Genomic DNA, 126,932 nt, shown 5'->3' on the forward strand with positions numbered 1-126,932 from the left:
GACATACCTAATTAATTAACTCTTTAAATTAATTTCTTGCATTGTCTCATTCACAGAAAAGAATATGAGTGAAATGATTAACATTCTACACTTCGTTGTACGTTGTCAAACCAAACTGCTGCCAGTAGATTGCTGACATGTAGAAACCTATGACGCTATGTCATATTAGAATTGCAGCAGTTATTATAACTTTTGAATATGGTTCATTACTTGCACAGCCACATTCAGCAAAGCTAAAGACATTTGCATAGTTAGGAACTATGACATCAATCTGTCTTGGTATTTGTATCTGCTCGACAAACATATCTGTTTTTTAAAGGCGGCTTGCACTATCCTTCTTTCTTTGTTTAGGTCGTCTAAAGACCACGCACCAGATTCAATACTTCCTTCTTTGTAGTTCTTTCTTTTTCGTCCAGTATTCTTTCATCTTTTCACTGTGTATCCTTTTTCTCTCCTCAGACCATTTTGACCCTGTCTTCTTCTCCCTCTTGCCTTGGAATCCTTCCATTTGTAACACTTTCCTCTTGAATATCTCTCTTTCTGTTGCATCTTTTTTCACTTATGTTGTTTCCTTCCAAATCTTTCCTAACTACTTGAATCCAGGCTATTGTTGACTTCTTGTCCCAGGAATATTTAAAAATCTGTTTGGTTAACCTATTGTGTCATCCTGTATAAGTGTCCAAAAAATAGCAGTCACCTCTTTCATAGTGTTTCATTTATGTTTTCTGTGTTATAATAAACTTCTTCATTGCTTCTTAATTCCCATACCTGTGTAGTTTTTGGTGGCCCAAGTATTATTCGAATGATTTTTCTTTCTAGGACTTCAAGTTTGTGTAATTTGTAGTTCAGTACTAACCAATCACTTGTGTAAAGATATTCTGGTTTTACTACTGTGTTGTAGTGCTATATCTTCAAATTTTTAGACGGACACCTTTTCTTGTAGACATTCCTAGGTATTCCATAAGCTCTCTCCATTTTATGTACTCTTTCTTTTACAGTGAATTTTTCTAAGCCATTTTCTTGGATAATTTCTCCCAAATATTTGAATTACTTATGCTCTTTATCTGGCGAATATCTGTTGCTAGGGATTCTAGAGCATTTTTTATATTTGTCATAATTTTTTTTTTTTTTTTTTTTTTTTTTTTTTTTTTTTTTTCTGCAGACATTCTTAAACCTGCTTTGTTGGCTATTTCTTTTGAGAGATTGATTTGTATGCCAGAATTTGTTAGGTTTTCAGAAAGAATTGCAAAATCATCTGCAAATGCTAAACAGTGGATTTTTAATACCTTTGTTTTTAGTTCTCTGTCTGATTGGTGATAGCTTCTCTTCTTTTAGTTTTTGTGTCCATTCTCTTACTATTTCCTCTAGTATGCAGTTAAAGAGGAGTGGAGACAGGCCTTCACCTTGCCTTACACCTGTTTTTACGTTAATCGCCTTCGATATGTCACCCCAAAACTTTGCTTTTGATTTGGTGTCTGTGAGCGTTTCACGAATAAGGTTTCCTAATTTAGATTTGATGCCAAATTCCCCGATCACTTTATCTAGTGTTTCCCTATCAACTGAGTCAAATCCTTTTTTAAAATCTATAAATGTTACAACTGTATCTTTGGAGTTCGTAAGTCTGTGATGAATTATGGGGTTTAGGTTGAAAATCCGTTCTGAGCAAGATCTGCCCTTTTTAAATCCACCCTGATATTCTCCCAAATGGCTATCAAGCATTGCCTCCACCTTGTGTAGTAGTATTGTTGAAAATATAACCCACTGGCAACTAAGATATACCTCTGTAGTTACTTACATTTTGCTTATCACCATTCTTTTGCAAGGGATGGATGAGAGCCACTTTCCAGTCTTCCGGTATCTTTTCAGTTTCCCATATTTCTTCAAACATGAGCTGAAGCTAGTTATAATTTTTGGTTGAGATCAACTGTAATAGCATCTTCTCCACTGGCTTTGTTGTTTTTCTGGGTACTTATTGCTTTTTACAATTTCTTCAGCTGTAGGTGATGGATCCGCTTCTGTATTTTCATGGAGATCTGGAAATTCTAGCTTACAGTTTCGTTCTTCTCAGTTCAGTAATTTTTCAAAGTACTTTCTTAGTATTTCACAATTCTGGCTGTTGCTTAGGCCTACTGTACCATTTTCATCTGTGAAGCAAATACTTGGAGCTTGGTAGCCCTTTAGATGACTTTTAAACATCTGATAGAAATTCCGAGTTATTATTTACAAAATTGTTTTGTATGTCAAGAAGTTGTGATTTCTCAAAAGATCTTTCAGCGATCTTTTTTATTCTTGCTGTTTCTTTCATTTACATTCTAAATTGATCAAGGTGTTCAGCCTTCCCAGAACATTTCCATTTCTTCTTCTGTTTTGTTCTTTCTGTAACTGCTTCTTCACATATTTCATTCCACCAGACTTTTTTCTTCATTTTTGTTGTTCCAAATACATTTTTCTCTGCCCTGTTGATTTCTTTCGACATTTCTTCTCATTTCCCTGATTTAGTTACTTAATTTCTATCTGAAATTTTTTTATTAGCTCTTTGTTGATGTTGAGCCTGTTTGTATTATATTTAATTGATATTTGCTGTCTCTTTTGTTTTTTATTGGGGAGAAGTTTCAGTTTAATTTTAGTCAGGTAATGATCAGAATCAAATTCCCTGTTTCTTGCTACTTTAAAATTGCATTTAGAAATAGTGACGTGATCTAACTGGAACTCCCCTAGCATTGGATTCAGATAAATCCATGTGTTTGCCTTTTTTGGTAATTTTTTGAAGAAGGTTGACATTACCTTCAACTGAAATGTTCTACAAGACTGATTAGTCTTGAGACATTTTTGTTTGTTCTTTAATGGGCTGGATAACATCCTACTATTTTTCGAAACGATTTTTCCCTCCCTATATGTGCATTTATTCTCGAATTAGAAACGTACAAATTTACAGTAGCCATACACATCAATAAATATGTGTATAATAGAGGGAAACATTCCACGTGGGAAAAATATATCTAAAAACAAAGATGATGTGTCTTACCAAACGAAAGTGCTGGCAGGTCGATAGACATACAAACAAACACAAACATACACACAAAATTCAAGCTTTCGCAACCAACAGTTGCTTCATCAGGAAACGGGGAAGGAGAGGGAAAGACGAAAGGATGTGGGTTTTAAGGGAGAGGGTAAGGAGACATTCCAATCCCGGGAGCGGAAAGACTTACCTTAGGGGGGAAAAGGACAGGTATACACGCGCGCGCGCACACACACACAAGCAGACATTTGTAAAGGCAAAGAGTTTGGGCAGAGATGTCAGTCGAGGCAGAAGTACAGAGGCAAGGATGTTGAAAGACAGGTGAGGTATGAGCGCCGGCAAATTGAAATTAGAAATTAGCGGAGATTGAGGCCTGGCGGATAACGAGAAGAGAGGATATACTGAAGGGCAAGTTCCCATCTCCGGAGTTCTGACAGGTTGGTGTTAGTGGGAAGTATCCAGATAACCCGGACGGTGTAACACTGTGCCAAGATGTGCTGGCCGTGCATCGAGGCATGTTTAGCCACAGGGTGATCATCATTACCAACAAACACTGTCTGCCTGTGTCCATTCATGCGAATGGACAGTTTGTTGCTGGTCATTCCCACATAGAATGCGTCACAGTGTAGGCAGGTCAGTTGGTAGATCACGTGGGTGCTTTCACACGTGGCTCTGCCTTTGATCGTGTACACCTTCCGGGTTACAGGACTGGAGTAGGTGGTGGTGGGAGGGTGCATGGGACAGGTTTTACACCGGGGGCGGTTACAAGGTTAGGAGCCAGAGGGTAGGGAAGGTGGTTTGGGAATTTCATAGGGATGAACTAAGAGGTTATGAAGGTTAGGTGGACGGCGGAAAGACACTCTTGGTGGAGTGGGGAGGATTTCATGAAGGATGGATCTCATTTCCAGGCAGGATTTGAGGAAGTCCTATCCCTGCTGGAGAGCCACATTCAGAGTCTGATCCAGTCCCGGAAAGTATCCTGTCACAAGTGGGGCACTTTTGTGGTTCTTCTGTGGGAGGTTCTGGGTTTGAGGGGATGAGGAAGTGGCTGGGTAAGGATTCCAGGCGTTCGAGAAAGTGGTTGGTGTCTTTGATGAAGGATGGGAGACTGCATGTAATGGGTTGAAGGTGTTGATCTACGTAGGCAGAGACACGTTCTGTGGGGGCTTGGTAACCAGCTACAATGGGACGGCCGGGGTGATTGGGTTTGTGAATTTTAGGAAGAAGGTAGAAGGTAGGGGTGCGGGGTGTTGGTGGGGTCAGGAGGTTGATGGAGTCAGGTGAAAGGTTTTGTAGGGGGCCTAAGGTTCTGAGGATTCCTTGAAGCTCCGCCTGGACATCAGGAATGGAATTACCTTGGCGAACTTTGTATGTAGTGTTGTCTGAAAGCTGACGCAGTCCCTCAGCCACATACTCCCGACGATCAAGTACCACAGTCGTGGAACCCCTGTCCACTGGAAGAATGACGATGGATCGGTCAGCCTTCAGATCACGGATAGCCTGGGCTTCAGTAGTAGTGATGTTGGGAGTAGGATTAAGGTTTTTTAAGAAGGATTGAGAGGCAAGCCTGGAAGTCAGAAATTCCTGGAAAGTTTGGAGAGGGTGATTTTGAGGAAGAGGAGGTGGGTCCCGCTGTGACAGAGGACGGAACTGTTCCAGGCAGGGTTCAATTTGGATAGTGTCTTGGGGAGTTGTATCATTAGGAGTAGGATTAGGATCATTTTTCTTCATGGCAAAGTGATATTTCCAGCAGAGAGTACGGGTGTAGGACAGTAAATCTTTGACAAGGGCTGTTTGGTTGACTCTGGGAGTGGGGCTGAAGGTGAGGCCTTTGGATAGGACAGAGGTTTCGGTTGGGAGAGAGGTTTGGAGGAAAGGTTAACTACTGAATTAGGGTGTTGTGGTTCCAGATTGTGTTGATTGGAATTTTGAGGTTTTGGGGGGTGTGGAGCTGGAAGTGGGAGATTGAGTAGATGGGAGAGACTGGGTCTGTGTGCAATGAGAGGAAGTTGAGGTTTGCTGGAAAGGTTGTGAAGGGTGATTGAGTTGCCTTTCTGGAGGTGGGAAACCAGGAGATTGGATAGTTTTTTGAGGTGGATGGTGGCACGCTGTTCTAATTTGCGGTTGGCCTGTAGGAGGATGCTCTGAACAGCCGGTGTGGATGTGGGAGAGGAAAGACTGAGGACTTCTGTTAAGGATAGGAGTTGACGGGTGTGTTCATTGGCTGAGTTGATGTGTAGGTGAAGGATTAGGTGGGTGAGGGCAATGGATTGTTCAGTTTGGAACTGGTATAGGGACTGATGGAAAGAAGGGTTGCAGCCAGAGATGGGAACTTTAAGTGTGAGGCCTTTGGGGGTAATTCCAAATGTCAGACAAGACTGAGAAAATAAAATATGGGAGTGTAATCTGGCTAGGGCGAAGGCATGTTTGCAGAGGGAATGTAAAAAAATCTTAATGGGGTCGTTTTGGGGATGGTGTGAGGGTGACATGGTATTAGAAGGTGGAAAGTGTAACATGTGGCTGAAATGAAAATGAAAATAAAAATATATGGGGAGAGATAAAGGTGTATTGGAAAGCAACTGGAGATCTGGTGTGAAAAAAGGCGAAAAAGTGTTGGTTATAGCTGGGCTATGTTGATCCTGTGGTGAACTTGGGTTGGTAGACAATGATGTGCACAAAGGTTAGGTGGTTGTGTTGCCGCCAAAACACGTTAAAGGGTGGAGCAATTCGGGAAAATTTCGAAAAAACTGTGTGTAAATGTTTAAAAGGAGTGGTTTTGTGGTGGCAGATTGTGAAAATGAGGCTAACAATTGTCTTATGAAGAAATAATGACGTTAAAACCTGTGGGAAGCGGCTAAAAAAGATCAGTGATGTGGGTAAAACGGAAATGGAAAAAAAGGCGAAAGTTATTAGAACTAGCCGAAATGGCTGTTTAATGGCTGAAAGGAACTGTTTGTGAACTGGAAACGGTGGATTTTATAGCAGCGGTAGTGTTGAAAGCGGAAAAAAATTTTTTGGTTATGGTTTGGAAGTGGGTTACGTATTATCGAGTATATATAGGCGGGATAAAATTGTATGGTAGATTTGGTAATGAGGAGAAGGTGAATACAAAGTGAAACTACTTGCAAAAACAGAAAGAGAAAATAAGATGACAGGAAAGATTTCGAAATGCAACAGTGACAATAACAAACGTAATTGTTGGGATCAATGTTAACACCACAAAATAGGCAACTATGACTGAAATGGGCATGTGACCATTGTTACCGGACATTGGCACAGTGGCAGAGTGTTGCATGGTCTGATGAGCCCTATACCTTCATCATCATTCCAATTGGAGGGCATGAATTCATCTCCTTCCAGAGGCACAGCTCCTTGATCCCTGTACTGGAGAATGAAGATAAGCTGGCAGTGGCTCCATTGTGCTATGAGGAACATTCTCATGGGCAGTCATGGATCCAGTGGAGCTCATGCAAGGCCTCAGAGAGCCAAGGAGTATCATACACAGCATATCGTACACTGGTTGCAGACCATGTACACCCCTTCATGACAATGATCATGTTTCTCAATGGCAGTGACATTTTTCAACAAGATAATGTGCCTTGTCACAAGGCCAAGAGTGTGATGGAGTGGTTCAAGGAAAACAATGGCGAGTTCCAATTGATGTGCTGCCTCCCAGCTTGCCAGATCTGAACCCAATCGAACACATCTGGGGTGTAATTGAATGTGGCATCATCGCTCTTCACCTCCTTCCTCAGAATTTACAGGAATTAAGTGACTTGTGTGTGAGAGGTGGTTCTAACTCCCAGCAATCTACCAAGGCCTCGTTGTTTCCACGCCATGATGCATTGCCATTGTTACCGTGCCAAAGGTGGACATACCAGCTATTAGGTAGGTGGTCATAAGTGTATTAAGTTAATACCACTCCTAGTAATAAAGTGATTTTAAGTACTTCAGCTTTACAGCACAATTTGTTCTCATGAAATGATCAGGAGATAAATACATTGTAAAGACTACCATAGCAAGAATTTATCATACTTATTTTTCCAGTATTTCAAATGAGCAGCAATGAATTCAGAGTGGGGATGAAAATTGTCATGTACAGTTGTGGCATGATTTCAGTTTCAGATAAAAGCATAGTATCTTTAAGATTTATCAAGTAATGCAGTGTGGACATTTTACTTAAAGATAAAATAAAGCCGTACGGCCTGAATGGCTGGGTGACCCCAGAAAAACAGGTTCAGCAGCCAAATTGGATAGTCTTTCCCTATCCATCATGCCTGCAGGCACCTTTCCCTCATGAAGTATGAGAACCATCTGTTTATCTGTTAAGGGTAGGTGACTGTAATGGGTGTGTATAGTGTGTAGTGTCATGTTCGTGTTGGAGATGATGAGAGAAGGGAGAGAGTGAAACCCAATGCTGGCACATAGCCTAGTCCTATTGATGAGCTCCAAGGGGACCGCTGAACTTAACATTCCCATCTGAGGGACAGATCACTATCAACATTGTCACATGCCCTCATTTAAAATGTTCAAATGTGTATGAATTCCTGAGGGACCAAACGGCTAACTTACCTTAAGAACAATACACTCACCCATGCCCAAGGGAAGACTCGAACCTCCGGCAGGAGAGGCCGTGCAATTTGTGACATGGCACCTCAAACCGTGCAGCCGGTGCCCTCATTTAATGAGACACTATGGAGAGGTTTGGTATTTAAACCCGGACATGGGCACAAAGTCTTGATGATCAGAAACTTTATGCCATCACCGCTCCTCCTCCTGCCAGCCAAAGACCAGCGGTGAAAATGTTTTCCACCACCAAGATTCAAACCGGCTTACCTCCAGCACAAGCACCACCACACAAGCTTGCGTTAACAACCTCGGCCACAGAGAGGGTAGTTAACAAAACGTAATCAGCAACAGGAAACCTGATGGTTGAAGCATGCTGAAATTGTTGAAGAGTTGATAAAACACAATATTTGTTGTATGTGTTCGTAAAGGTTGGCAACTGCAGTAAGAAGCAGAATATGAGTTATCTGAGAGTGTGAATAAAATGTACATCTGAGTCTGTGTTGCACAAAGATGGCAGTAAAATAACCTACATAGTTAAATCAGCATGTATTGTATAATATTCATAATAAAGTAACACACAAAAGTAAAAACACAACAGGTTACAGGCCCAGAGCTCTAAAACATTAACAAAAATTAAAAAAGATAAAACCGAAGTACATGAACATCATAAAAAATATTGAAAATTGTTGTAAGAACAATCAAATCCTGGAAAAAAACACCTTAAAATGTTTCAGGAAAATCAATTATATGATATACACATGCTCAAAGGCAGCAGTATTTTCAGCATGTGGGATATCAAAATTAGAATATTACTTATAAGGAAGATCCATGTAATATTGTGAATGTAACTGAATCATTTGAGAAACGTGAAACAGTAGAAATAAAGAAGAAATAGCTGAAATGGGACAGCAGTGTGAAATATTAGGACAACTGAAAAAAAGGTAGAGCCACATGGGTTGGGTTGTGAAACTGCCATGGATGTGTATGATAAGCTTACAACAATACACAGAAGAAATTCTTGAAGAATTTGGCACTTGCTTCAAGAATTTTATAGTTTTAAATACAATAAAACTAAGAGACATGGCAAGTAATATAAGTGCATTGCAGACTACAGCATTTGAACTGGATTGTCTCATTTACAATGCTCATATCCAAGATATTGTCTATTGTGCCAGATGAATTCAAACATTTTTCTCTAGCATGGGATTCATCACCCAATGGTGAGAAGATGACAGAAAATCTAATTGCAAGTCTAGTAAGAGAGGAGGAATGATTAAAGGGTCACAACATTTAAGGTTCATTAAAAAAATAAAAGACATTATCTAATTTGCAACAGTTGTGGTAGATGTGCACATACTGCAAGAGAATCCAAGAAGCCTAAGAAGAAACAACACTGTTCTATATGCTGTAAAAATAATCACAGAGAAGAAGAGTGCTACTTTAAAAATAAAATTCATGAACCAAAAATGAGACCTTTCAAACCCTGTCCTCACTGCAAAAGTAAAAACCATATGGAAGACTGTTATTAAGAATGTGGTGGTCAAAATTTTAAGGCTGTAACAATTTTCATAAAATTTTCATATTAAATAAAAATGAAGCACAATATCTTAAATTGGACTTGAGCGTGCAGCATTAGCATATTGAGTAAATGATTACGAGTTACAGCAGGAAGAATTTAAGGAGATTAGCCATAAATATTTATTCATGGAAGTAAATTATCCCTTTGTACTATGTTTATTACAAATTACGTCTATTCCTGAGGAAAGGAAATAATAATTTGCCCATTATCAGCAACAATGTTGTCAGGGTCATTACCAGGGTGTTTAAACTGTGGTTGCTGTGAGACAAACTGAACTGGCAGATGGCCTTAGATGAGATGTAGTGCATTTACTGAGCAGTGATCAAGCTGTTATCGGCATGGAAGAAGATGCACTGCAGGCAGTTAGCAACGTCTCATAGCAGTATGAAGAGAGCGAGCGGGGCTGGTAGTGCATATGCAGTGGGCGGTGTGTGACTTTGGCTACTTCTAGTGCTGAATGATCAACTCAGACGCCCATCAGGGAGTAACGCTGCTGCTGTCTCGATTACAAGTGTCCACCCAAGGCAATATCTTTGCATCCTCCAAAGTTATATCACTATGTGTGGCCATACATTCAATTGGCTGGCTCATATTCTTCTTCTGGCCAATCACATTATTGTTCACTATCATTGTCAAACATTTTTATACTACTCACAATTTCGAAATTCTCGTGGTAAGAGAGGAGGACCATATGCAGACCATATTGCAGCTAGAATTCCTACATCGGATAATCTCCATGAAGCTAGTTAAGAAGGGATGTGCTATGTGCTGTCCACTTGTCACCTCCGCCTCCTCCTCTGTTAAAATCTCCTTTCACTTCAGTGCATTTTTCCCACACTCCTCTGCAGGAGACCACACACAGCTGCTATAAGGCATTCACTGCAAGCATTGTTTCCCTTAGCAAACTGCATCATTATTCACATCAGCTTCTCTTGTCAGGTAGAGGAACCCAACTATTCTCTTGTCTGCACACTGCAAACGTCTTATCTTCAATAATCTCCATGACGCCAGTTAAGAAGGGATGTGCTATGTGCTGTCCACTTGTCACCTCCGCCTCCTCCTCTGTTAAAATCTCCTTTCACTTCAGTGCATTTTTCCCACACTCCTCTCTGCAGGAGACCACACACGGCTGCTATAAGGCATTCACTACAAGCATTGTTTCCCTTAGCAAACTGCATCATTATTCACATCAGCTTCTCTTGTCAGGTAGAGGAACCCAACTGTTCTCTTGTCTGCACACTGCAAACGGCTTATCTTCAATTTTAAAATGTGTTTTACTCTGCACTCCTTCCACTTTTCTTGATATTGCAGGTAAATTATCTGGCTGACAATAGCCTGGTTGTCCAAGAAGGGGGTTCATTGGCTGCCAGCCTACCACAGAGTCAGGGATGGTGGTGGCTAGGGTGCTATTCTCAGGTCCATTCCAAGAATAAGGACAACACAGATATATCATTTTTCGCATTGCAAGACATCAAAAAAGATCCAGATAGTGAAGAAAACAAGAAAGAAGACACCCCTGAAGAGAGGGAACATGACTGAGAGGGAAAAGAAAGAAGGTACAGTGTTTATTGCATGTGAGAGCAATAAAGAAAAGATTTCAGAAGAAAACAACAACACAGAAGAACTGGTTACAGTTGGTGATAGCACATGTTCAGGATGTGCGTAATGAAGTGTACAAGTAAACAAATGTGAATGATTATGATAGAGTTGTGAAATTTGTCAAACAAGGTGGATCCATGAAAGCAGGAGCCACAGGAAACTTTGTGGATGAAAACTGTATTCTCAAGGATGTTATGTATGTTCTTGAATGGGTAGAAATCTGATGTCTGTGAATGCTATCACAGAAAAATATTGCACAGTTGTGTTTAATAAAAATTCTGTTCAAATTTATAGAGGTATACTGTCCAGTCACATTAATGCAACCACCTGTCAAAATCGTGAATAACCACCTTTTGCAGTGCAGACTGCTGAGATACGCAGGAAGAGAGTCACTGAGGTTCTGGAAGGTACCAACAAGGATGTAGAGCCATGCTGACTACAGCTGCACTAGATTTCTTGGTTCAGGATCCATGGTGCATGCACCCCAATCGAGGTGTTGCAACAGATTATCAATTGGATTCAAATCCAGGGAGTACAGTAAACTCATCCTGGTGCTCTTTGAACCATGCATGTAGACTCCCAAGCTGTTGCATTGTTCTCCTGATAGCTACCACCATGCCAAAGAAAAGTAAACTGCACGGAGAGTGGACATGGTTCCCAAGAGTAGGTATGTACTTGTGTTGCTCCAGTGTAACTTCCTGAATGACGAAAACATTCCCCAGACCATAACGCTTCCTCCTCCAGCCTGGACCCTTCCAACAACTGTTGCATGCTGTTGCTTTCATACATTCATAGCGTACGTACCCACAACCATTTGTCTGATGGAGCATAAAACTTGATTCATCTGGAAAGGCCACATGTCACCACTTAGTGGATGTCCAGCTGTGGTTCACTGAACAGTGATTGAGGAGGCACCATTGGTAGCCCCCTGGTTTATCTGGGTGGTCAGTTGTACATCTGTTCACCCGTACACATCTCCGCAGCTAGCGTTCGCCCTCATCTATTGCCTGTGGTGCACTACAGTTGCATCAGCACAGGTTTTGGGTAGAGCCATTTTGCTATGCACGGTATGCTTTTAACATGGCAACATGTGAACAGTTTACAAACTTAACCATTTCAGAAATGCTTGCACCTTTGGCCTAAAGCCAATGATAATACCCTTTTGGATGTCAGGTAAATCACTCCACTTCCACATTATGACAATGGCTGCTCTGTTTTCCATGACCCCCAAAAGTTTTTACATACCGTACTCTCCACTGCTAGTACTGCCACCTGTCACCTGTGAGTGGTCACTGCACATGGATGCTGAATAGGCAGTGGTCACATAAATGTGGCTGGACTGGAACAGCATTAGAATAATCCAGTCGTAAGCTGTACTTCAGTGATCAACAGAATGTACACTGGAGTTCCAAATAGTTTATGCTCAGCAGAATAATTTTTAGAAGCTTGTGTAATGCCAAAGCTAAGAGGATGACCATTGTTTTCTGAGAGAGAAAGAGCATTGGACATTATACATACTGATATCTGTGGAGAGGTAGATCCCCCCAACATTTAATGGATGCAGAACTACATGCATGTCTTAAGATGATTTTACTCATTTTTGTGTAATCTATTTCTTAAGATGTAAGTCAGAGGTTGCAAGATTCATAAGAAAAAGTGTGTTTGAAAGTGGAAATCAGTTCATTCTGAAAGTAACTAAAATAAGATGATAAAGGTGATGAATACACCAGTCATTAGTGTAAGAATTGTATGATGGAAAAGGAATTGTGCTGGACTATAATACTGTTTATAGTCCTCAGCTCAACAGGAAAGCAGAGAAACTAAATCTGGCAATGGACAAGGTAGGAGCTACGATCTTCCGTAGCAAACTGAAGAAAGAGCTATGGTAAGAAGCAGTGCTCACAGCTAAATATTTCATCAGTAGGAGCTTAACTATCAATCAAAGTGCTTAACTTGCAGAAAAGTGTTTTTAAAGAGTAAATAACCATTTGACTGTGTATTATTATATTTATTTTTTGTACTATCCAGATTTTGTCTTTATGCTGTTATCAAGGACAATGCTAAAGGTTGTTGAACCATTATTAAATCATATTTGTCAATGCACTCCAAACATACTTTGGACTGCCTTGACAAACATGACTTAATAATGGTCTAACAACATTTAGCATTGTACTTGATAACAGCATAAAAGGCAAAATCTGGATAGTATGAAAGATAAATATAATAATACACAGTCAAATGGCAGTTCACACTTTTAAAAAGTATTGCATGACTATGGCCCAGTGCCATCGAAAACCTTTTGCAGAAAAATGGTTTAGGAGAAGACCAGATCTGTCATGGCTTAAAACATTTGGATCAAGAGCATTTGCCAAAAATCTAGGCCACTTGATGAAACTCAATGAAAAAATCTATCCATACATTTTTGTTGGTTGTGCTCCAAAGGTCTACAGACTGTTTGATAACAAAGAAGAAAGATGTTGAATTTGATTAGTTTGTAACAAAATAAACTGTGTAGAAAAATCTTATTATTGGTGAAGTAACAACAATCAAGGAAAAGAAATTAAAGGTCAAGAAAATGAAAGAGAAGAAAATCAAGAAGGAAGAGGATGCAACGAAGAATTAAGAAACTACAATGTTGGGGATAAAACCAATTTGAAAAAATCTTTAAAACATTAAGATAGATAAACAACACCCCTTTCATATAGAGAATATATTCATGGCCCAGATAAAGAAAATTAGATAAAAGTAATAGAAGAAGAAAAGAAATCACTTGAACAGAATGAAGCATGAAAGATGGCGAGTCCAGAGGAGGCAGTAAGGAAAGAGTTCTTGACAAGCAAATGGATCTTTAAAGCCAAAGATGATTAGGCAATGCTTGTTGTTGGGAGATGGTCAACAAAAAAAGGATGCTGTTTCCAGGAGTTAATCAGCCCGGCAGTGCTGAGTGAGTGACAAAAGTAATGATATTGACAACACTGCTGTGTTGTTCTGCTTATGTAGAATGGTGTGTTCATCCCTTCCAGCTTGGGTGGTGTCTTCTTCGCTGGTGGTCTTTCCCTCACACTGTGGGTGGCCACAGAGCTCTTGAGTGCTCTGTGGTCAGCCATATTCGCCACCTGCAGCTCAATAGTGGTGGTGTTGTCCATGGACGCAACACCCACTTCTTGCTTGCAGCCAACCAGTAATGATGTCATACAGTGATGTCCATGCTGTGTCTCTGCACTGAATGTACGGAGGTGGGGCAGGCATGTAGTCATCTTTTTCTTCTCTCTTCTTTTGCCACTCACAATTAGCACATTTGGCAAGCCAAACGACCAACCTACCCTTAGTGGTGGTAAACCTGACATTGCTAAGGGTGTGTCAGTCATTTGGCTTGCCAACACGTGACTGTTCGTGCCCATATGTGGTGTGGGAGATGTGACAATTTGCTACACCATTAAAACAGCACACTACAATTTGCTCCCCACAAGAACAACAGCACAAGCCAACTTGTCAGCCCTCTGTCAACCCAATCAACCAAGTGCGAAACATCAGTGCTGTTGAGTTGAACTGTGCTGCCCAGAGTGTCTTCAGACATGTCTTTGCTGGTCATTGGGAGTGCAGTTTGAAGCAGGCCTCATCACTGAAAACAGTTCTACTCTAGTCAATGTGATTCCAGTCTGGAGAGCCCCAGACTGATGCTCACCACATGGCTCGACAACGAGGAGTGATGCCTGGTGTGCCATTTCTTTTTGTAGCAGGACCCCTTTGATTGTCATCTGTGGCACCCTTACAGCACATTAGTATGTTGACAATACTCTATGCTCCGCTTTGTTTCCCTTCATGATGAGCCATCCTCAGCTTACATTTCAGAACATGGTGCATGTTTCTACAGCTTGTCTTTGTGCTTGCCAAACCCTATCTTGGACAGCAAGGTTGCCAGATTTCTTCCCAACTGAGAATGTTTGGAGCATTATGGACATGGCCCCCCAACCAGCTCAGGATTTTGATCTTATGTGCCAATTGGGCAGAATTTAGCATGATATCCCTCAAGAGGACATCCAACAATTCTGTCAATCAATGCCAAATTGAATAACTGCATGCATAAGGGCCAGAGGTGCACCAACGCATTATTGACTTGCTCAATTTGTAAAGCTCTTTTTCTTGAATAAATAATCCACTTTTTCTGAAACTGTTATCATTTGTTTGTCTGCACACGTAAATCACACTTACCAATTTTTGTTCCTTTTCTCTCTTAGAGTATATGATTCCTTCATCAACATGTATAGCCATGTACATTTCTATAATTACATCTTTAAATATGCACTGATCTGACTTCAGCTGAATTAATACTTCTGTATTTAAGAAGTCTTTCACAGTTTCATTCCATATGGATGTAAATTTTTCCAGTTCCTTTACACCATGTGATCAAAAGTATCTGGACACCCCCCCCCCCTCTGAAAAAAACATACATTTTTCATATTATGTGCATTGTGCTGCCACCTACTGCCAGGCACTCCATATTAGCAACCTAAATAGTCATTCGACATTGTAATAGAGCAGAATGGGACATTCCGCGGAACTCACGGACTTCAAAAGTGGTCAAGCGATGGGGGTATCACTTGTGTCATATGTCTGTATATGAGACTTCCATACTCTTAAACATCCCTAGGTCCACTGTTTCCGATGCTATAGTTAAGTGGAAATGTGAAGGGACACGTACAGCACAAAAGCGTACAGGTCGACCTCATCTCTGTTGACTGACAGAGACCGCTGACAGTTGAAGAGGGTTATAATGTGTAATGGGCAGACATCTATCCAGACCATAACACAGGAATTCCAGACTGCATCAGGATCCACTGCAAGTACTATGATAGTTAGGCAGGAGCTGAGAAAATTTGGATTTCATGGTCGAGGGGCTGCTGATAAGCCACACATCATGCTGGTAAATGCCAAACAACGTCTCACTTGGTGTAAGGAGTGAAAACATTGGATGATTGAACAGTGGAAAAATGTTGTGCGGAGTGACAAATCATGGTACACAATGTGGCAATCTGATGGCAGGGTGAGGGTGTGGTATGGCAAATGCCCGGTGAACGTCATCTGCCAGCGTGTGTAGTGCCAACAGTAAAATTCACAGGCAGTGGTGTTATGGTGTGCTCGTGTTTTTCATGGAGGGGGCTTGCATCCCTTGTTATTTTGCATGGCACTATCACAGCACAGGCCTACATTGATGTTTTAAGCACCTTCTTGCTTTCCGCTATTGAAGAGCAATTTGGGGATGGTGATTGCATCTTTCAACATGATTGAGCACCTGTTGATAGTGCACAGCCTGTGACGGAGTGGTTACATGACAATAACATCCCTGAAATGGACTGGCCTGCACAGAGTCCTGACCTGAATCCTATAGAACCCCTTGGGATGTTTTGGAACACTGACTTCCTGCCAGGCCTCACTGACCGACATCGATACCTGCCCTCAGTGCAGAATGGGCTGCCACCGAACCTATACAATATACTCATCTGCCCTTACTTAACCCCTGCTCCCAATCCCTTACCTCATTGCTCATACCCCTGTAATGGACCTAGATGCAAGCCCTGTCCCATACGTCCTCCTACCACCACCTACTCCAGTCCGATCACTAATATCACCTATCCCATCAAAGGCAGGGCTACCTGTGAAACCAGTCATGTGATTAACAAGGTAAGTTGCAACCACTATGCTGCATTCTATGTAGGCATGACAACCAACAAGCTGTCTGTCCACATGAATGGCCACCGACAAACTGTGGCCAAAAGACAGTTGGACCACCTTGTTGCTGAACACGCTGCCAAACGTGATATCCCTCATCTCGATGACTGCTTCACAGCCACTGCCATATGGATCCTTCCCACTAACACCAGCTTTTCTGAATTGTGCATGTGGGAACTTTCACTGCAATACATCCTACATTCCTGTAACCCTCCTGGCCTCAACCTTCGTAGGTCACTGTCCTCACCCATCCAACCCCCTCCCTGTTCCCATTCCAGCACTACACAGCCGTCATTTCACCGCCATACCCAGTCTTTTAATTTCTTTTCATTTATCTCCTTTCTGTTTCTTACCTCCTCCCCCCTCGGCACTTTCTCTCCTGCCCTCCATCTAAATTGCAACACTTCACTGTCCGCCAGTCCCACCATACTATCCCTCCTCCCCGCCCCAGCCTCTTCCTTACCCCCACCCGGTAGCCACTTCCATAATGCACTGGTGCTGCTTCTCGCAGTGTGGTTTCAGTTCTCTAAGACTGCACACATGTGTGCAAGTTGCGTTTGTGTGCATGTGTGTCTACTGCTGACAAAGGCCTTAATGGCCAAAAGCTATAATTGTGTGTATCCTTCTGTTGTGCCTATCGCGACTCAGCATCTCCGCTATATGGTGAGCAGCAACTTTCCTTCTCTGGTACTGTTACATTCCATCCTGGATTTTCCATTGTTTGAAAGAAACACTGTAGAGTTTTCTTGTTTGGGAAAGCAAATAAAAGTGTCATTAATGAATATCTTCATAGTCAGCTCCAAGCATTCACCGCGGGGCACAAAGATATTGAGCATCTTTGGTTGGAATTTAAAGGTATTGTCACACCATGTGCTAGAGAAGTATGGGCCTAGCAAAAATATAGGGGAGGGAAAGGATCCACCTTGGTACAACAAACATATTAGAAAGTTGCTGAGAAAGCAGAGAATTTTGCACAGTCATTTTAAACGTAGTCATTGCCCAGCTGACAAATAGAAATTACGCGAAATGAAAGCAGGTGTCAGAAGGACAAAGAGAGATTCTTTTAACGAATTTGAAAGCAATATTTTATCTGCAGATTCTAAAAATAACCCCAAAAAAAATTGTGGCCGTACGTAAAATCTATTAATGCTACAAATAATTCAATACCTTCTCTTGCTGACAGTATGGGTAATGTAACTGATGATGATAAACAGAAGGCCGAAATTCTAAAACTAGAATTCAAAAACTCATTTACGGTGGAGGACTGCAGCACCATTTCCCCTTTCAATTATCGAACAGATGCGAGGATGGCTGACATAGTGTTTAGTGTATCTGGTATTGCAAAACAGTTAAGATCCTTAGACGCCAGGAAGGCATCTGGCCCATACGGTAACCCCGTAAGATTATATATTGACTATGCTACAAATATAGCACCATTCTTATCCATCATCTATCAGAGATCATTGGAACAACATAAAGATCCACGGGACTGGAAGAAGACCCAGGTCATAGCAATCTATAAAAAGGGTAGAAAATTGGATGCACATAATTACCGGCCAATTTTACTGACAAAGATTTGTTGTAGAATCATGGAACTTATTTTGTGTTCAGACATAATGACCTTTCTAGACTCTGAGAAGCTCATCTGCAGAAACCAGCATGGTTTTAGGAAACAGCGGTCATGCGAGACACAGCTGGCCCTCTTTGTGCATGATATACAAAAGACTCTAGATAATGGCTCCCAGGTTGATGCCATATTTCTCTACTTTCAAAAGGCATTTGACTCAGTTCCGCACTGTCGCTTGCTCCAAAAAGTGTGCGCTTACGGTCTATCCGATGACATATGTGGTGGTTGGATAGAAAGTTTTCTAACAGACAGGAGCAGCATGTCGTCCTGAATGGGGTGACTTCAACAGAAACAAGCTTAACTTCAGGTGTGCCCCACCGGAAGCATAAAGGGTCTGCTGCTTTTTACGATTTACATAAACAATCTGGTCGATGGTACTGACAGCGGCATTAGACTGTTTGCCGATGATGATGTAGTCTACAGGAAAGTAATATCAAACAAAAATTGTGATCAAATCAATGAGGATTTGTAGAAAATAAATGCATGGTGTAATGACTGGCAGTTATCTCACAATATTAGTAAGTGTAACCTACTGTGTATAACAAGGTAAAAATCCCCATTAATGTAAGAGTACAAAATAAATTCCCAGTCTTTGGAAGCAGTAACATCTGTCAAGTTTCTGGGATTGACTATTCGAAATTATCTCAAATGCAATGATCAGATTACACAAGTAACAGGTAAGGCAAACTCAAGATTGCGGTTTATTGGTAGAATCCTGAAGTGATGCAGTCCTTCAACGAAGGAAATAGCTTACAATACATTAGTTTGTCCAGTCTTAGAGTCTTGGGGTCTGATTCAAGAGACTGAGAAGGTCCAAAGAAGAGTGGCAAGATTCGTGACTGGTTCATTTAACCATCGCGAGAGTGTTACAAATCTCATAGAAAGTTTGAAGTGGGACACACTTGCAGATAGACGGCGCACTAAATGGAAGGGGCTGCTCACTAAATTCCGAAATCTGATCTTCATCAAGGATGTAGAGCATATATTATTACCACCAACTTTCAAATCATGCAGTGATCACCATTTGAAGATAAGGGAAATTAGAGATCCTACTGAGGCTTTCAGACAGTCGTTTTTCCCTCGCGCGATCCACAAGTGGAACAGAGTGGGTGAAATATGACTTTGATGCGAATTGTGCCCTCCGCCAGACACCACTTGATGGCTAGTGGAGTATATATGTAGACGTAGATATCCTTGCACGATCTATCACAGGCAGCAAGAAATCCGCTACTGCCCTTACTACCCATTCAGACTATTACACACACCCCCTGCGGGTCCAGGGTAAGAATAGGCCCGAGGTATTTCTGCCTGTCGTAAGAGGCGACTAAAAGGAGTTTCAACCATTTCGGCGTTCAATGTGATGGTCCCCATTTGGGTTTGAACTCCATTTTTCAAAATTCTACAGAAGTACGAGCCTTTTGAGGAAGGACACCTTACGTGGTGTATCACCGGTCCTCAGTGCACTAAGACCTTGGCACTCATCATCGTAACGGCGTTGTAACTGCACCCACTGTTCATCAATATGGGCCTAAACACCTGATGGGTTGCACAAGTTACGCCCATAGTGTGTTCTCATCTGCACCTACGATCATGATGGACTTTCCATGGCACCTGAAATCCAGCACAGTAGCCAGCCTGTTGTGGTGGGGTCGTCATGTACCCTCTAGGTTGTAGACCCCTGACAACACAGGGATCATACTGCTGATACCTGAGCTGCCCCCTCCCCATGTAAGCCCAGTAGTAGATGCCCGTCTACCTGGGGCATCGCATCTCGTGGTTGTGCGGTAGCGTTCTCGCTTCCCACGCCCGGGTTCGATTCCCGGCGGGGTCAGGGATTTTCTCTGCCTCGTGATGGCTGGGTGTTGTGTGCTGTTCTTAGGTTAGTTAGGTTTAAGTAGTTCTAAGTTCTAGGGGACTTATGACCACAGCAGTTGAGTCCCATAGTGCTCAGAGCCATTTGAACCTGGGGCATCAGGACTCCTGGCAACAGTCATCCTGCCAGGTGGCCCTTGCTGAGGCTGGGTGGCGCCCGTGGGGAGAGCCCCTGGTTGGAGTGGGTGGTATCCGGGGCAGACGTTTTGCAGATGAAACGTCAACATGCATCAGGTCGCTCTGCAGCCGCGTCTTCTAAGAGGAAAGGTTCTGTCTCTGTCTCTGGTACTGGTACTTCTGCCTTTCCCCCCTTGGCCACTCCCTGGGAGGAAGGACAGGCCCGCCGGCTTGGGACGACATACTTCTCCCGCTATTTAGTCTGTTCTCAGACCAATGGGGGACGTTCGCAACCTCCAAGCCCATGTTCCTTGTACAGCATATCGAGGATATCTTCGGAGAAATTGAGGCTCTTAGTAAAATGTGTTCGGGGTCCATTCTCATAAAGACCACCTCCGCTACACAGTCGGTGGCGCTCCAGGCATACGACCGACTAGGGAACATCCCAGTGTCCATTGTCCCACATCTGGCGCTCAATAGGACGCAGGCGATTATTTTCCATCGGGACCTCCTGCTGCAATCTGATGAGGAGCTCAGGGCCAACCTGGAGCGCCGTGGCGTGCATTTCGTCCGGCAAGTCCAGCGCAGCCCCAAAGATCGTCGCGTCAACAGTGTGGTCTTTATCCTTGCCTTCGAGGGGGACGTTCTCCCAGAGAAGGTAAAGGTGATGTGCTACCGGTGTGACGTGCGACCTTATGTCCCACCTCCTATGCGATGCTTTCGATGTTTGCACTTCGGGCACATGTCGTCACGGTGTGATGCTGAGCCCCTTTGTGGCGACTGTGGACGTCCTCTTCGTGAGGGACATACATGCACCGCACCACCTCGGTGCGTCAATTGTCCTGGCCTCCACTCGCCTAGATCTTTTGACTGCCCTGCATATCAGAAGGAGAAGAAGATACAAGAATTGAAAACCTTGGACTGTCTGTCTTATTCTGAGGCCAGGAAGATATATGGTCGCCTCCATCCCGTGATGGTGACAACGTCGTTTGCTTCGGTCATGTCCACACCTTCCGCACTATCCTCACTCCTATCCTGTCCCCCCTCCACCTCCTCACCCCATCCGGGGTCTCTGCCTCCGCCTCCCAAATCCCTCCCTTCCAAATCCTTCTCCCTCACAGCCCCTGCCCCCTCTGCCCCAGGGGCCACCCTTCCTCCTCCTCCTCCTCCTCCTCCTCCTCCTCCTCCTCCTCCTCCTCCTCCACCGCCGCCTGAGAAGTGATCCTCTTCTCAGGCGTCCATTGGGGAAAGGTTACGGACCCCGGCTTCCGAGGTCCGGCATTCAAAACAGGACCTCGAGCGTGCGGACTTTCTTCGGGTCCAGCCCCCACAGCCCACCATCCCTGTGACTCATCGGTCTTCCAAGAAGGCCTCAAAGAAGCAGTCTTTATCCCCCTCTCCACCCTGGCGTGTTTCGTCTGATGCTCCATCCGCCAGTTGCTGCTCCCGGCCGTCCTCAGTTTCGCCGGGAGGCTCTGCTGCCAGGCACTCAGCTGGCCTGTCGTCGGCGGATGATGCTGCCCCTCCTGCGCAACCCAGGAACGTGGCCGCAGCTGGCGACGACTCGATGGAACAGGATCTGCCTCCCAACGGTTGTAGTGATGTTCCCTCGAAACCTGGCCCTCTGCGGCCATCGAGGTGACCAGCTCTTCACCTGTTTCATTCCCCCTTTCTCTGATTTGCGATGGCTCTATTACATTGGAACATAAGAGGTATTCGATCTAATCGGGAGGAATTACAACTGCTACTCCGCCTGCACTGTCCGCTCGTCATTGGTCTCCAGGAAATGAAGTTACGCCCAACTGACCGTATTGCTTTTACCCACTATATCTCCGAGCGATCTGACCTAACCCCTGTGGACAGTATTCCAGCTCATGCTGGGGTCATGTTGCTTGTTCAGGACGATGTCTATTACCATCCCATCCCATTGACCACCCCACTCCAAGCAATAGCTGTCCTTATTATTCTTTCTGCCTTTACTTTTTCTTTTTGTACTGTCTACACTCCATCGTCATCCGCAGTTAGTCGGGCTGACATGATGCACCTGATTGCTCAGCTTCCTCCGCCATTTTTATTGTTTGGTGACTTAAATGCCCATCATCCCCTTTGGGGTCCTCCTGCATCCTGTCAGAGAGGCTCCCTCTTGGTGGATGTTTTCAACCATCTCAATCTTGACTGCCTCAATACCAGCACTCCAACTTTCCTCTCGGACTCTACTCATACCTATTCCCACTTGGACCTCTCGATCTGTTCTACCACTCTTGCCCATCGGTTTGAGTGGTATGTCCTTTCTGACACCTATTCGAGCGACCATTTCCCCTATGTCTTTCGTCTCCTGCACCACACCCCATCCCCATGTCCCTCGAGCTGGAACATACCGAAAGCTGACTGGGGACTTTACTCCTCACTGGCAACCTTTCCGGACCAAGATTTTCTCAGCTGTGAGAGTCCGGTTGAATATCTCACGGCTGTTATCATCAATGCTGCTGAACGTTCCATTCCTCGTACTACCTCTTCTTCACGTCGCGTTTCAGTACCCTGGTGGAATGAGGCTTGCCGAGATGCTATCCATGCTTGACGACGTGCTTTACGCACCTTTCGCCACCATCCTACACTGGCGAATTGTATTAATTACAGACGACTCTGAGCGCAATGTCGTCAAGTCATCAAAGACAGCAAAAAAGCTGGTTGGGCCTCTTTCACAAGCTCCTTTAACAGTTTTACTCCCTCTTCTGTCGTCTGGGGTGGCCTGCGCCAGCTGTTGGGCATTAAGGCCCACTCCTCAGTACCTGGCCTGAATTCAGGTATGAGGTACTTGTGGACCCTGTGGATGTCTCTAACGCCTTTGGCCGCTTTTTCGTGGAGGTTTAAAGCTCCGCCTATTACCACCCTGCCTTCCTTCCCAGAAAAGAGGCAGAAGAGGCTCGGCGACCTTCCTTCCACTCCTGAATCTAGAAGATTATAATGCCCCCTTTACCATGCAGGAACTCGAACGTGCACTTGCACTGTCCCGGTCCTCTGCTCCCGGGCCAGATGCCATTTACGTTCAGATGCTGACACACCTTTCTCTGGCAGGCAAATGCTTTCTTCTTCATACCTATAATCGCGTCTGGACCGAAGGTCAGGTCCCCATGCGTTGGCGTGAGGCCGCCGTCGTTCCCATACCCAAACCCGAGAAGGATAGACACCTTCCTTCTAGTTACCACCCCATTTCTCTTACAAGCTGCGTCTGTAAGGTGATGGAGTGCATGGTTAGCGCTCGGTTGGTTTGGATTCTTGAATCTCGACGGCTGCTTACCAATGTTCAATGTGGCTTTTGTCGACACCGCGCCGCTGTTGACCACCTTGTGACATTGTCGACGTTCATCATGAACAACTTTTTGCGAAAGCGCCAAATGGTAGCTGTGTTCTTCGATTCTGAGAAGGCTTACGATACCTGTTGGAGAGGAGGTATCCTCCGCACTATGCACAGGTGGGGCCTACGTGGTCGCCTGCCCCTTTTTATTGATTCATTTTTAACAGATCAAATGTTTCGGATACATGTGGGTTCCGTATTGTCCGACATCGTCCTCCAGGAGAACGGAGTGCCTCAGGGCTCCGTTTTGAGCATAGCTCTTTTTGCCATATCGATCAATCCAATTATGGATTGCATTCCACCTAACGTCTCCCGCTCTCTTTTCATTGATGACTTCGCAATCTACTGCAGTGCCCAGAGAACATGCCTCCTGGAGCGCTGCCTTCAGCGTTGTCTTGACAGCCTATCCTCATGGAATGTGGCTAATGGCTTCCAGTTCTCTGAAGAGAAGATGGTTTGCATCAACTTTTGGCGATATAAAGCATTCCTTCCACCATCCTTACATCTTGGTCCCGTTGTTCTCCCATTCGTGGAGACAACGAAGTTTTTAGGGCTCACACTGGACAGGAAACTTTGTTGGTCTCCACATGTCTATTATTTGGCTGCCAGTTGTACATGTTCCCTTAATGTCCTCCGTGTTCTTAGTGGTTCATCTTGGGGAGCGGAACGCACTGTCCTGCTTTGCTTATATCGGTCCATAGTCCGATCAAAGTTGGATTATGGGAGTCTCGTCTACTTGTCTGCTCGGCCATCCCTCTTACGCTGTCTCAACTCCATCCATCATCTGGCGTTATGTCTTGCGACCGGAGCCTTCTACACTAGTCCCGTCGAGAGTCTTTATGCTGAAGCTGCCGAATTACCATTGACCTACCGGCACAACGTACTGCTTTGTCATATGCCTGCCGGCTGTTGTCAATGCCCAACCACCCCTCTTATCAGTCCTTCTTCGATGATTCTCTCGACCGTCAGTATGGGTTGTATGTGTCTGCCTTGGATTTTGCCCTCCCTACCACCTTCAGAGGGGGTGAGAGCCCGACACCACTTTGATTCCAGGCTCCAGTTCACATTCATCTTGACCTCAGCTCGCTCCCGAAGGAGGGTACTCTGGATGTTGTGTATTTCTCACGGTTTGTCGAACTTCATGCACGACTTGCCAGTAACACCTTTATTTACACTGATGGCTCCAGAACTGACGATGGTGTCGGCTGTGCCTTTGTCGTCGGGGATGTCACCTTTAAATACCGGCTACTTGACCAGTGTTCCAGCTTTACGGCCGAGCTTTTTGCTCTCTATCAGGCCATTCAATATGACCGCCGCCACAACCATTCTCCGTATGTACTCTGCTCTGATTCACTCAGTGCTCTTCAGAGCCTTGGAGCTCCATATCCGGTCCATCCCTTGGTGCAACAGATCCAGCAATCCCTCCATTCTTTTGCTGATGATGGCTCTCCTGTTAGCTTTATGTGGGTTCCAGGCCATGTAGGAGAGCCTGGGAATGAGGCTGCTGATGCTGCAGTCAAGGCTGCAGCCCTCCTGCCTCGGCCAGCCTCCCTTTGTGTCCCATCGTCTGACATTAGTGGGGTTGTTTGTAGGAGGTTTGAGTCATTATGGTGGGATACTTGGTCGTCACTTCAAGAAAATAAGCTCCGGGCCATAAAACCGTTCCCAACAGCTTGGACAACCTCCTGCCGACCTTCTCGGCAAGAGGAGGTCATTTTGGCCAGGTTGCGGATTGGGCATTGCCGGTTTAGCCACCGCTACCTGCTGTCCGGTGACCCCGCCCTGCAGTGCCCTTGTGGTCATGCATTGACAGTGCGCCATGTTTTATTGTCGTGTCCCTGTTTTAATCAATCTCATGTTGTCATGTCTCTGCCATCAACCTTGTAGGAAAGTAGTTGAGCGCCCTAAAACCCCCACTTTTCATCCACTATCTATCTCCTCGATGCAACTGTATTAGCGGGTAACCCTACCCAGATGTATGGATAACACCACAGCTCCACATCTCATAAAGTTGTTGATTAGTAACTAACAATTACCGAGGTAACAGCAGATCTTTTGAGATGATCACCAATTTGGTGTAGGCATGGAAGGGCTCCACCTCTTAAAAGAAAAAGAAAAAAAATGGGGGGGGGGGGGGGGGGGCAGCTGTGGGATACTAATCTGGCTGTTGCCTGCCATGCAGCCTGATAACCAGGACTAATTGGGGAGGGGGGGGGGGGGGGAGGTGACATTTCTTTTCATAGAGCACCCCTCTGATTATCATCTGCAGCACCCTTACTGCACAGTGGTACATCAACGAGACTCTAGCGCCATTTTGTTGCCCGTCATGGCAAGCCCTCCTGGTATTACACTTTAGCAGGATGATGGCCATTTGCACACAGCAGGAGCTTCTACTCTTGTCTTTGTGATTGCCAAACCCTGCCACAGCCAGCAAGGGGTGGAGTCCTCCAAACAGATTCAGATTATGACGATCTGACATGCCAAATGGACAAGATTTGGCACAATATCCCTCAGGAGGACATCCAACAACTCTGTCGATCAATGCCAACCGCACAGGGTAGCCACGCGGTCTGAGGCATCTTGTCATGGTCCACACGGCTCCCCCCCGTCGGAGGTTCAAGCCCTCCCTCGGGCATGGGTGTGTGTGTCATCCTTAGCGTAAGTTAGCTTAAGTTAGATTAAATAGTGTGTAAGCTTAGGGACTGATGACCTCAGCAGCTTGGTCCAATAAGACCTTACCACAAATTTCCAATCAATGCCAAATCGAATAATTGCCAGAGATGGACCAATACATTATTGACTTACTTAGTTCGTCAAGCTCTTTCTCTCACATAAATAGTCCTATTTTTTCCCAAAATTGAAATCAGGAAGTATAATCATTTGTTTGTCTGTACATGTACGTCTCATCTACTGATTTCTGTCCCATTCAGATAATTCCTTTATAGTGCGTTGTCATTTTTTTCAGTGTAGTAGGAAAAGAATCAGAGAAAACTGAAAACTGCTGAAAAGACTTATGGAGAATTTTGAAATGTCTGTGGTAGAGAATCCAGATATGTACATGGGATACAAATAATGGATAGAATATTTCTTCATCAAAAAAAGTATGTGAGCAAAGTACTGGAAAAATTCAATATGATTGTCTGTAAGACCTGGCCAAAGACTCCTTTAGTTCCAGAGCCAAAGACAAGTAATCCAGCGTTACCACAAGTTTACCGAAGTGAAATTCCCTGTATTCCAGACACCGTTTTTGCATTTTTCCCTGATAAATTTTGAGATCTGAAGGGTAAGTTGACAAAAACAATGCAACAACATCTGTATTCCTGGACATGTTTTCAACTCTAAATTTGAATGAGCAGCAAATTATTGCCCCCATTACAGGATCTGTGATCTGGAACGTAAGTGAACAGGTAACTTGTGTAAATAAAAGCCATTTTAGTTACAGGGTTTCTGTGCTTATTCACAAGTTAACCCTGAATTAACAGCAAGGTTTTGCTCATCCTCCCACACGATTTATAACTTTCTGGGTGAGATAATCTAAAAATTAGATTTTCCAGTCTTTCTTTCTGTCTTTTTTTTAATTTGTGTGACACATTTGAAACTCCCTGATTCCCAGAACTTGTGGCAGCCCTGAAATTAAGGGTGAACACATTAAATTTCCTTATTGTGAAGCCATAGGAAAGTTTCTGTATTGATCCTGTAAAACTAGACAAGATTGTGGATTCGCACTCAATTATGAGATCTCCTTAACAGAAGACCAAAAGGAAAGGTATTGCCAAAACATCAAAAGCACTCTGAGATATCTACAGGATTTCAAGAATTATGGTCTTTTCTGTAAGAAAAAAAATGAAATTGTTCATTTAAATGTCTACTGTAATGCTGATTGTGCACAAATGTAAGAGACAGGAAGAGTACAAATGCTTATATTATTCTTTATGATGGTGCTTACATTATTTGGTATTACAAAAAACAAAATGTAATAATTACTTCATCAACTCGAGCAGAATGCACCAAAGAAATAAAACATGTCAAGACTCTACTACAAGAGCTCTCCACAAGAGAAATGAAGACCATTCTCCATGAAGATAAAGTGTTACCCAGCTGATCAAATCAGAACATATAGATGAAATGAACATACATTTGAAATTGCTCTATGTTACTGAGCAACACAGAGAAGATTTGTCTGGGATAAAGTATTGCAATACAGATGAACAATCCGTAGACATACTTAGCAAAGCTCTTCAAAGTTCTACATTAGAGAAATGTAGAAATGCTATTATAAGTCAATTATCATAACTTCTTTTTTTAGAAAAAATTGAGTGGTAACTGTTTATTAAGAGATTGAGTAAAAATGCAAAACTTATGCTTTAGATTTAATGACAAAAAACTTTGTATTTTAATGGGTGATGTTAAAAGCATTGAAGAGTTGGTAACCAGAATAAGAAGTATAATGTGAGGTATCTGTGGCCTATGTTGTATGAAAATGGCAATGAGGTAACTGTTCAATCAGAGTGCATATTGTAATACTCATAATAAAGTGAACACATGAAAGTGAAAACACAACAAATTATTTTATGAGTGCTCAGAACACAATAAGTAGAATTGTTATAATTTTTTAGAAACATTTATTGATGCAATGATAGTACATAAGTTCATTAAAGATGTGCTTGTTTTTTTTTTTTTTTTGTGCTATTTAAACTCACTGTCAACCAAACTCTTATCACTATATTCATTTAAGGCCATGTTTAGTAGTGTGTTTTGCACCACAATTTCCATTCAAAAGTTATTAAACAGTACTGCTCTTGTTGAAAGTATTGTTTAACACAAATAATCTTGAGTGGCATCTGAAAAGTAAAATAAAATCTGATAAACCAGATGTGCTAAAACAGGAAAAAACATTATCTTAAAGAATTGTTGTCACAATGGCACTGCATACTGAAAAATATGTATTTGGGATGTAAACAAATTAGATCCAAATTGTTCAGCATTACAAAATTTTGCAAATATATTGTCTTTTTAAATCAATAAAACAGTGGGGCCACAGAACTGGAGATTACAAGTTTTATTTAACTCTGAACTGAATTCAATAGCTGAAGAGTCCTCATATCTGGTTAAAGTAATGCTCAGTGAAAGATGTGATGGTTTGATTGAAAACATCCCTAAGCTGTTATTTATAAACATAAAGAACTATGCAGACACACACATGAAATACAAGATACAACAGAATTTTGACAAGAAATCATGTTGCACTGAAAATATATGGATAGGAAGCCATATTCAGATATCAGAGCAGACAACTGTTCAGAATAAAAAGTTTTGTTACAACATCTGTGAATGAATTGCTACCGACATATCGTAAGCCAGTTCTGTTGTTATCCATGACATAAATAAAATACGATGATGACCTAATTATATTATTTCCAGCAATTTGCTTGTCATATTTGTAGCTATGGCTAATTTCCAAGTAGAAAGTTACAAACCTCATTTGCTAGTAGGTACATATTATTTTCCTTGTTGTGTGATGGCCTGACAGATATACAACCTAAATAATTGCAAAGATGGAGGGTAATTAGGTGTCATAACTGAATACACTGACAGAATGGAAATCTAATAATTAACATGGTAAAAGATCATACACATCCTGCATGTCATCACACAAACAAAAATCATCCCAGGCACTATGTTACACAAATAAACGACAATTGCATTCTGAGAATACCTGGATTTGAACTGAAATTATTAATGTGATTGCAGTTAGAAATAATTAATTACAGATTCAGAAAAATTATACCACTGCCGCCTGCCCCCCACCCCCACCCCCAATCCCAAACATTAAGTTAAACATGTTACATCTCATCAGTTTAATGAAGCTCTAAATAACCTGGAATGAGACCAAAATTCAGACATTACCAGAAAAATCTCAAATGCTGGACAAAATGAAAGATAGCGCGCACACGCACGCACACACACACACACACACACACACACACACACACACACACACACACACCTTGAGTTATGGGGACTATTTATCCACTGTGGAACAGAATCATCCCGCAGAATGAGAGAAAATTCGTATCCTTTCCTTTTCCAGTTGATCATCCAATAGTAATAACGATATGAGAATACATAAAGAGCTCTAATCAGGAGGAAGCTTGAGTGTAAACTGTGACTTCATATGATAACAAAGTGAAATACATTTAAAATTTATACCAGCACTAAAATGTGCCATGGCTGTCACTTTTGAATCAGTATATAGAAGGTTTGAGGTAATTTACATAATGCTTTGTTTCCTGAGCTTAGAAATAACAGTACAACTGATAGTACTATTTGTTGTAGATTCGTGTCTCATATTTAATCATACTTTGATTCCTTCATTGTTTCTTCATACGACCAGGTTCTTTGGTACTCCAGACTCTGTTAAGAGATGCTCATTCTGACTCTTCAGTTCCTTTGGTCCATTTCCAAGACGCGTGTGGATTATATATTTTAATGACCCTTCCATCTGTTGTTCCATACCAAAAGCAGCTTGCATTTCCTGAAATATTTGGTGATATTAATCTAAGCAGATTTAGTTAAACATAGCAGAAATAACACAATGGAAACTTGGTTTCTTCCAAAGAATGTAATGAACATTGCATATTTGTGTGAAAAAAGAAAATCTCCAAGTAATCATTTTGAAATAAAATTCAGGCAATTAATTAATCTGATCAAAATGTCTATTAGCCAAACCTCCCTTTCTGAGCCATTGCTCCAGTTTTAATAATTTTGTGCATAGTATATCAAGTTGATCCCCATTATATTAAATAATAATGGTTCTCAAATAACCAGATAAGAGATGTGGACACTTTCTTACAAACATATATTGTCTGCGCATTTTCGATGTAAATGTCTAAACTGTGTTTCAAATTTAAAACTGACAACCTCTTCACAAACATTATGAGAGTTTGTCAAAATTTACAACTTAAGTTGAACTTACTTGCACCATTCTTGGAAACAAACCATCTGAGACTGCATTACAACAGCCAGCCATAAAACGAGAATGAATCTTGCACTTAGTTCAGTCCATAGTTGAGACTGTCAGTGAATACAAGAGAATTCGTTACTGAGCAATGGAAAGTCCAGGACAGAATAACAACAATATGGAAAGAAGACAGACACAATGAAAGGAATGCTAGAAATATTTAAGCTTTTGGACAAAGTACTTCTTCAGAAGGAGAACTCTAACACATTCACACTCACAAGCATTCTGTCTCTGGGCACTAAGGCCAGCCTGAGACAGTGTCGGAGCATTAACCAGCTGGAGTGGGTGGTGGGGGTAGGGAGGAAGTATGGGATGGGGAGGGGGAAGGATAGCATGATAGGGGTGGGGGAGATGCTAGTACTGCCTGTGGGAGCATGCATGGACATGGTTAAGGACAGGACAGGGGTGCTGGGTACTGCATCGATAGTCTGTACTGCTGGGGCAGAGGGGGGAGAAGCAGAGAAGAGGAAAGGAAGGACTTGCAGGTACATTGCTGGGATAGAACATGTGTGTACTGTTATAAGAGCAGGGAAGGGGACAGACAAATGGAGGACTGGGACCAGCAAAGGTTGAGGCCAGGAGGGGTTATGAAAACAAAGGTTATATTGTAAAGAGAGTTCCCACCTGTACAATTCAGAACAGCTGGCTTTAGTGCAAAGAAGCCAGATGGCATAGGCTGTGAAGCAGTTGTTAAAGTGATTGACAGGGTAAGAGATGCCAGTGACAGGACTTGAGTGGGTGGTAGTATTAGGATGTATGGGACCAGTCTTGCATCTGGGCATCTTTCAGGGATATGAGACGTGAGATAAAGGGTTTGTAGCAGGGATGGCGTAGGGATGGACAAATATATTGCTTTGGTTATGTAGGCAGCAGAATACTGTTGGGGGATGGGAGGGGAGGATGTTCCTCATTTCAGGTCAGGATGAGAGATAGTCGATACACTGATGGAGAAACCTATTCAGTTGGTCCAGTCCCGTACGGTACTGAGTCTGAAAAGAGTGTTTCTTTGTGGCCAGATTGTGGTTATGAAGGGGGCAGGGGGGGGGGGGTGTGACTGTGATAAAAGGCACAAGAAATATGTTTCTGGACAAGGTTGGGAGGGTAATTTTGGTCTGCAAAGACCTCAGTGAGACTCTTGGAATATTTAATATTTGGAGAGGGAATGCTCATCACTACATATGTGATGACCACTGGTGGCTAAGCTGCATGGAAGGAACTTGTTGATGTGGAAAGGATGGCAGAAGTCGAGATTGAGGTATTTTTGATGGGTAATAGGGTTGATGTGAACAGAGCTAAGGATGTAGCCATATTTGAGATGGAAGTCAACTTCAAGGAAGGTGGCTCGTTGGACAGGAGACCAGTTGAAGTGCATGGGGAAAAAGTTGTTGAGGTTGTGAAGCAATATGGATAGGGTGCCCTTACCCTTGGTCCAGAACATGAAAATGTCATCAATGAAGAGGTTAGCTTACATTAATGCCCACTGCTGTAACACCGGTTTGTTTGCAGGTAATGCCTTTAAAAGAGAGGTAATTATGCCTGAGGATATAGTTGGTTATGGTGACCAGGAAAGAGGTTGTAGGTTTGGAGGCAGTCAGGCATTGTGAAAGGTAGTGTTGATCCACAAGGACAGAGATTTTCTCAATGGAGCATACTGTGTGGTTGGGTATGTAGAAGTTGCAGGGGAGAAATTCAGGGATGGACGTAGGGATTTTAGAGAGGACAAAAGATCCTGCTGGATTTTTAGAATCAGGTCACTGTGGGAGGTCTTGTACGTGGACTTGCCTGACAGCTGGCAGAGATCTTTCACCAGATAATCCCTGCTGTTCATCAACACAGTGACTGTTTGTTGGCAGCTATGATTAGAAGGCTGGGATCAGTGTGTAGATCATCGATTGCAGTCCTTTCTGTGAATGTGAGGATTCATTTCCATGTTGAGGGATTTGGGGGATGATGGTGAGGCAAGGTCTGAGGCCAGTTAATTCTGAAAAGTTAAGAGAGGGTAATTTAGAGCCAGTGGATGGAGGAGTACTCTGAGTCAGGCTGGGATCAACAGTGGTTTTAAACTGGATCTGATTGGTGGGTTAAGTGACGAAAAAATGCTTCCACTCCAGGGTGCAGGGAGAAGGAGAGGAGGTCTTTAACAAGCCCAGCATGACTGAATCTCAAAATGGGGCAAAAGCTAAGACATTTTGAAAGGATGAATACTGCAGCTGTTGAACAGGAGTGGACACGATGTGATTGGAAATGAAGGGAATTAACTGTCTTCTGTTGATTCCCTATTTGCTGTATCATCACCATTACCTGCCAAGTGTCTGTTCACTTGACTGTGGTAAAATTGGGCTTTCTCTTGTCTAACAGAGGTTCTGTTAGCTTAATGAAAACTTACTAATTCAGAGTGACAGGGGAATGCTACAGACTAGCAGACAGACATATCTGGTATACAAATTAGATATATTTACCATAACAAAACATTTGAAATTAGAGGTAGCCTGTTACATACCATAAAAGATTGATTCCCTCATGATTAACAAAATAACCTGGCTCAGAAATTTCTTTCTATAGGTCAAGACAAATCAATAAAATGTAACTGAACACAGGAATTAAAAATGAACAAAAGACCACACAGGGCAGCACAATCAGCTTACTGTGTCCACACAGAAAAACTCACCATGTCCATTGATGGAGATTCAAATGGTACTGTGGGAGATTGGGGGTGAGGATGACCACTGCTGGTAGATGTGAGCCATCTTATTATTTGTCAGGATGGGCTCAACCACCATTGAGGGCTTCCTGGGTTCTTGTTGATGGCTGGAGAGAAGGGGGTGACATTTTGGGCAGCTGTAGAGAAACAGATGGTGAACATAAACAATTCTTTATTAATTCATTCAACTTAGACAGCCATTCGGGTGTGCCCTCACCTGTGGTGCAGTTTAGTGTTGGCTCATAATATTAAGATTGTAGCAACAGGTGTGGTAGATGCCATGTGTGGTGTACAGGCACAGCTAAGACGGCAGGGCGCTGCATTGGCACAATCAGCACACCAAGAGTTAAGTTGGAATAGGCGGCCAAGCACTGGTTGCGGCCACGCTGCAGCACGGGGCAAGGCAGCAACATTATCTCACTTGGTGCAGGTAGCTGCATTGCCCAGAGTATAGCCCTGCACAAGGGGCTGGAGAGCACCGGTGAGTGCTGACAGACTCCAGTGGTGGTGGCCGATTCTGTCAAGGTGGCACCAAAGTAATGGCAGCCAGGATCTAGGCAACCAGGCTGCAGTCATTAGTTGGGAGCCCAAGGACAGGACTGGCAGCTGGTTTATTATTATGTTGTGTCTCCTGATCTGTGTCAGTAGAATTCATGGAGATGACTGACAGACGGCATGGCCTACCGTGCTGATCATGACCTACTCGGCTGACTTCACGGAAGAGACTGCATTTCTATGTCGCCACAGAAAAGCCTGGAACAGGGTCAGTGACCAACATCTTTCCATTCTCATGCAACAGTATGTCAAACTGCAGAAGCTTCCAGTGGAGCCTGATCAATACCCCAGGTCATTGGCAAGCAGAAGCAGCAGCTTTGGCTGAGTTGCTAATTGGCAGGGGTGTCGACCAGCAGTGGTCAAGGCTCAGTTCCCGGTGTTCTGTCCAGGGCAGTGTCTATTCTGTTACAACTCCTTCCCTCAGTCCCTGAATTTAGATTAAAAAGTTTCATTAACATATGCACTGATTCAGTTTCAACTATTTACATTTGATGTCCTCTACTTCACCCACAGTGACACTTGGCCCTTTGTCCTGTTAGGAGCTATATCATTTCACACTGTGCGAGGGGAATGGGAATCAAGAAGACTTTCTAATACACTCTAGGCATTTGACACTGTCTCGAATGCCTTTTAGTGAAAAAAATATGAGCTTACCAAACATTAGACCAGATTTGCAACTGGATTCAAGACTTCCTTGCAAGTAGAACTCAAAATGTCATTCTTAATGGAACAAAATCAACAAATGTAAAGATGATATTGGGTGGGGGGGATACCCCAAGGAAGTGTGATAGGATCAATATACAATATATATAAATTATATAGTAGACAGCGCTGGAAGCTATTTAAGACTTTTTGCATATTATGTGGTTGTCTATAAGCAAATGCCAACGCCAGAAGACAGTATCAGAGAATGACCTACAGACAGTTGATGAATGGTGCAGACTCTGGCAGTTGATTCTGAATGTAAATAAATGTGATATATTGTGCTTTCACAGCAAAATAAATACACTACTGTACAACTATGCTATTGATAATAAATTGCACAAATCAGTAACCATTGTAAAATGTCTTGAACTAACTATCCAGAGTGACCTTAAGTGGAATGATCACATAAAACAAATAGTAGGAATATCAGAAGCCAGACCGAGACTCATAGGAAAATTCTTCAGGTAATGTAACTCTTACACAAAAGATGTTGCTTACAAGATGTCTGAGTATTGTTCCTCAGTCGGGGACCCTTACCAGGTAGGACTTATAGAAGAGACAGAGAAGATTCAACAAAGGGTGGTGCGATTTGTCACAGGATCATTTAGTTGGCACATGAGCATTACAGAGGTGCTCAACAAACTCCAGTGGCAGACACTACAAGAGAGGTGGTGTCCATTATGGAGAAGTTTGCTATTGGAACCTTGAGAGAGCATATTCTGGAAAGAGTCAAACAGAAGTACCCTCCACCATACATTTTCAGGTGGCTTCCAGAGTACTGATGCAGATGTTAGTATTTGTATGCTAAAATCTGCATCTATCACATTTTCATTTTACTTTACCTGCAGAACTGGAACAAAAGTCTCATATGTTATTAAGTCATGCTCTCCATTTACGTAAAAAATATTATATTCTCTCTAGTACTAACAGCAGGAAACCAGGCACTTGACCTGTACACTCTTTGTGTTAATCTACATGCATAGGCATACTATCCTGTTGTTGTTGTTGTTGTTGTTGTTGTTGTGGTCTTCAGTTCTGGGACTGGTTTGATGCAGCTCTCCATGCTACTCTGTCCTGTGCAAGCTCCTTCATCTCCCAGTACCTACTGCAACCTACATCCTTCTAAATCTGCTTAGTGTATTCATCTCTTGGTCTCCCTTTACGATTTTTACCCTCCACACTGCCCTCCAATGCTAAATTTGTGATCCCTTGATGCCTCAAAACATGTCCTACCAACCAATCCCTTCTTCTCGTCAAGTTATGCAACAAACTTCTCCCCAATCCTATTCAATACCTCCTCATTAGTTACGTGATCTACCCACCTAATCTTCAACATTCTTCTGTAGCACCACATCTCGAAAGCTTCTATTCTCTTCTTGTCCAAACTATTTATCGTCCATGTTTCACTTCCATACATGGCTACACTCCATACAAATACTTTCAGAAACGACTTCCAGACACTCAAATCTATACTCTATGTTAACAAATTTCTCTTCTTCAGAAACGCTTTCCTTGCCATTGCCTGTCTACATTTTATATCCTCTCTACTTCAACCATCATCAGTTATTTTGCTCCCCAAATAGCAAAACTCCTTTACTACTTTAAGTGTCTCATTTCCCAATCTAACTCCCTCAGCATCACCCGACTTAATTTGACTACATTCCATTATCCTCATTTTGCTTTTGTTGATGTTCATCTTATATCCTCCTTTCAAGACACTGTCCATTCCGTTCAACTGCTCTTCCAAGTCCTTTGCTGTCTCTGACAGAATTACAATGTCATTGGCGAACCTCAAAGTTTTTATTTCTCCTCCCTGGATTTTAATACCTACTCCAAATTTTTCTTTTGTTTCCTTTACTGCTTGCTCAATATACAGATTGAATAACATTGGGGAGAGGCTACAACCCTGTCTCACTCCCTTCCCAACCACTGCTTCCCTTTCATGCCCCTCGACTCTTATAACTGCCATCTGGTTTCTGTACAAATTGTAAATAGCCTTTCGCTCCCTGTATTTTACCCCTGCCACCTTTAGAATTTGAAAGAGAGTATTCCAGTCAACATTGTCAAAAGCTTTCTCTAAGTCTACAAATGCTAGAAATGTAGGTTTGCCTTTCCTTAATCTTTCTTCTAAGATAAGTCGTAAGGTCAGTATTGCCTCACGTGTTCCAACATTTCTACGGAATCCAAACTGATCTTCCCCAAGGTCGGCTTCTACCAGTTTTTCCTATCTTATTATTATGACCTAACAAGTGATGGAAACTATATACAAAAGGAAGAAAGTCAGTGGTAGCATTACTACTATTACATACTCGGTCATATTGACTGGGAACATAATTCATTACATACTCCTAACACATACTTCATTCTCACAACATGTCAGTAAACACATATAGTACATCAGCTTCATATTCTTCACGACACTTCACAATGAACTTCAATGTTTTAATTCCCAACTACCTCTCATTCCGAGAATCTACAAGTAGATCAATGACCCCACTTCACTGAACTCTCCGATACCATGTACTTACTATCTGTGTCACACTCCTTTTCAGCCACTCACCTGTATCCATGATGTACCTTGGAAAAATTTTGTACCAGTTTTCCTAGTACTTGCTATCTTCTCCCATAACAGCCAATACGTACAGACGGTGGCAAATTTACTGTTGTTATGTTCACTGTATCCCAAAAGCCCTGGAGCAATTAAACTGATGTCATCAGGGCTGATGGCTTGTGTCACATCTGTGTGGTGTCTCAGTGTATTGCTCAGGCAGGAAATCTAATCCCATGGTGACTGTTGGACCATGCTCTACTTGGTCTGTGCTGCCTTGTTATCTGCTGTTCTCTACCTTACATCTGGGGAACTAAATCACATTCACTAACTACCAAACTATTGTGTCTCATAATACACACTTTACTTATTATTCCAGTAATCAATGTTTCCTACCGAACTAAACCCTCTAAGCCATACATTCCATATGACATATTACATATTATGACATAGTCTGATATAAAACCTCCTCCAATTTGTTATCTAAACATTTCTATTTACAGTATTCACTCTATTTTACAAAATTCTTATACAGGAGAAAAACTTAGTCATTTTGGCATATTTCTAAGTCCTATAAGAACCCATGGTTTCCCACATCTGAACCAAGCTCACTTCTGGAACTGGCTTGGAGTAAGAGTAATCCACTAAATTACAGGCCCATATCATTAATGTTGATATGCAGCAGGATTTTGGAGCATATATCATGTTTGAACATTATGAATTACCTAGAAGACAATGTAACTAGAAGAGAATGGTCTATTCACACACAGTCAACGCAGATTTAGAAAACATCGTTCTTGTAAAACACAACTAGCTCTTTATACACACGAAGTGTTGAGTGCTGTCGACAAGGAATTCCAAATTAGTTCTGTACTTATAGATTTCCAGAAGCCTTTTTACACTGTACCACACAAGTGGCTTTTAGTGAAATTGCATGCTTATGGAATGTCATCTCAGTTATGTGACTGGTTTCGTGATTTCTTGTCAGAGAGGTCACAGTTCATAGTAACTGACAGAAAGTCACTGAGTAATACAGAAGTGATTTCTGGCATTCCCCAGGAGTGTTAGAGGGCCTCTGCTGTTCGTTATATGTATAAATGACTTGGAGTCAATCTGAGCAGCCGTCTTAGGTTGTTTGCAGATGATTCTGTCGTTTATCGTCCATTAAAGTCACCAGAAGATCGAAAAAAATTGCAAAACTATTTAGAAAAGGTATCTGTGTGGTGCAAAAATTGGCAATTGACCCTAAATAATGAAATGTGTGAGGTCATCCACATGAATGCTAAAAGGAATCTGTTAATCTATGGTTACACAATAAATCAGTGAAATGTGAAGGCCGTAAATTCAACTAAGCACCTAAAAATTACATTTACAAACAACTTAAATTGAAAAGAACACGCAGAAAATGTTGTGGGGAAGGCAAAGCAAAGAATGCATTTTATTGGCAGAAAACTTAGAAAAAGCGATAGATCTACTAACGAGACTGACTATACTACGCTAGTCCGTCCTCTTTTGGAGTACTGCTGAGTGATGTGGGATCCTTACCAGATAGATCTGACAGAGTACATCAAGAAAGTTCAAAGAAGAACAGCATGTTTTGTATTATTACAAAATAGGGGAGAAAGTGTCATGGATATGATGCAGGATTTGGGATGGACACTGTTAAAACAAAGGCATTTTTCATTGCGGCGGAATCTCCTCAGGAAATTTCAATCACTAACTCTCTCCTCTAAATGGAAAAATATTTCATTACCTATGTATGGAGAAACAATCATCACAATAAAATAAGGGAAATTAGAGCTAGGATGGACGGGAACCAAATTGGGAGAAGCAAATACATGCTGACCAATATGCCAGAGATCAATGAAAGAGGAGGATACTAGAAAAAGGATAGTGTGTGACCAGTGGAGCAGACAAGAGAAGAGGATTGCTGAATATCTTGGAAAATGGGTGGGAGGGAAGAATGGGAAAGGATGAAGAGGTCCTGCGAGGAGAAGAAAAAAAATCCATGAACAGTATATGAATTCATGGTTTTGCCATTGAGCTTGTGCTCAGTTTTATCTCAGCTTTGTTTTTCTGACAGTGCTAGTTGTACATTACAAATCATACACCAGAGTATGGGTAGGTTTATTTACAAAGAGTTGGCCAAGATACACCCTATGTATAAGTTCGCTAAAAGCAATGGAGAAGCAGCACAACAACACTACGCTGAATTGTTTCCGAAATCACACTAGCACATCACAATCCTGCTGCACCTTGAGGGTTGTTATGATTATCTGTGCTTCATGTTACTTATTTTGGTGATTGACTATTACAGACTTTTTCATTGTTGTGATTACATTATACCAACAGCCACAGAAGACCACAGCTCCATTATACCATAATACTCAGAAAATATCTACGAACAACTTAAAAAATATTGGCGGTGTCATTCAGGCTCATTCTGCTCATAGTGTGCCTGTTTTTCAGTATAAATCTGGAATGTTTGGAGCAATGTCAGTCAAACACAGTATTGATCTGATTTGCCATCTAGAACTAATTTCCCTTGTGTCAGGTACACAAAAATGAAAATGACCAATATTAGTGTCACATTCATAAATTTCAGTAGATAGGCTAATACAGCTAAAGTTTTCAAAAATGAAATAATGGAAACTCCAGGTAGTTAAAGTTTGGTTGAGTAGTGTGTCTAGAACTCTGCAGAAACTTCTGGATTTTTTTTTTTTTTTTTTTTTTTTTTTTTTTTTTTTTTTTTTTTAAGAAATGAACAGAACTTGTCAGAACAGTCTAGTAGGAATTAAATTAACAAAATTTTGTTCAGCACCCACCAAACTGTCTTTTACATGAAGTGAGATATCTAATTACTTCAGTACAGAATCTAAATTTGCCACAATATTAAAAGTGCACAAGACTGTACATAAAGAAGGTGCTTGGCAATGTCACTGAAGCAACTAGCTCAAAAGGAGGCCGAGGGGTTGAAAGATTTTTTTACACACTAGTGGCACTCATTTTGGTGGATCTTCCTTTAAAATTTAATAAATATCTATTTTATGTGAGACTTGTGACAGTCATCAACAAGTCAGATGGGCAGGCTATCAAACACTGTCAAATGTATTTCATATTGGAATGTTTTTCCTACTTTCAACTTTATGCTGTGCGATCAGTGATTCCTTCATGTGACTATTTATAGGTATTTTTTTCTTGCCCGTGGAATGGACACTACAACTACAGATTTTAACAAAGTTTAAATTAACTTAAAATCATGCTGAATTTCTAAAAGATTTTACTTTATAATTTGTATACCATGTTTATATATTAAAAACTCTAAAACACAATAGACAGATTTTATTCATTTTACTGTCTAACAGAACATAGGATAAAAAGTTGCTATGTAAACCTGGACAGTGAGCTAGTTAATAATAGAGTAAGCATAATAGCTAGTTCAGATTCACTACAAGGTATACAGTTATTGACGTAGAGGTGACCAGTTGTATAGGATTTAATAGATGACATATTAAGAATGTTGTGGAAGAATTATTCATATCTAGGAGAGGAGCTTGAACACTCTCAAAGAGTTGCAACAATTTAGGTCTCCAGTTAGCTTTGGATACAATGCCAGGTTCTCACTATTGAGGTGTAGTCCTGCATAACAGAGTCATCTGAAGAAACATCCAGAATTCTCTTATTAGCATACTAAACACTGTAAGAGACAGATTCATCCAGGACATCACTGTTATTTCAGCTACACCTGTTATATTTTGTACATGCCACAGTATAGGAGGAATTACTTCAGCAGTGGAAAACTAAATGTAGTTGGGTGTAACACAACACTATTAATACTATCTGAGACATCTGCAAACCATTCTTTTATTTGAAATACATAATACCAACTATTAAATAATAGTTGCTACATGAAACACAACAGTACTAACATCCAAATGTATCTCCATCACAAACCTGTGGAATAGTGTCCTTGTTGATTGGAATTCCTTTAATGTAGCTGTCTTCTTCTCCAGGAAATGGAAAAATGACACTGAGTAAACCCAAAACTTTTGGGACATCATGCTCTTTCATATACAAACAAGCATTTGGACCCGCATCAAATGTGTATGCAAGCTGTGTGAAAATTCATTAATCAGGAATATTACACACATTTAAACAGAGTGTCATGTGTTCTGCAGAGCAAAAATGACAATGAGTACTTACAGTATTGTGACCTTTTAATTTGTTGTAACAGTGAACAAAATTAACTATGGCATGTGAAACATCATTCATGTAAACTGCTGGTGGAAATGTGTCCAGACAAACTGCATGAAACTGATTGCTGTCTTTCATTGTTATTTCAGCAAATCTCTCAAAGTCCTTATTTAATATAGCCTGAAAAATAATTTGGTATATTTTTTTAGGTGCTCTCTTGTTGCTAATGAAAATAACAAATTTTAATGTTCCAAATATGGTTGTAACAGCATAAACAAACTAAAAGAGTAAATATTTTGCATTACTGTATCATACCTGTTTGATATCTTGTATCCTTTGTGGGACACAGTGTGAAACACGATATTTTAGCAGTTCACTTGTTTTCACACTCTGTTCCATTCCAATCTTGCTGCTTATCTTTTTGTGTTTTTCATGTACCTGGACAGACATTTTTAGTCAGTTAAATTTCTCATCACTGAGGAATATATTTAAGGTGAATGTTTCAATTAGAAAGCATTTTAAAACCGTTCTAGAACATGGATTTTGATGGCAGCAGCAGAAGTGACTGTAAACAACCAGTCTGACAAGGAATAAAATTTTGAGACTTTTGGAAAATACAAATCATTAGTGCAGAAATCAGCTGCATTTTTTGAAAAAAAAAAAAAGATTAATTTTCATAACACTGCCTTCTATGCTGGGGACAAGCACCTTTCAACAATATTTATTGTGTCATTTTATTGCCTGTTTCACAAATCGAGCCATTTGTGGTTGTGATGATGTTGTGGATAACTTTGATATCTTTGTGATTCCACACAAAATATCTTGCAAATTGTATACGCTGGCAAAGATATAGATTCCATCTTCTACATTCATATAAATGCTCTGAAAATGCATGCATGGTATGACATACTTTGATTTCTTTCAGTTCCAATTGTGTATGGAGTGCGGGATGAATGATTGCTAAAATGCCTCTGTGCATGCTGAAATTGGTCTAATTTTGTCTTCTCAGTCCCTATGGTAATAATATGTATAGGGGCTGAAGATCATCTCTAGATTCTTCATTAATACTTGTTCTTGAAATTTTGTAAGTTGGCTTTCACAGGATAATTTGTGTCTGTCTTCAAGAGCCTGCAAATTCAGATTTTTCAAATTTTTATGATGCTCTCCTATGAATTAAACAAACCTACGAGGATTCATGCCATCCATAATTCATTCAGTATCTCCTGTTGTCTTCTTAGAGGTGTTCAACACTATACTGTCAAGAAATAACCAAGGTATAACCAGATTGAGTAGCTGCACAAATATTATTGGCTTAAAGAATTTTTGATTGACAAAACCCAGTTCATTAGAACAAGTGTCAAATGTTGAAAAGATATGAAAGTAACATCAATGTATCCCCAGGAAGCATAATGTGATGGCTAATGCTTTCAGTATACATGAATGGCTTATCAGGTCAGTGCCTCTCTCAGATTGTTTGATTATGGTATTACTGTGTGCAGACATTACTTTCACTAAATGATTGTAAGGAAATGCAGAACAATCATTTTGATGTACTGAATGACAACTCTCTTTATAGGTGGGCAAGCGCAAAATGTGGCTAAAAAATAGACGCAAAAAATAATAGTATCCAATTACAAGACCAGTAGCCAAATTTTGGAGTCAGTTGCATTGTTTGTATATCTATGAATAGACTGAGAGGAGTATGTGAAATCAGTAGCAGGGAAGGTAAGTGGACAACTTAGATTTGTGGGAGTATTCTTGGAAAGTGCAGTATACCCATAAGGCACAAACATGATCTATTCTAGAATTTGGTTCTGGCATTTGAGGTCCTTATGCAGTAGGCATGACAGCAGATACCAAAATAATGCAGAGATTCGCCTAGGACCATAAGAGGTCAGTACAGCCAATGCAAAAGGCTGACAGAGATGCTCATGGAACATAAATGGAGATCTTTGGAATAAATGTGGCATTGTTCTTGCAAAACCCTGTTGGGTAGATTTATAGAACTATCATTTGCAGAAAACTGAACAATAGTTCTATTGTCTTCATCATATCGTGAGAGACATGAGAATATAATAGGAGATATTAGGATGGCTACTAAGACATATGAACAGGGTCCCCCCGGCCCCTCGTACATCGATGAAACAGAACAGAAAGTCACAAGTATTGGTATGAAATACCCTTCACTGTACATTATACAATGGCTTGAGGAATTACTCTTTCCATTGTTTTCAAAAATTTGTGAGAAACTGACCTGCAACAGAATACTGACTCATTTTTCATAACATTATTCGCTAACTGCCTCTCATTTCAATTTTTGTTATGGATCCTCCACAGAGTTTGTGTATATGATCTCTCAAATGAAGTCCTGTAAGACCTGAATAACTTTCCAAAGTTATTTTTCATGATTTAAAATTTTTTGGCCATCATGGCATCCTTCTTGCACTGATGGACTCATACTTTCATAATAGAGATCACAAGATTATGGCAAACTGCAGTCAGAAAAACCTGTTGTATATTTATAAAAAATAAATTTTAAAAAAGTAAAGCAGTCATCAATCTGAAGATTGTTTTGAACATCTCAGCACTTTACTAGGGAGGATCCTGTTGGAAGTGGTAGTATGCCCTTTCCTTCCGCTGACATTTTAACTGACTTACCCACCCAGTTAAACAGGGAGTTACATTTTATCATGGATTCCAAACCACTGTGGAACTTGGCATTTCTCACATCAACAAACATTTCCATAGGTGAAATAACTGTTAAGTGACAGATAGATGTCTTACGACTGACCACCAACCACACCCAAGACCTTTGCATTTGTAGTGTGGAACTTTACCACTGAGCCACCAAGCCACACTACTTTCTCAAAGAAAATCATATTTGTGCAGACTTCCCATAAACCACCAAGCCAAACTACTTTCTCAAAGAAAATCATGTTTGTGTAGACTTACCACAAGAATTAGAATTCTCATTTCTGGCCAGTGATTAGCTGGAGCTAGCTGAGTTGCCAATGAATCTGAACCATCATCTTGGTCTCCTTTGTTCCACTGCACAAAACCTCCCAGCACACTGCGGCAGGCACTACCTGAGCCTTGACGCGCTATGGCTGATATGTCACCATCAATCTCATAAATTCTGGATAATGCATACACTGAAAAACAGCACTTGTATAAAATTCTGACCTCTCATGTAAAAATCTCAAATACCATATTCTTAATAAAAAAAAATATGGTACAAAATCAAATATTGAAATATTCTGCCATTTCCCTCTACTAAATAGCTAAAATATTTCTGAACAACTAACTACTTATCTGACAGCTTCCTCTGTTTTTTGTATTTTTCCTCATTTGGAATACTACAAACAAACGAGATTGTACATAAGTTTTGAATAGGTTAAGTGTTATTTCATCCAGTGATTGAGATATTTGTTATCAATATAAGCATGTACACTCAACAAAAAGTAACTGTGTCAACAGAAACTACAACAATGAAGAGGTTAACACAGTTCTAATGAAACTGAAAAATGAGGACTGAAAAGAATATTACTTTGTTGGTGCTGTGAGCAAAGCTGTTTGAAACACAGCATTAAGTTAAGTGTACAAATTCCATATTTCACAGCAATGCCAATTTAGGTCTTTCATTTCCATATGACAGACTGCCTAAAAATATGTAAGGTTAACAACACAACACAGATATGATCACAGCACCACCTTAAGCTTTCATTCTGGATCATCCAGACAGTTTGTTTTTTTCCTTTTAAGTATTTGGGCCGTATTTTCAATGTCAATTGTGTTCAGCTAAAAGAATCTTATTTAAAAGTCTTTAGCAACCCCCTGAAAATAGTCACCACCAAAGAATTTCAGCTGTCTCTTGGGACAAATAATTACTAGCTTTATTTCATCCTTTAAGCAGAAATAATTTCACTACTGGCACACAAATTTCGCATAAAAGCAAAAATACTCTCACGGCATATTTGTAAATGAGTGAAATTTGCTGTCAACAATGTATTTGCAGTTTGAGAGTAATGCAGAATCATAGATCATTACTATAAGGAAAAATGTTTTGAACTTCCCTCTAGTGAATCTAACTTTGGCACAGGCAGGAGTGAAATACTCAGTTATAATACTCTTTATTAATTTGCCCAGAAATAAAATGTCTGACAAACAGCAAAAGTGTTGTAAAGCGCAAATTAAAGTCATTTTTCATTGAAAGTTTCTACAACATGGAGGAATTTTTCAATTATAAACCTGTAAACGGATAGCATGTAGCCATATAAATAAATATTTTTATAACTTCCTCTGCAATCTTTTGTTCAATTGACAGCATAACATTCATCATGAATATGGTCTGTAGAACATGGAACTAACTAAGTAACTCACAAAACAAGTCACTGGTCCAGCCACTGACACTTCACTATACAGAATAGGTGCTACATCATAATGCAGTACCATATCATGTTTCCTCTCTTCCTCAGGCGCAAAAAATTGTTCTCAGACCAAAAAAAGGAGTTGCGTATCCTGTATGCTTTAAGAAAATTTAATATTTGTCTCTGCTATATCTGTCATGTACCCCCGATTCGACTAAAGGAATTGCTCAGACACTGAAGCATCACATGTTTGCACATGTACAAGGCTTTGCCTCCCCAAACAGTGCCAATCACAACAAGGATGACAGATAGCAGGACATGCACCACCTGAGATCCTCCATGCCAGAGACCTATTTCCTCTGCCATGTCACATGTGCAGAGCTGGATCAGCATGAATTCCTCCATGCCCTGGCTATAAAGGGTGACAGAAGCCATAACATAGGCAGTTCACTCCATCAGAGCTCGGAACCTATTCACGTGCCAGCTCTTAGCAGCCCATAAGTCAGAGCCTGGTAGGAAGCCACCGTAGTGGGGTCTAAAACTTTCCAGCAATACCACAAGACATGCCTGTTGCCAACTATGCTGATCGCTCAACCTCCATCGTTATGGATTACCAGTGGCACAGTCTTCATGCCTCACTATGTTTATTCACTATATCTTCCAGGCATATGCCTGTTAGTGTCTGAGAAGTTGTATTATCTTTTATTGAGAAGAGTTTTCCTTTGTTATTAAATCTCTCTACTGTGGTCATAATAAACCCTTGTTCTTGCTTACATGTTTTTTTATTATTTCTTATAAATCATCTCCCCATGGGAGATATACATACTCATTCCATGTAAAAATGGCAGTAATTTATGGATCAAACTGTAGGTTGGTAAGTGGTGAATTCATGCCAAAAATATGGGTCCAACCACCCAACAGGATCTCACCTGTTTATGCCTGCTCATTTTCCTCCTTGGGGCTCATATACACCTTGTTTTCTTCTTGTCATCTCAGTGGCTTCCTTTTAGCTGAGGTATCATTCGGATGACCACGTAGTAGACCAAAATGCTTCTTGCTCATTCTATGTTTGCTAGAGCCTGACAACCTACAATTACTACATTTGAGATACTGATAAATGATCAGCACAAAATAATCTCACTTAATATTGTGCATTTTGACAAAACATTTGAAGACATAGAGTAGATGGTTACAGGATTGCATGCTCCAAGGGAGCACTACGTGATATGATATCAGTCCTTTAAGCCCTGGCTCATACTCAAACTTTTCATAGGGCTGCACTCACTTCAACATTACAGGATAATTTTTTTGATCTATGTGGCATGTGGCAGTTGCTGATTTGCCAAACTATCAATCACTACCAACATGACTATCGCATCAGTGGAAGAAACAGCACACCTCTTGTGTATAGCTTCTTCATGCCACATTAAAATAACAATGGGCTCAGTTTCAATACTATAGCAGTGTAGACACAAGATGGGACACAATTGCTGAAATCTGAATGATCACCAACAGCTGAAAGCTCAGCACATGTGTCTGCAATCACAACCTGGGCACTGGGGCCAATAACCAGCATTTTGAGACATTTCAGCAGCGCTTGAAGAGATGTGTATCTGCCCTCAACCAAACAAGAACTTCCTTGTCTCACATAAAAGAAGGCATCTGCCCAGGCTGGGCATGTTGATACAGCCAAGTTTCCAATAAGTATCTGCTGTGTGCCAGCTTCCACTGTGAGGTCAACCAGCATTCATCTACCATCCTGTCGGGACTTCCTACTGGGGTAACCTCCTCTTAGCTGCATTTACCAGGGTCCATCAGCATTTGCTGCCACCTCCAGGTCACCAGTTCTGGATCTGAGCCTGGGTCACTGCCATCCACCACTGGAGCCACACACCTGTCCATTCTGACCACAGTTATGAGAGTGGAAGCACGCTTCCTGAGGCTTAATGGTGCACCACTCACAAGGCCACCTCCTTGCCATATTGATGGAAGTGCTCACATCAGCACCTCCTCATCTGCTGTCCTTGCCTGGGTAACAAACCTCTGCTGCTGCCTGCTTCCTGTGTACACAGTATCTATGCTGATCTAACTTAGATGCCAACGCTGGCTGCTTACATCTTTTGTACCAAGCCACTGCTTCCACTAGAGAACAATAGCCCACACCTAGCCTACACACCTTTATAACACTTTTTAACTTCATATAACGATGATGCTGCATGCCTTATGCATCATCTTAAAAACTACATGCAGAAAAAGGTTGTAAAAAACACTACTGTTGTATATCTGACATAATAAAAGAGTATTGTACAAGGTGTACAACTTTGCTTCCACCATATTTTCCCCAACATTTGAGGCTTTAATGAAACAAATTGGTTCAACATGTATCATTCAAAATATTTTCCATTGCTAACTACTACTTTCTCCCTTGTTTCTGGCAGTGTACAAATCCTGTGTCAAAAAAAGTGTTCATCTTTTGAAGCGATCCACAAATCGATCCAATTTGTGACTTCTTCATGAGATCGGAAGCGTTGGTCAGCCAGGCCATGTGCCATTGATCTAAACAGGTGATAGTCAGAGGGAGCAATGTCTGAAGAATATGGTGGGTGGGGCAGGGCTTCCCATTTTAACATTTCCAAGGACGTTTTGACGTCTTTTGCAACTTGGGGTCGAGCATTGTCATCCTGCAAAATCACTTTATCGTGACTCTTGCTGTATTGCAGCCATTTGTCTTTTAATGCTCTGCTCAGATGCATTAATTGCATTCGATAACAAGCACCTGTGATTGTTTCACTTGGTTTTAACACCTCATAGTACACGACACCGAGCTGGTCCCACCAAATGCAGAGTATGATCTTGGAGCCGTGAATATTCGGTTTGGCCGTTGACATGGAAGCATGACCGCGAAATCCCCATGATTTTTTCGCATTTAGGGCTATTGTAATGAACCCATTTTCCATCCCCAGTCACAATGCAGTGCAGAAATCTCTTCCGTTTTTGCCTCTGAAGCAAATGTGCACAAACACACAAACACCGTTCAACGTCTCTTGGTTTCAGCTCACACGGCACCTAAGTTCCTTCTTTCTGAATCATGCCCACAGCCTTGAGATGTTTTGAAACGGCTTGCTGTGTCATTCCCATTAATCGTGCCAATTATTCTTGAGTTTGATGCAAGTCTTCACTCAGCAATATCTTCTATTCTGCATCTTGGAAAACATTCTCTCTTCCACCACTATGCCAGTCTACAACGTTAAAATCATCGTTCCTGAAGCATTGAAACCACTCATGACACATTCTTTCATTAACAGCATCCTTACCATATGTACTTGAGAGCATTCGATGAGACTCAGCCGCTGTTTTCTTTATATTGAAACAAAACAGTAACACCTCCCACAAATGGCGAAAATTAGGCTCGTAAACTGACATTTTCAATCAAGAACAACTTTATGATGCAGACACAAATCGACTAATGTTTGAATGAGGTTACATTGACTGAGGTCCAAGCTAACTGTCTGGCATCTGCAATCTGTCTCTTTTGACCGCTGCTTACCGTTGTAGCCACCTATCAGCAAACAGCGGAAGCAAAGTTGTACACCTTGTACATTGATAGTCAACAACCTAAACTCAGGAGGAAGTCTGCTGTATACAGTAGACAAGAACACAGCCTCACAAGGACATTTCATAATTCCACAATAACCTCTTCCTGGCTAATGTATTTTCTGTGAGGGACAGTGGTATGCGTACGTATATTTGACTGCAGCTGAACACCGAGCTCCTTTATCCGCCAACATGTATGACATCCAGATGTCACTGGGTACTGTGGTCTGTTATCATATCCAGCTATGGCTACGATCTCAAATGTGGCTGTTGTCTTGATGTCTATATTAGCTCATGCCAGCTGGAACTGGTATGATACATTTGTAACATACATTGTTATGACCATATCACTCCTGCCTACGAACAATGATCAAAGCTGCATGGTGATGAGCAAAAAGACTATCGACTTGGTGTTTGCTCTATTATCTTCTCAACTAATGCACTCCCTCTCATTTACCTTTAATTCTTATGCTACTATCTGGGACCCCCCCCCCCCCCCCCATGAACCATGGACCTTGCCGTTGGTGGGGAGGCTTGCGTGCCTCAGCGATACAGATGGCCGTACCGTAGGTGCAACCACAACGGAGGGGTATCTGTTGAGAGGCCAGACAAACATGTGGTTCCTGAAGAGGGGCAGCAGCCTTTTCAGTAGTTGCAGGGGCAACAGTCTGGATGATTGACTGATCTGGCCTTGTAACAATAACCAAAACAGCCTTGCTGTGCTGGTACTGCGAACGGCTGAAAGCAAGGGGAAACTACAGCTGTAATTTTTCCCGAGGGCATGCAGCTTTACTGTATGGTTAAATTATGATGGCGTCCTCTTGGGTAAAATAGACCGGAGGTAAAATAGTCCCCCATTCGGATCTCCGGGCGGGGACTACTCAAGAGGACGTTGTTATCACGAGAAAGAAAACTGGTGTTCTACGGATCGGAGCGTGGAATGTCAGATCCCTTAATCGAGCAGGTAGGTTAGAAAATTTAAAAAGGGAAATGGATAGGTTAAAGTTAGATATAGTGGGAATTAGTGAAGTTCGGTGGCAGGAGGAACAAGACTTTTGGTCAGGTGAATACAGGGTTATAAATACAAAATCAAATAGGGGTAATGCAGGTGTAGGTTTAATAATGAATAAAAAAATAGGAGTACGGGTAAGCTACTACAAACAGCATAGTGAACGCATTATTGTGGCCAAGATAGACACGAAGCCCAAGCCTACTACAGTAGTACAAGTTTATATGCCAACTAGCTCTGCAGATGATGAAGAAATTGAAGAAATGTATGATGAAATAAAAGAAATTATTCAGATAGTGAAGGGAGACGAAAATTTAATAGTCATGGGTGACTGGAATTTGAGTGTAGGAAAAGGGAGAGAAGGGAACATAGTAGGTGAATATGGATTGGGGCTAAGAAATGAAAGAGGAAGCCATCTGGTAGAATTTTGCACAGAGCATAACTTAATCATAGCTAACACTTGGTTCAAGAATCATAAAAGAAGGTTGTGTATGTGGAAGAATCCCGGAGATACTAAAAGGTATCAGATAGATTATATAATGGTAAGACAGAGATTTAGGAACCAGGTTTTAAATTGTAAGACATTTCCAGGGGCAGATGTGGACTCTGACCACAATCTATTGGTTATGAACTGCGGATTAAAATTGAAGAAACTGCAAAAAGGTGGGAATTTAAGGAGATGGTACCTGGATAAACTGACTAAACCAGAGGTTGTACAGAGTTTCAGGGAGAGCATAAGGGAACAATTGACAGGAATGGGGGAAAGAAGTACAGTAGAAGAAGAATGGGTAGCTCTTAGGGATGAAGGCAGCAGAGGATCAAGTAGGTAAAAAGACGAGGGCTAGTAGAAATCCTTGGGTAACAGAAGAAATACTGAATTTAATTAATGAAAGGAGAAAATATAAAAGTGCAGTAAATGAAGCAGGCAAAAAAGAATACAAACATCTCAAAAATTAGATCGACAGGAAGTGCAAAATGGCTAAGCAGGGATGGCTAGAGGACAAATGTAAGGATGTAGAGACATATCTCACTAGGGGTAAGACAGATACTGCCTACAGGAAAATTAAAGAGACCTTTGGAGAAAAGAGAACCACTTGTATAAATATCAAGAGCTCAGATGGAAACCCAGTTCTAACCAAAGAAGGGAAAGCAGAAAGATGGAAGGAGTATATAGAGGGTCTATACAAGGGTGATGTACTTGAGGACAATATTATAGAAATGGAAGAGAATGTAGATGAAGATGAAATGGGAGATACGATACTGCGTGAAGAGTTTGACAGAGCACTGAAAGACCTGAGCTGAAACAAGGCCCCGGGAGTAGACAACATTCCATTAGAACTACTGACGGCCTTGAGAGAGCCAGTCCTGACAAAATTCTACCATCTGGTGAGCAAGATGTATGAGACAGGCGAAATACCCTCAGACTTCAAGAAGAATATAATAATTCCAACCCCAAAGAAAGCAGGTGTTGACAGATGTGAAAATTACCGAACTATCAGTTTAATAAGTCACAGCTGCAAAATACTAACATGAAATCTTTACAGACGAATGGAAAAACTGGTAGAAGCCAACATCGGGGAAGATCAGTTTGGATTCCGTAGAAATATTGGAACACGTGAGGCAATAATGACTCTACGACTTATCTTAGAAGAAAGATTAAGGAAAGGCAAACCTACGTTTCTAGCATTTGTAGACTTAGAGAAAGCTTTTGACAATGTTGACTGGAATACTCTCTTTCAAATTCTGAAGGTGGCAGGGGTAAAATACAGGGAGTGAAAGGCTATTTACAATTTGTACAAAAACCAGATGGCAGTTATAAGAGTCGAGGGGCATGAAAGGGAAGCAGCAGTTGGGAAGGGAGTGAGACAGGGTTGTAGCCTCTCCCCAATGTTATTCAATCTGTATATTGAGCAAGCAGTAAAGGAAACAAAAGAAAAATTCAGAGTAGGTATTAAAATCTATGGAGAAGAAATAAAAACTTTGAGGTTCGCCAATGACATTGTAATTCTGTCAGACACAGCAAAGGACTTGGAAGAGCAGTTGAATGGAATGAACAGTGTCTTGAAAGGAGGATATAAGATGAACATCAACAAAAGCAAAACGAGGATAATGGAATGTTGTTGAATTAAGTCGGGTGATGCTGAGGGAATTAGATTAGGAAATGAGACACTTAAAGTAGTAAAGGAGTTTTGCTATTTGGGGAGCAAAATAACTGATGATGGTCGAAGTAGAGAAGATATAAAATGTAGACTGGCAATGGCAAGGAAAGCGTTTCTGAAGAAGAGAAATTTGTTAACATCGAGTATAGATTTAAGTGTCAGGAAGTCGTTTCTGAAAGTATTTGTATGGAGTGTAGCCATGTATGGAAGTGAAACATGGACGATAAATAGTTTGGACAGGAAGAGAATAGAAACTTTCGAAATGCGGTGCTACAGGAGAATGCTGAAGATTAGATGGGTAGATCACATAACTAATGAGGAGGTATTGAATAGAACTGCAGAGAAGAGGAGTTTGTGGCACAACTTGATGAGAAGAAGGGACCGGTTGGTAGGACATGTTCTGCGGCATCAATGGATCACAAATTTAGCATTGGAGGGCAGCGTGGAGGGTAAAAATCGTAGAGGGAGACCAAGAGATGAATACATTAAGCAGATTTAGAAGGATGTAGGTTGCAGTAGGTACTGGGAGATGAAGAAACTTGCACATGATTGAGTAGCATGCATCAAACCAGTCTCAGGACTGAAGACCACAACAACAACATCAACTATCTGGGAACAGCACAGCAGACATACTTATTCTCAATGAAGTAAAATCCCCTCTGTACCATCACATAACACTACCACGTTTCCTAAATCATTTTCTGTACCAGGACACCAACTTTTGGACAATATTACTCAAAAAATCTGAGAGATTAAATTCCTTTCAAACTTCAAAAGACCAGCTAATGGTTCACCTTCTATCATAATACCTATGTCTTTCATACACTTGACTGCAGCTCACTCTGATCAACTGGTCCTCTCACACAACGTTTCCTCCCCCTTAAGTACAGAGTCCTCTATTTAAATTTTGTTCTTTCCTAACAGCTACTGTCACTGTCATTTCTATCTTCTCCTCTTTACTTATCCCTTGCACTTCTGATAATATTAAACACAGTTTCAAATGTGCTAAACTAATCTATATCATTCTTAATACCCTTTAGTATTATTATTACTATTATTGTTGTTGTTGTGAATATTCTGGCTGTGTGTTGTGTCATTATCAGATGTAAAAGAGGGCCTTAATGCCCGAATCTGGTCAGGCCAAACAAGCAACAAATATTCTTTTGATACTACTAGCCTGCAGTTCCAGTTTCTTTTACTATAAGGCCACCATGACTGCTGGGTTGTAGTCTTGTATCAGTGGAATGTTTTGATGTCAGCTAGAATTTTCAGCACTGTAGCTGCTTCACTGTGTGGTGATTGACTGAAAAAGCAGTTTATCTCATGCTGCTGCAAGACAATCCAGTCTCTCCAAGAAACAGTCAGAATCCACTACTGTGACTGCTACATCATCTTTCTTCTACATTGTACCTTCGTTAGTCACTGTCCTCACCCATCCAGCCCCCTCCCTGTTCCCATTCCAGCACTGCACAGCCGTCATTTCACCACCACACCCAGTCTTTTAATTTCTTTTACTTTTATTTCTCTCCTTTCTGCTACTTACTCCTCTCCCCCCTCCGCACCTTCTCTCCTACCCTCCGTCTAAACTCCAACACTTCACTGTCTGCCACTCCCACCATACTATCCCTCCCCCTCCGCGCCCCAGCCTCCTCCTTACCCCCACTCAGTCGCCACTCCCATCATGCACTGGTGCTGCTGCTCGCAGTGTAGTTTCAGCTCTCTGAGATTGCAGATGTGTGTGCAAGTTGCGCTTGTGTGAGTGTGTGTGTGCGCGTGTGTGTATGTGTGTCTACTGCTGACAAAGGCCTTAATGGCTGAAAGCTATGATTGTATGAATGTTTTTATTGTGCCTATCACGGCTCAGCATCTCTGCTAAATGGTGAGTAGCAACTTTCCTCCCCTTGTATTGTTGCATTCCATCCTGGATTTTCCAATGTTTGATTTTAACACTGGTGAGTGAGACAAAATTTTTAAGTGTACATATTTAGGAAAACCTGAAATGGGAGACACACCTGAATAATGTAAACAAAAATTTAAATATACTCACACATGCTGTAAAAATCATCTCACAAAATACAAGCTGTGCATCAGAGGTCACAATGTACTATGGCAACATTGATTCACTATTGTGATATTATCTTTAGGGAGAACTTCATAATTAACAATAAACATTTATACTACAGAAAGATTTTGTCAGAATAATAAAACGTCCTAAATACAGAGACTCCCAATACTTAAAAGTCTCAGTTTACTGACCCTTTCTTGTTTATATATCTACGAAGCACTAATCTTCATAAAAGGAAGCACATTAAAGGAAAAAATCTTCAAGTGCAATTGTTATTTCCATTCTTATGGTACAAGACAAAAGCACAGCCTAAATGCCAATAAAGTAAGAAAAAACATTTGTACAAGAGGAGTGTATCGTACTGGCATTATTCTGTATAACCAGGTGCCATCCTATATGAAACAAATACTACATTTACACTAGTTTAAAGTGAAGCTGAAGGAGCACTTGCTCGACCACTTCTGGAACACCATAAAAATAAGTGTAAACTGATCAAATTTTCTAAACCACACTATTCTTTCGGTCAGCTTATTTGTTTTTATAAACATGTTACCAATGTGCAACAAGTACTGAATTATTTTTCAAAATCATAATATGTACAATTTGTATTTACCATATCAAACCTTACTTGTCTTACACCATTTGTGCAAACAATCTACAAAATCACGATTTACAAGACCAATAAAGAAATACAAATACAAATAAGAAGTTATCAAGGAAAAACCAGGGATTTTGATAAATAATAGAATTTTAAAAATCTCTCTTCTTCCAAAAAGATGAAAATCTGAAATATAATTATATGGCTTATTGACAGACATTAAGAAACTGACTTTAATTTATATATATATTTTTTATATCTAAATAACTTAAATTTCAAATGGAAAATACATACAGAATTGTAAGCCTAACAAATAAAAATACAAAATCTCACTTGTCAATGAATTTTCCTTATCAAGGGGCCTTCATTAACATTAATGTTATTCTGATATCAATTTCCAAAAACTGCAATAACTGTAAGGTAGTTTGGATATCCGCAAAAAATATCAGCTAGACTCCCAATTCAGTACTGTATCTATCAATGGTGAAACATTACCAGCTAAAGTAAGCTTTGAGTTGCGATATGTGGAACTGTGTCAGCATACAGAGCATCTCTAAAAGAAATTTCTGTCTTATTTCCACTATAAGGCTACTGGGGTATCTCAACCACATCACACTAGAAGCTGATGTGATGGAATACTTCATTGAGGCCTAGTAAACCAAGATATTTTAAGAAGTATCATGTGTAATTCCAATTAAAGTGCAGCTACTGAAATCATTCCTCCATGGAAATTTCTTTCCTTGGATTGCCATTTACATCTCCAGCCCTTCTTTCTAAAGTCAACAGACACAAAAGCATCCTTTGTTAACAGTCACTAGAAATCTGCCCAAGTTTCATACAGTGGTATGAAAACTCTATCTTTCCATTTCAGAGTATTGAGAGAGACAGTACAAACACACATCAGTGTGAATAGCATTGTATTTAGTTGTAAAATGTCTAAATATTAAACTAGAGACCAGTTGTTTTGAGCCATATTTCAATAAGGAGCAGCATTTTTTCCACAGCCTCTGTCAGGCACCTAGGCTGCCGTTTATCACTACTGTATTAGTGGTGGTAAATATTAGTATAATAGTCTCTAACATGGTACTAGTTGTATATATTCATTACATTTATGACATAATTTCATTGTTGTAAATGTACTAAAAATTATAATTTCCAAGGCTGTAAAGTTATTATGCACAAACAAAGATTATTATTATTATGCATACTACTAGGTAATGACTCACTTGTGCACTATTTAACATCATAGATTGTTCTTTCAAACACACTATTCATTTTCTGATGAATGTATCTGGCAGTAAAAGCCATCCCTCATAATTCCAAACAAATAAATCTTAAATAAATATTACTCACCTAAACATGCATAACCTGCAGCAGATGATGCAAGGCCAGCAGCCGTGGGGAAATTATTTTCTGAACAAATATGGACATTCCATGCAGACATATTTTCATTGTTTCCAGATTTAGCAGCTCTTTTACGGACTAAATATGAACAGATTGAAACAAGGAAAAACTGTACATAAAAAAGAAAACAAATAACATTTACAGTTCTAATTAAATGTATAGGTTGCAATAAAAATGTCACAGACTTAATTAATGGAGTATGCTTGACAACAATGAAGAAATAATCATGGTGTAGAAAGGTGAAATACACAATTCACTCTTCATAGGATACAACAAAGAGGGAACTAACATATGAAGGCAATATAATGTGTAGACAAGGGCCAACCACATTGTGCCAAACTTGATGCAGCCCAAGTGTGTGGCCCACATGCGAGCAGAGGTCTGTCTTGGCTTTGCTCAGTCCTCCTCGGAAGTACTAGGTATAGTGCAACACTTCAATCAGTATCACGGTGTGGCATTTTTAAGTCATCCCAACTGCCTCCAATTCAACAGAATCGTGGTGTCAGCACTGTTTACACTTCTCCATTTGTTTGTGGTACAAAGAACATCCACAGATCCAGTGGCTGAGAGCACAAAAAGAGGCAATGTAGTGCTCTGCCATTACAAGCCTTTATGTCCTGTATATCGAGAAGCATTTTGTGATAAATTTGCAGGCATGAACCACATGAAGAAATTGGTGTAATGAATAGTAACATTCCTGAAGTTGCATGCCTTATTCCACTGTTAGTTGCAACAGTTTTCAACAGAGCTGACTGAGTATGGAGACCTAATATATTACTGTAAAGTACATTGGTTAAGACAAGGGATATGCCTGCAACAATCTTTTTTATTTAAAACTCACTGTTGTTGAATTTATGAAGGAAAAAGGAATACAGGAATGAAAATTAGAACATCCAGAATGGATTGCAGACCTCGTATTCTAAGCGGACTTGACTACACATTGTCCACATTAAGAAAATGCAAGGTGAGCAACTTCTTTCCAATTTGATGGGAATGCATTTCAAAAGAAAATCACACTGTAGAAGGGATGCATTCTGAAAAAGAGTACAGATCCCTAAGCTCACTACCATTAAAGAAAAAGTGAGACTGGAAGAATTCATTGCAGTCTTTAAGGAATTACAAGGATCGTTTCATAAACATTTTGAAAACACTGCCAATCTAACATCTGTTTTTTGAGATCATTTGCTCTTTCAGTTAAAAGCACACCTGTGCATGCACAAATGTAACTGATTAATCTGAAAGGTTACTCCTATTTTAATGACAAATCCTTTACTGTTAAAACTGTCTAGAACATCTACATAGCTTTCCTCAGGTGGAGTTGCCATGCCCCCACAATGAGGTAGCAAAAGTGCTACAATATTTCAGTCAACATCTGTGTGTGAAAGACCTTTTCTTTGATTGTGAAACTGAATAAGTCACAGTTACATGGCAACCTGACCATGCATATTTGTGAAACTGTCTACATCTGACTGTACGCTGACAGTTTGTACCAAATAAACATTATATCATGTCTTCACTGTGTAAAAAATAGTTAAATGATACTGGAAACTCATTTTGTTTGTGAGTGATGTTGTTGAGAAATGTGAAATATAAAACAAAGTTGTATGCAGTGCAATTTCACTCCCATTCCAATGCAGCACATTCAGTTTCCCCTCTTCCCCCTCCTTGCACTCATACAGCATTGTGTGGCAGTGGTGGACAAGTGTAGTGACGCTGAGCATTACAGCACTTGTGCCAGGGCACGGCTCACAGGCCGAATTCTTAGCCACCCCTGGTCTTGACTAAAAACATGGAGATGGAGTATCTGGCATAAAGTGAGGAATGCCCCATTTCCTATGATATCAGAAGGTAACTGATTACATTTCTTGACAGAGTCCAGAGGGCAATACTTTGTCTAACTAAAAGGAACAGCACCATTCACAAAGCTTTCTAGACTGAAAATTGTTTCATATAAGGAGGCACATCTCTGGCAAGTGGCCAGTTGGCTGGACAACAAGCCTTTTACAAAACCTAAAGTTATCACCATACACAATAAATACCACCTGCCATTTCCTGGTATCACGCGAGTGTTGGACATCGTCGGCTTCTGTTATCTACTAGCATAACAAAAATTATCACCATTTGTTATCTTTCTCAGTCTAGTATGCCAACTCTTTATCCTGACAGTTGCCAGCAGTCATCTTACTGAGCTGAGTGCCTCTGCCCCCACTCCTTACCAAATAAAAATCTAGACTAAAATATTGCACCATAAGTCAACATTATAGAGAGGCTGACTCATACTTAGCATGCCTCATAACATTCACAGAAGATGAAATAACAGAGTTTTCCCCAAGAACAAAGTACTATGCATGTCACATATTTTTTACTGTAATAGCTTTGATCCCCTGCATATTTAAAATATAAAGATGGCCTAATCAATCAAAACTGGTCATTACAATAAAAAAGCATTCTAAACTGTATTTGTTAACATAATTATAAAACAAGATAACTGTTATCTCCTTGTGACACAGTACTGACTTCCTGTAGTATTTTTTCACCCTATATTAACCGTGTGCCAGAAATCTAAGGAAATCAGCTGTTATGCCCTGTTATCTTCTGTCTCAGTTTATAAATTTCATCAATTAGCTCTGTATACATACATGTTTCCGTATACATGTTTTCATACTTTTATAGCACAGTTTTGTCTCTTCTCATTACGCTTTGTTTCTGCCAACAATCTTTTCCTCAAAAATCTTTGTTTTTGTGTCCATCATTCATTTATCCAGCCTGAAATGAAGTGTGGTTACTGGAATCAAAACCTAATAAATTTTATTTGGCTTGAATCTCCAATCACATAACAGACAGAGTTAAATAGTACTACAATTTCTTAATGAATTATCTATGTTTCATTTTTTAGTGACAAATAAAATTGAAGAATGACAGTCATTCATCTGGAGAAAAAAACATGCAAAGATATGTAGCACAGCAACAATGATTGTTTGTTGGTGACTACTTGGACAGAAGGAAGGGAGAGCAGAGGAAAGAAGTAGCACGACTGAAAGGGGGACAGGGCGGAGTGGACACGTGCATGTCGGAACTCTTAAATACGAGATGAGGAACCAGTCTGCTGTCAGTAAAATGGCAAATTAATTATGGCAGAAATTATGAAACTGAGTAGCTAATGTGTGGGTAGAGCATGTAAGAGATATAGAAAGTTGGAGGGGGGGCAGGAAATGAGAAAGGTAGAGAGAGACAGGGAGGGGGAAATGGGGTGGGAGGGAGGGAGGGAGGGAGGGAGGGAGGGAGGGAGGGAGGGGTAGGGGGAGAGAGAGAGAGAGAGAGAGAGAGAGAGAGAGAGAGAGAGAGAGAGAGAGAGAGAGAGACTTCAGGCAGGAGGAACATGGTGAAAATTGACAGTAGTAGGATGGCTGAAGGCAAGGGAATGGTAAGTGAGAATGGGATCCAGACAAAGTTTAAGTGATCGGGAGCAAAAACAGAGAAAGTGCCAATGGAACAGTTCCCACTTGCACAATTCAGAGCAGCTGCTGGTGGGGAAGGGGCAAGGAGAAGTCCCAAATGGCATGGGTACTGCAGCAGCTGCTTTGTAGGATGATAGTAGGATTTATCTCATTTCACAGCTCTGAGAGGTAACTCAAGTCCTGGTGGGTGATTTGGTTGAGTTTCTCATAGCCTGAGTGGTTTTGGGTGACAAAAGCATTACAGGATGGTCACTGGTTCACAGTAGTGATGATTTTTTGGTGTCATGAGAAGAAATGCTACAGGAAATCTGATTCTAGAGCCACTGGGCTGGATATTCTCTGTCTGTGAAGGTTCAAATAACATCAGTATTTTCCAAAATTCTGCACATAAAAATGGGATTTTTCCAGGGCTCATACCTCGAGTTTTATAGGTGATAGAAAGGTAGGGTCAAGTGTTTTGGATAGCCCTTGGGCTTGGGGCTATTAGTGGAGGAGGAGGAGGAGATCAGTGTTTAACATCCAATTGACAATGAGGTCATTAGAGACGGAGCACAAGTTTGGATTAGGGAAGGATGTAGAATGAAAGCGGCCATGCACTTTCAAAGGAACCATCCCACTAGTTGCTTTAACTGGCTTTGGGAAATCATGGAAAACCTAAATCAGGATGGCTAGATGTAGGTTTGAATCATCATCCTCCTGAATTTGTAAGGACCATTAATATACCCAACAGAAGTATCTGCTTACAGTAACTACTCTACAGTACAGGGTGAAAGTCTGAATATGACCCAATTCTTCCAGATTAGGCAAATGGAGCCAATCAGTTGTTTCTTTTTGCATTAGATGTGATCAATGGTGCACCTTAAAAGGCTTATGGAGGCACCACTTAGTTCATGGGCAGTTCCTGGGAAAACATGGTTTTTGCATAATAAAACCGAGCCGTGGATTCCAAGAGGGCTACGCACAGCAAATGGCAGAAATTTTTATAATATATCCCTAAGATACCAATCTCAAACAAATTTGAAAATTTTCCTCATACCTTTATCTGTTTTCGAGATACAGAGGTTCAACTTTACCCTAGCTGCACACGTAAAATCCTGTGTGAGGCATAATCTAAATAATACGTAACAGCAGCAAATTACTCAAATTTTAATGGTATAGTCTCTGGTCATTTATTTAGAAGTGTCAAAGATCTTTATCTGTTATTGAGAAACACCCCAAAAACATTGTATTTTGGGTATCAAAACCAAGTTGCAGATTCCAAGATGGCTATGCACAGCAAATAGCTGTAATTTTTAAAATATAATCCTAAGATACCAATCGTGGAAAACTTTGAAAATGCAATTTGTGTTAGTTTAATTTCACTTAAGTTAACTATCAAAAAGTTCTTTCCATATGAGTGACATATCCTGCTGTAGCAGGAAGAAGAAATAAAGTGGAAAAATGCTCCTGCTGGAATGCAAAAAAAGGTCAATATGCTCCTGTTTATTAAAAGATGCTGACTGAAAAAGTGGAGGTTACCAGCTGCATCATTCTACCTTCGTCAGCACTTTTAAAAATTTTCCCAAAAATTTTGATAAGCAAACATATTCAAGCTTTTTGTGCTGAGAGAGAAGGAGGCAGTGACAGTGTGAAAGAAATGGAAAAGTAATAAATACTGGAAGATAGTAGACATTAGTTGTGATGTAAAAAGAGGGAAGGAGACAATGGCACTATGAGAGAAAGAGAGGGACACATTAACAGTGGATCATAGTTGACAGTGAGAGAACAGTGCTAGGAAAAGAGTGAAGGAGACAGTGCCAATGGGAAAGGAATAAAGAGAATGAGAAAGTGGAAGTTGGTGAGAGCCAGTGATAATGAAAGACAGAGTCAATGAAAGTGACAGAGAGATGGTGACAGTGAGAAGAGACAGCAGCAGTGGAAAGGAATGAATGAGATAGCAGTAAGAGAGAGCAAGAGGGAGACAGTGTCATCAAGAGGAGACAGTATTAGTAGAACAGAATGAAGGAGACTGTTGCTGTGAGACAACGGGAAGTGACAGTGAGAAAGACACAAAGAGATAATGACAATGAGGTGAGCTGAATGAGAGAGTGAGTTTGAGCAGGTGGGGGTGGATGGGTATGAGTGACTTATGGCGACAGACTCCAAAATTTTTGAGATTTTTTTTTTTTTAAGTTGCTGAGGAAGATAGCATATGGCAGCTGGTACCTCACTTTTAAGTCAAGGACTTTTAATAAACGGGAGCACATTCACATTTTTTCTGCTGGTTATTACCATAATCAAATAAGTCCTCTTTCTTGTTTCAAATGTGGCAGCTGTGGTTGCCAGGAAATTTTACAAAAATGGAGACAGTTGTCAAACTGGTCTGTGCATTTTATGTGATTAGAGACTTTTGTGCAACCTCCAGAGACATGGAAACATATAAACAGGAAGGTATCTCATTGAGCTGAGAAGGACCAGAATGAGGTAAGTTTGGGTTTATATTTTTAGGTTCTGCCATGTCCAGATCATGAAGATATTATGCATAAATCTGAGCTGAACAAGGAGTTTATTGTGTTTGGTACATATGAAAGATTTCCATACATTTTCTTTCCTTGCCATGTACATACTTGTGGCATTTCCACAGAACTGTTTGTACGTTTTGCCTTCAAAACTGTAATTAAATGACATTTCTCAGGTAAAACCACAGCTTGACCTAGCAGTCATACAGATTACTCTGCTCACTTGCTAGGATGCCCTTTCGTTAATTCCATTACTTGAAGCACTGAAGGACAGAAAAGGGGGGGGGGGGAGGGAGGCGGGCAGAGGGAGGAGAGTGGCGCAGCTTACAAAGACCGAGCATATAATTCAAATTCTGTGTTTTCACTTTGCAGACATAGTTGCTTTCTTTCTTCCACTGAGATATTTGTACATACCTTGCACAAATATCATTAATTATAATTAACTGCAGTGACTCCATATACACACATCAAAAAAAGTTTTGCATCACCTTTGTTCTGAGAGTTCCGAAACCAGTACAGAAGATTGGAATAGAGATCAACATAAACATCATTTTCGCCCTTTTTATTGCTCATGAAAACCACACATTGTATGTTGTACCACCATACAGCGAGACCTTCAGAGGTTGTGGACCAGATTGCTGTACACACCGATACCTCTGATACCCAGTAGCACGTCCTCTTATTATGATGCTTGCTTGTATTCATCGTGGCATACTATCCACAAGTTCATCAAGGAACTGTTAGTCCAGATTGTCCCACTCCTGAATGGCGATTCGGCAAGACCCCTCAGACCGGTTGGTGGCTCAAGTCATCCACAAACAGCCCTTTTCAATCTATCCCAGGCATGTTTGATAGGGTTCATGTCTGTAGAACATGCTGGCCACTGTAGTTGAGCAGTGTCATTATCCTGAAGGAAGTCATTCACAAGATGTGCATGACGGGGGCGCAAATTGTCATCCATGAAGACAAATGCCTTGCCAATATGCTGCCTATATGATTGCACTATCGGTTGGAGGATGGCATTCATGTATCGTACAGCCATAATGGTGCCTTCCATGGTCACCAGCAGCGTTCATCGGTCCCACATAATGCCACCCCAAAATAGTAGGGAACCTACATGTTGCTGCACTCACAGTGTGTCTAAGGCTTTCAGCCCGACCAGGTTACCTCCAAACACGTCTCTGATGATTGTCTGGTTGAAGGCATATGCAACACTCATTGGTGAAGAGAACGTGATGCCAATCCTGAGCAGTCCATTCGGCTTGTTGTTGGGCCCATCTGTACCATGCTGCATGGTGTTGTGGTTGTAAAGATGGACATCGTCATGGACATTGAGAATGAATTTGCACATCATGCAGCCTATTGTGCACAGTTTGAGTTGTAACATAACATTCTGTGGCTGCACAAAAAGCATTATTCAATATAGTGGCATTGCTGGCAGGGTTCCCCTGAGTCATAATCCATAGGTTGGGGTCATCCACTGCAGTAGTAGCCTTTGCACAGCCTGTGCGAGGCATGTCATCGACAGTTCCTGTCTCTCTGTATCTCCTCCATGACCGAGCAACATCGCTTTGGTTCACTCCAAGACACCTGGTCACTTCCCTTGTTGAGAGCTCTTCCTGGCACAAAGTAACAATGTGAATGTGACCGAACCATGGTATTGACCATCTAGGCATGGCTGAACTACAGACAACACGAACCATGTACCTCCTTCCTGGTGGAAAGACTGGAACTGATTGGCTGTCGGACTCCCTCCGTCTAATAGGCGCTGCTCATGCTTGGTTGTTTACATCTTTGGGCGGGTTTAGTGACATCTCTGAATAGTCAAAGGGACTGTGTCTATGATACAATATCCACAGACAACATACATCTTCAGAAGTTCTGGGAACGGGGGTGATGCAAAACTTTTTTTTATGTGTGTATTAAAAATTTAAATCAGATCATAGTAGTAAAGATCACAAACAGACGTGCTGATCTTTCATTTTGCTTGTAAAGGGTGCTAATAGTTACAAGATGAGTTATATTCACCATCAGCCAATGCTTATGTACATACCTTCTCTCAAACAGTTTTGTATACGTGGATTTTCACAGTTCTCTTCCCTAGAATGCAAAAACAATAAAAAGTCTCAGTTAAACACTAGTTATTTAGAACCATGTAATTTGAGGTATAAACTGATTTTAGTAATGGCAACAGAAACATAATAATATAATAAGTATTAAGTGTTGTGTTTGATTGCGCAATATTTGTTACTGTCAGAGGGCCTTTAAATGGGCAATATGTCACACACAAACTACAGAAATCAGCTTACTAATCAAAGGTATTTTCTCAACTTGATTTGACCTTAAAATGGGTGCAAATGAATATCTTTCTCAATGATAAAAATACATACTACACCTAATAACTTTCTTGTTTGCCAGTCACATTACTGCAGGTATTCATGAAAGTAAGCAGCAAACATATGCCTTGCAGTACTAACAGGTATATGCAGTCCCAGAAACTTAAATAGCTGGAGCATTTGTATAGGTGTTCTTTTAATCCATTTTTAATGTTTTGAAAATTTCCAGTTTTCAGCCTTTGCTACAGCAGGAAAAAACCTGCACTAGAATATCCAAGATGCAAAATCTATTTGAACATTGTATTACATCCTACTTTGTGACTGGATGCATGGGTGTCCTCAGAAATTTATATAGAGGGAGGCAAGACTAAAATTGGCATTTTTTATATAAATGAGTTGTTCAGTTTCCAAATGTGTCATGCCACAGGAACTAAACTTCATAAGTTACTCAAAAGACTTATTATATCCCAGAGAATTAATGGATATCCACTATTGCAAAGAAGTGATGATTACCCACTCACTTCTAAAAGTTTATATAATGCCAAGATCACCGATAGTGCCTTTTACAATATCTGGTGCCACAGTCTCAACAGCATCTACAGTTTTCAAAGAACTGATCATTCTGTTGTTACACTAATACCCCCCTACAACATTTTTAATTTATTACAGAATTTGTTATCTCCTTTCTCTTTTACTGAAAAAAAAAAAAAAAAAAAAAAACAATTTCTTAACATTTTGATATCATGTGAGCATGTAAATTAAAAAGCTTGTCTGGCTGAATCACTGACAGTCACTTTCAACTGTTTTATACACAAATAAACAAATATATTGAACATGCCATTGCTTATATGCAAGAGATTGAGATGCCCTCCTTATTAATTATAGCAACAGAGATTAGCACTGCAAAATATGTTAGATATCTAACTCAAACTTTCAGTCTACCAAGAGTTGTGCATGTTAAATGTGTGAAATTTGTTACTATTATTCCAGAACTACAACATTTAGATTCCAGTAGTTGAACAAATGATACACTGTAAAGTAGTTACATTCACTCAGTCATTTACTTAGCTGCCTACAGTTCAGTGGGCCCTATGTAATCAGTGTATGTTGCAACACTTGACATAGCCCATCAAATTTTTTGAAGTCCATTTATTTGAGATACAAATGTTGTCATCTGTATAATATACAGTCAGGACCTTATTACATAGGTGGTGCATCTCATGATTATAAAATATGTGTCAGGGCATACAGAGTACATTGTGGCTGATAAAATATCATAACAACCCATCATGGTAACTGCAAAAACAATCAATTTTTGACAAAATAATTTAACTGTGTAGGTAAAAAATCTACTCACCAAATGGTGGCAGAACAAACACATAAAAGAGGGTTGTAATTAGGCAAGCTTTCAGAGCCAGTGGCTCCTTCTTCAGGCAGAAGGGTTGAACGAGAAGGAAGAAGTGTGAAGGAAAAGGGCTGGAGAGGTCTACAAAAAGGGGTAGATTTTGGGAAAGTCACCCAGAACCATGGGTCAGGAGAGACTTACTGTATGGGATGAGAAGGTAAGTCTCCCCTGACCCATAGTCCTGGGTGACTATCCCAAAATCTACCCCTTTTCCTAGACTTCTCCGGTCCTTTTCCTTCACCCCTCTTCCTTCTCCTTAAACCATTCTGCCTGAAGAAGGAGCCCCTGGCTCCGAAAGCTTGCCTAATTACAACCCTCTCTTATGTGTGTGTTCTGCTGCCACTTGGTGAGTAGATTTTTTATCTATACAATTAAATTATTTCATCATGGTAACTGGTAACATATACAAATATTTTAGATCATCAAGGAAAAAAGGTAAATACCAGTTTAAGTACACTGTTGTTCTGTCCTTTAGACTGCACTGCAACCCACTTCAGTGGCACTGCAATTTAATTCACCACTGGCCATTGACAAAATGCCTATATGCCCCTTCTCTGGTCTCACTTTAACTGGACCACTACCTTTCCCTCCACTCCATGCAACTCTCTCTCTCTCTCTCTCTCTCTCTCTCGCTCGCTCTGTGTGTGTGTGTGTGTGTGTGTGTGTGTGTGTGTGTGTGTGTGTGTGTGTGTGTGTGTGTGTGTGTGTGTGTGTGCGCGCGCGTGTGCGTGCGTGCGAGTGTGTGTGGGCGCACGCGAACTGCCCTCCAATTTGAGGCATATTATAGAGGCAGCTTGCTTAACTTCTTACCAAAAAAAAATGACTTGCTAGTTATAATATTGCTTATACATACAGAATATGTTACTTGAAGCATGTTTTGAAACTGAGTCACACAAATAATTTGTGAAGTCTCTGATTCCTATCTTTTAGAGGTGTCTGGGAAAGTCTCGATGATCAACATTAGGTTCCATCTATGACAATCTAATTCAAAAACCATGATTAGAAGCAATCATTACTTCTACATGCTATAAAAGCAATTAGTTGTCATCATACTGCACAACTGGTAAGTGTTTACAACAGCTTCTTTAATATTTATGCATATTTACATAGGTAAATGACAAAATTGTGTTTACATTTTGTTAGAAGAGAGGTATGTTTGGAATGAAGACTGTTACTATATGAAATGTTCTTTAGCAATCATCTGGGTTGTCATGGAAGCACTCATAAGGTACCAACAAGTTAACATCATCAAACATTCTAATGGATTGATACCTAGGTGTTGTAACTCTCTCAATTTAAACGTATTGGTAACTTCTGTCCTAGGTTGTGCGCTATGACAGAGAACCAGTTTCACTTTCATAGGTTCACATCCTGAGACTGTATTTGATTTTTTATTGTTCTCTACAAGAAGCTTAGCATGTCCCCCCTTTTTTTTTTGAGTCATTAGTGTTCTGACTGGTTTGATGTGGCCTACCATGAATTTCTCTCCTGTCCCAACATCTTCACATCAGAGTTGCACTTGCAACCTATGTCATCAATTATTTGCTGGATGTGTTCCAATCTCTGTCTTCTTTTACAGTTTTTATACTCTACAGCTCCCTGTAGTACCATGGAAGTTATTCTGCAATGTCTTAACAGATGTCTTACCATCCTGTCCCTTCTTCTTGTCAGTGTTTTCCATATATTCCTTTCCTCACCAACTCTGCAGAGAATCTCCTCATTGCAAACCTTATCAGTTCACCTAATTTTCAACATTCTTCTGTAGCATCACATCACAAATGCTTTGATTCTCTTCTGTTCCAGTTTTCCCACAGTCCATGTTTGACTACCATACAATGCTGTGCTCCAAACGTACATTCTCCTAAATTTCTTTCTCAAATTAAGGCCCATGTTTGATATTACTAGACTTCTCTTGGATGGGAATCCCTTTTTGCCAGTGCTAATTTGCTTTTGATGTCCTCCTTTTCCGATCTGTTATGGGTTATTTTCTGAAGAAGAGAAATTTGTTAACATAGATTATAGATTTAAGTGTCAGGAAGTAATTTCTGAAAGTATTTGTATGGAGTGTGGCCATGTATGGAAGTGAAACATGGACGATAAATAGTTTAGACAAGAAGAAAATAGAAGCGTTCGAAATGTGGTGCTACAGAAGAATGCTGAAGATTAGATGGGTAGATCACATAACTAATGAGGAGGTATTGAATAGGATTGGGGAGAAGAGAAGTTTGTGGCACAACATGACTAGAAGAAGGGATCGGTTGGTAGGACACGTTCTGAGGCATCAAGTGATCACCAATTTAGTATTGGAGGGCAGTGTGGAGGGTAAAAATTGTAGAGGGAGACCAAGAGATGAATACACTAAGCAAACTCAGAAGGATGTAGGATGCAGTACGTATTGGGAGTTGAAGCAGCTTGCACAGGATAGTGTAGCATGGAGAGCTGCATCAAACCAGTCTCAGGACTGAAGACCACAACAACATGTAATTTCTACATATTTATACATAAACAAGATCTGTTCTTAGTTTATTTTACAAATATGAGGGTTATGCAGAAAGTAATGCAGCTCATTTTGTTTCTTCAATAATTCTTTATTGAACATAATGAGAATTACACAAACGAAAGACTGGTGTTTTATCTACACACCCTATTTTCCCACGCAATCTCCATCCTGTTCTATGGCCTTCCTTCAGAGCAAGACAAAGGCATGTATGCCCTGTTGGTACCAACCCTTTTCCTGGTGGCAGAGCCAGTGCTTCACTGTGTGAATACCTCCTCATCTTCCTCAAAATGTCTTTCATGAATGGGATCCTTTAATGGCCCAAACAAATGGAAGTCCGAGGGGGGCTAGGTCAGGTGTGACAGCCGTGGATCGCCTCCCCGACTGCTGCAAATCGTGGAGCTCCACTGAACCGCCTTCTAATGACCTCACCCTCCTTGCCCAGTGACTAACTGTACTTCTGTCGACAGCAGATGCTCCTTAGACTTTGCACAAGCATTTGTGAATATTCCCCACAGTTTCTTTCTCTGCAGTGACATTCAATGACGGCATGTTACTTGTAATGTACATCACCTACAGACACCATTTTGAAACTGTCCTGCAGCTACGCTATCTGTCAGAAGTGACAGAAACTTTGTGCTCTCATTCAGGAGACTTCAGATAATACATACATAATGTTTCGCATTTGTAGCATTGTTTTCAGCTGAGGAAAAGAATTTGGTGCATTACTTTCTGGGCAACCTTCGTATGTCATCCGTATAATTAAAAAAATAATAATATGAATCAGGATAGAGTGCTTCTCACCACATAGAGGAAACACTGAATGGAAGACAAGCACATTTGACGGTAGTCTGTTGGAAGAAAAAGTCGGCTTTTCGTCAGAGTCGTTCACAAGATCAGAGACAAACACACATGTGGCTTCCGTTGTCACCATGCATAGTGCCACTGCAGTGCCCCGAGATAACAGTGGCAATGTGTGTGAGTAGTGCCTGTTCAAATGTATGTTTGCTTGTCTTTCATCTGATGAAGGACTGTGTCCAAAACTTGGTACTTTCCAAGAGTCTACTTTTAAATGTGCCACTTAAGGACTCGTCGATGTGGTGACAAGCAGTGTATCCTAATTCATGTTATTATTCCATTTTGTATTTTCCATTATTTTAATGTGAGTATTCTGATAGCTAATTAAGATTGTAATTTGATCAATTTTGAAAGATAATGTATGTTGTTGGATATAGGTGATCTATAATAATTCAAATTAAGTAGATTTACTGCATATGAGGTGGTTTAAGGGAAGAGGCATGTCTCACTAAGTTCCTTATTGTTTTTGTGTGTTCCTTGTCAAGCTTTGTGTTACATCTGGCTGTAGCTTTTGTTTCTGCTGATTTCTTGTGTTGCCAGGCTTTGTCTGCAAAATGGTCAGTGCTTAATTCACATGTGATATTTTGTGTCCTGTTTTGGATTAAAGGAGACCACTCACCAAAAAACAGGAGCATTGAATTGTTGACAGGCACATGTGAAAGAAAGTTGTGGTGAGTAGAGGGAGAGGGAGGAAGGGATGTGGACTAAGGGTGGGAGGCTAGCATCTCAAAGGGAGGCAATTAGTTTGCTGGCTAGGAATGTGAAAGCTGGGGTGGCAGGTACATGGGATAAGCACGTAATGCATAATAGTAGCGGCTGGTGGGAAGCAGTGTACACTTAAAACGATGTGGGGACATAAGTTGAGAGGGGTTCTTATGTTGCCCTCAGTGTGTGCCACTCCCCATCGGCCCCTGAAATCATGCATCGCATGCCTAGCCTGTATATCTACCACCTGTCCCCTTCTGCACTTCTAGGAGGCAACCCTCCCCCCACCCCCCTGAGTCACTTACCACCTACCCCCAATCCCACTTTCTCTCTCTCTCTCTCTCTCTCTCTCTCTCTCTCTCTCTCTCTCTTTGTGTGTGTGTGTGTGTGTGTGTGTGTGTGTGTGTGTGTGATTTTTTTACTCTAGTTTGTCAAAGGATAACTCTGAAAACTAGCAGGTTTTATTTATTTTGCATGTGCCTATTGACAACTCAACACTTCCGATTTTCGGTGTCTGGTCTCCTTTAATCCAAAAGTTCTTAGATTCTACAATAATTTTACTACAACATTTGTGTCCTGTATCATGCAGATCTGTTGCAACAACTAACTTAACTGCAATTATTTGCTTAAAGAGCTCCTGTATGTTCACAAAATCTAATGTCAGAGACTCTCTCTGTCCATCAAATACAGAAGGTTCCATAAGTGTAAAAGATACGGGCACCATATTCCTATCTCATGCACTTATTGCCTCCTCTCCAACTTGAGACACCTTTCCCTCACTGCCTCAGTGCTTGTACAATACTAGTAGGACACAATCTGAAGTAAGCTGTAATGATTACTCCTGTCATTATTTATATTCCAATCAGATGTTGACATTGTCATATTTAGATTGTTATTGTTTGTATTCAGAAATCTAGCAAATTTTATAGTTTTTGCACTATATCGTATGTGATTCTCTTAAGATGCAAGGAATACATGTAAACCAACAATCTCAATATCTGTCGGTCTTCTGGCATTCTCTACAGTAATGTTTTGGGTGAGATAGTTTTTAAATAACTGACTGATAAAAATTCCTCACAAAATTTATTATTTTATCTGTGTTGAAATATGAATAAAATATCTATTATTAGGTGGTAAAGATATTATGAACATAGCTTGCTGGAAATAGCATCATTCTGTTGACTCTGTCACAGGTAACAGGACTGTTTATTATGAAAAAAAAATAAATAATAAATAAATAAATAAAACTGTCCATGCATATCTCTAAGTCTCTACTCAAGCTTGTAAATATCACATGCAATAATGTGGGGCTTCTTTGGTTAAGGGATGTTGTATTGTGTAACAGATTGAATTAAATCTTTTTGGCAAAAGTTGCAACAGAAATCCCAGGATTTAAACAAAAAGCAGAACATAGGGAAGGCAGTGAGTCATCTATAGCTCATTGATGTGTGTGACATAGATGTATGTAAAAGAATAAACATTTTACTACCTTTGGAACAACTGCTCTTTTTTGTAGTTTTAGTAAACAGTTTCCTGCAGACACCTAAATGCATTTCTTTGTGGCTGCAGGTGGGTTTGGTTGGGTAGTTGGATGCGGGAAAGATGGCTACATAAACTAAAAAAAGTGGGAAAAGTACAGTCACTCAAAAACTGTGAAGGTCTGTAGACTGTTACCTTCCTCATTTTTGTTTATTCACTCTCATTTTGGTTTCTACTTGGCAGAACTTGCATTCTGATAAATTTTACTTACCAATGTTAAATGAGACATTTATTAATCACAGAAATAGCAGCATTGTCTCCAGAACTGAACATGGCTGAATCAAGAGGAAGGACTTGACCAGAGACTTAAAAGGTACTGTGACAAGGTAGGCTGTGGATTCCTGGACTTGTACTGTATGGTTGAAAACTGTGGTGCCCCCCTTAATGGGTCAGGTATGCACTGCACATCAGAGGCTGCAACCCAGGTAACTGATGGTGTGTGGAATGCGCACAAGGGTTGCTTAGATTATGCAACTCTCCATCCAGTCTAGATAACGATAGCTGCAGGAGACCCAGAAGTATAAGTGTAAGATCCAAAATAATGCCCTTCACAGGTGAGAGAATTAAAATCCTAATATTAACTGCTGAAGCACTCACAACAAAGTGCCACAGTCTGAAGTGCTGCTGAAAAGCAATGAAGCGTACTACTACATACAGAAAGCTGGTTGAAACCTGAAATTGATAGCAGTGAGATCTTTGGGGAAAATTTAATTGAACATTGACACAATAGACTAATGGAAATTGGAGGTGGTGTATTTGTTGTAGTAGATGAGAACTCAAATCCATCTAGATAGAAATTGAAGCTGTATGTAAGATTGTGCAAGACTAAGTATTAGGGGTGGGTATAAAATGCTGTTTGGAGTCATCTGTCGCCCATCAGACTCACCTCCTGACACAACAGAAAATTTAGAGAAACCTCCAGCTCTCTTACTTGAACATGCCACACCTGTGTCATGGAAATACATGAACGACAAATCGTAAATGCCGTCAGAGGCAAAGATGAAATAATAAAAGTGTTTCAGAGTGATATCGATGCTCTAAACAATATGTACATTGTTGTCAGTGCCAAATACAGTGACTTTCAAAAGGGTAAGCAAAATTACTGTGACCAATAAATTCGCTGCACTGGATGTTGAAGAATGTTATGAAATACTGCGTGAAAAAAAGACTGTTCGTCACTCGCTGGCTAATGAATACAAGATGTCCAAGATGGAAGTGCAGCAGTGTCTGCAGAAACACGAGGTGAAATTATTTGGGGACAGCCACATATGAAACATCTCAAATCTAATGTCAATGCAGGCCGGGAACAGTATAAGTATTTACAGACACAGTTACTGCTGCTATAAACATGAAAGCTCCAAACTCACAAAAAAGGACTGTGTAGTGCTGATCTGAGGTGCAAACAACATAAACAAAAACAGTGCCAACAGATTCATCAAGAAACTGATCTTAGTAATACAATACTTACGCTTCACCAATGTTATTGTAGCCACTCTACCACTCAGGTATGACCTGCCTGATTGGTCATGTGTCAATACAGAAATCAGGCAAACTAATGATAAACTGAGATATTTTTGTGCTAAATTTACAAATGTAAAATTATTAGATATTAGTGGCTACAAAAGGAACAGTTTCACTGGACATGGTAGGCACCTGAATCAGTGTGGCAAAAGGGAACTTATCACAAATATAAACCAGGCTACAGGCATTTCGAAAGCTTTTATTCTCTTCTTTTCCAAAATACTTGCGGTCCATGTTTCACTTCCATACAAGGCTACACTCAATACAAATACTTTCAGAAACGACTTCCTGGCACTTAATCTATACTCGATGTTAACAAATTTCTCTTCTTCAGAAACGCTTTCCTTGCCATTGCCAGTCTACATTTTATATCCTCTCTACTTCGACCATCATCAGTTATTTTGCTCCCCAAATAGCAAAACTCCTTTACTACTTTAAGTGTCTCATTTCCTAATCTAATTCCCACAACATCATCCAAGCTAACTCAACTACATTCCATTATCCTCGTTTTGCTTTCATTGATGTTCATCTTCCAATATTTCTACGGAATCCATACTGATCTTCCCCAAGGTCACAGAAATTACATATAAATGTGTAAAAAAACAATATTTAATAATGTATAACTTTATTAAAATCTTTGTACACTATGAGATAAAAAATCTATAAAATCACTATAAGCCAGGAGACGCTTTAATACTGTGACAACCTGTGTAAAGTTTGAAGAGAGTTAATGAATAAAACTTGAATGCAGAGCCATTGAGGAAAGGGCACAATAAAGATACAAACAATTGCATATATGACACATCAGTTCCAAACATTTCTTCTTATTAAACCATGAGAAACAGTCTACAGTCAATATTCTAGATATTTCAACATCATTAGTTTTCCTGGGAGTAATACATCTGAGCTAAAAACTGTAACTACCACCTAATGATGGAACAAAGCCTACGAAATGCATTGTAAATAAAAACTTAGCATTTTATATGTATTTTAAACAGAGTCATGAAAACACCTTACCAAACATGTTTATGTACAGAAATTTATTAATAATATTTGTGAGTGAATAACAATAACCACTTACCAGCCACTGCACAGGAAGAAGTGGAACACATGCAACACAAATTTAAAGCTTTAATTTAAACCTTAGCTACAACTTCAGCATTATTTTCTGATAATTTCCTGTAGACATATTTTAATGTGGCTTTTCTAGAAATTAATTCTCTCCTTCACCATCTGCTACAACTTTTCTCCAACATGTTTACTATCTTTATCCTTACTGAGGAACAACAGTAAACTATCATACCTTGAGTTTCACTGTGTTCTTAAACTTTTGTGTCTATCAGTCCTGTTCCAGGTATTCCAGTGCTGGTGGCCAATAAATAATCTCATATTGGAGTAAAATCAAACAACAGAAACTCCAGGTTGGTATATCAACAATATTAGGAAAAGGATAGATTACTGTACACTGTAAAGATGATCCATTGACTTGCAGACACATACAACAAAAAGACTGTTACATGTTATAGCTACCAGCCAAAGCCTTATTCAGCAAAGAAAAAACACATTCACACAAGCAAACACACCTCATGCACACATGACCACTACCACCAGCATTTCCAACACGAATGTGTAACAGTCTTTTGATTGTGCTTGTCTGAAACTCAATGGATCATGGTGAATAGCAACCTATCCTTTTCCTAATATTGCTCATGTTAGAGTAATCTTTTTAATGAGAACATACCTTCCATTCAGCCATAGTCTGTCACTTTGAAACTCAGAGCTAATCATTATAGTTGTCTTCGCACACAGCTGAAAAAAAAGGAAGTGAAAACATTCAAGACATACAATGCAGAGAACAGTTATTGTTATTCGTTTGTTTAAATGAGCTAAATTATTTTTCATGTGAGCAGTACAAAATATCCATTACAGCACTTGCTCTGTTACAAACATTCATACTCACAAAGCATGAATACATTTTATTGAGCTAAACAAAAAGGCACAGTAAAGCCACTGAAGTGAAATCCATCTTTCAGTGTATGAATTTTCTGGAGAAGCCACACTACAATGTCATTACTCTGTTTGGTGAAAAGGTGATATAAATTTCACAATTTTATATCTTGTGAATTCAAACAAAAATAAATAAATAATTCTCTCTTTAGTAGTAAAACTTATGTTTTTTATACACACATCAAAAAAGTTTTGCATCACTCCGGTTCCCAGAACTCCTGAAGATGGATGTTGTCTGTGGATATTGTATCACAGTCATGGTCCCTCTGACTGTTCAGAGAAGTCACTAAACCTGCCCAAAGATGCAAACAACCATTCATGAGCAGCACCTATTAGATGGAGGGAGTCCGACAGCCAATCAGTTGCAGTCATTTCACCAGGAAGGAGGTGCACGGCTCTGTTGTCTGTAGTTCAACCATGCCTAGACAGTCAATACTATGGTTCAATCGCATCTGCATTGTTACTTTGTGTCAGGAAGAGCTCTCAACAAGGGAAAGTGTTCAGAGGTCTCGGAGTGAACCAAAGCAATGTTGTTCAGACATGGAGGAGATACAGAGAGACAGGAACTGTCGATGACATGCCTCACTCAGGCTGCCCATGGGCTACTAATGCAGTGGATGGCCACTACCTATGGATTATGGCTCGGAGGAACCCTGACAGCAATACCACCATGTTGAATAATGCTTTTTGTGCAGCCACAGGATGTTGTGTTACAACTCAAACTGTGCACAATAGGCTGCATGATGTGCAACTTCATTCTCGATGTCCACATGGCAAGGTCCATCTTTGCTACCATGAGTCCATGCAGCATGGTACAATTGGGCCCAAGAACATGCCGAATGGACCGCTCAGGACTGGAATCACGTTCTCTTCACTGATGAGTGTCGCATATACCTTCAACTAGACAATTGTTGGAGATGTGTTTGGAGGAAACCCAGTTGGGCTGAATGCCTTAGACACACTGTCCAGCGAGTGCAGCAAGGTGGAGGTTCCCTGTTCTTTTGGGGTGGCATTATGTGGGGCCAATGTACACAGCTGGTGGTCATGGAAGACACTGTAACGGCTGTACGATACATGAATGTCATCCCCCGACTGATAGTGCAACCATATCGGCAGCATATTGGTGAGGCATTCGTCTTCATGGACAACAATTCATGTTCCCATCGCACACATATTGTGAGTGACTTCCTTCAGGATAACAACATTGCTGAACTAGAGTGGCCAGCATGTACTACAGACATGAAACCTATCGAACATGTCTGGGATAGATTGAGAAGGACTGTTTATGGATGACATGACCCACCAACTACTCTGTGGGATCTACGCCAAGTCACCATTGAGGAGTGAGACAATCTGGACCAACAGTGCCTTGATGAACTTGTGGATAGTATGCCACGACAAATACAGGCTTGTATCACTGCAAGAAGACATGGTACTAAGTATTAGAGGTACTGGTGTGTACAGAAATCTGGACCACCACCACTGAGGGTCTTGTTGTATGGTGGTACAAACTGCAATGTGTGATTTTCATGAGCAATAAAAAGGGCAGAAATGATGTTTATGTTGATTTCTATTCCGATTTTCTGTACAGGTTCCGGAACTCTCGGAACCAAAGCGATGCTAAATTTTTTTTTGTGTGTGTATTTCAACAGTCAGGGACAACTAACACCCCAATAATGCCATCTTTTGGCATATGATGTTGGCAAGTTGTCTTTTCAGTATTATAACTACGACTACTACATCAATGAAATGCAACCGAATATTAACAAATTTTTGAGACAGAAGCTACAAGTTGCTGATAATACAACTAATGAAACACGACTAGGTCTCTAATGCATCAAATTTTGCTTAATCACTTCATTAGAAGAAATGATACATTTGAGACAAACAATAATATTGTTTTAGAATAATGAAGGCTCTAATACATTCCATATTTCATACCTGTATGGGAATGATCAGTGCAATATGGGCCTACTGGGAAAAGGTTTCCAACTGCATGCAAATGAGCAAAATATGGGAGAGACTTCATAATAGGAATGTATCAAATATATTAACTAATAAAGTAATAATGCTGGATGAACACTACCAAAGTTGTGTTACAGAACACTGTGGATACTCACAATGTTTGAGAAGACATGCAGCATACATTAAGCCAGTGGACTCTCACCAATAGTATGGAGCAACAATGAACCTAAGATACAATGTGTTGTGTCTAGCTCCTACAGCATAGACACAATGAGGTAGCTAGGTGCACGCTAAACTAACGCAGACGGGCGTGAAGTCTGAAACAGGATACTTATTAATGAGTAAGAAGAAAAGTACTTATATGTTTGTTACTTAACTTTTAATGAGTCCTTGGAATACATCTCTCTTGAATATTAGTACGCTATAAGCACTGATACAAATGGCGCCTTGCTAGGTAGTAGCTATGGACTAGCTGAAGGCTATTCAATCTGTCTCTCGGCAAATGAGAGGAAAGCTTCGTACGTCTGGTCGCAAGCTATGTCGTCCGTACAACTGGGGCGAGGTCTATTCCGTGTCTTGTGACCTGCCATGTGGTGGCGCTAGGTTTGCGATTACACAGTGGCGACACGCGGGTCCAACATGTACTACAGGACCGCGGCCGATTTAAGTTACCACCTAGCAAGTGTGGTGTCTAGCGGTGACACCACACAATGGAAACTGAATAACTGGACAATGGGCTTAAACATTTTGGTCTTCATACAGGACAAATCAAAACAATATTGCCTTAATCTGTCATCAAAACATCAGTGTTAATAACACTGACACAAGTACAGCAGTCTCAGTACCAAAGGAAAAAATGGTTCAAATGGCTCCGAGCACTATGGGACTCAACTTCTGAGGTCATTAGTCCCCTAGAACTTAGAACTAGTTAAACCTAACTAACCTAAGGACATCACACACATCCATGCCCGAGGCAGGATTCAAACCTGCAACCGTAACGGTCCCGCGGTTCCAGACTGCAGCGCCTAGAACCGCACGGCCACTCTGGCCGGCTAGTACCAATGGAAGGTAATGATATAAACATAGTAATGAAAGTTCTGGCAGAATGTAAATGGTTTAGGAGTAATGGAGAACTCTCACCAAATAACACAAGCATTGACTCATTAAGAGACAATGAAAAAGCTTTACTAGGTTTCACAGGATATCCTTTGATGAGCTAGAGTACAAATACTCACATTTGTATTCTAGCTTGTCAACAGATTTCTTCCAAAAGCTTGCAAAGTTTTCATTCTCATTTGTGTGTGCCCTTTGACACTTTTGCTATTCAGTGAGTGGTCTCCTTTACTGCTGCTGAAACCATATTTCGTCAACTTAACTGGGTAAAGCTTTTTGAATAGGTAAGGTGCACAGTTGTAAGAGGGAAACAATCCCACATTGGATTAACGGAGGCATGTGGCACTGAAGAGAATTCTGAAATAATAAGATGCAAAAAACAGAAATCACAATTCAACAGTAACAATAATTATATGGAGAAATATGAGAACATTGAGTCCAAAGACATGTGAGATTATAGGACGTGAATGGAACTGCCTTACAAAGAATTGGAGAAAAACTGTAAACTTTTGTGACAGCGGAGTGTGGGGATGTAATATGGAGGAGCGTGTGGGCTTTTGGTAAACCCCACCAGATAAGCAAATGGGAGATACAGACACACTAATATGTGTAACATCACTAAAGTCTAGTGTGGTAGTGGTTGATATTGCATGCTGGTCATGTGAAATTCAATAGCAGGCCAAAGTATGGCCACATGGTGACTAGTTCACTCACAGTTTTTCCTTCACTAGCTGCTATTATCTGAATCTGCCTCTATGAAGTGAACCATGGCCACCATTGCTGTTTACTTTGGCCGGACTGAACTTGTATTTTGAGAGTGACTGCCATGTTTTCCAACTTACTGCACAACTAGAGTGATAGGCCTCTTATCTGCACTCTGTGAGCTGGTATAATATTTCCATATAGTGCACCTTTGTTAACATCATAACTACAATATGCTTGTGCTACAAGGTTGTCATACTTGGACTTACATCAGTTTCTCTCAGAAGTATTACTATTTTTTGTAGAGTAATGGACAATTTAATATGTTGTCACAGAATGCTAATTTTGTGTTCAGTAGATGTTTGTTGGTCATAAAGTGAGGGTTACAGTACAGGTGATAAAAGGAACATGAAAAAGAAAGTAATATATTTATGGAGAACTAAAGAGGAAATGATGAATGGAAAGTACCAAAGTCAAAAAAGACAGTGGAGCCAATATGAAAAGAAACTAGTGTAAGTGATGGCCGTGTGGATGACAAAAGCAAAGTAAGTGTTGAAAAACAAGTTTCCATCTTTACATTTCAGAATTGCAAATTGTGCGGGCATATAAAAGGAAAGAGAGGTGGAAAGATTTGAAATGAAATGCCCTGAGTGATGTAACAAAACCCAGGTCCCTGTACATTCAACCACAGAATACTGTGTACTGCTGATGTTGCCCATTTGTCTGTGGCTAAATTTCAGGAAGAGCTCCATGACAGTGTCAGGCATAAATGCACAATATTCTGAGAAGAAGAAAGTATTATGAACACCTGTTAAATTTTAATTATTTTATTGGAAATGTTATTAAAGTACTGATTATTTCTTGTTTGTTTTCAAGTGATGAATATTTTGCAATACACATCTGGCAACAACATTTTATTTTATTGCAGTTTATGTCTCTATTGTAGACCTAGTATTGTGCACTACTATGAAAATATTGTTGTTACACAAGTGACTGGTACTCTAATCATAATATTTGTTTCATACAAATAACATTTTACTGTGGATTGTGATAGACTCTTTTTGTGGATTACCAAACAAGTTGCTTTTAAGGAAATGCCACTCTATTTACAAAACTGTATAGTATGCAATCAAGATAACTATTCACAGTTTCCATCACTGCATTTCCACTCCTTCTGAAGAAGAGAGTTATTACTGAAGCTATTTTCAGTCCCTTAAGATTGTGTAATGACATCGTTTACCTAACTGAAAAGTGTAGCTGTACTGTGTCACTAAGTGTGATGAGTGTGTGTTAAACATCTTGTCACATCTGCAAAGTTATAGAAGAAAATATGTTGTAAAAAGACCATGGAACTAGAAACAAATGTTAAGGACCCTAGTCTAAAACAGCCAAAGTAGGTATCATGGAAAACTCATACCATTGACTAATCACCTTAACAGATAATTTACATCTCTCATTTCCTGAGTCAATTAAGTTGTTTGAGATTAAACCAACATTTTATCACACAGGAAAATTGAAATGTTATTTCTCCTTTTCCAGCCAGAAAAACAAAAATGTTTCTGCTCTTGAAATTCTAAGTTGAACACTGTTGTGTATCAGGAGAAAGATGGACCAGTCCAGCAAACGTCATTCCAATTAAAAGTTACAAAAATTCGAAGCATTGCTTACATGTTCTGTGCTTAATGTTGTGCTGACAGAGTCATTGAGTGGTAAAATAAGTTTGTCATCTCGTTTACCCCCTGTAACAGAAATAAATTTAAAAAAATCAATTTATGAGTAAAAGCGCATATAACAAGTAAATTAAAACTGTGACACAATTATGTATATGTACTCACATTTGCCTCTCATTCCTAGCTTGTATCCCATCATAAGTGGCCTATTGTTTTTACGATAGACTCATTTATTTTAGTTTTACCTTTGTAGCTTGATGCCCTTCCTCTTGCCACAGTCATTAGTTCAGGAAGAGAAGCTGTATGTGCTATCTACCTTTCTGAATCATATAAACTTTCTTATATGTGTTATATTTTAACTGTTTATGTATCTTATTTTCTGAGGTGGTGACTGGGGACCAGCCCAAATTTTGCCTAAACAAATGTGGAAAAATGCCTAAAAACCACACTCAGACTGGCTGGTGTATGAGACCATCAATTGTTAATCCATCACACAGATTCAGCCCAATTCTGGGTCACCTATCACGTCTCATAAACTAGTGCACTGAGCATTAAGCTATATGAGCAAGTTACGTACTTACAGATTTATGAGTGACATATCATAAGCAAGCAGCTGAAAGATGGAAATAAGTAACACATTAGTTAGTGAAGGAAACTGATGGATGTAATTTTTTAAAAGGACAACAAACAGTTACAGTAAATTGTCATACAAGTTGAGTTTGTTCAACATTCTTCTTCCTGAAAATGCACTTTCTGATAGATAGTTTTTCCATTACTGGAGGAAAAAATTCAGAACTAATGATAATTCAGTCGGTTGTATGTTGAACATGATGGCACTTAACTGAATCTTACAACACAAAGTGATGACATTTAACTGAATCTTACAACACATGACATGGCGTAAATAAAACATTTAAAATAACAGCTATAGAGAAAGAAACTCAATAGCAACTTAAATGATGTTTGAAATAGATGTGCCCTCTTCACACAGCACAAGTCACGTCAATGCATAGTGTTATGAGCTCGTTAGAAGTGAATTCAATTTTTTTGTAAAGTTGCTCTAAGGGAAGAAAACTGAGAGTGGCAATACACCTGATAAGATTTCAGAGATGCTCAATTAGTCCAGTCAATGAAGGAAAATTAAGGGAAAAAATTATATAGTCACAAATTTTTGTACAGTGGGAGGTTGCAGGGCCATGGATGACAAACTATCTTGATTAGTGAGGTATGAGTGTGAGGATGGGGGTCATTTGAAAGTCATTTTTTTATGTTTTGCTTGAATAACTTGAAAACTGCAACTTGTAGCAAAAATGTTTTGCAGCACAAAATTAAACTGCATTAAATTTCCTACAAAAAAGATGCCATTCATATTTTTCTCTAGAACTAATAGTTATTCTGTTGCAGTGGATGTAAAAATCACAGATCATTAAAAATATTGTTTTAATTGTATAAAATTTGTTATTATTGTTAAATGAAGTGGGTTAAGAACAAATATTAAATTTCAGTATAAAATTCAGTTGCCAGTTCCAAATATATTTTTATTTAACTTTACCAGTTTCAATAAATTATTTTGTCATCTTCAGAAGCATACAAAATTAGGGGTGTTATAAATCTTTAGACCTTTGTTATGCACTTATGTAAAGTATAAACATTTATGTAAAGTACAAGAAGTATACTGCAGAAACTTACTTAGTATTGGTTTAGCAAAAGCCAACATCTTCTTCATACAAGCATAATGCAACTGAAGACTTAATTTTATTCTGAAATATATACTGCAGTTGCTGACTATTACAGCCATGAAAAAAAATAACAAATATAAATGTGTGTATCTCATCTAGGTACAGTAGAACTGCATTAAAGGGTAAATTGTGTGCAGAGTGTATAGCAGGGGTGGTGAGGGAGGTGGGAGAGGGGGGGGGGGGGGAAAGGTGAAGGGTTAGAAGCACAAGGGAGGTAGGTCACCAGATTGTGGTCATGCATGTCCCTCCTTCATACATATGCAAACTGAAGAACAAGCAGGTGAGTCACCACCCTCTTTACCCCACCATATCACAAGAAGCAACTAAATGCTGTTTCACAAAGTTATAGCAACCCTTCTGCACCTCGCGTTATGAATCACCAGTGACACATTGTGCAGACATACCCACAATGCATTTATTTTGTGCAGAGTGTATTAACACTACATGGAATGCAGATTTGAGTTACTAATAATACTAGTGCAAGAAGTGCATACGGGCAGATTTTATGCTAATTTCTGCACACTGTTCTACACTGATAGAAGGAATTTGATTGTTAGTCATCCTGCGTGACAATTGTAGTGTTCTCCCTGGAAAGGCTACTCCCCCAACCACAGGTTCTGCTTGTCTTTCAATTTAAACAGACTCCATAGCATTTTCTATCCAGTCCTTTAAGCAAGTAGTCAAAACAACTTCACTGAACTCATGTTTATGTAGAGGAGTTATTTTTCAGTCTATTGAGTGTGCACTTATTTACAACTGTTAAGCGAGCTATTGTGTAAAATAACTTCCTATAAACAATGGCTGAGAAGTGTTTAATTTGTGAGGTATTGTCGGTAACCTATGTAGTGTTGATGGGAAACGGATTGGCTTAGTAAATATAGCACCATCTTGTTGTCTACAATTGACAGCACTTGTAAAACTATGTAATCATGTTGTAGTCAGACTACACTTCCCTCACCATTACTTCATTACTGGTACTCTGCATAATTCTCTTCCATTTAGGTTGGTTGGGTTGTTTGGGGAAGGAGACCAGACAGCGAGGTCATCGGTCTCATCGGATTAGGGAAGGACGGGGAAGGAAGTCGGCCGTGCCCTTTGAAAGGAACCATCCCAGCATTTGCCTGGAGTGATTTAGGGAAATCACAGAAAACCTAAATCAGGATGGCCGGACGCGGGATTGAACTGTCGTCCTCCTGAATGCGAGTCCAGTGTCTAACCACTGCACCACCTCGCTCGATCTTCTTCCATTTAGGAATAGCTGGCACTTGCAGAGCGCACTGCACAGAGTTGAGCCACTTACCATACATCCACAGTATTTATTGCAATGAGGATGTGAATGTGTGTGATGGAGTGGTATGGATCAAGTTCAAATCTACGACAATAATCTGCTGTAATGCGTTGCTTGACTTATGTTAAAGTACGTGAAGCTTTCTAACACTAAGGTGACCTACTACTGTCGCAGAGGGAGCCAATTTAAGCTCTGGGCCTCTTCAGGTATTGGGAGAGCTGAGGTTAAGGTACCCTCATGTTGCAAAATGTATTCTAGCTACTGGTAGTGGAGACAATGAAACTGACTTTGTTGAATACATAATGAGAACATGTTATACTTGGGGCAAGTTCCGTAGTGTGGTAGATAGATGACAACTCCAACTATTGAGCTTTTTTTACATATTTGTGCACTTAACAACTGCAAATAGGTACTGATATAGCTCAGAAAAGTTATTTTGTCTAGTCATACAATCTGCTGTAATGTGTTGCTTGACTTATGTTAATGTACATGAAGCTTTCTAACGCTAAGGTGACCTACTACTGTCGCAGAGAGAGCCAATTTAAGCTCTGGACCTCTTCAGGTATTGGGAGAGCTGAGGTTAAGGTGATGCACTCGGTACCCTCATGTTGCGAAATGTATTCCAGCTACTGGTAGTGGAGACAATGAAACTGACATTGTTGAATACATAATGAGAACATGTTATACTTGGGGCAGGTTCTGTAGTGTGGTAGATAGATGACAGCTCCAACTATTGAGCTTTTTTTACATATTTGTGCACTTAACAATTGCAAATAGGTACTGATATAGATCAGCAAAGTTATTTTGTCTAGTCACACAAGAGATATGGCCAAGAAATGCTGGGGAGGTATAACCTATCAGTGCTTCTGCTGGGAGAAGTTGCCTTTCCTGGAAGATCACTGAAGCTGCCATGTAGGATGACTAAGAATTAATTTCCCTTCTAGCAGAACAGAACAGTGTGCAGAGATTTACATAAAATCTGTCCATATGAGTTTCCTGCATTAGTGTTATTAGTAACTCATATCTCTTTTCCATGCAGTGTTAATGCGCTTTGTGAAAAAGTAAACACTTCTGGGCACTTCTGCACACTGTGTTGCCAGTGATTCATAAGACAAGAGCAGAAGTGTCAGTATAGCATTGTGAAACACCCTTCAGTTGCTTCTGGTGATATAGTGGAATAGAGGGAGTGGGGACTCACCTGCATGCTCTTCAGTTTTCGGACCTATGAAGGAGGGAACTGCATGGTCACAATCCAGTGACCTACCTTCCCTGATACTTCTACTCTCTTTGTTATTCAGTTACTGGTAATTTGGTAGTGCAATCATTTATATAAACGAAAAGTTACAAACAAACTGAAAAAAAAAGCAAATCAATAACCAAAACAATTCTATGCTGCTCCAACCATACAATGTATCATATTTGTATCCTTATCAGCAAGTGGACCTCGAGATAGTCAAGAATTGCTGCTTAAGCCTGTTCGAATCTTCGCAGGCAGCACTCCTGAGGGAACCCAATCTATATAAGGAGAGTTTCTGTGACAATGCACTGCTAATTCAAGATAGTTTCAAGTATGCTCAATTGGGTTCATGTCATAGGTAAGCAGATCCCGTCTCAGTGCTTCACAGGCCTTAAATTAACCTTGATAGTCATGAGAGGTGTATGACATCTGCACATAATACCTACTTAGAACACAGCTGAACAACTTCCATGTTGAACCTGTGGGACTGCTGTGGTTGTAACATGCACTGGGAGGCCATGTCCACCCTTTCTACAATGACTACCAGGTGTTAGATAAATTTTGCTTCGAAGCTGTCAAACCAGGTTCCATCCCATTTGAGGATTTATACTATTGTTCAGAATGGATGTCTAGAGGTCAAATTAAATGTGTGAAGATGGCTGTGAATAGTGTCAGCAAACTTGGAGACATAATGAACAGTGTACACCTATTTTCCCATATTATCAAACCAAATTGTTCCAACTATGTACAGCCATGGAGCATTATATATTACAAAATTGTTGAGGCTTTCGTGGCCACTTGTTGACAAACTGCCAATTGGCTTCTGTCTCGGGTTCTTCGGCTGACGTTCATCTAATGATTTTTCTGACGTTTCGCAAGCACGAGTGGCTGACATTGTCAAAGCTTTGACAATGCCAGCCACTCGTGCTGGTGAAACGTCAGAAAAATCATTAGATGAACGTCAGCCGAAGAACCTGAGACGGAAGCCAATAGGCAGTTTGTCATTATATATTACGTTGGAACCAAATGTTGTAATGTATGGTATTTGTTAAGTCGGTGGCCTCAGATGTGAGAGAACGGTTGCTCATACTCTGTCCATCATTTAGGTTTTCCTAAATCATTTTAGGCAATTGCTGGAATGGTTCTTTCAAACACAACACAGGCAATTATATTACCACTCCTCAATAAGAACATGTACATATATTTCAAGTTGAAATATAGTACTTTAGTTTTTACTTGTACTGAGCCAACAAATAACAGTATGCACCAGTGTGCACTTCAGTATAAAGAGGGAGACAGTTCTGTCACATTTAGTACAGTTGATAATTGTATAGATGGGGTAACAAGCAAAAAGTTTTTAGAGATGGAATGAATACATGAAGATACTGGCAAAAAGCTTGTCATATGCATGTTTTGTTCTTTGGGTTCTATCATTGGTTTGTAACAGTCAGTGTCTTGTGGTGACATACAATTCCTACATGCATTTCAGTTCTTAGCAATAGGTTTCTTTTCTTGGGATCAAAAGTACAAAATATGGATACTGTTTTTAAACTGCAGAAAAGGGCTGTAAGAATATTAACTAGAAGTATTAGTCAGGCTGATTGTACAGTACTGTTTAAAAAACTGAGTATCCTTACTGCACTAAATGAGTACATCTACCAATCTGTTGTGCATACAGGGTGAATCACCTAAAACTTGCACCACAAATATTGTGGAAATGGAAAGTACTAGTGACATATGTTTTCCACAGAATGGATTGATAGTCAGGGGCTCATATTGTTAGCCAATAAACAGATAGTAATAATACTTAGAAAGAGTATTTTTTGTTCAAATATAAATTATTTATATAGAACAATGTCTATTGACATTAACAAACTAAAAGTAGGGTAAATTAGAATGTCTGTGGTGTTTGTCACAGGATTCTAGTGTGAGTCATTTACGAGATTTTTTTTTTTTGAAAAGTTTCTATGCTGAAATTTGTTCATGCCATTCAACCTTCATAGTTGCTACGTACAATGTGATTACGGTTACTTATAGTGTGCTTGTGCGTTCCTTGAGTGCAATGTGACTTGTTAGTCAGTTAATGTATGACAGTCCAAGCAGCAGGTTGTGAGTGAACAATGGAATTTACCAATGCAGAACAAGCTGACATGCTCATGGTATATGGAGAGTATAGGAAGAATGCAGTTCATTCTTGTATGGTGCACATGGACAGATATCTCAACAGACATCAACAATCTCAGCAATTATTTATCAACTCCTTCAACCAGTTACATGAAAGTGGTAGTGTAATGCCTAGATAACCTTAGAGAAGGAAACAAGTGATGACAGAAGAGGGAGAAATTAATGTTCTTGCCGCTTTCACACTTGATCTGCATGTTAGCCCCCACACAATCACTTGAGGGAGGGTCGTATGTCAGGGAAGTGTCCTATGCATTCTCTGGCAACACAGGTTCCATTCCCATCACATCTCTCCATCAAGAGCTGCATGGAAATGAGTATAAGAATCATGCTAACTTCTGTATGTGGGCATTACCACAGGATACTCCAGATGTATCATGTGTCTTGTTTAGTGATGAAGCCACATTTACCAATCATGGTCTCATAAATTGCCGAAACAAGGACTATTGGTGTGTTGACAATCCCTGGTGGCTTCATCGGGTGAAATATCTGTGTCCATGGAGTGTAAATTTGTGGTGTGGAATAGTGAACCACCAGCTTATAGGTCTATTTCTCATAGGTGGAATACTGAACGTGCACAAGCATCACACCCTCCTAACAGACCACCTTCCATGGTTGCTAGAAGACATTACTCCCAGCCCATATCGCAAGAAGTACTACAGCATTTTTTCACGAATTGCTTCCAAATCTTTGGATTGGACGCAGAGGACCTGTACCTTGGCCAGCCCATTCCCCTGATCTGACATCTGTAGCCTTTCTTCTGTGAGGAAGTCTGAAAGATGCTGTCTACAAGGACATACCAACTACATCCAATGATATTCAGTGAGATATTACTGCAACCTGCTCAGACACTGCTGAAATGCTAGCACATGTGTAGCATTCATTCCACACCAGACTGGAAGTGTGTATTGCCACTGCTGGTGGTCATTTTGAACAAAACCTGTGATGGTCAGTTGTCTTGTTACTGTTCAGAAGTCAGGTAACTAGTGTATGCACTTAAATTGTTCTTCAGTGTGGGAACTTTTCAAAATACGATATTTTGTAGATAACTCCTGCAACAAACATCACTGACATTTTTATGTATCCTACTTTTAGTCTGTTAATGTCAACAGGCATTGTACCATTTAAAAAAGTGTATGTTTGCACAAAAAATACACTTTCCAAGTATTATTACAATCTGTTCATTTGCTAACAATATGAGCTCCTGGCTACCAATCCATTATGTGAAAACCACACATCAATAGCACTTTCCATTTATGCAGTATCTGCAGTGCAATTTTTAGGCGATTCACCCTGTATAAAAGAAAACCTTACTAAGTATTTCACTACTTGTTCTTTACATATTTATGGAACAAGAGCCAGTATGGGCTTATATTTACCAAGGAAAATTAAAAAAAAAAATCCAACAAAGCAGCATTTTGCAGTGGCGAATAAGTTTGTACAATAAATTGCCGGAGGAGATGTGAACAAATTCTAAAATGCACCTGTTTAAAATGGCAGCTAAAGCATTGTTTATAAGTAATGCGTACTACACAATTAAGTATTACTTAGAGGATTCAGAGTAATCAATAATGAAAGAAGATTACATTACCTTGTCACATCACAGTACTTAAATGTTTTTGCAAGAAAATCATGTGCCAAGATCTGTAGAGTATGACAGTAATGACTTTTCATTCTTCTGAGTTCAACATCGCACTCATCATGGGGGCATGTGGACTCAGTTTGTCATTGGACTGAGGGGAAGACATGAACAGTCAGTTTTCAGAATGCACTAGAGTTGGAGCAAGGGCTTAAACAGGAAGCCAGGATTCCAGGGGCATCAGGGGGGCAGGGTCCTTTAAGTGTGTAGTGAAGAAGAGTAAAACTGTGTTTACATCAAAGAACATCATACAATATGGAGCAACTGAATAAGGCAGGTGAGTTGTGAAGTCACTGACCTCATATTCAGGAGGATGCCTTGAAGTATACTTATATATGTGAGAGTATGTATATTTTTTAATCTATTTCTTTTCATTATATTAGGCCTATGATGACAAATAATGTGTCACTGTAAGATGCTCCCTAAAGGAATGATTGAAAGATTGAACTCTATATTATTGTAAAATGATCATTAGAAGAATAAATTACTAAAAAAAAGAGTGGGTCCATGGTCTAGATTTTAACTGATCCTTCAAGACGTGTTGACAGACTGAACTGAGAATCTTGATTTACTTTAACCTTCTTTACACAGGATTATGTACACAGCAATTTCCTGTGATCAAAAGAATGAAAAACAAGTTTCCAAAAAAAACACAAACTTTGCAAGTTTTAGTGAAACACTGCTCCAGCAACAGGAAGAAAATTGTTACCTTTTATTTCTTCCCTATTTGTTAATCCTAATTCTGTATTTTGGAACTTTCCCTTTTCCTTTAATATTGTAAAGTATTGTTACAGAAGACTGAATTTTTGAGGTTCAGTTCTATTCTTAAATTTATGTGCTCAGCAGTCCTGACTCGTTTGTTGCTGAATCAGCAATTGATAAGCAAATGTAAACTTTTATCTTTTGTTTTGAGTAAATAGCATTTCTGATGTCACAATTCAATGCTATGAACATTCAACCTCACTGTCGAGGATTGGAGTAGTGTTCTGACTTTTTCTTTCGTAGTGTCTCATCTCCACTGCATAGGTCCTCATTTTGTGGTCAACATAAAATACTTACTAAGGCCAGTACTCACACCATTCAGAAGTCATGATGAGAAGTATGTCACAACCTATCATCTGGGGACAATAAAAGCAGTGGGAACACTCATCTCATAAGTCCTATGAATTTAATTAAACTGCTCTCTACAACCAGATGTCTATATCTGGTATGCCCAGTCACTGTTTATCCACCCAGTCCGTGACTGAAGAGGAGGGTTACACATCAACATCTGACATTTCTATGAGTGGAAATAAAGACCTGCTTGAAAACCAACCATAACATATTCTCTACATATTTTCTTTACATATATAAACATCATATTCCTGATGGCTCTAACTTACTACTTTGTAGATAAATAGGTCCTTACTCTAAGTCTGTATGTACAAGGCATGCGTAGTTCAACCAAAGTGTCGATCTCTCACAATACAAAAGTGAGTCATCGTTGCTCCATGCATATAGTTTTCTAAGCAGCCCTATAGACACGCTTAACATTTTCAGTTTACTTAACAAGGAATGAAGGTATACCATCTTATATATTGTCTCCTTCTCGATCAGGTATTTGCCCCACTGCATTTCTTTATAATTCAATGGCGCTGAATTTTTAAAGTTTGTAATTCTATGAGAAATTGTTTTTTAAAAAAGTTTTGTGTGAAGGATACTCCTGGTACAAATTCTCCTTACGCTTGGTGTTGTGCCATAAAAAATACTTTTCCCGATGAAAGGGCCCCTCAGACAGTAAAATGTTAACTGCCACGCACAAACTATTTATTTTCGACAGAATTAAACAGCCAAGATATCTGGCATTTCTTATCTGCCGGCTGTTGAAATTGTCGGTGGCTCTACTGTGTATTTTCAAATTAATGTTTTATAAAGGTAATAGTGATAGCTGTGATAGAAGCTAACACAGTTGATAAATTTCGTACATTTCCTTTACACGTTACGTTCTACAATATTTTCTTAACAGAATGTTATCATTCTTGAAGCAGAAGACAATTTCGTAGTAATGTAAAGAAGCTTTATAATTGAAAGTTTTCTTCTGACGTGATTGGAATCAAATACACGACGCCGAAACGTCTCTGTGGACTAGTAAAGTGAACTTCAGTCACGTAAAAAAGAAAGTGATGTACAGTATAACAAAACTGAACTCACAGTATTTTATAACTGCAATATTAACAGGTGCGACGCATGTAACAATCTTCATATTGTCCAAACAAAACGCAACGTTATTGAAACCAAACGTCGAGAAGCGCCGAGATGCAAATATATCTTAACCTCTAAGTCAAGTAGGCTTTATGTATGCGCCGACGTCCTAAACTACCGTTATTACTGTGAGAAGAACCGTATAACATCGTCAATATTGCGTGGGAATTACGGGCACATAAAGAACACAAACTGCAACTATTAATGAGTTTGTAAACATATTTATTTATTTTCTTATTTTCGAATAGCCTTGTAAACACAACTCGTTAACCTTTCAAATGTAGACGTCAACAAAATCTTCACATCAAAGATACTATTTATATGTAGTGCGACCTTTGCCTCCGTGCCCTACAAAGGAGATACTAGAAGTAGAATCACTGCCGTAACAATTCTCCGTGATGTCACTTTGACGTATACATGCCCAGTTTCATTCGTCGGAGACGCCTATCGGCGTTCGTGGTCGTATCGAGCTCTGAGAAGTGAGAGAGATAACAGTTGATAGGTTTTATAACCTACTACATACGGCCTATGAATATATGCTGCTTCTTCCATTGTTGAAGACCTCTCGAAAAGGTGCAGCTTTTGGTTTAAATATACGGTAAAAAATATAACGGCAGCTGAAGTCTTCGTAAATGTAAAACAGTGCGCCTATTCGCAAGTGTACACGGTGACGTAGAAGGTAGAATGACGGATCATGAAAAAAAAAGTGAAGCTAGAGTGTGGATTCGGATCCTGCTACAGTACACTTTTTTCGCTTTCTCTTTTCTAAAGGATTCTGGGATCTTTTTAATTTAAGGAAAATATGTTCTGTAATATCTGACGTTATGTGCATATTGTAAAAGCGCGTTCTCTATCAGGAGCGACTTGTAATTGTCAATAATTTACGAATTAAGCTTGAAAAACGCTGATGACAGTAAATGGTCGTAATATGTTGCACATCTGGTAAGAAAAAGTAAGTACCACACAAAATAAAAATCAAATAAAAGACTGATACATCTCAAAAATGTTGAACACGTAACTTGGACTCACCCATCTGTAGAATACAAAAGAAAATTTAATAGCTAGTTATTTTAGGAGACTTATGTACCGAAAAAGAACATCCTATAAGTGTGCAAACATAATGGATCCAATTACTGGTAAGGAAATGTACTTGCAGTTGTTTTTCTCGTTGTTTCAGTTACTTTATAAATTGCAAAGTAAGAAGTTCATTGTTCTCAGAGTGAATTGTAATTTTTCACACAAATTAGAACAAACTTAACACAACCACCACACTTTTACAATTGAGAAGCTTATTGTTGACTACTTTTCATAATACATAATTGCAGTATATAAATAATGAATATGATTTTGGAAGTTATCACTTTCTTAGAAAGAAAAGGCCAGAATAGTTTCCAAAAAATACAATGAATGCTCCAATTAAGGATATGAGTTGCTGCTTTAATTTGTGAGGAAGAATAAATACAATTGTCACAACGATATTCCGTATTTACAGTCTTCCTACACTTTCAGAAGAATGTTGTTGTAACACTATATTTATTATTCTGGTGTGCAAAGCATATATAATTTTGTATTTGTTACAATACAAAATTACATTACATATATAGTCCTTAAATAAAGAAACAGAAAATTATAACGAAGTAAATAAACAGATCAAGTCGAATAAGATGAGGGAGGATCTGATTTATCCACTGGTATACAGCCAATAAGTTCATTTCAGTTTTTTTAATACTACTGAGGCACACACTATAATTGGGTATTTGCAGACAAGTTCTGAAAAGAACATAACTGTTAGCTACACATGACTTTCATGCTTGCAAATAATTAGGTATTAAAAACATTACTAGTCATATTATTTCAGATTGGTTAATTGCTATTACAAAAACATTCCCTAGGTAGTGACATGTGTCAACACGGTGATGGTATAACGCAGTTATCTGAGACTGCATAAATGGCTATCAATCTGTTAGTTTGTTAGTGTCCGATCCGGGGTTCTTGGAGAGCATGCATGTACTTCCACGGCCTAAAATGATAAAAAATGAAGGTAGGTGTCACTACAGACTGACACTGTACAAGTTTTGAAGCCACAGGAGAAAGGGGGGCTGCCGCCATTTTAAGTAGCCCAGAACATCAGCAGATCACTGTTTACGATTGCTTCTTGTTCATTACTTGTGTCGTGTGTTCGCAACGACGGTTCTAAATAGCAGAAATTATAGAGCTTACATGAACAACATCGTGTCAGGAAGGCATTTCGAACATTTTTCTGTTCTTGAATGCATATTTGCCTATTTGACCTCGCTGACGTGGCTTGCTTTTTGCTGCTATATTTCGGATAACCAGGAACAGATGGAAGTGATATGAAAAGCATACTCTCGTAATTCATTTAATTCCACTTTTACTGTATTTGTGCTGACAGCAAATCAAACCGGAACTCCAAAACCAAAGTTTTTTTGGTTACTGGTATCGCTACTGCTTCTTGTTCGTCACATTTTCAGCTTTCATCTCGTATGCACATCAATTTTAGTGTCACATTTGCAAAAAACTTACCCACATGTTCTTTGCCACCCCATAAACGTGTGCAATGGGGAAAGAAGCATGGCATGTAATCGTATCTTGTGCATGTCAACCAAGTGAATAATCATTGACACAGAAACAGAACTGCACAGAGATATATCTCCACGCAGAATAGAGTTCGTGCTTTATTAGATTGTTAGTGCATTAGTCTCACTGTAGTTTACCCATCTTCTCACTTTGAAACCTTACCTATGGTGCGTCATTCAGTATGTGCCCGATAATAGCAACTTACAGTGTAAAAAATGGTATAATTTTTTAAATATCTTCCGGCATTGTGGAATGCTATAAATTTTTTTGAGTGAATGGTCTCTAACACCTCAGAGCACTTAAAATGGATATTTTGCTTCAAGATTGATTAACAATTTAGTAATAATAGCCTAACCTGTGTAAGAAGAAGGCCTACCTTTCCAACAGTAGCCTTTTTTCTTGTTTCCCAAAATATCCTCGCCAGTAACTCTGTCAGTTTTTCAGGAATAACCACATGTATCACAGTTAGAATTTTTGTCTACTTGTTCATCTGCTTGATTTTGCTTTTGAATTTCATTTTGAGGTTTTCAAAGTATGTAAGCCTATACTGTGCTTTGTGATACACCAGTAGTTACTTATTGCCGTGTTTCATGTATCATTTACACTATATACATCAAGATACATTATTTATTTATTGTAAATATGCCTCCATGCGGCATTTTATATCAATGGGTAAGTGATCAAAACTTTTCGTTGCAGGATTGTGAACCACTGTTTGTCCTACAGACAACTTTAATGTGGTGTAATGAATTATGTACATTATTGACATTATTGTTCCTGTTGAATTGTAGTGGGTTATTTAGAATGAACCTCATGAGGAAATAACTGTAACATGTAACAGATGAAAAGCTACTCACACGTCGAGCACAAAGCAGGCATGACGAAAGGAGTGTTCACATAAATTTTCAGCCAAAGCCTCTTTCAGAAGGGAATCACAGCACACATATACATTCATATATCATACTACAAAACTCAGACACACGCGACTGCTGTCTCCCACTATTCTAGCCAGATTATTTTTTTTAAAAGGGAAGGAAATGTGAACAATGAAAAACAATTATAGGCGAGAAGAATTTTGGGCATCAGATGCTGCCCCAACAATCAGCGCAGTTACATAGCCATGTGTTGTGCAGGAATGAGACCATTGATACAGTGTGGATCAGAGCGTTTGTGATTTGAAAGGCAATGAAAAACACAGGAAAGTAGAGAATGAACAGACACTGACAAAACTAGAGCAAATCTAAAGTCAAATGACAGAAATAAAACCACTACAATAAGAGTAAATGGTGTAACAATAATTCATGTACTCAAAAGAATGAAATGTGGTTCCTTTAAATTTGAGTATTTCGGATTGATTGGTACAGCAGTAAACACCACATGCTGGCATTTTTGTTGAAACAGCTATGACTCCACACAATCAAAGCATTCAAAATGGTCGAAACTGGGTATGGGCACATCACAGTGACGTCATGGGGAACTGTTACTGCAGTGAACTATGGAGGTATGAATGACGTGAACATAATGTTTTGGGCTAGTTATGATGGAGGACAACAGCTTTAAATTTGTGATGTAATGACACCTCACTTCGTTTTTTGCCTCCATGCCTAAAATAGATTCCAGTCTCAACAGCGCTATCAACCAATCAGAATGGAGTTTCCACCAACCAATCAAAACGTTCACGTGGATAGACTGGAAACTAATTTTTGACGTTTACAAAACATAAGTATGCCAGTCAATTATTGGATGAAGAAAAGACATGTTGGTTATGAAGCAGCTGAGAGTTGGAAAAGCCGCAAAAGATGCCAGTTGTGCAAACTTTGAAACTTCATGCACTGCCTCCTTTCATCCCACAAAACTATAATATTCCAAGACATTTAATATTTCGTGTATGCTTGTTGATGTAGTGATATGGAAGCCATTATATCTCTGAGTATAATTAGATGCCCCATGTGGGTAAAAAAAAGAGGGGAGGTGGTATTATGTCACAAACTTGAAGCTAATGTGCACCATCTTAACTAGCCAAAAACATTAGGTTCACCGCATTCATACCCCCACAGTTCACCGCGGCGACACTTCCCCGAGACGTCACTCTAACTGTGATGTATTACTAGAGCAACTATGCATTAAAGAGCAGAAATATATTCGAAATTGCCTGCCTGACACTATGTTATTCATGTTAGGTCCACAGTTTTTAGTATTCATAACGGTTGTTGTGCGCACACGACACAAATAATGAAAAAGAAGCAATCGTAAACAGTGGTCTGGTAATGGTCTGTGCCACTTAAATGGCTGCAAGCGCAACCCATTCTGGCTTCAAAATAACATACAGCTTAAGTCTATAGCGCCACTTCCTCTCTTTTTTTTACCTTCACGAGATGCTCAGTAAAAAATGTATGTGGGAGCATAAACATTGTGCGTCAGTGAAAAGTGATATGAGAATTCATACCCACACATAATCAAAATTTGCCATGAAATTTAAAATTCGTTTGTCTTAACGTTTTTTGTCAGACTTGTGGTGTGTAGCGTTCTCTTCAATTTTTACATTTTTTATGGAGATGACTACATTATACGCCATGCAGGATCATTATTGCACAAGCCAGGCTACGGAACAGCTGACAGTTTTTGGAACTGTTGCAATTACTGTTCTCATGATAACATCTGTTATACTATTGCAAGTAATGTGCTTTTGATCCAACTTCTACTCATTCAGATGGACAATTTCCTATATGACTGTCAACCTTTTCAACTGTTATTGTTTTGGTATGTGAGAATGCACGTTGTTGCATGACTACAGCTAATGATGCCTTCCAATGCCTTGTTCATTACCTTTTAATATTTTGAACGATTTGAATATGTTGCAGATAGCAACCAAAACCAGTTACCAAACTTTAATTGTATTGCAAAATTGCAGTCTAATAGGCATTAAAAGTTTTTACTTTTAAATTATCTTTATTTATTAAATTTTTCAGTTAAACTTAACACAAAAATGATAACACTTTCCGAATTAATATTGTATTCAATACTTCTTGGTTCAGGTCTTTACTTCCACATAAGTAGAGATGCAGGAATAGAAGTCAGCAACTATGAACCAAATGTGAATTTTGAATTTTTTGTTGTTCTTTGTAATAAAATTGGTTGAGCACGTTATTGAAAGTGTCTTGATGTTTCTATGAGTTTGCTGAAAGGTAGTTTGAGGTTCTGGACTCCACTTACATATCAGTATATCTTTGAAAAGTATCTTGTTAATATAATTCAACAACAATTGATGAATTTTTAAGTGTGAAAATGTATTACAGCATGTCCACATGCAGCAATAACTATCCAGCTATTGTCAAGTGCATTTGCATAGGAATGGAATGGCCGACTGCAAGTGAACTCCTTACCAATCTTGTGACAAGCAAGGGAGCACGTTGCAGAGCGTGCATTGCCATCTGTGGTGATCATACACTATATTAACAACCACGTTTTGCTTCTTGTAACATCCATGGGTCATAAATCACGGTGACATTAATTATTGTCCTTGAATGAAAAAACCATTACAGTTCATCTGATCATGTATTTTTTTATTACCTTCTGTATTATACTACAGTAATTTTTAATTATAGTTCGAATTTGATTGAGCAGTGTTACTTGTCAGTGGTGATGATGTTTGGTTTGTGGGGCACTCAGCCGCGCGGTCATCAGTGCCCGTACAAAGTACCAATTTTTTCACAGTCCAGTTTGTTATGCACTCCAATTCATCCACTGTCACAAATGATGGCAATGATGATGATGATGATGAAAAGATGAGGACAACACAAACACCTAGTCCCCTGGCAGAGAAAATCACCAACTTGACCAGGAATCGAACCTGAGACCCTGTGATTCATACGTAGCAATGCTAGCCACTATATCAAGAGCTGAGGACTACTTGTCAGTGATACACAATGCGAAAGTAGCTTTTGCTCCAGTGTAGTATTAATGTGTGGGCCTGTGAATGCTTCTGGGACCCTGTTGTTTGTTTAGTGTGGCGTGAAATTTATGTGTGTTGTACAATCTGTTGCCTATACAACCTCACAATGACAAGAAGATCTTCATCCTACCAACAACTTGTTGCTGTTACTGACCCAGTGCTGTCATCAACTTGCTGTAAGTGACAACCTGAAGCTGCCTTAAAGACACTGTATTGCACTGTATATCAGATACAAGAGAGATTCCAGAAGTCGTCCTTCTGGCGTTTCCTTTCCATTTTTTTAAGGGTATGTTTTCTGAACAACCTGTGGGAGAACGCCATGCCAAAGCAGTGTAAAGGTTTGGACTCCTTACACCAACATATACAACTCAAAAGAAATTCCTGGCATTCTCAAAGAAAACTTTTGTATCAAAATTTATATTAACAGAAAATGTGTGGTACACCTATATGTATTGTGACCCAAATCAATGCTGTTAAGAATTTGTTTTATCAAGTCACTCCATTATGAACATTATACTAATTAATACTATGAAGTACTTTTGTGTTTTTTTTAAATATATATCTGGACATTATTTTATTTTGGATTTACTCCCTGAACCAAACTATAGGTGATTACATTTGTCAGAAATGTTGTTAATGTTCATATTGTTATGTTTCTTGTTTTAATAATGCAACTGATAGAAGCAAGGCAATGTCTCATGTAGAAATAAATTAATAATTGTATCTATGAAATTTTGTAATAGATAATGTTGATACTTCTGGTCTGAGTCTACATCTCATCAGTCTTGTTAAAACTATATATTGTAATTTATTTCTTGTATGTACAATTATTGGTACAAAAAATTTGGTAAGTCTTGTAAAGAGTGCGAAAATCAGTTTTTGTTGTTCAATAAAGCAGCTTTGAAGCTGCTGTTCTATTTGTGCTAAATAAACATTATGCACCTCATTACTTCATTCAGACATAGAGAAATAATCATCTTACAGCTAAAAATCAAAAGTGGTGCCTTGGTGACAGTCGATTTGGGTGTTGAAGTAAATGTGTGGAGTTCCACTGAGAACATGTATTCAATTAAAACATTTTGCAACAAAGAATGTTGATCCATTTGTAATAGCTAATGATGGTTATCAGTCTTCATACACTTGCAGTGTATTGAAATATAAACCTAATAATGCCAGTAAGTCTTAATGGAGTATTAGTGACACATTGTCACTGCAGCTAAAAGTATTATCATATATCAATATAGGACAAGTTTATGAAAGATGTACATATACACTCAAAAACCACAATTATTGTTATTACTCATGTTGAGTACAGAATACGCTTTACATATTCCCATAACAAAAGTTAAGAGGTGAGTTCAGGGAAACACATGTGAGGGACGTGGTACAACTTCTACTTTTCCACCAATTTAAAGCACTACAGTACTTGAATTGGAGGCTGTGACAGAACAATCATCTTATATAAAGTCTGAATAACTGTGGGTACATGGTAATTTGGGTTAGGAAAACGTGCACTATTATTTAAACTGTTGAGCAAATGTTACATGTAAAGAATGTTTCAGAACTGTTGAATTATTTAAACAGCAGTAGGTGTTTATTACGCAAAGCTTGTTACCATTTGAAAAACTGTTCTGGAGAAATTGAAGTTTCGCTAAACAATCAACGAGGATAATGAGAGATTACAAATATGGAATCGCACTATACTTACATAAGTTGAGATTATGATTCTCCCACTCTTGAGTATATGTGTAACCTGACATAATAGTTGATATTGCATATCAAATGGCAGAGTTCACAATTATTGACCTAAGACGAAATTGTTATACAGGAGTACATAAGTGTACTGTATCAAAGTAAAATTCCCTTCATTCCATTGCCTGCACAAATGAACACCAAAATATGAGGTTTATGTAGACTTCAAAAAAATTGATAGTACATATAGTATATAACCCTTTTTTAGAACTTAGCGACCATATACACACATTGGCACAAGGCATCCAGTTTGTTAAAGAATAACTATGCCATATTTAGTATATCTTGAATGAAGCATTTTTCTGGTGCTCTTTTTTCTGTTTTGATGGGTTCAGTTCATTGAGGAATAATAATCATTTGAAAAACTTGGATGAAATTCATACCAAGTTCTTCATCTTGGTAACAAATGAAAATTTTAATAAAATCTTATTGACTGCATATGTAAAACACGTAAGCAGTACCAGAACAAATTCTCTAAGCATACATTTGCATATCCAATACCATGAAACAGAGGATGACACGTGTAAAGCTGAAATACTAAACACCTTTTTCCAAAGCTGTTTCACAGAGGAAGACCGCACTGCAGTTCCTTCTCTAAATCCTCGCACAAACGAAAAAATGGCTGACATCGAAATAAGTGTCCAAGGAATAGAAAAGCAACTGGAATCACTCAACAGAGCAAAGTCCACTGGACCTGACGGGATACCAATTGGTAGCCTATAACTACATGAAATGCTGCAGCTTCATAAACCTTAGGACACATAATAATCTTCATCAGTTTTGATTCCATGGGACCTTCTGTCCTACATATGAATCTGCTATCAAGTGGTGCTTCACTTCCAATAGAAAATACAGTGACGTCATGTATTTGAAAGCAAACATCATGTTTGTGAACCTCTATCCACACTTGCCGCCAACATGTCCGTATTTTCCCCACCAACAATGTAATAAAAGTACAGATTGGTACTCACGATAGAGATGACATGTTGAGTTGCAGACAGGCACAATGAAAAGACCATTACACATTCAGCATTCAGCCAAAGCTGCCTTCAGAAAAGGAAACATATACATATTCATTCACACAAGCAAGCACACCTCACCTGCTGGAAGATCAGACCGGAATGCATTGGCATTCCAGCCTGAGCTGCAACAATTGTCAGTCATGTGTACAAAGGCTTTGGCTGAAAACTAAGTGTGCTACATTATTTTCATTGTGCCTGTCTGCAACTCAACATGTCATCTTCACAGTGAGTAGCGATTTATTATTTTCCTTATATTGTTGATATTTCAACCAGGAGTTTCCATTGTTTCCTTATTCTTACACCCTCATGTGAATGTGTTTAGTTCTTAGTCTGTTATCTAAATGTGCAACCAATTTTTCCTACTGTATGTAGTGATACTGCAATTTTTGGGAGTCATAAAAGGAAAATCAAAGACATTAAGAAGTTAAAATTAAAATTCCAAATACAAGAACCTGGAAAATCAAAATTATTCCTTGGAACAAATACACAGGACTGTGGCAAAACGTTTCTTAACCAATGTGTTCATCTTCAAAACTAGATTGAAAAGATTCAACATGGAAGATTGTACACCATGTAAAACACAAATGGAAGTCAAGCCAAGAGAAGGTGCTTGTGGTGATATGGTTGGAAATACACTGTACAGAGAAATAATAGGTTGTCTGATGTATTTAATGACAGCTACAAGACCAGACATAAGTGTAACAGTTAACTACTTTAGTAGACATCAAAATAAACCAACATAATTCTACTGGAAAAGTTTGAAATGAATTCGTAAGTAGGTTATATTAAAGGAACTCTTTACGTTTGTCTGTTAAAGGAAAAAAGGGAATTCAATTGCTCATCTCTGCTATATTGATTCTGAATGGGGAAGTGAAGAAGATAGAATATCTACAACAGGACACATACTCCAGTTTTTGAAAATACTGTTAGTTGGGCTAAAGAAGACAGACATATGTTTCGATATCTGCAGCAGAAGAAGAACATATGGCTTCAGCAACAGCTGCAGCAGACATCCTGTGGCTGAACAATCTTCTTGAGGAGTTTAAAATATTTGTGAAGCCTCCAACAGTTTTTGAAAATAAAGTCATGCATTTGTCTATTACAGAAGTGGGAACATAGATGACTTAAGCATGTAGAAATTTATTACAATTTCTTATGTCAGCCATAACGAAGGACACATAAATGCCCAACACATTAGCTCTCAAGAACAGGTGGCAGATATTTTAACAAAAGCAACTGCAAGTGTACACTTCAACAGACTTTTTCTGAAGATGTCTGTGTCTGAGTGTGCTCCCTGCCACCGTTGGATAAGCAGCTGCCAGCAGCAAGTCGTATACTCTTAGCTCACTTATTTGTTAGATAGTTTAATTCTTAATTTCTTTGTGTGTTGTTGGGTACTTGCATTGTTTAATTCATAAATTTCGGGCGTGTTATAGTATTTGAGAGCTGTAGCATCGCACTTTAGTACTTGATTGTAGCGCAGTCGTTAGGCATTTGTGCAGGTCAGTTCATATATTCTTTGCATGTTTCCCTTGCGTTATCTAGGCACAGACTCGTGTTCCAGTAACTGTCATTCAACATCAATTAGAATGGACAGGGACTGTGATTGCTGTGAGGGCTGAGTTGGCATCCCTTTGATCACAGCTGCAGGCGGTGCTGACTTCGGTCGCACAGCTTGAGGCTGTTGCCAATGGGCGCCACTGTGGGGAGCCGGAAGTGGGTATCATGGGGATGTCAACCTCGTCCCGTCTGTTCCCAGATTGGTCTGCCGCTGTGGTTGCCCAGGTAGCTGCCCGCAGTGGGGCTGAGCCCTCGCCTGTGGTTGATTGGGAGGTCGTTCCAAGGCATGGCAGGCAGCGAAAGACGTCCCCGTAGGCTGGTCAGAAAGCCTCCCCGGTGCGTCTGACAACCAGGTTTCAAGTACTGTCTCTGGCTGAGCCAGATGCAGCTACCTACCCTATTTCAGAGGATGATTCTCAGCCTTCAAGGTCTGGGCAATTTGCAGAGGGTGTGCTTATGGGTAGTTGGGAGCTCCAATGTTAGGCGTGTAATGGGGCCCCTTAGGGATATGGCGGCTAAGGAGGGGAAGAAACCCAGTGTACACTCCATGTGCAGTCCGGGTGGAGTCATTCCTGATGTGGAAAGGGTCCTTCCGGATGCCATGAAGAGCACAGGGTGCAGCCAGCAGCAGGTGGTGGTACATGTTGACACTAATGACGTGTGTCACTTTGGATCTGAGGAAATTCTCTCTGGATTCCAGCAGCTATCTGATTTGGTGAAGGCTGCCGGTCTTGCTTACGAGATGAAGGCAGATCTCACCATCTGCAGCATCGTTGACAGAACCGACTGCGGACCTTTGGTGCAGAGCCGGGTGGAGGGTCTGAATCAGAGGCTCAGACGGTTTTGCGAACGTGTTGGCTGCAGATTCCTTGACTTGCGCCATAGGGTGGTGGGGTTTCGGGTTCCGCTGAATAGGTCAGGTGTTCACCACAGCTGGCGGCTACACGGGTAGCGGAGGCTGCGTGGCGTGGACTGGGCGGTTTTTTAGGTTAGAAGGCCTTGGGAAAGTACGGGGTGGGCTGCAATCTCAAAGGGTGCATGGCAAATTCAGGACGTGTTTGGATCAAGGAACAGCCGGAATTTTAGTTGTAAATTGTTGCAATTGTGCTGGGAAAGTCCCTGAGCTTCAGGCGCTAATAGAAAGCACAAAAGCTGAAATCGTTATAGGTACAGAAAGCTGGCTAAAGCCTGAAATAAGTTGTGCAGAAATTTTTACGAAGTCTCAGATGGTGTTCAGGAAAGATAGATTAGGCAGAATTGGTGGTGGAGTGTTTGTGTCTGTCAGTAATGGTTTATCTTGTAGTGAAGTCGAAGTAGATACTCCGTGAGAATTGGTATGGGTGGAAGTTATACTTAACAGCCAAACTAAGTTAATAATTGACTCCTTGTACCGACACCCAGACTCCGATGATATACACTTCTGGAAATGGAAAAAAGAACACATTGACACCGGTGTGTCAGACCCACCATACTTGCTCCGGACACTGCGAGAGGGCTGTACAAGCAATGATCACACGCACGGCACAGCGGACACACCAGGAACCGCGGTGTCGGCCGTCGAATGGCGCTAGCTGCGCAGCATTTGTGCACCGCCGCCGTCAGTGTCAGCCAGTTTGCCGTGGCATACGGAGCTCCATCGCAGTCTTTAACACTGGTAGCATGCCGCGACAGTGTGGACGTGAACCGTATGTGCAGATGACGGACTTTGAGCGAGGGCGTATAGTGGGCATGCGGGAGGCCGGGTGGACGTACCGCCGAATTGCTCAACACGTGGGGCGTGAGGTCTCCACTGTACATCGATGTTGTCGCCAGTGGTCGGCGGAAGGTGCACGTGCCCGTCGACCTGGGACCGGACCGCAGCGACGCACTGATGCACGCCAAGACCGTAGGATCCTACGCAGTGCCGTAGGGGACCGCACCGCCACTTCCCAGCAAATTAGGGACACTGTTGCTCCTGGGGTATCGGCGAGGACCATTCGCAACCGTCTCCATGAAGCTGGGCTACGGTCCCGCACACCGTTAGGCCGTCTTCCGCTCACGCCCCAACATCGTGCAGCCCGCCTCCAGTGGTGTCGCGACAGGCGTGAATGGAGGGACGAATGGAGACGTGTCGTCTTCAGCGATGAGAGTCGCTTCTGCCTTGGTGCCAATGATGGTCGTATGCGTGTTTGGCGCCGTGCAGGTGAGCGCCACAATCAGGACTGCATACGACCGAGGCACACAGGGCCAACACCCGGCATCATGGTGTGGGGAGCGATCTCCTACACTGGCCGTACACCACTGGTGATCGTCGAGGGGACACTGAATAGTGCACGGTACATCCAAACCGTCATCGAACCCATCGTTCTACCATTCCTAGACCGGCAAGGGAACTTGCTGTTCCAACAGGACAATGCACGTCCGCATGTATCCCGTGCCACCCAACGTGCTCTAGAAGGTGTAAGTCAACTACCCTGGCCAGCAAGATCTCCGGATCTGTCCCCCATTGAGCATGTTTGGGACTGGATGAAGCGTCGTCTCACGCGGTCTGCACGTCCAGCACGAACGCTGGTCCAACTGAGGCGCCAGGTGGAAATGGCATGGCAAGCCGTTCCACAGGACTACATCCAGCATCTCTACGATCGTCTCCATGGGAGAATAGCAGCCTGCATTGCTGCGAAAGGTGGATATACACTGTACTAGTGCCGACATTGTGCATGCTCTGTTGCCTGTGTCTATGTGCCTGTGGTTCTGTCAGTGTGATCATGTGATGTATCTGACCCCAGGAATGTGTCCATAAAGTTTCCCCTTCCTGGGACAATGAATTCACGGTGTTCTTATTTCAATTTCCAGGAGTGTAGTTGCTGAACAGTTCAGAGAAAATTTGAGTTCGTAGCAAATAAATACCCCACTCATACGGTTATAGTTGGTGGGGACTTCAACCTTCCCTCGATATGTTGGCAAAAATACTTGTTCAAAACCGGTGGCAGGCAGAAAACATCTTCCGAGATTGTCCTAAATGTTTTCTCCGAAAATTATTTCGAGCAGTTAGTCCACGAACCCACGCGAATTGTAAATGGTTGCGAAAACACACTTTACCTCTTAGCCACAAACAATCCAGAGTTAATAGAGAGCCTCATGACTGATACAGGGATTAGTAATCACAAGGTCGTTGTAGCTAGGCTCAATACCGTTTCTTCCAAATCCACCAGAAACAGACGCAAAATAAATTTATTTAAAAAAAGCGGATAAAGTGTCACTAGAAGCCTTTCTAAAAGACAATCTCCATTCCTTCCGAACTGACTATGCAAATGTAGACGAGATGTGGCTCAAATTCAAAGATATAGTAGCAACAGCAATTGAGACATTCATACCTCATAAATTGGTAAGAGATGGAACTGATTCCCCATGGTACACAAAACAGGTCCGAGGGCTGTTGCAGAGACAACAGAAAAAGCATGCGAAGTTCAGAAGAACGCGAAATCCCGAAGATTGGCTAAAATTTACAGACGCGCGAAATTTGGCACGGACTTCAATGCGAGATGCCTTTAATAGGTTCCACAACGAAACATTGTCTCGAAATTTGGTAGAAAAACCGAAGAAATTCTGGTCGTATGTAAAGTACACAAGCGGCAAGACGCAGTCAATACCTTCGCTGCGCAGTACCAATGGTACTGTTACCGACGACTTATTGAACACAATTTTTCGAAACTCCTTCACCACGGAAGACGAATGGAATATTCCAGAATTTGAAACACGAACAGCTGCTAGCACGAGTTTCTTGGAAGTAGATACCTTAGGGGTTGCAAAGCAACTCAAATCGCTTGATACAGGCAAGTCTTCAGGTCCAGATTGTATACCGATTAGGTTCCTTTCAGATTACGCTGATACAATAGCTCCCTACTTAGCAATCATATACAACTGCTCGCCCACCGATAGATCTGTACCTACAGATTGGAAAATTGCGCAGGTCGCACCAGTGTTTAAGAAGGGTAGTAGGAGTAATCCATCGAACTACAGACCTTTATCATTGACGTCGGTTTGCAGTAGCGTTTTGGAGCATATACTGTATTCAAACATTATGAATCACCTTGAAGGGAATGATCTATTGATACGTAATCAGCATGGTTTCAGAAAACATCGTTCTTGTGCAACACAGCTAGCTCTTTATTCGCACGAAGTAATGGCCTCTATCGACAGGGGATCTCAAGTTGATTCCGTATTTCTAGATTTCCGGAAAGCTTTTGACACCGTTCCTCATGAGCAACTTCTAATCAATCTGCGGGCCTGTAGGGTATTGTCTCAGTTATGCGACTGGATTCGTGATTTCCTGTCAGGAAGGTTGCAGTTCGTAGTAATAGATGGCAAATCATTGAGTAAAACTGAAGTGATATCAGGTGTTCCCCAGGGAAGCGCCCTCAGACCTCTAATGTTCCTGATCTATATAAATGACCTGGGTGACAATCTGAGCAGTTCTCTTAGGTTGTTCGCAGATGATGCTGTAATTCACCATCTAGTAAGGTCATCCGAAGACCAGTATCAGTTGCAAAGCGATTTAGAAAAGATTGCTGTATGGTGTGGCAGGTGGCAATTGACGCTAAATAACGAAAAGTGTGAGGTGATCCACATGAGTTCCAAAAGAAATCCGTTGGAATTCGATTACTCGATAAATAGTACAATTCTCAAGGCTGTCAATTCAACTAAGTACCTGGCTGTTAAAATTACGAACAACTTCAGTTGGAAAGACCATATAGATAATATTGAGTGGAAGGCGAGCCAAAGGTTGCGTTTCATTGGCAGGACACTTAGAAGATGCAACAAGTCCACTAAGGAGACAGCTTACACTACGCTCGTTCGTCCTCTGTTAGAATATTGCTGCGGGGTGTGGGATCCTTACCAGGTGGGATTGATGGAGGACATCGAAAGGGTGCAAAAAAGGGCAGCTCCTTTTGTATTATCACATAATAGGGGGAGAGTGTGGTAGATATGATACGCGAGTTGGGATGGAAGTCATTAAAGAAAAGACTTTTTCGTCGCGGCGAGATCTATTTACGAAGTTTCAGTTACCAACTTTCTCTTCCGAAAGCGAAAATATTTTGTTGAGCACAACCTACCATGATCATCAAAATAAAATGAGAGAAATCAGAGCTTGAACAGAAAGGTTTATGTGTTCGTTTTTGCCGTGCGCTGTTCGGGAGTGGAATGGTAGAGAGATAGTATGATTGTGGTTCGATGAACCCTCTGCCAAGCACTTAAATGTGAATTGCGGAGTAATCATGTAAATGTAGAAGATGGGGTTAGGAAATTTGCAGACACTTAATGAAATGATTAAATATAGGGGGTTGTTGGAGTAATAACTATTTAATAATTATGGTTTGAATTTTTCTCTTTGTTTCTTTATATGTGCTTTCATCTGTTTTTACCCTTAATGATTGTAATTGCAATAACTAATAAATTGATGTTACTTATCGATATATCTGGTAATTTCTAGCATTAACAACACCCATTTCACCCAGAGCTGCAATTATACCGATAATACACAGTTTAGAAAGTGTCAATCCACCATCTTTTTACCATTAAATTCTTAGAATATTCACCAAAGCCACACAGAGTGCACAAATCCAATACTTACTGCTTGTGTTATGTAGGGGGGGAAAAACCGCTTGCTACTCTGCAACCACTCTATATCCAAGGTTTTGATAACTTCCACAATACAAAATCAAATTTGGCCTACATATACAAAACATTAAAACTCATGGCTTATCTTGGTTTTGTGGGTGTTTGAATTCTCATATCATTTTTCACTGATGCACATTGTTTATGCTGTCACAGACATTAATTTTCGCCTGGCATCTATTTTATATTCAGAAATTTAATGAATTCCACATTACAATATCAACAAGCAAACACAAAACATTAAATGTCTTGGAATATCATGGCATTGTGGGGATAAAAGGAGGCAGTATAGCCAGCCGCGGTGGTCTAGCGGTTCTGGCGCTGCAGTCCGGAACCGCAGGACTGCTACGGTCGCAGGTTCGAATCCTGCCTTGGGCATGGGTGTGTGTGATGTCCTTAGGTTAGTTAGGTTTAAGTAGTTCTAAGTTCTAGGGGACTTATGACCTAAGATGTTGAGTCCCATAGTGCTCAGAGCCATTTGGAGGCAGTATAATAGTTGTGCAGTTTGCCAAACTGGCACAAATAATGGCTTTTGCAACTCCCAGCCTTTTAGTAACAAATCTGGCACATAAATGTTTTGTAAATGTCATAGGTTAATTTCCTGCATATTAATCAAATGGTAAAGACATAACTTGAATGTAATTCCAAAAACCAGTGAATGTGTGTCTGACTTTTGTTCCCTATTATTTTGCTTCACATTCAGTCTGTTGGTTTATTATTGACTTCCTTGCAGAAAAACGAGATGTGAGGTTGCCAGTCTTGTGTTAAAAATAAATAATGGAAGATTCCATACCAGACTTGTGCAGAAAGTGAATTTGAGACAAGTGCTGATATTTCACTCAGTACTGCACATTATATTTTCCATCTTCCATACACTTCACAAATCTTCATTTCATATTTATAGTGGAATATATTTAACTTCCTGTTTACTTTAAATTCTCTCTCTCTCCGAGATTCACCACTGTCAAAAGAAAGGCCATTTTTTGAACTGGGGGCTGCTTTCCATTTATGTGTAGTAGTGACTTGTGAATGAGTCGTTCAAATGAACGCTTCACTCAAGTTAAGTGTGAACTAACCACTCAATTTCAATGAACTGGTACTTCAAAATCTTCACAGATAGCACACTCCACACCTCTTTCTAGTTCACTCACTCCCACTACATCGGCGCTACATCACTCATCCTCCCGCAAGGCCTCGTTCTCCCTTCACTTCAGTCCTCCCTCTACTGCCTGTCGACTAATCGCGCTGTGTTTGTGGGGAACGATAGGTTTAGGTGGGTTGGGTTGGTGAAGTGCGAGGGGAAGGCAGCGTCAGCTGCTTCCTGCAGTGCTGGCATTACCCTTGACTATTTGTGCAGTTATACTTTGCATCTACGGGTAGCCTACCGTTGGCAGCGCTTGCTGACAAATGAATATTAAAGATACAAACGAAAAGGCTGGCTGTGTGAGCACGCACAGCCAACATGAAAATAAAATGCTTACCTTGTGAGTCTGGAACTGAAGCATGTGTGGAATCCACGCTTGAAATATAATCATTCATGTAGGAAAGTTTATCTCGTACACATTATCGAAATAATTACACTAAATGTCAATTTGAGGATTGTCCTAACTAAATTTTAAAAAATACATATATATTTATGAATAAACATCAACGGATTTGGGGAATGTTCAGAGAGTTCCGTTTAAAAACATGATTTGTTTCACTTTTTTTTCTGTCAGGCGATTTCTTCTGTCAGTTATAAGGTGTCCTGCCTTCGAGAACACTCTTTCACACGGCGTGGAGGTTGCAACAATACACACAGTCGTATTTTTGCAAGTTCAAAGAGCGAGGGGTATACTGACAGCCGTTCAGACCACCACTGAAGTGGACTGCTTTGTCTCTGCAGCAGGCGCTTTTTTAAATATTTGTCCACTTCCACTATTTCAGCAGCTCTCGGGTGTGGATTACTCCACAGCCTGGAAAGCACTTCATCAAATTTGAGCCTGAGACTAGAAGTAGATTCAGTGACTGGAACTGTGATTGTTGCAGTAGCAGTGGATGTGTTCGTCACAAATTTCTCACAATGCCTGATCAGGGTTAATTTCACGTTCTCAGCAGAATTTTTATCAGAAAAACCATGTAATTTGAACCGGGGATCCAATGAAGTTGCTTCTGCGAAAATGGAATTTTCCTCTATATTTTGAAATCGTCTTTTTAGGTCTTCAGCTAACTTTTCGGCCATCTATTGCACATCTACATGAATTTTAGTGTTATTAACAAACCTACAACACCATTTTTTCAACGAGCGACTAAGGAGTATAACTTTAGAAGCAGTGACAACATTTTCACTTGACATTTCCTCAGTGCAGTCTTTGAAAACTTTCAACAGTTCACAGGCTTGTGTTACACTTGCAATGTCCTCTGCAGTCAGATTTGGAAGATACGGATAATTCAGAGTGATAACTGTCATTAGGGAATTCTTAACCTCGATTATTCTTCGTAGATTATCATAGGTTGAATTCCATCTTGTAACAGTGTCCTGTTTTATTGTCAGAACTGGCTCTTGTAACTATTCCTGCATCTTTTTCAGTTACGTGCAGGCGTGCGAAATTCTTTTAAAAAATTCAACTTTTTTTTTTTTTTTTTTTACTTTGAATGGGTTGAATGTGTGGAAGACCATTCTGAACAATTAAATTGAGTGTCTCTGCAATGCAGGGGATGTGTTTCCAGGCTGTGAGGATTACAGGTGCCACAATATTAGCAGCATTGTCGCTAACAACACACACGACTTTTTCTTGAAAGGCCCATTCCCTCGTGACATGTCGCAGTTCTTTGGCGAGTTTTTCTGGCGTGTGCCTTTCGTCGTATTTAAAGCACTCGAGGAGGGAAGACACCAGCTCCAGGTCTTTAACGTAGTGTGCTGTCACCGACAAATAACTCTCATTTGTGGTTGACGTCCACCCATCCATTGTCAGCACAACCGCTTCTGCAGAATTAATTTTTACTCTCACAATTTCTTTCAACATGGCGTACTGTTTGTTGTTGTAGTAGTGTATTGGAAATGGTCTTCCGAGCTGGCATTTTGTAAGCACTAGTCAGTTTGCGTACAGAACTTTGGAAATGTTTGCTTTCCACTATGCTGAATGGCAAATAATCCTTTACAACAGGCTCCAGAAGTGCAAAATTTATCTCCTGATTTCTTTTGTTCAAAAGAGGTTTCGGAAAATACATAGGCAATGTTCCGTGATATTGATGTCTGCTGTCTGATAATGAAGTGATACTGTTATTTTCTGGCACCAACTGCTGTTCGCTTCTGGCAATTGCTGATGTTGGTTCCGGATTGTCCGAGTTATTTGTCCAAGATATATCGGATGATGCAGGAGCAGGGAGCGCTAAGCGCCTGACTGGCAGTGACACTGTTGGATGCAGCACTCGAACATGCCGCGTGAGATTAAATGTATTTCCTCCTTTATATGAAATACACTTAGAACAACAGTTGCACTTTGCTTTCCCATCACCTAAATCGACGAAGAGACCCCAGATTTCACTACTTTTGCGTGATCGCGAGTTGCTAGTCATTGTTTAAGAGTGAACAGACACAAAAACTGCTTTCCGAACGAAATTAAGAGGGATTTTACCTGAAATCATACCAATGACTACAGGTGACAGTTTACGTTTTGAATTTGGAGGGTTAAGAGTCTCAACAAAAATAAAATCTACAGGAAAATTTCTGAATAATTACTTAACGTAGGTATATAGACTTTGTGACAGTGGTAGTTTTCAGTCCTTGAATACAACAAATAAGATTTCACTTGGCAGATAAAGACTTTTTTGGGCGCTTCATGAGAAACTGTCGAGCAAGGTTAAATATACCTTCTTTTATGTGACAGGCTTCTCTGTTTATCTTTCCTTTGTCCCCTTCGTGCATGCTCCATTTAAGTTATCTCAGACGCCGTAAGAGCGTAAAACGTTTTGTGCACGTTACTGCATAGTTCGGCCATCTGTTGGTAAAATTATGAAGTATAACGAAGCTTTATGGTACGAGCGAGCCGAAGCGAGCGTAGCCGCGGCTGAGCGGCGAACTGGGCAACTTCGCCAGGCTTTCCGTACTTCATGAGTGAACTACTTCATTTGAACGCTTCACGACAAAGAGTGGAATGAATGAAGTACTTCACGGGAATGAACGAGTTCAACCCATCTCTAATGTGTAGGGATACCAAGAAATGACGGCTGCAGGTGACTGAAGTCCTTGCTCAATGGTACAACAAGTGTTGCACACATAGTAACAGATTTAAAATATTTTTTCAAAATGCTACAAAAAACAGCACAGTATGGATTGGTACGTCAAAGTATTCAAACAACACCAACTTTTTCTCCTTTAATGTATCTCTTTGTTCCTATAGCAAGCATTACTGTTATAAATAAACCAACGGTGAAAAACGCAAAAAATACGGACAATATATTGTGGCAGTCGACCGCGATGGTAAACAAGCGAGAACTTTGACTGCCCAAGGGGAGAGGAGCGGTGCGTGGCAATGAGCCCCGCCCCCCTCTGAAATGATTGCCATCCTACATCCACGTTCTACTCTGTCACGAAAGCAGACCTGACGTAACGGTCATCGTGATCACTGATTCCTTTTGATGTGGTGAGAGTACCATTCGAATCCTTTCATGCACCAGGATAAGTCTCTACATTCATTTGAAAATAAGAAACAAAAGAAAAGAAGTAATCCACAACACAAAGCAAACTGGAGTACACAAAGCATTTGCTAATGGCTATGGTGCAGTTGTTTTCTACTGTTGGCAGTGGTAGTTCAGTCCCAACCTCTACTGGTATCTGATGAAACCATATTCAAAACGCTCTCCACCTAAAACTGCTACGAATTAGTGTCGATATTACGAAGTCAGACGCAAGCACAAACAAATAGCATTGTCCGGAGATGGAGTGACATTCACAGTTTAATCACATTGACAACACGCGCACAACGCAATGCACACTCCATAGATTTTTCTACTCTATGATTTTCGGGCGAAGAAATAAGGCTCTCAGCACTATGGGACTTAACTTCTGAGGTCATCAGTCCCCTAGAACTTAGAGAACTACTTAAACCTAACTAATCTAAGGACATCACACACATTCATGCCCGATGCAGGATTCGAACCTGCGACCGTAGCGGGCGCGCAGCTCCAGACTGTAGCGTCTAGAACCGCTCGGCTGCTCTACCGGCGCGAAGAAATAAGCAGACGTGTAAGCTGTATGGTATCCTTCCGCAGGAGGTTCACCGCGCTGAGACTCGATACGACCACGAAAGTCAATAGGCGTCCCCGACAGTAGAAACTGCGCCTGTTCGAGTCAAAGTGACATCACGGTGAAATGCTACCAGGGTGAATCTAGCGCCTTCCGTCTGCAAGCAAGAAAAGAAACAGCATGGGGATAGAATTATCCACACTGTGCCGTCTTGAGCTCTAACCAAGGGACAAATGAAACATCAGAAATGGAAGACCAATCGAAAAGCGCTACGTTTCACCCACATGTGGGTTTGTATTTTAACCAATTTACATGTGCTTTGTATTCTCGCTTTGTTATTGCCTGTTTGAAGCTCGCAGCAAATTCAGCAGCGACATTATGGACGAACAAAAGAGTGTAATAGCTTGAGTGGGTGGGGCTAACGAGAAGGCTGGGGCAGGGAGGAGGAGGGATAGTATGGTGGGGGTGGTGGATAGTGAAGTGCTGCAGTTTAGACGGAGGGCAGGAGGGAAGTTAGTGGAGAGGGGGGGGGGGGGGGAGTAAGTAGCGGAAAGGGGAGAAATAAAAAGAAATGAAAAGACTGGGTGTGGTGGTGAAATGAAGGCTGTATAGTGCTGGAATGGGAACAGGGAGGGGTCTGGATGGGTGAGGACAGTGACAAACAAATGTTGAGGCCAGGAGGGTTATGGGAAAATAAAATGTATTGCAGGGTAAGTTCCCACCTGTGTAATTCAGAAAAGCTGGTGTTAGTGGGAAGGATCCATATGGCACAGGCTGTGAAACAGTCATTGAGATGAGGGATATCATGTTTGGCAGAGTGTTCAGCAACAGGGTGGTCCATTTGTTTCTTGGCCACAGTTTGTCGGTGGCCATTCATGTGGACAGACAGCTTGTTGGTTGTCATGCAGATAGGATTATAAGGCCAGGATCAGTTTTTAGATGGTGGACTGTGGTTCTTTTTGGGGATGTACAATCAGTTTACATGTTGAGGGATTTGGAGGACGATGGTGAGGCAACGTTCAAGGTTAATTCTGGAAAGTTAACAGGGGGTGGTTTGGAAGCAGTGGGGGTGGATCACAGTTGGATAGAGGAGTGATCTGAGTTGGGCAAGGTTCAATATTGGTCTTTGGTTGAGTCTGATTGGTCTGGTTGGTGGCGAAAAAGTGTTTCCACTGTAGAGACTAGGAGAAGGTCGTTAACTGTTCCTGCATGATTGAATTTGGGAGTGGGTCCTGTTAACTTTCCAGAATTTCTTAACCTCGAACCTTGCCTTACCATCATTTCCCAAATCCCTCAACATGCAAACTAACCTTACATCTGTAGAACGAACTGCAGTCCACCATCTAAAAACTGATCCCATCTTATAATGCAGACAAAGTCTCCACCACTGTTGTTTTGAACCGCAAGGATTATGTGGCGGAAGGACTCCATCAGAATTCAGATACTTACACCTACAAACCTTGCCACAGTGGTGCCATTCCAGTAATCCAGTAGGATCTCCAGTCACTACTCAAATCCTTAGGCCCATCCCAGAACCTCTCCCCACAGTCCCTCTCTCTACTTACCCCCACCACTCCCCACAGTGCCACCTTCTAAATGCTTCCTGAAGTCCATAAACCCAACCACCCAGGATGCCCCATTGTGGCCGGTTACTGTGTCCCCACTGAGAGAATCTCTGCTCTCATAGACCATCTTCAACCTATTACCCGTAACCTATCCTCCTATATAAAAAATGCCAACCATTTCCTCCAACGACTCTTCACAGTTCCTGTCCCTTTACTACATGGTGCCCTGCTCATCACTATTGATGCCACGTCCCTGTACAGTAACATTCATAATGCCCATGGCCTTACTGCTATCGAACACTACCTTTCCAGACGCCCTATGGATTCCAAACCAACAACCTCCCATGACCAACTATATCCTCACCCATAATTACTTCTCCTTTGAAGGCATTACCTACAAACAAAGCTGGATACGGCTATGGGCACCCAAATGGCATCATCCTATGCCAACCTATTCATGGGCCATCTAGAAGAATACTTCCTAACAACCCAGAATCCTAAACCCCTCACCTGGTTCAGATTCATTGATGACATCTTTACTATCTGGATTGAAGGTGAGGACACCGTATTCACATTCCTCCAGAACCTCAACAACTTCTCCCCCATTTCCTTCATCTGGTCCTACTCAATCCAACAAGCCCCCTTCCTAGATGTTGACCTCCACCTCAGAGATGGCTACATCGGCTCCGTCCATATCAAACATACTAACCACCAGCAATACCTCCACTTTGATAGCTGCCACCCATTCCATACTAAGAAGTCCCTTCGGTACAGCCTAGCCACCCACGGTCATTGCATCTGCAGTGACGAGCAGTCCCTCTCAAAATATACCAAGGGTCTCACTGAAGCCTTCACTGACTGTAATTATCCTCCCAACATTGTACAAAAACAGATCTCCCGGGCTTTATCTTTCCAGTCTCTCACCACCTCCCAAAGTCCCACAGTCCGGCCACAGAGGAGCATTCCTCTCATAACTCAGTACCATCCAGGACTGGAGCAACTGAATTACGTTCTCCGCCAGGGTTTTGATTACCTCTCGTCGTGCCCTGGAATGAGAAATGTCCTGCCCACTATCCTTCCCACCCCTCCTACCGTGGTATTCTGCCGTCCACCAAACCTACACAATACTCTCATCCATCCTTACACAACCCTTGCTCCCAATCCCTTACCTCCTGGCTCATACCCCTGTAATAGACCTAGATGAAAGACCTGACCCATACATCCTCCTACCACCACCTACTCCAGTCTGGTCACTAATATCACCTATCCCACCAAAGGCAGGGCTACCTGTGAAACAATTCATGTGATTAACAAGCTAAGCTGCAATGACTGTGCTGCATTCTATGTAGGCATGACAACCAACAAGCTGTCTGTACGCATGAATGGCCACCGACAAACTGTGTCCAAGAAACAAGTGGAACACCCTGTTGCTGAAGATGCTGCCAAACATGATATCCCTCATCTCAATGACTGCTTCACAGCCTGTGCCATATGGATCCTTCCCACCAACATCAGCTTTTCTGAATTGCACAGGTGGGAACTTACCCTGCAATACATACTACATTCCCGTAACCCTCCGGGGCTCAACATTTGTTAGTCACTGTCCTCACCCATTCAGCCCCCTCCCTGTTCCCATTCCAGCACTACACAGCCTTCATTTCACCACCACACCCAGTCTTTTAATTTCTTTTCATTTCTCTCCTTTACACTACTTACCCCCTCCCCACCTTCTCTCCTCCCATCTGTCTAAACTGCAGCACTTCACCATCCGCTACCATCACCATATTATCCCTCCTCCGCCCTGCCCCAGCCTTCTCGTTACCCCCACCCAGTCGCCACTCCTATCATGCACTGGTGCTGCTGCTCGCAGTGTGGATTCACTTGTCTGAGACTGCAGACATGTGTGCAAGTTGCGTTTGTGTGAGTGTGTATGTGTGTCTACTGCTGACAAATGCCTCAATGGCCGAAAGCTATAATTGTGTAAATCTTTTTGTTGTTCCTATCATGACTCTGCATCTCCATAGGATGTCTTATCAGACTCACCACTAACAAAACTGTAATTTTCGAAATTGATTAAGGGGTGATTAAAGTCTCCACTGATGATTACAGTATGATTGGGGGACTTACATACATTAAACAGCCTTTAACTGCAACCATAGAACTGTTAGGCAAAAGACTTGAAATTGTAAATAGCACCAAATTTCTTGGAGTTTGGATCCAAGATGACCTAAGATGGCAGAAATACACACAACACCTGTGTAGTAAATTAAATACCATCTATTGTACTATAAAAATTCTTGCTGGATTCACATAAATGCAAGTCATAAAAATGTGTAATATGCCCAAGCAGAATCGCTACTAAGATATGGTTTAATTTGCTGGGGAAATTGACCACCCAGCAAAGCTCTTTTATTGCACAAAAAGAATTATAAGTGCCATGGTAGCACAGCACCTCGATCTTCATGCAAACCATCATTTAAAAAGCTTCATATTCTTCCATTACCATGTGTATGTATCCTAAAAACAATAATGTTTATAAGGAAAACTGTAGATGAAAATAACAAGATTGCTCCAAAAAAAAAAAAAAAAAAAAAAAAAAAATCCATTCATACAACACAAGGAATAATCAAGATTTACGTATGCAATTTTCACATACAACACTAAAACAAAAAGGACCCATGCAAGCAGGAAAAATACTGTATAACAAACAAAATTAAGGCAATAAATGTCATGCATAAATTCAAAACTGCAGTGAGTGGCTACTTGCTACAGAATTGCTACTATAGTGTTGATGAATTTTTGTCTACATTGTAAATATGTGAAAAATTTAAATAGTTTATACAATTAAGGCCAAAATAAAAAATTTGTACATGTAGATTTATCTGTGTATTATACATGGTCTATTACATATATGTGAGTGCCTGTATAAACAAGGCCGAAAGTAAGAAATGTGTATGTGTAAAATTTATTTGTGTATTTGTGAAATGTTATTCCCATATGTTAGACTTATATTGCTATATACTGGAAACCATAAAACATTTTTTCTGTTAAACTTTATTACAAATTATTTGACTTGTCCTATATCATCACGTACCCCTGTACAATGTATGATTCACAGGACCAATAAATATACAATACAATACAAGTGAAGTGAGGTTTCCTCTGAAGTTTTCGGTTACATCCGGAGATGAATCTGGCGGGCAATAGAAGGATCCAATTGTCATTTTATGCCTACCCATGATACTGAGTCTTGCCCAAACTATCTTACATGCAGCTTCTATTTCTATGGATTGAGTTTGTCTACTGCGACAACTACACCAACTCCATTTCCCAGTTGCCTTTCCTTTCGATTTACCCAAAAAGTTCCACTGCTTTCAGTTTCAGGTTTCAGCCAGCTTTCTGTGCCTAGTATTAAGTTCCCCATTTCATGGAAAATGGAAATGAAGTCCCACGCTTCTTGACAGACCGTAGGGGAACAATGCAGGAGACCTGCGCCGCCTAATGGAGGTTGTTTGTCATTGCCTTCCTCCGACCATAATGGGGATGAATGATGATAAAGACGACACAACACCCAATCATCTCAGGGCAGGTGAAAATCCCTGACCCTGCAGGGAATCAAACCCAAGACCACATGCTTGGGAAGCGAGAACGCTACCGTGAGACCATGAGCTGTGGACGTAAGTCCTTCAAACTCTGGCACTTCATTGCAAATCGTTTGGCAGTTTACAATTAGGATTTTAATACTCTCACCCATGGGAAGCACTTCTTTCAATTTTACACTGTTACTTCTGGGTTTCCTACCTCAATCATTATCTGGATTGGATAAAAATTCGCCTAATCTAAAGGGAAAAAAAAAATCTTTGTTTGAACCCCACACACAGTCAGCTAACTCACTAGCCCCTCTGGAGTGTAGTACACGTCTGATCCATTTAGGGGGACCACATAGTTCTCTACCCTATGGTGCAAGTCCAAAAAGTCACAGCCTGGCTTGTCACAGAACCTTCGAAGTCTCTGGTACAGTCCTTCCGCTCGACACAGAACCAAAGAGCTGCAATCAGGTCTGAGGACAATGCTGCAGTTTATGAGCTACATTGAAACTCCAAGTGCAAGGCTGGTCTTCTCAATCTTCTCTTCCAGTCCCCAGAATGACCTCAGATCCCAGACAACAAGCATCATTTGTTCCAACGTGTGCTACAATCTGCAGTTGGTTGCAACCTGTTCCCTCCTTTTGTTAGAATAGCCTCTTCAGCATGTTGAAAGAGGCACCCACGCACACATATACTGAGTGCACCTAGTTTCCTTTACTGCCTCTTTCTGCCATTCCACTATAAGGTACCATCATTCACTGTATGTTTGAATGTGGTGATTAACAGACCCCTACCTTTCTGCGTTTGCCTCCACTTGACACTGGACGAAACAGGTTTCCCCAAATCATGTGAAGTTAGTCCCACTGGCTCAGTTTCACCTTCAGTGCAAGACAACATCTCAAACTTGTTGATTGGGGGATCAGTGTAACATCCTGACTCCTCCCTTGTCCCCGTCCACCTTGCCCCCCCCCCCCCCCCCCCTGCAAGTCTGGGGATTGGAATCAGCCTGAGGTATTCCTGCCCGTCGTAAGAGGCGACTAAAAGGAGTCTCACATGTTTTGGCCTTTATGTGATGGTCCTCTGTACGGTTTGACCTCCATTTTTCAAAATTTTCCTGAAGAGCGAGCCCATTGGGGAAGGGTGCCTTACATGGTGCATACTGTCCATCATGCACTGAGACCTCTCACATCCTTCATCGACATGGATCTGCACTTCCACTCATTCTCCAGCTGTTGGGTGAAGTCACCCTCCTGGGTGTGTTTTCCTCTATCCCCTGTGCAGTATCACTTTCTGGATTGATGACGATAATGGACTTCTTAGTTTGTCTGTGCCTGATATCCAGCACGGTAGCCAGTCCATTGTGGTGGGGCTGCCATGTACCCTGTTGGTTGTACCCCCCTGACCACCCAGGGATCACTCTGCTGATGCCTGCACTGTACACTCCCCACATATGCCAAGGAGTAGATGCCCATCACCCTGGGGCATCGGGACTCCCTGAAATGGCATTCCTGCCAGGTGGCCTTTGTTGTGGCTGGGTGGCACCCGTGGGGAGAGCCCCTGGTTGGAGTGGGTGGCATCAAGGCAGATGACACACCATGAAGTGTAGTATATCATATCTTGCTGGTGGTCAAACACCAGCAGTCTCTAAGCGGTCAAGGTCTAACTTCAATGCTAAGAAATACACCCCCAAATTGTAGCAGCGAGAAACCTAAAAAGAAAAAGAACTCCAAGAACCAAGACACTGTTGTGGCACACCACCACTACCTACAAGCTTTGTGCCTGAGAATGAGGTGGATATTCGGGTGTCCACTGAGGACCTAGATCTTGCTGGGCCCTCAGACACAGTGGATGTCGATCACAGAGGTACTCATATGGTGGCAGCCGGTGACCTTGAGGTGTAGACTGCCTCATTGAGTGTTTCATACCTACCCAGTCTCACGATCACGTAATCCTCCAGTGGAATTGCGGCAGTTTTTTACACCACCTGGCTGAGCTATGGCAACTGTTAAGATATACATTTGCTTTCTGCATTGCCCACCAGGAAACCTGGTTCCCAGCAATGCAGACTCCTGCCCTCCATGGATCTAAGGGACATTACAGGAACCATAGTGACTATAATAGTGTGTCAATAGAATTTGTGACTATGTCCTGAACTCAGTATGTATTGAACCTATGCCCCTTCAAAACCCTCTTGAAGCTGTGGCTGTCAAGATAAGGACAATGCAGGAAAAACCTGTCTGCAATGTGTATCTTCCTCCAGATGGTGTAGTACCCCTGAACGTATTGGCTGCACTGACTGATCAGCTCCTTAAACCTTTCCAATTTTAGGGATATTTTAACATACATAACCCCTTATGGGGTGGCGCCATGTTTCTGGCCGAAGTAGGGAGGTCAAAAATGTACTGTCATAATTCGACTGTGCCTCTTCAATACAGGTGCCCCCACACATTTCAGGGTGGCACATGACACACATTCAGCCATTGATCGCTCGGTTTGCAGTCATGGCCTTCTCCCATCTGTCCACTACCTGTGTGGTAGTGACCAGTTACACATCTTCCTGTCACTCCCCCGACATCATGCCCACAGACACCTTCCCAGATGGGCTTTAAACAAGGCAGACTGGGAAGGCCTTCACCTCTGCTGTTACCGCTGAATCTCCCACACATGGTGCCACTGATGTTGTCATTGAGCAGGTCACTACAATAATCGTTTCTGTAAGGAAAACGTGATCCCTCATTCTTGATGGTGCCCCCGGCAAAATACAGTCCCTGGGTGGTCGCCAGAAATCGCTGAGGCAATTAAAGAGCATTGGCGAGCTCTACAGCGACAAAAGTGGCACCCTTCCCTAGAGCAACTAATAGCCTTTAAGTGGTTCCATGCCCATTTGCCAGCTTATAAAATGATGGAAACAGGAGTGTTGGGAGAGGTATGTATCAACCATTGGGTGCCATAAGTCACCTTCTCAAGTCTGGTCGAAGATCAGACGTCTTTTTGGGTTCCAGACCCCAACAGGAGTCCCTGGCATTAACATCAATGACGTGTTATCTGCTGATGCAAACGCAATTGCCGAGCACTTTGCTCAGCACTACGCTCGAGCCTCTGCATTGGGGAACTACCCCCCAGCCTTTCGCACCTCAATGGCGGATGGAAAAGAAAGTCCTCTTGTTCACTACATGCCACAGTGAACCCTATAACACCCCGTTTACAGAGTGGGAGCTCCTCAGCACCCTTGCACGTGGTCCCGACACAGCTCCTGGGCTGGATCAGATCAGCAGACAGATGATCAAGCATCTCTTGTCTGACTACAAGTGACATCTCATCATCTTCAACTGGATATGGTGCAATGGCATCGTTCCATCGCAATGGCGGAAGAGCACCATCATTACGGTGCTCAAACCCAGTCAAAACCCGCTTGATGTGGATAGCTACCGGCCCATCAGCCTCGCCAACTGTCTTTGTAAGCTGCTGGAACGTATGGTGTGTCAGTGGTTGGATTGGGTCTTGGAGTCACGTGGCCTATTGGTTCCATGTCAGGGCAGCTTCTGCCAGGGTCACTCTACCACTCATAATTTGTGTCCCTCGAGTCCGCCGTCCGAACAGCCTTTTCCAGATGTCAGCATTTGGTTGCCACCCCCCCCTTTTTTTTTTACTTACGTAAAGCATACAACACAACCTGGCAACAGCATATCCTTGCCACATTGTATGAGTGTGGTCTCCCGGGCCTGCTCCCGATTTTTTATCCAAAACTTCCTGTCGCTCTGTTCTTTCCGTGTCCAAGTTGGTGCCTCCCATAGTTACCCCCCCCCCCCCCCCCCCCCCAAGTTCAGGAGAATGGCATTCCGTATTGAGTGTCTCTCTATTTTTAGTGACTATTAATAGCCTAGCAGCAGCTGTAGGGCCGTCGGACTCATTTTCTCCGTATGCGGATGACTTCTCCATTTCACACTGCTCCTCCAGTACTGATGTTGCTGAGCAGCACCTACAGGGAGCCATTCACAAGACGTAGTCATGGGCTCTAGACCATGGCTTCCAGTTTTCAGCTGCAAAGTCGGGTGTCATGGATTTCTGTCAGTGTCACACCGTTCATCCAGAACCAGAACTTTACCTTAATGATGATCCACTCTTTGTAGTGGAGACATATTGATTCTCAGGCCTGGTTTCCAATGCCCAATTGACTTGGCTATCTCACCTTCGTCAGCTTAAGTGGAAGTGCTGACAGCACCTCAGTGCCCTCCACTGCCTGAGCAATTCCAACTGGGGTGCAGATTGCTCTACACAGCTGCAGATCTACAGAGCCCTTGTGCAATCCCACCTTGACCATGGGAGTCTGGTTTACGGTTCAGCGGCACCCTCAGTGTTGTGTTTACTTGACCCAGTGCACCACTGTGACCGTCACCTAGCAACAGGAACTTTTAGAACAAGTATGGTGACCAGTGTCCTGGTGGAGGCTAGAGTCCCTCCACTGAAGGTTATGCGTGCACAACTGGTCGCCAGTTATGTTGCACATGTTTGTGATTCTCCTGCACATCCAAATTACTGTCTCCTTTTCCCAAACATGGCAGTTCATCTCCCACATCGGCAGACCAGGTCAGGGCTTATGATTGCAGTTCGTGTCTGGTTCCTTCTGTCTGGAGTCCTTGCCATTACCACCTCTCGTCAATGTCCATTCATGTACACCTCCACGGTTTAGACCTAGGCCGTAGATTCTTCTGGACCTTTTGCATGGCCCTAACAACTCCATTAACCCTGTGGCTCTCCGCTATCACTTCCTCTTGATTCTAGACATGTACCGGGGGCCATGAAATGGTTTACACCGACGGCTCGATGGCTGATGGTCACGTAGGCTTTGCGTATGTCCATGGAGGACATACTGAACAGCACTCCTTGCCAAATGGCTACAGTGTTTTCACTGCAGAGCTGGCAGCCATATCTCGTGCTCTTGAGCATGTCCGCTCATGCTCTGGCGAGTCATTTCTCCTGTGTACTTACTCCTTGAGTAGCGTCCAAGCTATCGACCAGTGGTACCCTCCCAGGCAACAAACTTGCAGACAGGCTGGCCAAACAGGCTATGTGGAAATCGCTTCTGGAGGTGGGCATCTCCAAAACTGACCTGCTCTCTGTCTTATGTCACAGGGTTTTTCGGTTTTGGGAGACGGAATGGCATAACAGTACGCACAACAAACTGCATGTCATTAAGGAGACTATGAATGTGTGGAAGTTTTCCATGCAGTCCTCTCGCAGGGACTCAGTTGTCCTCTGCCGGCTCCGTTTTGGCCATACGTGGCTAACGCAAGGTTACTTCCTCTGTCATGTGGACCCACCCCGGTGTCACTGTGGCTCACAAATGACGGTTGTCCATCTCTTGCTGGACTGCCCATTTTTAGCCACTCTGTGACAGACTTTTAACTTTCCCAGCACCCTATCTTTGGTGTTGGGTGACAATGCCTCAACAGCAGCTTTAATTTTATGTTTTATTCATGAGGGTGGGTTTTGCCATTTGATCTAAGTTTTAGTGCATATCCTTTGTTCCTCTGTGTCCTCCACCATGGTCCTTTTAGGGTGGAGATTTTAATATGTTGCAGAGTGGCTGGCTTCTCCTTTTTATTCTCATGGTCAGCCAGCCATGGTAATCTGCTCTCTTGTTTTGATCTCTTCTACATGTTTCTTGCATCTCTCTGTGGTTGTCTTGTCTGATTTTGTCCATTTTAGCATTTGTTGCCCTTCTGTCATACTTGTTGTTTTCTCCTTCTTCCAGTTGCATTTTGTATGTCTCAATTATTTTACTCCCACCTTTGTGGAATTATTTTAAATGGGACAAGGGACCAATGACCTAGCAGTTTGGTCCCTCCCTCCCTCTTTTACACCAACCAACCAACCAACCAACCAACCAACCCGCCCACCTTGTACAGGATGCCCAGATCTACCATTGACACATCACTTCCAGTCAAGGGATGAGTAATGACAGATCCTGTACTTTCTGCAGAGGGACAGAATCCATGGGAGAGGGTAGTAGCTGAGGTACCTAAGATACTGGTATCACAAATACATGACTCTCAGGAGCTATTCCAACAAACCGATTTGCAGCAGCTGCCAATTGTTTGACAGTAGTCAGGGCGATTTCCAGCTGCTTGTTAATATCAATCAACTCATCCTATGTTTGAGACCAGCATTCACAGTGGGGCTGCATTTTGGCCGGTGCAACATATTACAAGACAGTGAACAAATCACTTTAAATTAAGCCCGCTGGTTAAGTTTTAATCTGTTGAGCTAAAAAGTTTTAGGCAAATACACAAAAGACAAATACACAAAACGAGATTTCTATAAAGGCAACACAAAAAGCTGTGATAAAAATTACTAGTGACCTAAAACATTTAGAGGTTTATTATAGTTGTTATCAAACTTGAAAACAGAGTTAATTTATGATAAATGCAGATAATTTATAGAGCTACACCTCTGTAAGGGAAAACTGGAGGTAACACAATATGTTTGTTAGAATATCTGCTACAGTAACTAAATCACAAATGCCGACGTACTACAAATTGCTCAAAGGTTATGCAAAGGATAATGGTAGCTTCCAAAAATTCTCAAAAATGCACAATTATTTGAGTTGATACATAATGAAATTCAGGGGAGATGTATTCTTTGGCAGAACTATGAATCATGAATGCTGATATACTACGAAATATGTTACATATCCAAAACATCAGTACTGGTGACATATGAAAATATAGTTTTGTAAGCATCTGAAAATTCTCTCCCTCCATAAAATAGGCCCCATAGTCTCTTGGATGGACATTCTCCTGAACTGTAGTGGGACCGAGTGTAAGTGGCAGTTTAGGTTTCTATCACTCCGTAGTGAGACGTATAAGTCACTCACTTCACTTGTTATTCAGTTCGCCATCACATGATTTCTGTGAAAAAGTTTTACATTTACCTACATTTTTCGTAATTTATCCTAGATATTAGCAGGTAAATATTTCAACATGTATGTGTTTTTGAACAGTAAGGTTTAAGTTTAATAGTTACAATCAAGCTCCTTGATTTAGACATTTAGTTAAAAATGTATTCTGTACAAAACGTAGGCTTCAGTCACGTAAACTGGAATTGTTGAAACTGGACCACTTAGTTTGTCATGTTTAAAGTCTGCCTGCATTAGTGCACACTGTTATTCTCTTGCTGACTCCAAGAGGATACTAGGGAGGGTTGATTGAAGCAAGTGCAGCCCTTCTGAAATCACTAAAACTATTGAAGAAGTTCAAAAACAGGTAAATTTGAAGAAGGTCAGTAAACAGCTTAATGTTTCAAAAACAGCTTTTATGTATGTGTCCAACATATAGTACAGTACACCTGAGAATGCAGTAAAACAGACCTACAATTTTGGGTAAAGATCTTGAAGAACAGCTGGTTTAACACTATGGAAGCTTCTTCCTTCATGCTTACTCACAATGACTTGTGAAGAATGGCAGTAAAATTGGCAGAGAGGAATAATAATGAACCTCCTTTCAGAGAAAAAATTGCTAGGAAAATGAGAGTTAGTCTTTCCCCTAAACACAACAAAACCAAACTCTCAAAAAGATAGTCTACAGGAACTTCACGTATAAGAGCTATTCAAAAAGAAACAAGCCGGAGGCAAAATTACAGAAACCAGTACCTGTATGTTAGAAGTATTGACCCTGACTGTTGAGACACTTGTCCCACTGTGACACAAGGTAGTGAATGGCTGTCTTTTAAATTCTCAGGGACACGATGTTAACCAGATCCGCATGTATAGCTGAACGTTGTCGTCCAAGGTGAATCGTTTACCTCTCAGAGCCTTTTTTAGGGAACCAAAAATGGCGTAATCACAGGGATAGAGGTCCGGACTATATGGAGGGTGACCGAGAACCTCCCGTTTGAATTTCTGCAGGAGTGCCACAACTGTGTTGGCCGTATGAGGCTTTGCATTGTCGTGCAACAGAATGACCTCACGGGTGAGATTGCCTGGTCATTTTGATTTGATGACTTGGTGAAGAGTGGTCAAGGTTTGCGAGTAATGCTGGGTGTTCACTGTTGTCTCGAGCTGTAGGAAGTAAATCAGAAGGGGGCCATCTTGGTCAAAGAAGAACATCAGCAGAGGGGCAAACGATTCACCTCAGGCGACGACGTCCAACTGTGTGTGCGGAACTGGTTAACATTGCAGCCCTGGAAATTTTATGAGACAGCCATTCACCGCCTGGTGTCACAGAGGGACAAGTGTCTCAACAGCCAGGGTCAATGCTTTTAACGTACAGGTACTGGTTTCTGTAATTCTGCATCCAGCTCGCTTCTTTTTGAACATCCCTTATAGCAGAGCTCTTGGATTCAGCAAAGACAATACAGGGAAATTCCATAACCTTCTAGAAGATATTATATTATATGTCCTTTGAAACTATATTATATTCTCTCTAATGTAATACATTTTTCTAATTTTTTAGTATTTTTTCATTATTTTTACAAGAGGTCCAATTTTGGCAGCTATTTTTGAATCTTGCTAAGTGTAAAGTTCTCTGTGAAAATAATTTTTTCATAACAGCTTTTCATTGCATTTTCTGTTACTAAAATGTATATGGAGCATAACAATATAAATGGTACATGCTTTTAAAGAGTAATTTATTATTTTCTATTTTAAAAATAAAAAATGAAATTGGGGGTCCACTTTTAGGCACTCTCTTCTCTTCCAGCTCCCTCACTCGTGGCAATTTAAGCTGTACTCTTAGCTTCCTGCCTAAGAACACCCACAGAAATCGTGACATAGTCAGGGCGGGGGGAGGGGGGGGGGTAAGGTCAAATGTTTGTGAAAAGAAGAGTTCAAATATCACTGCTGGTCACCTAATCAGCCACAAATGCGAAGGTGGGGGCGGGCATACAACAGGCCGTGAACCTGTTTCCTTTTCCACGGTAAAACGACATCTGTAGTCACATGGCTATAGTGTACAGTATAGGTTCATAACGAAGGTATTCTTCATGTTAGGACCTCCTGATGATTAATTGTTGATGCATCATTGACTGA

The 126,932-nt window shown here is 40.7% G+C and overlaps 1 protein-coding gene across 2 annotated transcripts; it reads right to left on the reverse strand.

Moving 5' to 3' along the window:
- Positions 1 to 28,124: 28,124 nt before the first annotated feature.
- Positions 28,125 to 91,386, reverse strand: LOC126259404 (diphosphomevalonate decarboxylase). Of its 2 annotated transcripts, none has more exons than XM_049956178.1 (11): positions 91,258 to 91,386; positions 80,660 to 80,730; positions 74,946 to 75,013; positions 64,397 to 64,443; positions 56,337 to 56,465; positions 44,144 to 44,343; positions 41,507 to 41,629; positions 41,201 to 41,371; positions 40,952 to 41,110; positions 29,829 to 30,002; positions 28,125 to 28,308 (listed from the first exon to the last, which is right to left on the reverse strand). In XM_049956178.1, exons 3-10 carry the CDS (start codon positions 74,990 to 74,992, stop codon positions 29,850 to 29,852), a joined length of 1,029 nt encoding a protein of 342 aa, XP_049812135.1. In that variant the 5' UTR covers positions 74,993 to 75,013; positions 80,660 to 80,730; positions 91,258 to 91,386; the 3' UTR covers positions 28,125 to 28,308; positions 29,829 to 29,849. The 2 variants fall into 2 exon arrangements, with proteins under 2 accessions (XP_049812135.1, XP_049812134.1); XM_049956177.1 differs by lacking the exon at positions 91,258 to 91,386 and adding an exon at positions 90,936 to 91,226.
- Between the last annotated feature and the right edge of the window lie 35,546 nt (positions 91,387 to 126,932).

This window comes from Schistocerca nitens, chromosome 5 (genome assembly GCF_023898315.1).
Source record: "Schistocerca nitens isolate TAMUIC-IGC-003100 chromosome 5, iqSchNite1.1, whole genome shotgun sequence".
NCBI classification, from domain to species: Eukaryota; Metazoa; Arthropoda; class Insecta; order Orthoptera; family Acrididae; genus Schistocerca; species Schistocerca nitens.

What these genes read in the sequence shown, in the direction of transcription:
- LOC126259404 (XM_049956177.1), bottom strand. Translation starts at nt 90,987, where the DNA reads ATGAAGATTGTTACATGCGTCGCACCTGTTAATATTGCAGTTATAAAA. An exon ending in AGACTATGGCTGAATGGAAG is followed by an intron (nt 64,444 to 74,945) that starts GTATGTTCTCAT and finishes TTTGCATTCTAG; the next exon opens with GGAAGAGAACTGTGAAAATC. An exon ending in GGATACAAGATATCAAACAG is followed by an intron (nt 41,372 to 41,506) that starts GTATGATACAGT and finishes ATTATTTTTCAG; the next exon opens with GCTATATTAAATAAGGACTT.